General features: G+C 47.1%; 1 protein-coding gene across 2 annotated transcripts; it reads right to left on the bottom strand.

The window, feature by feature from the left end:
* Nucleotides 1–73,018: 73,018 nt before the first annotated feature.
* Nucleotides 73,019–142,923, bottom strand: CCNT1 (cyclin T1). 2 transcript variants are annotated; one of them, XM_078685921.1, is made up of 10 exons: nt 142,685–142,923; nt 136,729–136,810; nt 135,306–135,434; nt 129,890–129,950; nt 120,458–120,520; nt 118,484–118,534; nt 110,166–110,211; nt 100,216–100,379; nt 85,112–85,182; nt 73,019–76,026 (listed from the first exon to the last, which is right to left on the bottom strand). In XM_078685921.1, exons 1-10 carry the CDS (start codon nt 142,825–142,827, stop codon nt 74,722–74,724), a joined length of 2,115 nt encoding a protein of 704 aa, XP_078542047.1. In that variant the 5' UTR covers nt 142,828–142,923; the 3' UTR covers nt 73,019–74,721. The 2 variants fall into 2 exon arrangements, with proteins under 2 accessions (XP_078542047.1, XP_078542042.1); XM_078685916.1 differs by lacking the exon at nt 118,484–118,534 and having other exon boundaries at nt 142,685–142,908.
* Nucleotides 142,924–144,179: the final 1,256 nt, after the last annotated feature.

Raw genomic sequence — 144,179 nt, 5'->3', positions numbered from 1 at the left:
TCGATGGCTACCAGAGTCAGAGGAAGCTTCTTATCAATTGCAACATCAATTGCAGCTTTAGCTTGGAATGTTAATTCATTTAGTTGCCTATCAGGAATAAAGCCCCTCTGGTCATGGTGAACGATAGTTTTGATCACTCTCGCTGCAAGAACCCCAGCAAAGATCTTGTAGTCCAAATTCAATAAAGAAATTGGTCTGTAGGACTGTATTCTTTGAGGATCTTTATAGGGCTTTAATAGTAGGGTAACAGTGGCTTCAGACCATGATTTGGGGGCCATCTCCCCTCCTAAGAAGATCTTGATAAACAGAATCGTCAGGACAGATACAACTTGATCAAGGATTAGCACATTTTCTTATCTCAAAGGAATATATTTGGAAAAAAAAGTCCGGAAAAATGGATCAGTTAAAAATAAATGCAATGCAGCAATTAGGAAATGTGGAAATAATAAACAAACTGCAAGAAAATGGAAAATCAATTGCATGGTAATGTACAAATATTAAGTACCAACTCACCCTTTGCATATATTAAAAGCACACAAATAAATAAATCTTAAATCCAAACTCACCCATCGCATATACCAAAACTTTCAAAACAACACAATCGAGGTGCACTAAGCACCAGTTAAATAAAATCAACAATTAGATTGCACAACGTTTTACAGCTTTAAAAAGGCAACACACGCTACCTTTTTAAACAAAGATAGCTACCATGCGTTTACAAACACACAACTTGTTTCTAAACCTAATCACGGTGCAGTAATAAACAGGTAAAAACATTTAGAATGCAAGATGTAATAGCGGTGCACTAAGCAATAGTTACATTTAATCCATAATTTCAATCCACAATATTTATGAGTTTTAAAAAGATGACTCACGCTGCCTGTTTAAACAAAGGTAGCTCAATTAGAATGCAGATACTTTAAAACTTTAAAAAGATGACACGCTGCTTGGAGAAACAAAAATAACTCAATTAGTAAGCACAATGGTTCAAAGTTTTAAAAAGGTGACACGCTGCCTCTATAAATGAACAAAGGTAACTACAATAGTTTCACAAACACTTGCACAAAGCAGAGAAAAAATTGTGCCAAAAACGAACCCATTAAACCGTTCGTTGCGCGCTTCGGCCATGTCTGAACTGGGGTGGTGGAGAGAGCTAAAGAATGATGATGGATTTAACACAGATCAGTTGACTGGGAGTGAGTGTTTAATTTGTTCCAATGCTCTGTCTATCATCCCCTTTGGTATCGCTTTGTTCGCCCTCGGTTGGCAGGGTATGCCCAGACATGGGTCACTTGCTCACTTTGCCACTGGATTCAAGCTGACCTGGCTGATGACGGCTGATTAGCCAGAAACCGGTACCTGGCTGCTTGTTTCCAGTCCAGGGATGACATGGCTTGGGAGTTCGGGCTGGACTGTTCCCATGAGGCACAGGGTCAGACTGATTTGCATATGGCCATGTCTGAACTGGGGTGGTGGAGTGAGGTAAAGAATGATGATGGATTTAACCCAGATCAGTTGACTGGGGGTGAGTGTTTGATTTGTTCCAACACTCCGTCCATCATCCCCTTTGGTATCGGGAAATACCTATAAACACGTCTGTACCAGATATCTATTTTATGTAACATAGCTCAGTTGTTTAATGCTTTTTTCAGAGATCCTTATTTACCCGGAGATCAGACTTTGTAGTCTAGTAAAATAACGCAGTATGATAAGTACCAATTATAAAGATCTGCAAATAGCTTGCAAGGCATAATAATTACAAAGCCACACAGCTAGAGTCAAAAACACATTTGGAAACCTGTGAAATAACATCCATGTGTACCTTTGCTTGTTGCTGAATCTAGAGTGAGGCTCCCTTTGACTTGCAATTGCTTCCAGAGAGTGTGGCACACTTTTCATTTTCACTTCCCGTGATACTTTCCAAATGTTGGAAGACACATGCAAGTTTCGAGACATCAGAAGATGTTTGTTCTGGAGGGAAGTTGACTATGAGCTGTGTAGAGCATTTTTGGGGATTCAATCTAAACCCCACTCAAATTCTGGCTATTTTAAAAGATATAACTAAGCTAGAGATCGAGTTTATCAAGTGCGATTACTATTCATATTGTATTTGACTTTTAATCCCTTTACCAGTAGCGGCTGCTAACCGACGGGGCTGGTGAGGCAGGAGGAGGAATGTAATTAAAAACAAGCATTTGCAATGCAATAGGTCTCGCATTAGGAAAGTTTGAGCTATTGATATTGTAAATGACAAATTTTGTATTTATGTGTTGGTTTTGAAAATAGCTAAATTAACCCCTTCCATGCTGATGACGGCCGAGAGCCGTCATGGCACACAGTGCTCGTGTGCTGATGACGGCTCCCGGCCGTCATGACCGCACCCGCGATCGAAATGTGCCGCACAGGCGCAGAATCGCGGCCGCGCCCAAGGGATTAATAGCTTTGTCATTTACAATTCCAATAGTTTTAACTTTCGCAAATGTGACACCTATAGCATTTGTAATGCAATATGTGTTGTATTTACGTGACTTCAATGTATTGATATTACAAATAACAATGGCTTTTAATTTTTTTGAATAATTAATACTTAAATAAAAGTTATTGTAATTTATAATGGCAATAGCTTAAACTTTTGTAAATAACTTTTGTGAAGATTATGTTCAGTGTATTTTATTGTGACGAAATCCAAGAACAGAAGTGAAATATTAACATCTTTTTGTGACATTTGTAATAAAGCTTGAAACATTGAGAGAACATATTTGAACCAGTTGTTGTTGAATGGTTGCACAGATTGATGCTGTAGTGGCGCTGAGTGATGTTGTGGTGGCGACGAGTGATGCTGTGTTGTTCAGTGATGCTGTGGTAGTGCATAGTGATGTTGTTGTGCCCCTGAGTGATGCTGTGGTGGTGCTGAGTGATGCTGCGGTGATGCGATAGATAGAGTGAGTGCGATAGATAGATAGAGGGAGGGCAATAGATAGATAGAGGGTGGGCGATAGAGGGAGAGCGATAGATTGATAGGGGGAGGGTGATAGATAGAGGGAGGGAGGGCGATAGATAGAGTGAGGGTGGACGATAGAGGGAGAGCGATAGATAGATAGAGGGAGGGTGATAGATAGAGGGAGGGAGGGCGATAGATAGAGTGAGGGAGGGCGATAGAGTGAGGGTGATAGATAGATAGAGGGAGGGTGATGAATAGAGTGAATGAGGGCGATAGATAGAGTGAGGGAGGGCAATAGACAGAGTGAGGGAGGGCGATAGATAGATAGATAGATAGATAGATAGATAGATAGATAGATAGATAGATAGATAGATAGATAGATAGATAGATAGATAGATAGATAGATAGATAGAGTGAGGGCGATAGAGTGAGTGAGTGCGATAGAGTGAGTGAGGGCGATAGAGTGAGGGTGGTAGAGTAAGGGCAGTAGAGTGAGGGCAGTAGAGTGGTAGAGGGAGGGCGGTAGAGTGAGGGTGGTAGAGTGGTAGAGTGAGGGCAGTAGAGTGGTAGAGTGAGGACGGTAGAGTGGTAAAGTGAGGGCGGTAGAGTGAGGGCGTGAGGGTGGTAGAGTGGTAGAGTGAGGGCAGTACAGTGAGGGCGGTAGAGTGGTAGAGTGAGGGCTGTAGAGTGGTAAAGGGAGGGAGGTAGAGTGGTAGAGTGAGGGCGGTAGAGTGGTAGAGTGAGGGCGGTAGAGTGGTAGAGTGAGGGCGTGAGGGCGGGAGAGTGGTAGAGTGAGGGCGGTAGAGTTGTAGAGTGAGGGCAGTAGAGTGGTAGAGTGAGGGCAGTAGAGTGAGGGCAGTAGAGTGGTAGAGTGAGGGCGGTAGAGTGGTAGAGTGAGGGCGGTAGAGTGAGGGCGTGAGGGCGGTAGAGTGGTAGAGTGAGGGCGGTAGAGTGGTAGAGTGAGGGCGGTAGAGTGGTAGAGTGAGGGCGGTAGAGTTGTAGAGTGAGGGCGGTAGAGTGGTAGAGTGAGGGCAGTAGAGTGAGGGCAGTAGAGTGGTAGAGTGAGGGTGGTAGAGTGGTAGAGTGAGGGCGTGAGGGCGGTAGAGTGGTAGAGTGAGGGCGGTAGAGTGGTAGAGTGAGGGCGGTAGAATGAGGGCATGAGGGCGGTAGAGTGAGGGCATGAGGGCGGTAGAGTGGTAGAGTGAGGGCGGTAGAGTGAGGGCGTGAGGGCGGTAGAGTGAAGGTGTGAGGGCGGTAGAGTGGTAGAGTGAGGGCGGTAGAGTGAGGGCGTGAGGGCGGTAGAGTGAGGGCGGTAGAGTGGTAGAGTGAGGGCGGTAGAGTGGTAGAGTGAGGGCGGTAGAGTGAGGCGTCAGGGCGGTAGAGTGGTAGAGTGAGGGAGGTAGAGTGAGGGCGTGAGGACGGTAGAGTGGTAGAGTGAGGGCGGTAGAGTGACCGCGGTAGAGTGGCAGAGTGAGCGCGGTAGAGTGAGGGCGGTAGAGTGGTAAAGTGAGGGTGGTAGAGGGAAAGCGGTAGAGTGGGAGAGTGAGGGAGGTAGAGTGGTAGAGTGAGTGCGGTATAGTGATTGCAGTAGAGTGAGGGTGGTAGAGTGAGGGCGGTAGAGTGGTAGAGTGAGGGCGGTAGAGTGGTAGAGTGAGGGCAGTAGAGTGAGGGCGGTAGAATGGTAGAGTGAGGGTGGTAGAGTGAGGGCGGTAGAGTGGTAGAGTGAGGGTGGTAGAGTGGTAAAGTGAGGGCGGTAGAGTGAGGGCAGTAGAGTGGTGGAGTGAGGGTGGTAGAGTGGTAGAGTGAGGGTGGTAGAGTGAGGGCGGTAGAGTGGTAGAGTGATGATGGTAGAGTGGTAGAGTGAGGGCGGTAGAGTGGTAGAGTGAGGGCGGTAGAGCGGTAGAGTGAGGGCAGTAGAGTGGTAGAGTGAGGGTGGTAGAGTGGTAGAGTGAGGGTGGTAGAGTGAGGGCGGTAGAGTGGTAGAGTGATGATGGTAGAGTGGTAGAGTGAGGGCGGTAGAGTGGTAGAGTGAGGGCGTGAGGGCGGTAGAGTGAAGGTGTGAGGGCGGTAGAGTGGTAGAGTGAGGGTGGTAGAGTGAGCGCGTGAGGGCGGTAGAGTGAGGGCGATAGAGTGGTAGAGTGAGGGCGGTAGAGTGGTAGAGTGAGGGCGGTAGAGTGAGGCGTCAGGGCGGTAGAGTGGTAGAGTGAGGGAGGTAGAGTGAGGGCGTGAGGGCGGTAGAGTGGTAGAGTGAGGGCGGTAGAGTGACCGCGGTAGAGTGGCAGAGTGAGGGCGGTAGAGTGAGGGCGGTAGAGTGGTAAAGTGAGGGTGGTAGAGTGAAAGCGGTAGAGTGGGAGAGTGAGGGAGGTAGAGTGGTAGAGTGAGTGCGGTATAGTGATTGCAGTAGAGTGAGGGCGGTAGAGTGAGGGCGGTGGAGTGGTAGAGTGAGGGCGGTAGAGTGGTAGAGTGAGGGCGGTAGAATGGTAGAGTGAGGGTGGTAGAGTGAGGGCGGTAGAGTGGTAGAGTGAGGGTGGTAGAGTGGTAAAGTGAGGGCGGTAGAGTGAGGGCAGTAGAGTGGTAGAGTGAGGGTGGTAGAGGGGTAGAGTGAGGGTGGTAGAGTGAGGGCGGTAGAGTGGTAGAGTGATGATGGTAGAGTGAGGGCGGTAGAGTGGTAGAGTGAGGGCGGTAGAGCGGTAGAGTGAGGGCGGTAGAGCGGTAGAGTGAGGGGGGTAGAGCGGTAGAGTGAGGGCAGCAGAGTGGTACAGTGAGGGTGGTAGAGTGAGGGCGGTAGAGTGGTGGAGTGAGGGCGGTAGAGTGGTAGAGTGAGGGCGGTAGAGTGGTAGATTGAGGACAGTAGAGTGAGGGCGGTAGAGTGAGGGCGGTAGAGTGGTAGAGTGAGGACGGTAGAGTGAGAGTGGTAGAGTGAGGGTGGTAGAGTGAGGGTGGTAAAGTGAGGGCGGTAGAGTGGTAGAGTGAGAGCGGTAGAGTGGTAGAGTGAGTGTGGTAGAGTGAGTGCGATAGAGTGAGGGCAGTAGAGTGGTAGAGTGAGGACGGTAGAGTGAGGGCGTCAGAGTGAGGGCGGTGGAGTGAGGGTGGTAGAGTTAGGGCGGTAGAGTGAGGGCGGTAGAGTGGTAGTGAGGGCAGTAGAGTGTTAGAGTGAGGGCGGTAGAGTGGTAGAGTGAGGGTGGTAGAGTGGCAGAGTGTGTGCGGTAGAGTGAGGGCGGTAAAGTGAGGGTGGTAGAGTGGTAGAGTGAGGGCGGTAGAGTGAGGGTGGTAGGGTGGTAGAGTGAGGGCGGTGGAGTGGTAGAGTGAGGGCGGTAGAGTGAGGGTGGTAGAGTGATGGCGGTAGAGTGGTAGAGTGAGGGCTGTAGAGCGGTAGAGTGAGGGCGGTAGAGTGGTAGAGTGATGGTGGTAGAGTGGTAGAGTGAGGGCGGTAGAGTGAGGGTGCTAGAGTGGTAGAGTGAGGGTGGTAGAGTGAGGGCGGTAGAGTGGTAGAGTGAGGGCGGTAGAGTAGTAGAGTGAGGGCGGTAGAGTGGTAGAGTGAGGGTGGTAGAGGGAGGGCGTGAGGGCGGTGGAGTGGTAGAGTGATGGCGGTAGAGTGAGGGCAGTAGAGTGGTAGAGTGAGGGTGTTAGAGTGAATGCGGTAGAGTGGTAGAGTGAGGGCGGTAGAGTGAGTGAGGTAGGGTGGTAGATTGAGGGTGGTAGAGTGGTAGAGTAAGGGCAGTAGAGTGAGGGTGTGAGGGCGGTAGAGTGAGGGCGGTAGAATGAGGGCAGTAGAGTGGTAGAGTGAGGGCAGTAGAGTGAGGGTGGTAGAGTGGTAGAGTGAGGACGGTAGAGTTAGGGCAATAGAGTGAGGGCAATAGAGTGGTAGAGTGAGGGAGGTAGAGTGGTAGAGTGATGGTGGTAGAGTGGTAGAGTGAGAGCGGTAGAGCGGTAGAGTGAGAGCGGTAGAGCGGTAGAGTGAGGGCGGTAGAGTGGTAGAGTGATGGTGGTAGAGTGGTAGAGTGAGAGCGGTAGAGTGGTAGAGTGAGGGTGGTAGAGTGAGGGTGGTAGAGTGGTAGAGTGAGGGTGGTAGAGCGGTAGAGTGAGCGCGGTAGAGCGGTAGAGTGAGGGCAGTAGAGCGGTAGAGTGAGGGCGGTAGAGTGGTAGAGTGAGGGTGGTAGAGTGAGGGCGGTAGAGTGGTAGAGTGAGGGCAGTAGAGTGGTAGAGTGAGGGTGGTAGAGGGGTAGAGTGAGGGTGGTAGAGTGAGGGCGGTAGAGTGGTAGAGTGATGATGGTAGAGTGAGGGCGGTAGAGTGGTAGAGTGAGGGCGGTAGAGCGGTAGAGTGAGGGCGGTAGAGCGGTAGAGTGAGGGGGGTAGAGCGGTAGAGTGAGGGCAGCAGAGTGGTACAGTGAGGGTGGTAGAGTGAGGGCGGTAGAGTGGTGGAGTGAGGGCGGTAGAGTGGTAGAGTGAGGGCGGTAGAGTGGTAGATTGAGGACAGTAGAGTGAGGGCGGTAGAGTGAGGGCGGTAGAGTGGTAGAGTGAGGACGGTAGAGTGAGAGTGGTAGAGTGAGGGTGGTAGAGTGAGGGTGGTAAAGTGAGGGCGGTAGAGTGGTAGAGTGAGAGCGGTAGAGAGGTAGAGTGAGTGTGGTAGAGTGAGTGCGATAGAGTGAGGGCAGTAGAGTGGTAGAGTGAGGACGGTAGAGTGAGGGCGTCAGAGTGAGGGCGGTGGAGTGAGGGTGGTAGAGTTAGGGCGGTAGAGTGAGGGCGGTAGAGTGGTAGTGAGGGCAGTAGAGTGTTAGAGTGAGGGCGGTAGAGTGGTAGAGTGAGGGTGGTAGAGTGGCAGAGTGTGTGCGGTAGAGTGAGGGCGGTAAAGTGAGGGTGGTAGAGTGGTAGAGTGAGGGCAGTAGAGTGAGGGTGGTAGGGTGGTAGAGTGAGGGCGGTGGAGTGGTAGAGTGAGGGCGGTAGAGTGAGGGTGGTAGAGTGATGGCGGTAGAGTGGTAGAGTGAGGGCTGTAGAGCGGTAGAGTGAGGGCGGTAGAGTGGTAGAGTGATGGTGGTAGAGTGGTAGAGTGAGGGCGGTAGAGTGAGGGTGCTAGAGTGGTAGAGTGAGGGTGGTAGAGTGAGGGCGGTAGAGTGGTAGAGTGAGGGCGGTAGAGTAGTAGAGTGAGGGCGGTAGAGTGGTAGAGTGAGGGTGGTAGAGGGAGGGCGTGAGGGCGGTGGAGTGGTAGAGTGATGGCGGTAGAGTGAGGGCAGTAGAGTGGTAGAGTGAGGGTGTTAGAGTGAATGCGGTAGAGTGGTAGAGTGAGGGCGGTAGAGTGAGTAAGGTAGGGTGGTAGATTGAGGGTGGTAGAGTGGTAGAGTAAGGGCAGTAGAGTGAGGGTGTGAGGGCGGTAGAGTGAGGGCGGTAGAATGAGGGCAGTAGAGTGGTAGAGTGAGTGCAGTAGAGTGAGGGTGGTAGAGTGGTAGAGTGAGGACGGTAGAGTTAGGGCAATAGAGTGAGGGCAATAGAGTGGTAGAGTGAGGGAGGTAGAGTGGTAGAGTGATGGTGGTAGAGTGGTAGAGTGAGAGCGGTAGAGCGGTAGAGTGAGAGCGGTAGAGCGGTAGAGTGAGGGCGGTAGAGTGGTAGAGTGATGGTGGTAGAGTGGTAGAGTGAGAGCGGTAGAGTGGTAGAGTGAGGGTGGTAGAGTGAGGGTGGTAGAGTGGTAGAGTGAGGGTGGTAGAGCGGTAGAGTGAGCGCGGTAGAGCGGTAGAGTGAGGGCAGTAGAGCGGTAGAGTGAGGGCGGTAGAGTGGTAGAGTGAGGGTGGTAGAGTGAGGGCGGTAGAGTGGTGGAGTGAGGGTGGTAGAGTGGTAGAGTGAGGGCGGTAGAATGGTAGATTGAGGGCAGTAGAGTGAGGGCGGTAGAGTGAGGGCAGTAGAGTGGTAGAGTGAGGACGGTAGAGTGAGGGCGGTAGAGTGGTAGAGTGAGGATGGTAGAGTGAGGGCGGTAAAGTGAGGGCGGTAGAGTGGTAGAGTGAGAGCGGTAGAGTGGTAGAGTGAGTGCGGTAGAGTGAGTGCGGTAGAGTGAGTGCGGTAGAGTGGTAGAGTGAGGGCGGTAGAGTGGTATAGTGAGGGCGGTAGAGTGGTAGAGTGAGGGCGGTAGAGTTAGGGTGGTAGAGTGAGGGTGGTAGAGTTAGGGCGGTAGAGTGAGGGCGGTAGAGTGATAGTGAGGGCAGTAGAGTGGTAGAGTGAGGGGGTAGAGTGAGAGCAGTAGAGTGAGGGCGGTAGAATGGTAGAGTGAGGGCGGTAGAGTGGTAGAGTGTGTGCGGTAGAGTGAGGGCGGTAAAGTGAGGGTGGTAGAGTGGTAGAGTGAGGGCGGTAGAGTGAGGGTGGTAGGGTGGTAGAGTAAGGGCGGTAGAGTGAGGGTGGTAGAGTGAGGGCAGTAGAGTGATAGAGTGAGGGCTGTAGAGTAGTAGAGTGAGGGCTGTAGAGTGGTAGAGTGATGGTGGTAGAGTGAGGGCGGTAGAGTGAGGGTGCTAGAGTGGTAGAGTGAGGGTGGTAGAGTGAGGGCGGTAGAGTGGTAGAGTGAGGGCGGTAGAGTGGTAGAGTGAGGGTGGTAGAGGGAGGGCGTGAGGGCGGTGGAGTGGTAGAGTGAGGGTGGGAGAGTGAGTGCGGTAGGGTGGTAGAGTGAGGGCGGTAGAGTGGTAGAGTGAGGGTGGTAGAGTGAGGGCGGTAGAGTGGTAGACTGAGGGCGGTAGAGTGAGTGCGGTAGGGTGGTAGATTGAGGGCGGTAGAGTGGTAGAGTGAGGGCGGTAGAGTGAGGGTGTGAGGGCGGTAGAGTGAGGGCGGTAGAGTGAGGGCAGTAGAGTGAGGGCAGTAGAGTGAGGGTGGTAGAGTGGTAAAGTGAGGACGGTAGAGTGAGGGCAGTAGAGTGAGGGTGGTAGAGTGGTAGAGTGAGGGTGGTAGAGTGGTAGAGTGAGGGCGGTAGAGTGGTAGAGTGAGGGCGGTAGAGTGGGAGAGTGAGGGCGGTAGAGTGGTAGAGTGAGGGCGGTAGATTCAACGATGTTGCTTATCCAGCTACATAGAGAAGATGTGTTCTTGTCATGTCTCAGTGGGGTCAACTCACTCAACTGATGCAGTGCCTGCTTGCCACGGTACCTGCATTTCAATGCACACCACCTGCTTAGATTGAAAGGAACTCCCGCACCTCCATCGTTCAATCATATTTGATGTATGGAAATCACACCCGTGCATTTTCAATACACACATATTCAACCATGGGGCAAAAATGTTATTTCAGAGAAGCATGTTGTGAAATTGCAACTCAAGAAAAATAATCGACCCTCTTCATCTTCTGAAAACCGCGCCTGCTGGAACCTGAGACAAGGGTCCTTGGAAGGGTTTGGTTGAAATGCAAAGCAAATCCTCCATATAAATTCCACATACAGGGCACTCTGATCAGTAAGAAGGTAAACAACTAAACGAACTAAGTGCAGGTCATCAGAAACTACATCTGGAACAGATATTGCTACCGCCAGGCTCTTAACAGATACATAGAATATATTTTCGATAACATAGTATTTTATTTATTTTGAAATTTACAAGGGTGATCCACCGTTGGTGCTTGTCAAAAAAGAGCAGTGCAGAGCGGGTGGGGGAGAAGGACGCTGGCAACAGGCAACATGGAAAGTAGATTGAGAGAGAGGTGCACATGAGCGACAGCTGAAAAGCAAACAACACTCTTATGAATATAAAAATAAATGAATTAATGTACTAGGTACAGAAAAGCGGTATTGAAATGTGCACAGAAACGTGGGGACAATGGACTATGTTCATTAGGGGAGTAGCATTGCTGTGGCGGTAGAGTGAGGGCGGTAAAGTGAGGGTGGTAGAGTGGTAGAGTGAGGGCGGTAGAGTGAGGGTGTTAGGGTGGTAGAGTGAGGGCGGTAGAGTGAGGGCGGTGGAGTGGTAGAGTGAGGGCGGTAGAGTGAGGGATTGTAGAGTGAGGGCGGTAGAGTGGTAGAGTGAGGGCTGTAGAGCGGTAGAGTGAGGGCGGTAGAGTGGTAGAGTGATGGTGGTAGAGTGGTAGAGTGAGGGCGGTAGAGTGAGGGTGCTAGAGTGGTAGAGTGAGGGTGGTAGAGTGAGGGCAGTAGAGTGGTAGATTGAGGGCGGTAGAGTGGTAGAGTGAGGGCAGTAGAGTGAGGGTGTGAGGGCGGTAGAGTGAGGGCGGTAGAGTGAGGGCAGTAGAGTGGTAGAGTGAGGGCAGTAGAGTGAGGGTGGTAGAGTGGTAGAGTGAGGACGGTAGAGTGAGGTCAGTAGAGTGAGGGCGGTAGAGTGGTAGAGTGAGGGAGGTAGACTGGTAGAGTGAGGGCGGTAGAGTGGTAGAGTGAGGGCGATAGAGTGGCAGAGGGAGGGCGGTAGAGTGGTAGAGTGAGGGCGGTAGATTCAACGATGTTACTTATCCAGCTACATAGAGAAGACGTGTTCTTCTCATGTCTCAGTGGGGTCAACTCACTCAACTGACGCAGTGCCTGCTTGCCACGGTACCTGCATTTCAATGCACACCAGCTGCTTAGATTGAAAGGAACTCCCGCACCTCCATCGTTCAATCATATTTGATGTATGGAAATCACACCCGTGCATTTTCAATACACACATATTCAACCATGGGGCAAAAATGTAATTTCAGAGAAGCATGTTGTGAAATTGCAACTCAAGAAAAAGAATCGACCCTCCTCATCTTCTGAAAATCGCGCCTGCTGGAACCTAAGACAAGGGTCCTTGGAAGGGTTTGGTTGAAATGCAAAGCAAATCCTCCATATAAATTCCACATACAGGGCACTCTGATCAGTAAGAAGGTAAACAACTAAACGAACTAAGTGCAGGTCATCAGAAACTACATCTGGAACAGATATTGCTACCGCCAGGCTCTTAACAGATACATAGAATATGTTTTCGATAACATAGTATTTTATTTATTTTGAAATTTACAAGGGTGATCCACCGTTGGTGCTTGTCAAAAAAGAGCAGTGCAGAGCGGGTGGGGGGAGAAGGACGCTGGCAACAGAGCAACATGGAAAGTAGATTGAGAGAGAGGTGCACATGAGCGACAGCTGATAAGCAAACAACACTCTTATGAATATAAAAATAAATGAATTAATGTACGAGGTACAGAAAAGCGGTATTGAAATGTGCACAGAAACATGGGGACAATGGACTATGTTCATTAGGGGAGTAGCATTGCTGTGGCGGGGGCGGGGGAGCGCATTCCTTTGAAGTCTGATGGGGGCAGGGGAGCGGCTTCCTTTGAAGTCGCAGACAAATGGTGTATGGAGTGCGATGTGCGATGTGGCTGGTGATATGCACGCGCCTGGCTCACATGAACTGTGCCTAATACGCAGTTTGGGGAGACTTTTCAGAAGCCTTACTATAATCTCGCTTATGCATTGTTTCTGCGAGACCTAAAAAGGACTTACCTCTAACGGCCGGTAGCCACCTCTCCTCTGTCCTCGTCCTCTTCCTCTTCATCTTCCTGTCCCGGCCGGCGGCAGCAGGAAGCACCCGGGCAGACAGGAACGTCTGAGCCAATCACAACACTGCAATGCAGTGTCGTGATTGGTCTGAGCGCCGTGGATCGGCGCTCACATTGTAACAGGGAGCCTGTGCATATTCCTGACTAGGCTGTGTAATGCAGCCTGGTAGGATTATTCAAAGTGCTCATGAACTGTTTGGTCGGCACACCACTCCTCCCCTGATCTGGCCAGCCCTGCCCCACCACTGACTGCAATAGACAGACCCTCCAGGATTTCGCGATTTGCAAAATAATCGCGAAATTGGCACTTTTGTAAAAAGGCCGTGCTTTTTACAAAAGTGCCCGCGAAATCGGGGCTGGGCGGCAGAAAGCTTCAGCAGTCCTGCCTTCGGCAAGAAGAGCAGAGCCACGCGTGCAGGGCAATTCCTGCATTATGTTCTCAGCAACAATCTGCAGGCTGCAAGGAGGCCTTTTTTATCATCACCTCCAGCTGTGAAGATAAAGGCCAAGTTAAGGGGTCATTAGGCGGCTCCTTTTGATGAAATATCCTGACTTGGGGCGGCCTGGTACCTCACTTCAATGTAAATGCCACGGGAAAACCAAGGCACACAGCTTGCTATCGCTTAACAGGTACTTGAGAGGCATGCTTTGTGTAAGTAAGTGCATGGGACTAAATTGTATACAGGGGTTTCATTCATTTCATTTTCCTCTAACCTCATGCATGCCATTCTGGCAGCAAAGTACTCATCAAATAAGTAAGTGGAGGCAGGTTTTATTGGGCACCTTTTTGTAGGCTTCTATTTTCAGCACATATAACCAATTTGGCAGGAAGGTTATAGGTTCACGTTTGCTCCATTTTTGAGCATTAAGGTTTTTTTGTACTGTTAAAGGCTATCTGACTGCCCGGGCAGAATTGTTTTCACTGTTCATGTCTCTTGTTCCGTTTTCTTATGGGTTTTGATGAATGTTTCTCAGTTTACTTTTTGTGACGCCTCAGTTTAAATTTGTGAGTTTGTGTGGAGCTTTTTGATGGAAGCCACAGCACAAATCTATCATTAGGCCACTGAATTTGAAAATTGTAGTCTTCTTCATCATCACCACTTCATTGTGGAGACTCCGTAAGCTCCAATCGTCATTGCATAGCTCTCCACATACAATGTTATTCATGGACAAGTTAGTTCTGTGCGCATGCACGTCACCAAACAAAACTGTTTATGCGGTTTCACTTGGTTGAGTCCATCAATGTATTGATTCAGTTTTTCTTTTCCTGAGCACCTGCATGCTGTTTAGTCGAGAAATATGTTCAAAATAAAAATACCCTAATAATAAATAAAATGCTGTAATGTAAACTGTCGGTTGAATGTTGAAGGAATTTCGGTGTACAAGTCATTCTGCACGACCTAATGGTAGAACAAGTAGGACCTTTTACGCTGTTACAAAACACAGATCTCTCCATCAAAATGCTTTAACCTCCAGAGATATCTCACCACTATTAATATTCCCTGGGATTTACTGGCCAGCTCTGTAGCAGAAGCCTTAACCCCATAAAATATTTTAAAAAGCAGATTTTGCAAACAATTAAGCAGAAGAGATTTACTAGGGGAGAGGAGTTTACTGGGGAGAGGAGTTGGCCTAACGGCTAGGGCGGTCGACTTTGAATCTGGGGAACTGGGTTTGAGTCTCGGCAATGACGCTGAACATCCTGTGATTCTTGGCAAATCATTTAATCTCCGCGTGCCTAACAATAAAATAAATAAATAAATTAAAAAAATTAATGTGTCCTCATGTAATGCAACTGGTGCTATGTAAAGCGCTCTGATACCCAATTCAGGTCAAGTTCGCGCAATATAAAACTTTGTAAAATTAAAATTAAACTACAGTGCTACTCCTTGTTGCCAATTTCTTTGTGGTAAGGCTTTGGAAAAAAATGTTGTTAGTTGAGGCCCAGATTTTGCTTTGGAATTACACCACATTTTTTAGAGCAAGGCAAAGCAAAATCGAATTTGTTGAATCTCATAATGCGCGTAAATGTACTCATGATATACCTGATAAACCTATGTGTGAAATTTTCATATTTGATGTCACTTCCAGATAACTTATTGTTATCCCACGTGCAATGCCAGGTGTCGTGGTGGAGAAGTGTGGCTCACTGGTTAGAGGAGGCAGACCTGGAAGCAGACGTCAGCCCGGGACCAGGGTTCAATTCCCGGCTCGGTGGGGTCTTGAGTCCTAAAATGTCCATGGACTCGACAATTCTCGCTCCGGTGCCTACTCGGTTCATGGGTTCACACTCTGCGACTCTGGGCAATAGCTTGCTTAATCTCCACAACGGCCCCTCGCGGCGGGATGCCTGGCTTTCACCTTGCGGATACCCTGCCGGGGTTATCTCACAGGGGAATACCAGGACGGGTTCCCTAAGCAAGCGCTTAGAAACCGCTTGGTGATTTGCGCTATATAAATTCCTGTACATTTACATGTGCTATGGTGGCCCGCTCCATGATGTTACTTGCAAACTACCTAACTTGGTTAGTCCCCACACTTTTTTTTAGTACTAGTGCCCTTGAGGAAGGGGTGGTGGTAGGTGGGGGCGTGTCCGTCAGTATAATCACGTGTGCAATTTGTTGTTTACTGCGCAGTTTTCAGTGCACATGAACAGCAGGGAGAGAATCGAATTACAGCAAAGCATAATGTAGGCTTGTAAGCAGGGTCCGTGGCGGGAGAATGGAACGGTTGTTGCCACTGATCAGGGTAGGGGTGCCTGCACCCTGTTCTGGGGCGGGTTTAGACAGGAAGCAGGGAGCAGCGTTGGGTACTAACGCATCCCCTTTATTCTTGTTTCAGGACCCAGTTGGGGTGTATTTAGGCTTGCAAGAGTGTCGTAGACTATCATGGGCACACCAATTTAAAAGTAGAGAGTTATGATTGGCCCTGGGATCTTTATTTCCGTTGGGCCATATCGCTCCTGCGGAACACAGAGTCCTGCAAGTCCTCTAATTGGCTGCCAGAAACATGAGAAAAATGTTGCTGCCAGCCATTACAGGACTCGGGGACTTAGTGTAGCACCCAAATACTCTCAGACACTTTAAACATGCGTATTTGAAAGGGGAATACTCTACTAAAACAGTTTCCAGTGATTTAAAACTGAAAAAGAGTGATTAGAAGTAAACTAAAGTTCTGCAATAATACCGCTAAATTTCAAGATTTGTGCCGCTACATTTCAATTTTTGTGCCGCAAAATTTGCAAATCTATGCTGCAATATCCTGGGGGGTCTAAATAGAGAAAATAAAATGATAATAACTATAAGTAATTATCATTTTATTTTTCCTTTTGAGCAGTAGGGCGACACTACTCCGCCTTAGCGGAGGAGCTGCCACTGCCCTTTACAACCTCCTGTAGTAAACCTCGACTCCACACTATTGTAATTTTGAGAGACAGATTTAGAAAATTAGCAACTCTGGAATCCAAGTAGAATTGAGTAGTAGGAAACTTTGAAACACCTTTGGTACATACTGTCCAGTAAACATCTACTGCCACAGGACCTGGTCCAGTAACTACGTTTTAACCATGGAACTGAGATACTTGACATCCTTTCTCAGATTTACCACTTCATCGCCATATGGTAGAAATAAACATTGTTTTCTAAAGCTAGGCAGGACCCACAACAGTGACGTTTCCTTGGTAAGGGCGCCCCCTTTGTTTTGACTTCAGACTCACAACCACCTCAGTTGTAATGCAGCAGGCTAGTTGCCAGACCTCCCAACACAAAGTTTTTTTGCTGTGTGAGAGAGGGGTATGGTTCGGCCTGGGTGGGGGGTTGGGGTGAGGGTTTTAAGCCCATCAACACCTGGCCAGACATGGAGGGGGCAAGGACAAGGGTGATTGGGCTAAGAGCTATGCACTTAGCAAACTAACCCCCCCCCCACACTCAAAGCTAAAACAAAATACATATACTGAAGCTGCAGTGAACATCCTGTACAGGTTGTAAAACCCCTGATGGACGTCGGCTCCCCAGAGCTCCACACAATGATCTGGAAGGTTCAAATCACTTTTGGAATTGGCAAATTTGGGCTACGTTTTTTGCAGCTACTATTTTACGTTGTAATGTCTGGCCTACACACAGCAAGAAAAACGTGAAATTGTATAACATAATTGAATAATTAATAAGTTGAGGCAGCAGAGTTGCTTGCTGTATGTTTTTATTCTTATTTCGTTGTTCAAAGAGCAACCACCAGCACATATTTGTGGCACACAGGCCTATGGCTTTTTCAAGATCCAGAGGTAGTTCTGTGTTGTTTCTTTGAGGTACGGTCAGAATGCAGAGTGTGTTAATCTTCAAGCTGTAAAGTCCGTTCATACATGTGTAGTGCCCTGTCACATATGTGCAGTCAGAAGAGGCGTCTGGAATAGCCTGTGTTACTCTTGCCAATCTGGATGCAATCTGGATTACTTTTGGACCTTAATCTTCAGCACTTTGGAGCAGATCTAATGGAAAAATTAAACTCCATGGGCATACTCATGGCAGGTCTTCGTTGTAGTTTTCATTGACAGATTCAAGTCTGTTTGCATCTTGATAGCTGACCATGAAATTACAATAAGCTGAAATCACGTTGGGAGGAACCCCTCTTCTGCTGCAGCTCCCCCTTCTCAGCCACCGACAGGCACCTCTTTTACAGCTCATAAATTACTGTCCTTTGAAAGAATTAAAAGTGGCAGGGATCCAAATGTGGGACAATGGTCTGTGGTACTTTAAATCCTGAACCCGCTTCATAAAAGTCGTTGTATCATGACGATTTTGGTAACATTAGACCGAAAATGGCAAGTGTAAGATATACGAGCATTTTCGTCATATTCGAGTGGCGAGATCACCATGAAATCAGGGATTCCGTTCTGAACCCCCGGGTTCCATTTTGTGTACGGCAGCCATTTTGTTGTTGCCCTCACATAGGCTAATGACTAAGGCCTACCGGGTCCTTAGGGACACGTACACCTTCAGCTGACTTCTGTGTGACCTGGGCAAGCTGACTCCACTGCCCGAAGCCAAACCTGTTCGACCAGTTCCTTTCCCAGTAGCTGATCAAGATTAAGCATCAAGGCACAGGAGATCATAAACCTTTATTGCACACAACTATGTCTTAGCTTACTCACACCTGTCTCTGCTCCTTTCTTTATGGCCTGTTTACGATGGGGATGTGCCCGTTTTTATTATGGGTTTGTGCAGCTTGTGTAAGAAGGAATGTTGGGTTTTGCATGCTTGCAAAACCTAGGACTGCCCCTTTCTTTTGTACTGAGTCATGTAACGCTAAAAACATATAAAAGCCCTCTGTCCTCTGAATTCCTCAGACTACCTCATTCAGTTGCTACGGCTTCTGTGTGACGTGGCCTCACTATGTTAAGTATAATAAAGATGTCTTTTCCATATTACAGCTTCTGTGCCAAGTTCTTTGTTATATTAGTAAGTATTCCCTGAGAATAAAAATTTGATTACTTCAGGTCATCCTTTGTGCGGGAGCAGGACAGAAGCCACAACAGAAGGACAAACCTGCAAAAAGCAGAACGATTGGTCACCCTACTTCCAGGAGGACAGAAAACCTACACAAGTGTGATCAATGATCCATGGAGAAGCACGCCATTCACTGCTGGTTGGTGCTGGAAGGAAAGTACGAGCCCACATACCCTTGCAAGCTTCAGCTCTACTTGGTGAAGGAAACTGAATGTGCATTCGCACAGTGAAGGTATCCCAGTGTCAATACAGTATCTGGACACATTGAAGAAGGAAGATTCTATGGGGCTGGCCTGGATATGGCTAAAAAAAAACCTTCTCTGTGGTTCGTATCGAACAATAATAACCCATCCGAGACTAAAATCAGCAACATGGCAAAACCGAAGTGAACCAGAGAATAAGATTGAGATTGCTACGTTTATTTCCACATTATACAGGGAGAAAGAATATTTTGTAGTGAACCCTTAAGAGAAGTAGAGGAAATATGGCTGCCACACCTGGATAAGGACACAGCACACATTGAAGAGTTGACAAAAGAAGGCACATGTCAGAACACCTTTCAGATGGCTAGGGGTAAGCAGATGTTACTGGGCCCAATCATGGTGGTTGAGATATTTTACTCCTGATGTCATGGGGCTAGACCTATTATGTATCCTGGGCAACTGGGTACCGTACCCCTACAGCACTTGACACTCAGGAACAGAGTGGTCCAAGCAGTCCAAGGCTCCCTCAGGTGGAGACAGATACATGGGGGGTGAACATAGGGTCACAACTCAGAATAAACACAGTAGGAGCAATAAATCATTGCCCAGCCAAATTCTTTATTTTATGATAAAGAAGTACTTTACTGTTAACACAGAGGTAACTTCGACATTCACAAACAACTACACAATTCCCCTGAGTTCAGGGTTGTAGTGTTTCGTAGGCAGTTCTCTGTGTCCTAATCCCTTCTCACTCCAGCAATTTTGGTTATTCCCCATTCACTTTAGGCAACACCCAAGGTAAGCCCCAATAGTAGTCTTATCATGCTGGCCGGGTAAGTCTTTAATCTGTACCAAGGTGAGTGGGGGGGGGGGGGGAGTGAGAAGGTGTGAATGAAGCTCCTTATGTGGATCCCTCATCCCGGTGTAGGTGCTTAGGGGTTTCCATGGTAGCCTCACTACTCCGGCCTGCACTAGCAAGAAGTGTGCTTCTTGCTAGTTCAGGTGACCCCCTCCGGGCATACGGGGTCACCAGATCTCTACTGTACAAGGGCACCGACCAGATCAAACTAGCAAATGCCTGCATGGCGGCCTCTTCAAGCATAAGGGGCTCACTCAGCAGAGTGACGATTTTATTTCACTTTGCGGCAGTCCCATCTGGCATACGGGATTGCGGACACCTCACTACACACATGCTTTGGTCTGATTGGCACAATAATACCCATAATAATGCCCTCCTCTGGCATACTGAGGTCACCAACTTTATCCTGCACACAGGCTATGATCCAATCAGTGCAGCAGCTGTTTCCTAATGGCTTGCTCAGGACGTCCACTTGATAGGGGACCTCGCTCCCTCCAACGCTCTCTTCTTCCTCACAGGGTACACTGGTCTTGGAAAGCAGGCAGGCACTGGTGCTCCAAGGCAGGTATTACCTGGATGATGTCGCAGCCTCCCTTCCCCCAGCTGGGAGACTAGCAGGCCTTGGTCCCCAGTCCTTATCACTGGCAGAAGTCTTGCAGACCTTCTCCTTCTTACACAGCCTGACTGGCTTCTTGACAGTTAACAATTTTGGGGGTCTCAACTTCTCTTTCTTATAGTCCATTTTCAGACACCAAAAGGGATTTAGATTATGAGTCTTTGAAGTTTGTTTCGAGTCTGCATCCTTTTGAAGTACCCTAGCCTCTGTGGAAATTTGGCAAAGATCAATGTTAGCATTTAGCTGAAGCCATCTTGTTTCTGGCAGCCATGGTGTCTGCCATGTGCTTGTCATGTGCTCTTTCCTTCTTCTCTGCCATTTGCCCTTGTACCTTGCTCAAAGAACTGGCTATACTTAGCCTCTGCTACTCTGCACATGCGCAGAGAAGTCTGTAGCTGCCCATGCACCTGTTTAGGTTTGTTACAGTCAGGATGTTTCTACTAAAATCAGCAACTGTTAGCTCCTCCTTCTTTGTTGACTGTGCATTTCTGTATAACCATTTATGTATGTAACTCTCTTATGTGTGCTAGTACTGCCTTCTTTTGAGCCCCTGTGTGGGTATAAAATACCCGTGGTTCTTCTACTCTTTGTGAGACTTCATACTCTACCGAAGGGTGTTGTGTGAATGTAGTTCCACCTCATGAGGTTTATTAAATATCTCTTTTGACATTTCAGTTTCCGTGCCAACTTCTATTTACTGGTCTGAGGACTTGTGTGCAGCGAAGGGCGAACCACTAGCACTGATAGGCCTGGCTGAGGCCCACGTCTACAGATTGGTGCCCAACCAAGAGGGGCTCATTGGCGACTCGGATGCCCGAAGGAGAGGTCGATACGAAGGATTGGAATCTCACTGCGGACGACCACTGCCCGAGAAGACCCGCATCTTGGCACCCACAGCGATTTTCCTCTGTTTCTGATCTGACCCTCCAGTTGGTGCCGGTCCTCGACTGAGATCTCTTCTGGTGTTCGCCGTACAGAGACCATTTGGTCGATTCAGAACTTGGCAGTTGGAATCTGGAGACTTTTGTTTGGTAAGGTCGTTTGATGCGACACTTTGTATATGGAAATTGGCTAATATATGAATTGATAGGATATATATGAATTGCAATTTATATAGGCAGGTAATGAGGGGACTTTTCTCCAACTTTTGAATAATATGTAACGGCACACATCGGGTTAAGTGCCACTGCTGTATAGTATTGTATATTCTATAATATTTTTTTGGCATGCCTGTTTCAAGCACACTTCGTAGAATGTGTTGCTTCTTTGGAGGTACCAATGTGATTATTGAGCGAAGTCAGTTTGCTCCCCCTGAGGGGACACCTAATAGGGACATGTATATTAAAAATGGTATTTCTTCTATAATGTACAGCATGTTATGGAATAAATATACTAGCAAGGATCCTGAGTTGCGGTGGCCTATACATGGGTCATTTGATCTTAGAAAAATTCAGTATGTGGAACAATGTATGTTTAAGCGCAAAAGTAGACAAGATGTGTTTGACTGTGTACGAATGTGGGAGAAAGAAGTGCGTGAACTTTGATAGATAAGGAACAACGCAAAAATGCCCATGAGAAAGTGCTGGAATTGAAAAATAAAGAAATTAAGGAGATAAAAGAGAGAGAGGATAGGGACCATAGTTTACAGGTAAATGGCCAATACCTTGTCCAGCGCCCCCTCTACCCTCTCCTTAATAAACCCCAGGATGATTAAATTTTGCTAGATCGTTTTCCACCTCCATATACTTTTCCTTCTGCTCCTGTCCCTGATTCTGAGGATGATGTTTCGTCTTCGGATCAGGATAAGTCAGGATCAGATCCTCTGTGAGAGACTTGCTCTATGCTGACTGCTGATCGTGCGGCTACCCTTAGATCCACTGCTTGTAAAGCTGCCGGTGACAGTATTTCTGCTTCTGATCTCTTAGCTGACGTACAATAATGACAGGAGAGGGAGCAGTTATATTTTGCAGAAATATTTGCCATAGAAGTAATTGAACGGTTTAGGAAGCATTCCGCAGAGTTAGAGCCTGCAGATATAGGAATGGATCGTAAGCAATTGCGTGATGGTCTTTTTCTCCTCCCTCAGGTGGCTGACTTAATTAGACGTGTGGTTAAACCGGGAGCTGATGCATTCCGTTTGCGAGAGGAGAAAAAGGCAGCTGCTGCAGATGCACAAACACTTCAGACCACCGTGCCACAGGCTGACGCTTCAGAGACAGATAAGACTGTTGTAGTTCATGGGAAACTCATGCGGGAAGCTGCACCTTTGTATGTCCCTCCTAGGGGTACGGGAACAGAAGATAATAAAAATTCAGTGGATGCGAAGCGTTATTTTATTTATAATTGGGTTTACACTCCTTGGAGCAGAGCAGATGTTATGGCTCTTAAAGCTGCTTTGCCTGACCCGCGGAAAAATCAGGCGGCTTTTTTACGAAGAAGTTGAAGGAGCCATTAGTTCTTGTACCATGACTTTACCTGATATTGATATGTTTTTGGGGCTTATTTCACCCCCTGATATGTGGACGTTTATTCGTAAAGTCGATGATCATACAACTTCTGGGTATGTTTGGAAGGAATTAGAACAGTTTGATGTGGAAAGGGAACCCACACAGAAACCACAGCAAGACATTTTAGATCTTCCTAAAGCTATACTAGTTAAATTGAAAACTCTCATTCCTCCTAAAAAGATAGGTTGGACTGTGTTAGCATCCTGCAAGCAAAAGGCAGATGAATCGGTCTCTGACTGCTTCACACCTTTTGAGGAGGCATTCCACGACTTTATTGACTAGTCATTGACAGATGACACAGGCAGGCATCTGTTTGTCGATAAATTTGTCGCTAAAATGTTGCTAGGAATAGCCAGTTGCCTAAAGGCCAGCAAAAGTTCATGGACTACATCTTCCTCAGTCTCCCTTTTGACTATGGTCCAGTATTATCAATGCCAGGAATTAGAAGCTAAGGGCAATAAGGATAAAAAGAATAAGGAGTTGAAAACAAAGGTTATGATTGCTCAGGTTTATTGTCCATCTTACGGAAGTAGTGGTTGAGTCGGACGTGCAGTGTATCGCCCAGGTACACCCTCTTTTTCCCTAGCTACTTTGTCTGCTGATCAGTGTGCTTACTGCAGGGAGATTGGACATTGGGCTTTTGAATGTCCTTGTTCGCGCACTCAGAAGTATCAGCGTGGTCGAGACAAATGAGAGGCCGCCTGGGGACTCCAGGACATAGCGGAGGTATGGAAGATCGGGCTAGATTTGAGACTGTTGGGCATCCTCCAAATTCTTCAAATACATTTGATAGGTGTAACCAATACCAACTATCTGATTATTTGAATTTGGATTTGAAGGACTCTGCTGATGCATAGGAATGCCTAGGATGGGGTAAGGAAACAGTTGAAATCCCAGTAGATCAGAAGGGTCCCTATGTCCGAGCACATGTTTTGGGTTCTACTTATCGGTTTATGGTTGATACAGGAGCTACTCATAGTGTCTTGTCTAAACAATTAGTTCCAAGGGCTCCCCTGTCTGGCTTAACCATTACATCAATAGGTTTTCGATGGGACACCTTCCCTTAGCCCACTGTCACAACCACTTGCATTCCATGTTGATAAATGTACTGCTCCATGTCCATTTCTGCTTTCCCCTAACACACTGGACAATATTGTGGGTCTTGATATGCTTAAGTATTTTAGGTCTGCGATACGTTATTCCCCAGAAGGTGTGCGTGTTATTTTGAATGATAACTATCCGGTGGTTGAGAAGTCCTGTCTCATTAGGGAGGATATTGCATTGGCTTCACTCTCTAGTACTCTGTGGGCCACTTCGGACACTGATATAGGGCAAATGGTTATTCCACCAGTGCACATTCATGTCAAGGAGGGAGCTTCATTGCCACGATTGCCTCAATACCAAATTTCTCGAGAAGGTGAAGAGGCACTTGTATGCATTGTTCATGATTTGATTGAAGTGGGGGTTGTGGAAGAAGTTCCTTACAATATTTGCAATAGCCCTATCCTTCCTATTTTGAAGAAAGATACTGATACTAAAATCTACAAGTTTATCATTGATTTACGAGAGGTTAACAAGATTGTAGTGCCACAATAACCTGTCGTCTCTGACATCACAACACTTCTTACTTTGGTTCCTCCGACTGCTACTACCTTTACCGTGATTGATTTGAAGAATGCTTTCTTCTCAATCCCTATTCATCTTGATAGCCGATATTTGTTCGGCTTCACTTTGAGTAATCGATCATTTATATTTTGTAGAGTTCCCCAAGGGTATACATTGAGTCCTAGTATTTACAGCCAAGCATTGAAAAGACAACTTGATACTTTTCCTGTGCCGACTGGGGTGGCTCTCATACAGTATGTCAATGACATCTTGTTGGCAGCTGATACGCCTAAACAGTGTGAAGACGGAACGTTGTCATTGTTTTCCTTCCTTGCCTCACACCATCATAAGGTTTCACAAAAGAAATTGCAATCTTGTAGACAGAAGGTTACCTATTTAGGTCACCTCCTGTCTAAGGAGGGACGTGCACTTACACCAGATCGCATTCAAGTTATTTTTGACTCACCAGTGCCCCGTACTCAGAAAGATGTCCGTGCATTCATTGCTCTTACTTCTTTTTGTAGGCAATGGATTTTAGCTTCTCACACAATGTTAAACCCTTGTTGGCTCTTCTGACTAAAGATACTCTGTAAGAAAGTGGCTCTATATGTACAGGACCAAAGTAAGGTACATCGTGTATAGAGTCTCCAATCTCCAGAGGTATAACAGAGGTTAAAGTCAGATATGACCTTACTCTCTAAAGTGGTAGCTTGGTCGAGCAGTAAGGCAGTATCAGAGGACAGTGTAAAGCATTTGTTGTACACACTGAGTCAGGAAAAGGTTTCACACACTCCAGAACTGAACTCTAGGCCAATAGTTTTTATATCAAAAGATATATTTGTTTTATTTTAGAACCAACAGGTATCAAAATATACTTTTCTCAATATGAGTGACTTTAGGTAGTTACTTTGCAGAAGGCAATATACTTTGTAAGTACAATAACTACAGTGGTTGCAATAGGCAACACAATTCTAAACACAATTTAACATTGAGCTCAATGGGTTTTTCTACATAAATACAGTTGATTACTTTAAGGATTACTTTTCTAACCACAGGACTGGATCCTGGATTCAGTCCTGGGACCTAAGCTGTAAACAGTTAAGTAAAAGCGTATTGGTTACAGTTGGGATTTTTAAAGATTATAAATGTATTTTCAAAGTTGATACTTAAAAACCTTTCAGTGAAAAACTAGCAATGTTATCCTATGCAAGGAAATTCAAGTCACAGGTAAAGTAGGTTCTCGTTACTTTTGTACTCCAGTACTGGACTCCTAGGTTCAGCACTGGGACCTCTACCTAAGACAGGTAAGTAATTATGTTTTAGTATTAGGTACGATTTTTAAGGAATATTTCTAGTTTGCAAAAATCGACTCTTAAGAAGAAATTTCAGAGAAAAACAGTCAATGGTTTTCTATGGAAGAAAATTCAAGTTACTGGTAAGTACAGTTAGGATTACTTTTGTGGTTCAGCATTGGGCTAAAAGGTACAGTACTGGCTTCTCTCCTGATCACAGGTGAGTATTTCGGAATTCGTTATTCGGCTGATTTCAGATGAATATTTTAAAGTTTCAAAACGCCACACTTAAAAGAAATTTCAGTGAAAACCAGTCAATGTTAGCCTATAGAAGGAAAGTGAGTTATCAGCTTTCAGGTGAGTACTCAACTGGTGGAGTTAAGGTTATGGGCATAGACTCAGGGGTCTCCCAGGGTCTTAAAGGTACAGTTGTTACACCCCCAGCGGCACACAGGGGCAGCCGGGTGCAGAGAGAGTAGGCTCAATGCAATCCAATTGAGGGTAGCGGGCCTTTGGTTGGTGGCTCCAAGCAGGCAGGACACGCGGCTGTGGGAGGTGAGCTCCTGGTCACTTACTCAGGGCAAGTGGGGAAGTAGTTGCACTTCCAGCGGCACTCGGGCGGCTGGGTGCAGGGTGCTTTTGAGCCGTCGGGCGCTCAATGTTATCCAATGGGAAAGTTAAAAAGTGAACAAAGGCTGCAGGCTCGGGGACAGAGATTCTTAGGGTGCGACCAACACTTCGAGAGGTAAGTTGGGATCTTGGAGAAGAGGTAGGTATCCCAAAGGAGGGCACAGGGGGCCATGGGGCGCCGAGTGCAGGGATGTGTTTTGGTGTCGGGAAATCTTACCCTCGGCTGGTCGCGGTTGGATGGGTCTCTGGTCCTAAGGCTGCAGGCGTCGTCGGGGTCATCGAGGAGGGTCTTTGGGTACTGGACTTCGGGTCCCAGTCGCAGGTGGGACGACCTCGTGGTCTTGGGTCACTCAGGCACAGGCCGGGCTTGGTGGGTGCAGAGTGAGCTGGATTTGCGGTTCCTGGCTGGCACCAGGGGTATTGCTGTTGGAGCAGAACCACTACTCACGGGAGTCCCAGTCTGTTGGAAGGTTCAAGGCAGGTAGGTCCGCCGGGGTTGTCGAGGTTGCTGTCCGCAGGAGGTGCCGGAGTTTCACAGGAGCAGGTTCAAGGATCAACATGCCTGTAGGGTTCTGGGGCCAAGTCAGTGGGCGTCGTCCTTTTGTAGGCAGCTGCGCGGAGAGGTCTTCTTGTTTCTTGGTCTTCTTGTTGTTGCAATCCGGATCTGAGGAGGGAAGGTTCAGGATGCCCCTAAATACTAAATTTAGGGGTGTTACAGGTAGGGCAAGGGCAGGGACCAATGGGTCCCTGTCCTGGGGTGGGTACACCCCCTAGCCCTCTCCTTTCATGTGGGAGGGTGACAGTAGCCTATCTGTGATTGGGCAGGGCTCCCCATCTTCAAGATGGCCGGAGCCTGGGGTCGTGCTTCACCTCGCCTCTCCCACCTGAGGGGTGAAGTTGGCACAGGTTGGCACCCCCCCTTCCTGACGTAGGGTTTTCTACCAGTCTTCGCACCAGAGTGGGGATCAGAACCGGTGGGGGCCAGTTGCTGAGTACAGCAAATGGTCTGGAGAAGCTCACAAGGGCAGAATGCCTTTGAAGCTTCCCCTGCCCATCCTGGGGGTGGAGGCTTGGCACCTCGTCCCAGGATGTGCATTATTGCATGTCCAGGAGAGCGAGGGCTCTCCACCCAGGGTCCAGCAACTTGTCTGCTGTGTGGCAGCCTAGGCAGTCCCTCAGACAAGACGTGGATTGTAGGTTAGGTTTCAGGGGGCATCTCTGGGGGCATAGCTAACCAGCCAGCATGGCAGACGCAAGCATCTAGCGCGCTGACCACTATCCCCAGATTATCCGCCCAAATGATCCTGAAGGGGTGCTCACCGTGCTGGAAACGCCCGGAACCGGTAAGGTACTGAGGAGAGGCACCTGCGAGATCCGAAAGAGTGATTCTCCCGCAGACGGGATTGAGGCCGTGGCCCGTGGAAACGGAGGGGCCTAGAGCGAGAGAGGAGGCGGCGCGGGGCAAGGGGCTGAGGCTGGTGCTCGCGACTGCCCTCATACTGACAGCTACTGGGTGCGAAGGTGACAGCGCCGGCGGGAGGGAGACCTTCGCGATCGGCAGGAGTACTGAGGGGTCCCGAGGCCAACTGCCATCGGGCGGGGACCCCCGGTGGCAGTTAGAGGCGACCTGCAGTGCCTGGAGGTTGCAGCGGCACCGAGTGGAAATTGAGCGCTGACCGACCACTGAGGTGAGGAGTGCAGGCGGGGAGAAGCGAGCGCCCGTGGCAGTGGCTGAAGATATATGACAGCGACCTGGACCGGAGCGAAAGGCAACATAAGGCGGGGAGGCCTGCCGCCAGTGGAGAGTGGCGAGCTCTGGAAGCGTCCCATTGTCGTGCAGCTGGGCAGGGCGCGATGAGGACTACGCCAGGAGCTGCCCACAGCAATAATCGCCAATGGTGGGGGGCAATGGGAGCCCTGAAACCCCAGGAGAGAAAGCAAGGAATCACGGGGTAGGAGACTCTTGGAAGGCCCTGCAGCAGCATAATTGAAGGGACACTCGAAATCTGGGGCAGACAAAATGGTATCACCTGGGCTGAACGGGCACCATTTTATAAATTGCAGTGACTGATGCGGATACTGTGGACGTGTCAAGGTGATGTGCTGAAGCGCAGGAAAGGCCTTCCGGGACACCTCAGGGACACACTGGGGAGGACGAGGGCTGCAGCAACCTACAAGCGGCAGTAGCGGACGTAGCATGGTGCAAATAGGATCCCCTCCAGCTGGGACTGTGGGGCACGGCAGATCCTTGTAGTGGGGACAGGTCCTGATGGTCGCTAGTTGAGTTGCAGAACGTGGGGGAGACGTGACATCCTGAGGTCTGGCGGGGCAGCACAAGGAGAGTTGGGTGCCTGTGAAACCCCACGAATGGCCTGAGGCGTAGCTGAAGGAGACACCAGCCCGAGGCAGGGGCTGTTGAGGCCCACTGGGGTGGTGGGGGTCGTCCCGCCGGGTCTGGCAGATTGAGGAGGTAAACTGCTGGCCCAGACATACAATTCCAGAGGAGATACTCAATCACTGGCCGGATGCCCGCTGCCTAGTGGTAGCACAGAACATTGGGGACCCCTGCCAAAGCGGACCCTGAGACCACAAAGGCAGAGGCGGATAGATCAGGCGAGCACCGCCTCGCAGGCCGAGATTACCATTGCGACAGCACTGCGGTGAGTGCCTGGAACACAGGGCGGAGCACCCGGTGCCCACTGTGGTACCCCTGGGATGGGGCCGGGCAGGAAGCAGAGAATTACGCAGTAGTGAGGGATTGGATATAACGCAGGAACCCACTGGGGATACCCTCACTGGCCGGCGTGCGTGGTGTGCGGAAGCCCCCCTGCTGTGGTGCATTCAGGGACGCACAGATAACCTGCCACAAGACCTGCTTCCGAACTAAGACGACACCCACAAGGGGGGGTAAACAACCGCAGTCTACAAACCCCGCCAGGTAACACGAAGAGTACGCGATTGGGGTGAACCCGGAGGCCCACAGAACAGGGCAGGTGCCCCACCGACAGCCAGGACCATCCACAGGAAGGGCTGCTCACGGATGCCAACAGCACAGCAGCTTGTAATGGGCCGTCTAAGAGACAAGGCGCAGCAAGGGCCACCGCGCACTGGAAGCCTAGATTCCCCACATGGGAGGCAAAGAGGGGAGATGGAATCGCAAGCGGCGGTTTTAGCGGCTAAAATGGATTCGGTGCTTGCTGCAGTGGAGAAGATTGGCGCTACCCTGGAACAGACCAAGACGTCCCTGAAATCAAGGATTGACAAAGTCACCTCTGACTTCACACCCCTCCATGCAGACCATCGCAAGTTGGCTGAGAAGGTTACAGTTCAAGACCAAACCCTCCAGGAACTTCAGCCTGTCGCCCGGAATCATGCAGCTGCGCTACTGGATATAATGGACCGTGTGCATGCACTCGAAGACAAGGCAGAAGATGCAGAAGGGCACTCCCGACGCAACAATGTGCGTGTGGTGGGCCTTCCAGAGGGGGAAGAGGGCAGAAACCCGGAACAGTACGTTGAGCGCTGGCTATGAGACCTGTTGCCTCAGGGGGCATTGTCGCCGGAATTCGTGGTGGAGAGAGAGCACCGGGCGCCGGCCCAGGGAACCCAACCGGGCGCCAGGCCCCGCCCATTCGTCTTCAAACTCTTAAACTTCAGAGACAGAGAGGTGCTGTTACGTGAAACCCGGAAGTTGGGAGACCTCAAAGTAGGCAGTAGCCAGGTCATGTTCTTTCCAGACTACACCGCACTTGTGCAACGACGCAGAAGCAATTACACAGCAGTTAAGCATCAACTCCGGGAACTGGAGGTGCCCTACTCTTTGCTGTTCCCCACCAGACTGCGAGTAGTGACGAAAGAGGAGACCCGCTTCTTTGACTCCCCTGCGGAGGTGTGGGACTGGCAGGAGGAGTCGGGAAGGTGGACAGGAATGCACCCCCCGGGCCCAGTAGACGGTGGCTCGACAGCACAAGGAACCCGACGGCGGAGGCGGCGTGTGACACCCCAGGCAACACGGGCAAGTCAAGCAGCACCAAGTCCGGAGAAAATCAGGATGGAGCGGCAAGAAGTCTTAGAGGCAGTGGCAACCCTCGGACTGAACATGGCGGTGACCGCGGAGATGTCTCCATACACGACACAACAGGAACCAGCGGCCCATCATCCCCATCTGCAGTAATATCAGAAGACATGGACATGCCGAGGGTAACCCCACAGACTGCAGATGGCATCATATGAACCCGTAAAGGAATCACTGGACTCAATCATAGTCAAGCTGCGCAAGTAGTACTTTGTTTACCCGTTTTCTTTACACATGTTGTTTGTGCACGGCACACTGCAGGGGCGCCACTGGAAGGTGGGAGGCACACACACTGTCCTGTGGGGTGGCTGGGGACTGCCATGCGAGAGTCTGGCTGCGTCAGGCGCCCCGCTGGGACAGCAGGGAGACAGCAGTGACGCGGTGCACCCCACACCGGGCCTGCCCGCTGCCCTGGGCATTCGGTGCGTTGGTGCACCTCCTAAACACACTAGGGGGGGGACAGTAAGGACGAGACACCCCTAGTGCGTACACCCACCAGGCACCATACTGGACTAGTTTTGTAATTCACACATGTTACCAAAGTTTGGACAGACTCCCCCTGTGGGATACGCCCCGACAGTTATGTTGTTTGCAGTTTTGTTGTTCGTAAGGCAGCGAAGTGACTCAACCGCCCCTTCAGACCATGACACCTGCCCACAGAGGCAATTCTCTGGCCATGGCGGTGACCCACCGGCGTGACCCCGTGCACAATGCTGCGCTTGACTAACCAACTTAGCGATGACACGTACTAACATCATAACGTGGAATATACGCGGTATGCACACACCCAAGAGGCACTATTCTATCTTTTCCTACCTCCAGCGGCACTTAGTGGGTATCGCCCTTTTGCAGGAGACACACATGACACAGGCGGAGCTCGATAGGCCTCGCAGGCGCTGGAGAGGGCAAATATATGGCACTACCTTCTCAGCACATGCGCGAGGTACACTAATCTGGGTGCAGGCGGGAACCCCATTCATCTGCAAGGAAGTGGTAACAGACCAGGAGGGCAGGTACACCTTCGTGCGTGGGAAGTTAAAACGGCTAAATGATACTGCTGGGGTCGATATAGGCCCCTAACATAGACCAGCCATCGTTCCTAGTACAACTGTCACAGGTACTGACCACCTTTGCAAGGCTCTCTTGGCAATTGGGCGGGGACTTTAATATGGTACTTGATGTTCATCTGTATAGATCTTTTCCCCCTCTCCACACGACAACGGCGGTATCAAATGGGCAGGCGCTTGGGGAGTGGCTCTTGAACTGGGCACTACAGGACCGGTGGTGCGTCCTCTACCCGACCGAACAAATCTACTCCTATCACTCAGCAGTCCATGATCTGCATGCCCGACTGGACAGGCTGGTGGGATCCCAGTCTTTGCTCCCGCTCATTGCAAAATCAGAATATTTAGGGAGGACACACTCCGATCATAACCCTTTATGGTTCCAGATCAGTTGGGAAACAGATCACCCTCCTGTGCCCACATGGCGGCTCCAACCGAGCGCGCTGGAGGACCCGGAGTTCCGCTCATCCCTGGGAACGGCTATTCTAACGTACTTCGATATCAATGAAGGGACGGCAAGCAACGCGCTAGTGGAATGGGATGCCCACAAAGTAGCGGTCAGGGGATACTGTCTGGGAGCAACGTGGAACATACGTAAGATGCTATCAACCTCCTTCACACACCTAGAGGCCGAGCTGTTACAGTACGAGCGTGAAGGAGAAGGAGGGGGCAGATATTCGCGTCAGCTAGAGGAAATCCGCGGTCAACACGCGGAGCTTCTGGAGCGTCTGAGATGCTATAACTATACGGCACACATGGCTCGAACACATGCCAGAGCGATAGAGCGGGCCGCATACTGGCCTGGCTGCTGCGACAAGAGGGCAGTCACGCTCCGATAGGAGCAATTCGCATGGCAGAGGGGACTCTGGTGTACACGCAACGCGAGATACACCGAGTGGTCACCGAACACTACACACAGCTCTACAGAGCTAGAGGAAATGGCCCCAGGCATGTCCTGGGGAGTTTCCTAGACTCTATCCAACTGCCCACGGCTTTGGAGGAACACAAGGAGGCACTCAAGGAGCCCCTCTCCTTAGAAGAGATTGGGGAGGCGACCACATCCATGACATCTGGGAAAACGCCAGGGCCGGATGGTCTGCTTGCGGAATATTACAAGGCGTCCCCCGAGTCCCCGGCGCAAACACTTCACATGCTATACAACATGGCACTGGAGGAGGGCACACTACCCCCTTCGATGCGGGTGGCGTACATGGCCTCCCTGCTAAAACCCGGCAGAGACTCCACAGCCTTAGGATCCTATAGACCCCTGGCAATGCTTAATATCGACTACAAGGTCCTCGCCAAAGTACTGGCGGAAAGGTTGGCGTTGGTGGTTCCACACTTAGTCCACGCTGATCAAAATGGGTTTGTTCCAGCAAGGTGCACGTCGCTGAATCTGCGGAGATATTTCAGGGTGGCGGCCGAAGCCACGCCGGAGTGGCCCAGGGCGAGATGTCTCATCCTCGACCTGGAAAAAGAAATGATTGCTTAGAATGGGGCTACCTGTCAGCGGTGCTGCTGAGATACGGGTTGGACATGGGGTTCCTCCAAATGGTTGACCTGCTGTACAAAAACCCCACAGTCCACGTACGGTTGGGCCCGTACGTTTCTGAGGCCATACTGGTGCCTCAAGGCACCAGGCAACGGTGCCCCTTGTCCCCGCTGCTGTTCCCGCTCGAGATCGAGCCCCTGGCCACAGCTATGCGTGCGTCACTGGGGGATGGTATACCACTGGGGGACGTGGTCCATCAAGTGTCGCTCTACGTGGACGACCTGTTGGTGTATGTGAAGGATATTGGAAATATACCTGGACAGCTCGCCCAACTGCTGCAGACCTTCGCCACTGTTTCGGGGCTTCGAGTAAATGTGGGTAAATCCTACCGCTACGCATTTGGTGAGGGAAATCTTGACTGGGGTACACCCTTAACGTCACACGAGTACAGTGGAAGGAGGGTACCTTCCGCTACTTGGGGATACAGATCTACCGCCAACCAGCGGACCTGTTTGACGGGAACTTGGCAAGGGCAGCAACGGCGCTTAGATCACAGGTGCGATTCTGGAACACGCTACCGCTGACAATTACGGGCAGGGTAGCGCTCGCCAAAATGGTCATGCTCCCTTGCCTCCTGTATTATTTCATCAATTTACCCCTGTTTATCCCGGCGGCCTTCTTTACCACACTCACTAAATTGTTAAGGGACTACCTTTGGGGCACCGCTCGGCATAGGCTAGCATTGACAAAGTTATATTTGCCGACGGATCAGGGAGGCCTGGCCACGCCTTTTTTCGAACACTATTACCTTGCCGCCCAATTGCAGTGGGAAGCCCGCTGGCTAGCGGACAGGGATAGAGAGGACACGGCCACACTACTACCGCCATACTCGCTAGAGCGAATTACCAGACTCTTTCACCCTGCCGCTGCGGTCGCGCTGCCGAGGCCACCCCTATTGGTAGTGGCCTACAAATGTTATCATAGGACTCTGTATCTACCAAGGCTGTCGTCCCTTACGCGCCCGCAATACCACTGGAAGGATCTACCAGCGGAAAGTGGGTACTCACAGCCCGGACACTCGTGGAATGACGGGAAGATGATATCCACACTCTTGGGTATCTATATTGGGATGGTGCGCTTATACCATGCAAGTCCCTGGTGGAGGAGGAAAGGCTCCCGCCTGGGCGGTTTTTGCACACTGCTCACTAATAGTGAAACTGACCGCCAAATGGGGGGATATGACCATGGAGCCCAGCCAACACCTAACCATACAGTATTTGCATGTTATGGGAAGAGGCAGACACCTCGTTCGCTGGTTTGCGGCGTCGCTGCGGACACATACGGCCTACAACCTAGACCCACTCTGCCGCAAATGGGAGCTGGATCTGGGGCAACAATTGGTGGATAAATAATGGGAAAGGATACTAAAAAGCCCCGTGCGTATACTCAGAAACATGCGATTCCGCCAAATTCAGTTATTCATTGTCCATAGGGAATATCTTACACCCGAACTGATCAACAGGTACTTCCACCGTAATGATGCGTTGTGCCCCATTTGTAGCGAGCACGGGGCAGGATTGCTACACATGTTATGGAGTTGCCCTAGGCTGGGTACATACTGGCGCACAATTAGTGAGCTGTTCAGGGTTGCACAGGCCACACCGTACCCTTTGAATGGCCCGAACACCTGTTACACCACTTCAGGAGGACCCCTAAGGACAAGGTGACGTCCCGGTTCCTAGATCTGGGACTAGTGGTTGCAAAACGCCTTCTTACAAAGAGATGGAAAGCACAGGACCCACCGCACACGCGGGCGTGGAGCTATTCGCTTCAAGCATGGGCTAAAGCAGAGGAAATTGCCATTCGAAGGGAGGAAACACTGGGGCTGAGGAAGGTAGCCATTGCAGCTCACTGGGAGCAGATGCTTTGCGAGCTTCAGCAGGTGGAGAGGGAAGGACCAGGGAGTCAACCAGAGAGAGCGGGAAATGATCACACATGTGGAGACACGCCTTCCACCAGTGCGCCGTCGTGATATTACGGTAAAGCTTTACCCTTAGTCGAATTCTTGTACACGTGTAGTCACCGCTAATGCGCAGTCACACTCACGAAATACATAAAGGATACCAGGGGCGGGATGTGGGGTGGGGAGGGGTGAGGAAGTTCAATGTATATACACTGATCCATGCTGCCACTGTTATAGTTCCATTGCTTTTACGCAAACCATCGATTTAAATGCCCAGGGTAAATGACAGAGCTATACACACTGACAAGATGTTAATGCATTGCTGCCGAACTGTAACTTCAGTGCCTATAACATGACTTTCAGTTCCAAGCCAGCCTCGCTCCTGCGCGATCACTTCTCTTAACAATTACGGTACATTCAGTTTGCATGTAAATCCAATGTTGCTATATATCTAGTTGTTGGCGATTAGCCGCATGCAAGACTGTTCGTTTTCATGTAAGTTGCCTGTCATGACTAAGTGGGACCTAAAATCAATATAAACAGATTTGGTACTAGGTTTCAGGGGGCATCTCTAAGATGCCCTCTGTAGTGCAACTTACATTAAATCCCACACTGGCATCAGTGTGGGTTTAATGTGCTGAGAAGTTTGATACCAAACTTGTCAGTCTTCAGTGTAGCCATTATAGTGCTGTGGAGTTCGTAATGACAACCTCCCAGTACCATATACTCTTAATGGCATCACTGCACTTACAGTGCCCAGGAATGGCCCTGGGTACTGTAGGGGCACAGGGCTCATGTGCCTGTGCCCACACCACTGGCATAGGGCACGCAGCTAGAGGGGTGGCTGATGTATGCCAGGGCAGTGGGTTTTGTGGGCATGGCACACAGGGATGTGTGCCATGTTGACTCTTTGTTTAGTTCTGCAAAGGCAGTGTGTGGGTGTCAGGGTACAGGCCCCCTAAGGGTGGCACAATAAGTTCTGCAGCCCTTAGGGGTCTTCTCTGGACACCATGCCCTTGGTACCTAGGGTACCTTTTACTAGGGGCTGACAGAAGGCAAGAGATACCAATTGGGTTTTAGTTTCAACACAGTTTTAGGGAAGGAACACATGCCCTGGGCACCTGGTTGGCAGGAGCCCAGGGCACACTCAGTCAAAGCACATCAGCAGTTCAGCAAAATGTGGGGGAATACCAATGCAAGAAAGATGGCACTTTCTCACACAACCCCCCGCCAAACAAAAGGTGATGAGACTAACCTTGCCCTAGGGAGTCTTCATTGTTTAAGTGGAAGAACCTGGAAAGTCCATCTGCATTGGTATGGGCAGTCCCTGGTCGGTGTTCCACTTCAAAGTCCATACCCTGTAGGGAGACGGACCATCTTAGTAGTTTTGGATTTTCCCCTTTCATTTGCATTAGCCATCTGAGAGGTCTGTGGTCAGTCTGAACCAGGAAGTGAGTTCCAAACAAGTAGGGCCTCAACTTCTTCAGGGACCAAACCACAGCAAAGGCCTCCCTCTCAATGGCACTCCAATGCTGCTCGTTGGGGAGTAGCCTCCTGCTTATAAAACAATGGACCCATATCCCTTCACAAACCTCCTGTAATACCCAGTCAAGCCGATGAATGCCCTGACTCGGGTCTGGGTTGTGTGAGCTGCCCATGCCATGATGCTCTGAATCTTGGGCTGTAAGGGTTGTACCTGGCCTCCACCATCAAGGTGGCCCAGGTACACCACAATGCCCTGCCCTATCTGGCATTTGGATGCCTTGATAGTTCGTCCTGCAAATTGCAGGGCTTGTAAAACCTTCCCAATGTGGATCAGGTGATCCTGCCAGGTGGAGCTAAAGACAGCAATATCATCAAGGTAAGCTGCACTAAAGGACTCCAACCCAGTCAGGACTTAATTCACCAACCTCTGGAAGGTGGCAGGGGCATTCATTCACCCAAAAGGCATTGCAGTAAACTAATAGTGCCCATCAGATGTGGAGAATTCTGTTTTCTCTTTTGCTCCTGGGGCCATGCCAATCTGCCAGTACCCTGCAGTTAAGTCAAAGGTACTGAGAAATGTGGCTGCCCCCAACTTGTCTATCAACTCATCTGCTCTTGGATTGGAGTGAGCATCTGTCTTGGTGACAGAGTTGAGCCCTCTATAGTCCACACAGAATCTCATCTCTCTCTTTCCACCCTGGGGATGAGGTTTGCGGACCAGAACCACAGGGTTACCCCAGGGGCTCTCAGAGGGTTCAATAACCACTAACTCCAGCATCTTGCTGACTTCAGCTTTCATGCTTTCCTTGACTTGGTCTGATTGTCGATAGATCTTGTTTTTGACAGAGTTACTGTCACCAGTGTCCACATCATGGGTACACCAGTTGGTCAGACCAGGGGTCAGGGAAAAGAGAATAGTATACTGTTGCAAGACTTGCTTGCAGTCAGTCGGCTGTTGGGCAGAGAGGGTGTCTGAAAAGACTACTTCATCCACTGACCCATCTTTTAGGCTGCAAGAGAGATCAGGGAGAGGTTCACTCTCTGCTTCCTGTTCCTCATCAGTCACCATCAGCATGGTGATGTCAGCCCTGTCATTGTAGAGTTTAAGGCGGTTTACATGGATAACCCTTTTGTGTGTCCTGCTTGTGCCCAGGTCCACTAGGTAAGTGACCTCACTCTTTTTCTCCAGGATAGGGTAAGGGCCACTCCATCTGTCTTGGAGAACCCTGGGTGCCACTGGCATCAAAACCCACACCTGCTGCCCAGGTTGAAATTAAACCAGTGCAGCTTTTTGGTCATACCAGTGCTTCTGAAGCTCCTGGCGGGCCTCAAGATTCTTGGATGCCTTTTCCATATACTCAGCCATTCTGGACCTTAGGCCAAGGACATAGTCCACAATGTCCTGCTTGGGTTCTTGACGAGGTCTCTCCCAACCCTCTTTCACAAGACAAAGTGGTCCCCTTACAGGATGACCAAACAGAAGTTCAAAGGGGAAAACCCCTATTCCCTTCTGTGGCACTTCCCTATTAGCGAAAAGCAGGCATGGCAACAGGACATCTCATCTCCTTTTGAGTTTTTCAGGGAGCCCCATGATCATACCTTTCAATGTCTTGTTGAATCTCTCAACAAGGCCATTGGTTTGTGGATGGTATGGGGTAGTACACTTGTACTGCACACCACACTCCTTCCACATGTGCTTCAGGTAAGCAGACATGAAGTTGGAACCTCTGTCTGAAACTGCCTCCTAAGGAAACCCTACCCTGGTGAAGACACCCAGGAGGGCCTTGGCTACTGCGAGAGCTGTAGTAACCCTAAGGGGAATTGCTTCAGGGTATCTAGTAGCATGATCCACTACCACTAGAATGAACTTGTTCCCTGAGGCTGTGGGAGGTTCCAGTAGACCCACAATGTCCACACCTACCCTTTCAAAGGGGACCCCCACCACTGGCGGTGGTATCAGGGGGGCCTTTGTGTGGCCACATGTCTTGTCACTGGCCTGACAGGTAACACAGGAGCTTACAAACTCCTTCACCTTTTGATATATCTGGGGCCAGTAGAAGAGACTAACTAACCTTTCCCAGGTTTTCTTTTGCCCCAGATGCCCAGCTAGGGGGATGTCATGAGCCAAGGTTAGGAGGAACTCCCTGTACTTCTGGGGCACTACCACTCTCCTGGTGGCTCCAGGAGTGAATGGGGTTTCTTGCCTCAGCATACAGTAATTCCTCTTCCTAATAAGCTCTGTGGGTACCACTGACATCTCCATGTGCTTCTGAAACAGCTTGCTGCCTCAGGCTTTCAAGAGTGGGACAGTCCTGCTGACCCTGACACATCTCTTCCCTAGTGGGTCCCCCTGAGCCCAGGAGTTCAACCTGATAAGGCTCAAGCTCCATGGGCTCAGTTCCCTCTAGGGTTTCCAAGTCCTCTCCCTGAGTAGAGGGGTCCTGAGAGATTTCCTGTGTAGAAGCTGGTCCCCCAGTCTTCTTGCTTTTTCTCTTGGTTGGTTGGGCCATAGTTCCAGGCTCCAAACCTACTTGTTCACCCTTATTTTTACTATGTGCTCTTGTTTGCAAACACACCAATTCAGGGATACCCAGCATGCCTGCATGGGGTATTTGCTCAACTTCAGCCTAGGATGAAGTTTCTAGATTGTTTCCAAGCAGTCAGCTGGCAACTTTTGAGAGACCGCTACCTGTTTTCCCAATCAGGTATTGCCCTGGGAAAACACCAGTGTATTTCTCACCATAGTGATACTGGCACCTGCATCCCTCAGGTTCCATTAATGTAGGGGTACTGCAAATATTTGTTTAAGTTCGGTGGCCATACAGCTCCAGTGGCAAACTCCACTTCCCCTAAGGAGACTAGACTTGCTTGAGTGTATTCCCAGATTTGCTCTGGGCACTCCTCTGATCCCATTTGTAGACTTGCTGCCCCAGGAGTAGCTTTACTGAGTGCTTTAGGGGCTTTGCTGTGGGGGCAATTTTGTCTACAGTTAAATGTCCCACCTTTTTACAGGTGTAACAAAAGGCCTTGGAGGGATCAAAGTTATTCTCCCTATAGGGCTGAGGCACATAATGAGTAGTTTGGCACCCACCTACCTGTACAGGTTTTTAAGGGCCCTTTGGAAGACTCAGACTTTTTATCTTGGGGATTCTCACCACCTTTCCCCTGGGGAGGTTTTGTAACCACCTTCTTCTGGTCACCCCCAGTGGTTGTCCTTGTTACCCTAGTCTTGACCCAGTGGTCTGCCTTTTTCCCAATTCTTGGGGAGAAATTAGACCTAGGTCTACCAAATGCTGATGCAACTTTTCAATTGTGCAATTACTTAATATATGTTCCTTCATGAACAGATTGTACAGTCCAGTGAAATCATGCACATTATGACCAGCTAACCAACCATCCAGTGTCTTTACTGAGTAGCCTACGAAGTCAATCCAGGACTGGGTCCGGGTTTTGTGAGCCCCCCTGAATCTAATTCTGTACTCCTCAGTAGTGAGTCCAAATCCCTCAATCATAGTATTATTCATGAGGTCATAGGACCCTGCATCTGGCCCAGAGAGGGTCAGAAGCCTGTCTCTGCATTTACGAGAGAAAAGTTCCCACAGGAGTGCCCCCCAGAGAGGTTTCTTTACTTTCCTCATTTCACAAGCCCTCTCAAATGCTGTGAACCATTTGGTGATGTCATCACCTTCCTCAAATCTAGGGACAATCACTTTGGGGATTTTAGGATCAGAATTCTCTTCTCTATCCTTATTTGGATTATTGCTGCCACCATTGACGGGTGCTAAACCCATCTCTCTTCTTTCTTTTTCTAGAGCCAGGAGTCTGGACTCTAGGTCTAATCTCTTGGCCAGCTTGGCTAACAAGCTGTCCTCTTTACTGGGACTGGTCCCAATGTTTTACTCTGGGCCCTGGCCCACCTGTGTAGGTCCTAGGGTCCCAGAATGTGATTCTTGGAGTTAAGGGTACAGGGACCCTCCTCTCTCTAGAGATGATTGGGGGTGTTATCCTCCTCCTCTGACACCTCTCCCTCCTCTGACTGGTCATCACCCTGTTCAGAGGGGTGGCCTTTAGCATACTCAGCCAGAAGCTCCTGGAGCCCTATTTTGGTTGGATGCAGGCCTATTGGTATATTTTAAAGTTTGCATAAGGACCTCAATTCCTTAAAATTCAAGTGTAAGTAAGGTGTGAGGTTGAGCTCCTCAACTAGGTCCTGCACATTATTACCTTCACTAATAGTTGGGGGCTGTTGAGACATTCTAACCTGACAGTTCTAACCTTCTACCCTTGACTGTAGTGACTTTTATTTATCTAGAATTCTAATGGGACTTTAAGCAAGGCCCTGACAAGACTTTTAGGATTTGGGAAAAACCAATTTCAGAATTCTAAAGGCAATTTATGAGTTCTGTCGTGTGATCAGATGGTAACCAAGTAGTCCAACAAATGCAAGTTTGTATCCCACCGCTGATCCACCAATGTAAGAAAGTGGCTCTATATATACTGGACCAAAGTAAGGTACAGTGTGTATAGAGTCCCCAATCTCCAGAGGTATAACAGAGGTTAAAGTCAGATATGACCTTACTCTCTAAAGTGGTAGCTTGGTCGAGCAGTATCAGAGGACAGTGTAAAGCATTTGTTGTACACACTCAGTCAGCAAAAGGTTTCACATACTCAAGAACTGAATTCTAAGCCAATTGTTTTTTATATCAAAAGATATAGTTGTTTTATTTTAGAACCAACAGGTATCAAAATATATTTTTCTCAATATGAGTGACTTTAGGTAGTTACTTTGCAGAAAGGCAATAGACTATGTAAGTATAATAACTACAGTGGTTGCAATAGGCAACACAATTCTAAACTTAATTTAACATTGAGCTCAATTAGTTTTACCTAAGCTGTAAACAGTTAAGTAAAAACGTATTGGTTACAGTTGGGATTTTTAAAGAATATAAATGTATTTTCAAAGTTGACACTCAGAAACTTGTCAGTGAACAACTAGCAATGTTATCCTAATGAAGGAAATTCAAGTCACAGGTAAAGTAGGTTCTCGTTACTTTTGTAATCCAGTACTGGACTCCTAGGTTCAGCACTGGGACCTCTACCTAAGACAGGTAAGTAATTACGTTTTAGTATTTGGTAAGATTTTTAAGGAATACTTCTAGTTTGCAAAAATCGACACTTAGAAAAAATTTCAGAGAAAAACAGTCAATGGTTTCCTATGGAAGAAAATTACAGTTAGGATTACTTTTGCCGTTCAGCACTGGGCTAAAAGGTACAGTACTGGCTTCTCTCCTGATTACAGATGAGTATTTCAGAATTCGTTATTCGGCTGATTTTAGATGAATATTTTAAAGTTTCAAAACTCCACACTTACAAGAAATTTCAGTGAAAACCAGTCAATGTTAGCCTATTGAAGGCAAATGAGTTATCGGCTTTTAGGTGAGTACTCGACTGGTGGAGTTAAGGTTCTGGGCATAGACTCAGGGGTCTCCCTGGGTCGGAAAGCTACAGTTGTTGCACCCCCAGCGGCGCAGGAGCAGCCGGGTGCAGAGAGAGTAGGCCCAATGCAATTCAATGGAGGGTAGCGGGCCTTTGGTTGGTGGCTGGAAGCAGGCAGGCCACGCCGCTGTGGGAGCTGAGCTCCTGGTCACTTACTCAGGGCAAGTGGGGAAGTAGTTGCACTTCCAGCGGCACTCGGGCGGCTGGGTGCAGGGTGCTTTTGAGCCGTCGGGCGCTCATTGTTATCCAATGGGTAAGTTAAAAAGTGAACAAAGGCTGCAGGATCGGGGACGGAGATTCTTCAGGTGCAACCACCACTTCGAGAGATAAGTTGGGATCTTGGAGAAGAGGTAGGTACCCCAAAGGAGGGCACAGGGGGCCTTGGGGCGTCGGATGCAGGGGTGTCTTTTGGTGTCGGGAAATCTTACACTCGGCTGGTCGCGGTTGGAGGGGTCCCTGATCCTGAGGCTGCAGGTGTCGTCTGGGTCATCGAGGAGGGTCTTTGGGCACTGGACTTTGGGTCCCAGTCGCCGGGGGACGTCCTCGTGGTCTTGGGTCACTCAGGCACAGGCCGGGCTTGGCGGGTGCAGAGTGGGCTGGATTCACGGTTCCTGGCTGGCACCAGGGGTATTGCTGTTGGAGCAGAACCACTGCTCATGGGAGTCCCAGTCTGTTGGAAGGTTCAAAGCAGTCACGTCCTCCTGGGTTGTCGAGGTTTCTGTCCCAGGAAACGCCGGAGTTTCACAGTAGCAAGTTCAAGGATCAACAGGCCTTTAAGGTTCCGGGGGCCAAGTCAGTGGGCGTCATCCTTTTGTTAGCAGCTGCGTGGCAGGTCTTCTTGTTTCTTGGTCTTCTTGTTGTTGCAATCCAGATCTGAGGAAGGAAGTTTCAGGGTGCCCCTAAATACTACATTTAGGGGCATTACAGGTAGAGCTAGGGCAAGGGCAGGGACCAACGGATCCCTGTCCTGGGGTGGGTACACCCCCTAGCCTGCTCCTCTCCTGTGGGAGGGGGCAGGAGCCTAGCTGTAATTGGGCAAGGCTCCTCATCTTCAAGATGGCCGGAGCCTGGGGTCGTGCTTCACCTCGCCTCTCCCACCTGAGGGGTGGAGTTGGCACAGGTTGGCACTCCCCCTTCCTGACGTAGGGTTTTTCACCAGTCTTCCCGCCAGAGTGGGGATCAGAACCGGTGGGGGCCAGTTGCTGAGTACAGCAAATGGTCTGGAGAAGCTTACAAGGGCGGAATGTCTGTGAAGCTTCCCCTGCCCATCCTGGGGGAGGAGGCTTGGCACCTCGTCCCAGGATGTGCATTGTTGCAGGCCCAGGAGAGCGAGGGCTCTCCACCCAGGGGTCCAGCAACTTGCCTACTGTGTGGCAGTCTAGGCAGCCCCTCATACAAGACATGGGTTGTAGGTTAGGTTTCAGGGGGCATATCTAAGATGCTCTCTGTAGTGCATCTTACATTAAATCCCACACTGGCATCAGTGTGGGTTTAATGTGCTGAGAAGTTTGATATCAAACTTGTCAGTCTTCGGTGTAGCCATTATGGTGCTGTGGAGTTTGTGATGACAACCTCCCAGCACCATATACTCTTAATGGCATCACTGCACTTACAGTGCCCAGGAATGGCCCTGGGTACTGTAGGGGCACAGGGCTCATGCACTTGTGCCCACACCACTGGCATAGGGCATCCAGCTAGAGGGGTGGCTGGTGTATGCCAGGGCAGTGGGTTTTGTGGGTATGGCACACAGGGATGTGCGCCATGGTGACTCTTTGTTTAGTTCTGTACTTAGACACTCAGCCTGCAAAGGCAATGTGTGGGTGTCAGGGTGCTGGGCCGCTGAGGGTGGTACAATAAGTGTTGCAGCCCTTAGGGGTCTTCCCTGGTCACCATGCCCAGGGTACCTAGGGTACCTTTTACTAGGAGATGACAGGTGGCCAGAGATACCAATGGGTTTTAGTTTCAACACAGTTTTAGGGAAGAAACACAGGCCCTGGGCACCTGGTTGGCAGGAGCCCAGGGCACACTCAGTCAAAATACATCAGCAGTTCAGCAAAAAGTGGGGGCATACCAATGCAAGAAAGATGGTACTTTCTCACACACTCCTATGCCCCTTCCATGGACAAATTAATGTCAGAATGCTTACCATCAGCTATGGCAAGCTCTTTGTTCTGCACCAGTGTTAGGCACTCCAGATTATACTAAGACTTTTACACTCTATGTACACAAGAGAGATACAGTACAGACAAGCGGTGACAAGCAACGTCCTTGTGCATATTTTTCAGCTGTTCTTGATCCAGTTGCTCGTGCATTGCCTGGGTGTTTCCGTTCTGTCGCAGCTGCAGCTGTGTCTATACGTTAGCATGAATGGATAGTCTTGTCACACACACTGTTGGTGTTAGTACCCCATGCAGTTGATGCCCTTTTGAACAAAACTAAAACATAGCATTTAACTAGTGCTAGGTTGACAGGATACGAATCGACACTTTCGGCCCCTCATATCACTTTGAAAAGATGTTCAACCCTGAATAGAGCTACTTTGTGCCAATACCAGCGACTCAGTCTCAGTCACAAGAGCCTCATGATTGTATATTTCTTACTGAAGAACAAACACAGGTTTGTGTCGATTTGCAAGATACTCCCCTCTCAAATGTTGATGGGGAACTGTGGGTTGATGGGTCCTGCTTGAAATTACCAGATGGCACAACATCAGCTGCATATGCAATTACAACAGTTCAGACGGTAGTTGAGACAGGTCATATCCCACAGAAGTCAGCTTAGGCAGCTGAGCTAATAGCTTTGACACGAGCGTGTGAACTTAGTACTGACTTGTCTATCAACATTCATACAGATAGCCACTATGCTTTCAGAGTGGCTCATGATTTTGGGTTACTCTGGAAGGAAAGAGGCTTTCTTACATCCCACGGGATGCAAATAATGCATGGAGAATTGGTGCATAATCTTCAGACTGCCTTGACATACCCGAAGAAAATAGCAACTGTTAAATGTAGCGCACACAAGAAAGTGACCGATAAAATAGGACAAGGCAATGCCTTCGCAGTTCACACAGCCCATGAAACTGCAATGCAGCGAAGCACCACATCCATGTACTGTACGTAGTGAGGTCACAGGCTGAACGTTGGCATGATGTTAGGCAGGAAGTGCTAGACATGCAGAGATCTGCTTCTCCTGAAGAACTTGCGCAATGGTCTAAAGAGGGAACGTTGGATGATGAGGGCACATGTTGGAGCTTCCTCGATAATGAAATTGCTCACGCAAGTTTGGGAGCATCCAGAATTTGCCGGCACAGCTAAAAAGACAGTACAGTTCTGCTTGATTTGTCTCCAGTACACTCCTGGTAAAGGGACACAAACTCCTACAGGAGGGTTTTCTATACCAACTACACCTTTTGAAGTTTTGCAAATAGATTGCATTCAGCATGAACACTGCAATATTCTGAAGTATGTTCTAGTAGTGGTATGTGCCTTCAGTAAGTGGATAGAGATGTACCATATGAAGGATAATACAGCTCTTACTACAGCAAAGGTGCTTCTGGCCTTGGAGGGATCAAAGTTCTTCTCCCTATAGGGCTGAGGCACATAGGGAGTAGTTTGGGACCCACCTACCTGTACAGGTTTTTGGGGCCCTTTGGAAGACTCAGACTTTTTATCTTGGGGATTCTCACCACCTTTCCCCTGGGGAGGTTTTGTAACCACCTTCTTCTGGTCACCCCCAGTGGTTGTCCTTGTCACTCTAGTCTTGACCCAGTGGTCTGCCTTTTTCCCAATTCTTGGGGAGAAATTAGACCTAGGTCTACCAAATGCTGATGCAACTTTTCAATTGTGCAGTTACTTAATAAATGTTCCTTCATGAACAGATTGTAAATTCCAGTGAAATCATGCACATTATGTCCAGCTAACCAACCATCAAGTGTCTTTACTGAGTAGCCTACGAAGTCAATCCAGGACTTGGTCCGGGTTTTGTGAGCCCCCCTGAATCTAATTCTGTACTCCTCAGTAGTGAGCCCAAATCCCTCAATCATAGTATTATTCATGAGGTCATAGGACCCTGCATCTGGCCCAGAGAGGGTCAGAAGCCTGTCTCTGCATTTACGAGAGAACAGTTCCCACAGGAGTGCCCCCCAGAGAGGTTTCTTTACTTTCCTTATTTCACAATCCCTCTCAAAGGCTGTGAACCATTTGGTGATGTCATCACCTTCCTCAAATCTAGGGACAATCACTTTGGGGATTTTAGGATCAGAATTCTCTTCTCTATCCTTATTTGGATTATTGCTGCCACCATTGACGGGTGCTAAACCCATCGCTCTTCTTTCTTTTTCTAGAGCCAGGACTCTGGACTCTAGGTCTAATCTCTTGGCCAGCTTGGCCAACAAGCTGTCCTCTTTACTGGGACTGGTCCCAATGTTTTTCTTGGGCCCTGCCCCACCTGTGTAGGTCCTAGGGTCCCAGAATGTGATTCTTGGAGTTAAGGGTACAGGGACCCTCCTCTCTCTAGAGATGACTGGGGGGGTGGGGATTATCCTCCTCCTCTGACACCGCTTCCTCCTCTGACTGGTCATCACCCTGTTCAGAGGGGTGGCCTTTAGCATACTCAGCCAGAAGCTCCTGGAGCCCTATTTTGGTTGGATGCAGGCCTATTGGTATATTTTTAAGTTTGCATAAGGACCTCAATTCCTTGAAATTCAAGTGTAAGTAAGGTGTGAGGTTGAGCTCCTCAACCAGGTCCTGGGCATTATTACCTTCACTAATAGTTGGGGGCTGTTGAGACATTCTAACCTGACAGTTCTAACCTTCTACCCTTGACTATAGTGACTTTTATTTATCTAGAATTCTAATGGGACATTAAGCAAGGCCCTGACAAGACTTTTAGGATTTGGGAAAAACCAATTTCAGAATTCTAAAGGCAATTTATGAGTTCTGTCGTGTGATCAGATGGTAACCAAGTAGTCCAACAAATGCAAGTTTGTATCCCACCGCTGTTCCACCAATGTAAGAAAGTGGCTCTATATATACTGGACCAAAGTAAGGTACAGTGTGTATAGAGTCCCAAATCTCCAGAGGTATAACAGAGGTTAAAGACAGATATGACCTTACTCTTTAAAGTGGTAGCTTGGTCGACCAGTAAGGCAGTATCAGAGGACAGTGTAAAGCATTTGATGTACACACTCAGTCAGCAAAAGGTTTCACATACTCAAGAACTGAATTCTAAGCCAATTGTTTTTTATATCAAAAGATGTAGTTGTTTTTATTTTAGAACCAACAGGTATCAAAATATACTTTTCTCAATATGAGTGACTTTAGGTAGTTACTTTGCAAAAAGGCAATAGACTTTGTAAGTACAATAACTACAGTGGTTGCAATAGGCAACACAATTCTAAACTTAATTTAACATTGAGCTCAATTAGTTTTTCTACGCAAGTGCAGTTGATTACTTTAAGGATTACTTTTCTAACCACAGGACTGGATCCTTGATTCAGTCCCGGGACCTAAGCTGTAAACAGTTAAGTAAAAACGTATTGGTTACAGTTGGGATTTTTAAAGAATATAAATGTATTTTCAAAGTTGACACTCAGAAACTTTTCAGTGAACAACTAGCAATGTTATCCTAATGAAGGAAATTCAAGTCACAGGTAAAGTAGGTTCTCGTTACTTTTGTAATCCAGTACTGGACTCCTAGGTTCAGCACTGGGACCTCTACCTAAGACAGGTAAGTAATTATGTTTTAGTATTTGGTAAGATTTTTAAGGAATACTTCTAGTTTGCAAAAATCGACACTTAGAAGAAATTTCAGAGAAAAACAGTCAATGGTTTCCTATGGAAGAAAATTACAGTTAGGATTACTTTTGCGGTTCAGCACTGGGCTAAAAGGTACAGTACTGGCTTCTCTCCTGATCACAGATGAGTATTTCAGAATTCGTTATGCGGCTGATTTTAGATGAATATTTTAAAGTTTCAAAACTCCACACTTACAAGAAATTTCAGTGAAAACCAGTCAATGTTAGCCTATTGAAAGGAAAGTGAGTTTTTAGTTGAGTACTCGACTGGTGGAGTTAAGGTTCTGGGCATAGACTCAGGGGTCTCCCAGGGTCGGAAAGGTACAGTTGTTGCACCCCCAGCGGCGCAGGGGCAGCCGGGTGCAGAGAGAGTAGGCCCAATGCAATTCAATGGAGGGTAGCGGGCCTTTGGTTGGTGGCTGCAAGCAGGCAGGCCACGCCGCTGTGGGAGCTGAGCTCCTGGTCACTTACTCAGGGCAAGTGGGGAAGTAGTTGCACTTCCAGCGACACTCGAGCGGCTGGGTGCAGGGTGCTTTTGAGCCGTCGGGCGCTCATTGTTATCCAATGGGTAAATTAAAAAGTGAACAAAGGCTGCAGGATCGGGGACGGAGATTCTTCAGGTGCAACCACCACTTCGAGAGATACGTTGGGATCTTGGAGAAGAGGTAGGTACCCCAAAGGAGGGCACAGGGGGCCTTGGGGTGCCGGGTGCAGGGGTGTCTTTTGGTGTCGGGAAATCTTACACTCGGCTGGTCGCAGTTGGAGGGGTCCCTGATCTTGAGGCTGCAGGTGTCATCTGGGTCATCGAGGAGGATCTTTGGGCACTGGACTTTGGGTCCCAGTCGCCGGGGGACGTCCTCGTGGTCTTGGGTCACTCAGGCACAGGCCGGGTTTGGCGGGTGCAGAGTGGGCTGGAATCACGGTTCCTGGCTGGCACCAGGGGTATTGCTGTTGGAGCAGAACCACTGCTCATGGGAGTTCCAGTCTGTTGGAAGGTTCAAAGCAGGCACGTCCTCCTGGGTTGTCGAGGTTTCTGTCCGCAGGGAAACGCCGGAGTTTCACAGTAGCAAGTTCAAGGATCAACAGGCCTGTATGGTTCCGGGGGCCAAGTCAGTGGGCGTCATCCTTTTGTTAGCAGCTGCACGGCAGGTCTTCTTGTTTCTTGGTCTTCTTGTTGTTGCAATCCAGATCTGAGGAAGGAGGTTTCAGGGTGCCCCTAAATACTACATTTAGGGGCGTTACAGGTAGAGCTAGGGCAAGGGCAGGGACCAACGGATCCCTGTCCTGGGGTGGGTACACCCCCTAGCCTGCTCCTCTCCTGTGGGAGGGGGGCAGGAGCCTAGCTGTAATTGGGCAAGGCTCCCCATCTTCAAGATGGCCGGAGCCTAGGGTCGTGCTTCACCTCACCTATCCCACCTGAGGGGTGGAGTTGGCACAGGTTGGCACTCCCCTTTCCTGACGTAGGGTTTTCCACCAGTCTTCCCGCCAGAGTGTGGATCAGAACCGGTGGGGGCCAGTTGCTGAGTACAGCAAATGGTCTGGAGAAGCTCACAAGGGTGGAATGCCTGTGAAGCTTCCCCTGCCCATCCTGGGGGAGGAGGCTTGGCACCTCGTCCCAGGATGTGCATTGTTGCAGGCCCAGGAGAGTGAGGGCTCTCCACCCAGGGGTCCAGCAACTTGTCTACTGTGTGGCAGTCTAGGCAGCCCCTCATACAAGACATGGGTTGTAGGTTAGGTTTCAGGGGGCATCTCTAAGATGCCCTCTGTAGTGCATATTACAATAAATCACACTGGCATCAGTGTGGGTTTAATGTGCTGAGAAGTTTGATATCAAACTTGTCAGTCTTCAGTGTAGCCATTATGGTGCTGTGGAGTTTGTGATGACAACTTCCCAGCACCATATACACTTAATGGCATCACTGCACTTACAGTGCCCAGGAATGGCCCTGGGTACTCTAGGGGCACAGGGCTCATGCACTTGTGCCCACACCACTGGCATAGGGCACCCAGCTAGAAGGTAGGCTGGTGTATGCCAGGGCAGGGGTTTTGTGGGTATGGCACACAGGGATGCGTGCCATGGTGACTCTTTGTTTAGTTCTGTACTTAGACACTCAGCCTGCAAAGTGCTTCGCTATGTGGGGATGACCAAAAGAAAGATAAAAACTCTTATACAAGAACATAAGAGTACTATTAGATGCGGTAAACGCTCCACTAAGATGACCTATCATTTCCTGGACAAAGGGCACCTAGATAAAGACCTACGCTGGGTGGTGTTAGAGCAGCCATGGATTCCACCACATTTGACGGATCCATCAAAGTTTTTTTTACGCAAGGAACAACGGTGGGTCTACAGACTGAAATCAGACAGAATAGGCCTAAACGATGAAATTCCTTGGGCATCTCTGTAGACACAGTTCCAATTTTCCGGACAAAAGAGTACCATCTATAACATATATGGTTAGATTGATCAAACAGCCCTGCCCCTATGAGCTCGAGCAGAATAAGGGTAAATATCTTCCACACAACCCTGTAGGTCCCTGAGTATATTGGTGACAGAGGGTATGCATAGTGGAATATTAGTTGAACTTGGGGTAGTGATATTTACGTTTCTCATGTTAGGTATGTTTTGTCCTGATATGTTTTTGCCAGTTATGGTTCTGAAAAAAACCACTCGCAAGATACTATTGCTGACGTATGAGCTTTTTAAGATTACATGTCCCGGGTTGTTACACCGCACAGCCGGGGTTAGACACAGTGTACCGTTTCACACGCATGTGCATGTCCAGAATTTACGGCGCATGCGCACATAGAGTGGTGATCCGGCTATGACCTTCAGCGGATTAAGTACTGCTCCCAGTCAATGAATGAGCTATTGGAGAGACGAGGGTGTTATCAACTAGAATACGTACCGGTTTATTTTTTATTTGTTATTTTTATTTTTAATTGAATGTATTCCGGTAACTAGAAACGCTTACGTAATTAGTCCATTCAAGCGCGCATACGCAGAAAGTAGTGTTACCGACGTAGACGCATGCCCAATAGATTATACAGGCAATCATTGGACCACTACGGGCGCGGGGACCCGGTTTTCGCACAGCGGCAGTCAATCATGCCGCATGAGTATAAATGTGTGTCCGCTGTCTCGTTCGGTACCTCCCGGGGCGAGCTCTCTCACGAGTCGAGGTACCAACGGACAGGTAAGCTGTATGTCTGCAGGAGCTTTCTATCTTTTTATCTTTGATGCTGACATCCGAAAAAAGCCTAGCTATCGGGTGGTAATAGCATTTGTATTTCTGTTTGGTTTATTTAGAATTAGTCTCCCCATGGAGTGTCTATCCCTCTTGTGTTCTGGTCCCGTTAAATCCTTTGACTTAAAAATGAGATACTCGGAGTGGCTGGTTGGTGGGTCCCTCGATCGTCTTGACCTGGATGTACCTCTGGCCCCCCTTTTTGGTTCATAAAGAAATAAGGATTTGGTGCAGGTGGTGTATAGAATTCTAACACCATCGACATTTTCTTTTCCTCCCGCAGAGCGGGGCCCTCATTCCTGAGCAGCCTGTCAGGTTGAGGTGAGGCAGGGCTATCCTACAATTGAGGGTAAGTCCGTAATGGTTGTGACTAACAAGAAGCACAAATAGACTTCTGATATTTTGACAATGCACAATGCCTAAGTTACCATGTGATTTATTGCTTGTGTCCCTTCTCTCTCTCTCTCTCTCTCTCTCCTTCCCCTATTCCCCCCCTTTTTTGTCTTTTATCTATAGATACATTGGGTATAACCTGACAAAAAAAGGATAAGCAGGAATACTGGTGCTGTATATACTCTATTATTTTCACTTTTGCAGCAGCAATATCACTATTATATCTGGTCCTGAAGAAAGCCGCTGATACAAAGGTTTGATCAATAGGCTGAAACATGTTGACCACAATGTGACAGTGGTTATATATCCATACCACTGTGCTGTTTCATTTTAATCCTGTCAGGTAGAACACATCAATAAAATGAATGTCAGTGATTTCTGTCTAGACAGTTTTAACTCACTCTTCTATTCTTTCACACAGCGCTGCAAACCTCACTACACATCATCCTCACATATGAGATTAGTTCCCATCCTTATACCAACAAAACATCTCTGAGCTCCTTCCTTAAACTTCCTAGTAGTACCTCCCAGTGGCGACTAGGTTTTCCCCACTGGTAAGGACCCATATGATGAAGCATGTCACCCTCGGGTGAGTGAGGGTTCTAAACCTTAAGGGATGTCTCCCCCTTAATGACAAATAACACGTGAGTTAGGTTCGAGAGAGGAAGGGCATTACTGAATGTGATGCTTCTAAACACATGAGTGAGACTGTAGGTGTGTGTTTTGGTATACATAGTTATTAATGAGGGAACACACACCCACTGGTCTATAAACGTTCCTTTTCGACCCCCAATCTACGGTAGTGATATGACATGCTGCATATATATACAATGTGGTCCAATGCTTTGCTCCATCTGTATACTGCCTGTACACCTGCTAAACATAATGTTGCACAAATGAATGTCCAGCACATATTAGACAGAGAAATTGATCAATTGATGCGAATCGATGTACACAATATATATATTTAGACTCCTCTAGAGTATGAATGTCTTCAGCTAATGCTAAAAGGGTCTGTGGAAATTTGGCAGAGATCGATGTTAGCATTTATCTTGTTTCCGGCAGTGATTTTGTCTGCTATGTGCTCGCCATGTGCTCTTTCCTTCTTCTTTGTCGTTTGCCCTTGTGCCTTGCTCAAAGAACTGGCTATACTTAGCCTCTGCTACTCTGCACATGTACAGAGAAGTCTGTAGCTGCCCACGCACCTGTTTAGGTTTGTTACTGTCAGGATGTTTCTACTAAAGTCAGCAACTGTTAGCTCCTCCTTCTTTGTTGACTGTGCATTTCTGTATGACCATTTATGTATGTAACTCTTCTATGTGTGCCAATACCCAGGCCCGGACTGGCCATAGCGGGCACCGGGCAAACCCCCGGTGCGCCGCATGGGTTGGGGCCGGTTTTGGACCCCTGGGGGCTGTTTTTGCTACAGGGCCGTTTTTGCAGCATAGCCCCCCGAGTGGGGAGGGGGGGCCGGCCGAGCACTTTGCCAGGGCCGGTTTTGGTTCTCAGTCCGGCCCTGCTAGTACCGCCTTCTTTTGAGCCCCTGTGTGGGTATAAAAGACCCATGGTTTTTCTACTCCTTGTGCTACTTCCTCCTCTACGAAGGGTGTTGTGTGAATGTAGTTCCACCGCATGAGGTTTAATAAATATCTGGTCTGAGGACTTGTGTGCGGGGAAGGGCAAAACCCTAGCACTGGTAGGCCTGGCTGAGGCCCACCTCTACAACTCTGCCTTTTCTTCCTCCAGAAAGCAGTCTATCACACCAACAGCAGGAATTACGCCAGATCAGATAGCCCACACAGCACAGGCCATGAGGTCACACCTGGATGTCAGCCACAGTGGTAAGTGTATCAAAAAGTTAGTTCAGGGTCCCAGCCCTACTCTTTATAATTCTCTTATCAGCACCATCTCCTTTCTGAGATGTGCCCAGGCCCCTCCTTATGCTCTCTCTCTAAATCAAAGAGCACCCTTTGAACTGTAACGAGGAAGCCCGTCTCTCTCTTCTCCAGCATGTCCAACGCAGCATACAGGAATGCATGAAAACACAAATCTGTGAGGGGGATTCCTCTACCTCATCTCCTCATGTTTCACCATGCAGCCTGGGTCTCCCAAAATGGAGGCTACTGTCTGCCATATATTGTACTTTTCACAGGCACACATACACCCAGTACATGCCCAACACATATTCGCACTGCACTGCATTAGATTCTTCATGTATTTTACCACTCACAGGCACAAATACACCCAGCACATGCATTTAACATGCATGCACTGCACAACATTACATCCATCATGTACTGTACCACTGACAGGCATACATATACCAAGGTCATGCATTTAACATGCATACAATTTAGAGTACTGCATCTTTCACATACTGTACCACCCACAGACCCACATACACCCAGCACATGCATTCAACATGCACACACTGCCCAGTACTACATTATCACAGTATTGTACCGTTCCCAGGCACACATACACTGGGCACAGATACACCAATTATGCACTGTGCAGCACTCCACATCAAACTGATGTAGGCCAAGGGGTGAGTTAAGCGCACAGCAGCAGAACTTTGAATAAGTGACCCCGCAGGCTTCACTCCAGGACACAGGTAAAAGAGGACCTGTTCACTCCCACTGGTCACTACACGGTATGCTGCTATCACTGCAGTCGTGTTGCTTAACGCCTGGTAAAGTCAGTAGCCTTCCACCGTTATTAGGGTAGCGTTTTGGGCGCCCCTTCAGTTCCAACAAGGCTGCAATCTGTGACACTAAAAGCATGGGGATTGCGGAGAAAATTACTGGACGCAATAATTGCTTTACACAGTGAAACCTGGGCAAGAGTGAAATTGGGCGAGCATCCACACACAGCAAGGCCCAAAACAAGACAGCGTCCTGGCGTCAAGCCTATTTAACTTGTTTCTCTCTGATATTAGTATATAAATGCAAGCAGCTGATTGTCACCCACCAAACTTGGCCAATGAGCCAATTTCCTTTTTACAGTACGCAGATGACATTGTGGTGTTGAGCCAAAGTCTGTTTAGATTACAAAGAGCGATAAATAACCTAGCAACCTATTTGGACCAGGAAAACTTGGAACTAAACCAAAGTTGTTTGCCTAGGGGACACTTAAAAAATTAAGTTTTAATGGCTTGTAAAAGGGGCTACGGTGGAAGAGCAAGTGTCCTACAAATACCTTGTCATACAAGTAGGGCGGGTTCCAAAACATAAGGAACACAAATTGGCCCTAAAAGCCAAAGCGCAATTGTTAATCTTTGCATATAGATTACTGTATAAAAAAACTAGACTGCCCGAACCATAATCACCTCTTAAAAGTGATGGCAGTGCAAATTCTGCCCACACTGTCATACGGTCTAGTCACTTGGTGCGGCAAGGAGGCTGATTTGTTAAACAAACTTCAGACGAAAGTTTATAAGTCAGTTTTCAATCTTCCAAAGTCTACCTCCCCAGCTCAGGTTTGGCTAGAATTTGGCCTCCAGAATCTGAAATTCCAGGGTATGAGCGGCTTTGTGAAGCTATGTCATAAATTCTGCTCCTCCGATCCAGGCAAACTGAATAGTTTATGCTGGGAAGAAATTAAGTATCAGATGGATCAAGAAACACCAAATTCATGGGGAAGTTACTTGAGAACATCACTGGCTGAGCTGGAAACACAAATAGCATGGGATAACACGGCAGACAGAGCAAGCATTAGTAAATCAGTCTTCATCTTCTTCAATCCAATTTATTTGATTATTTAAAATCATAAAAGTACAATATGCAAAATTCAAAAAACACATTCCAAAAAAGCATTTGAGCGATATATATAATACAATAACTTGTATCTATTTAAAAGGAACCAAATATCTCAAGGTTTAAAAAACAATTCCATGAAATAATAACAATAAGATATATACACTGTTTAACCTAGGGCATCTGTTTTTCTTGATTCGTACAACAGCAACAAGAAAACAAGCAATATTAAAAATATCCCAGGGGTTACTCAACATTTGGAGATAAAGTAACGCAGGTCTAACTTGTGGAAAGCCCTTTCCAATCAATAAAGGGATTAAAAACTTCCTGCGGATATCATTATAAAAATCACAGAACATCATAAATTGTAAAGTGTCCTGTGCAGAATAATTATCGCATTGGCATGGATCTGCGTCCTCTGGTTTACACCACCCTGGAAGATCTCCCAATGAGAAGTGAATCGGATTAAAACGTAACCTAGTCAGGAGCCAGCGATGGAAAGGCTTAGTCACAGTTTTCAGGTAGGGTTCAATTAACAAAGTAGTTTTAGTCAGGAAATGAACCCTAACTGAAGGTTTCTGTAGCTCCAGTTTTTCCCGTTCCATCATCAATGTGTTCATAAAATTCATTTTGACTCACTTCACGTCTTCCTTACAGATCCTTTCCGGGGTTTCAAAGAATTCTGGCCACCCTATTTTAAAAAGCATATGCTTGACATACGACAACCACTTGATTTTACTAGCCTTGTCCAGTTTGACACAATCCTGCAGGATCTGATGGTTCAAAGCCAATTCTGGATTAAGCCAGGTTTTAAGCCAACACAATAGCAGGGCTGTACTCAAAATATCCGTGACGTAACCCTGCCCCAATTCCTGATGAATGACAAAGGTAGATGTTGATTGAGTTACAAACAGAAGATTGCGTAAAAATCTATTTTCAGCTATCTGCACCCCAGCTGCTGTTTAAATTCCCATATAGAAGAGCCATATGCCGCAATAGCCAGGCATTTCGATCTATATATCTTAAGAATGGCCTCTACAAGCCTAGCCCCCAGGCGCTGGGCAAACCCTAATAAAGCTGTCGTGGATCTAGTGACTGCATTTTTTTACATTTTATCTTGGGGGACTCATGAGCCTCTATCATCACATAGTACTCCTAGGTATGTAAAAGAGGTCACCCATGTCACTTCCACCCCATTACAGTAAAACGATTTTGCTTTTCTATTTCACCAGTTGTCATAATATGCGACTTCCCAGTGTTCACAACCAGGTCCAGAGACTGCATGTAGGCTCCAAAGGCATCCAATAGCCTCTGGAGACCTACTGCAGTACGAGCTAAAAGGACAGCATCATCCGTGTATCGGAGGACCGGTATTAGGTAATCTCCTACACACGGGATATCCGGGCTCGCCTCCGCTAAAGATTTGTCCAGGCCGTTAATAGAAAGTGTAAAAAGCAAAGGCGCCAATATACACCCTTGACGAACACCCCATTCTGAATTAAAAGACTTAGTACATTTGCCATCCTGGGAAATCCTAACTGATGCTGAAAGGTCCCGATGGAGGTCAGCCAGAAATTAAACTAAACACGGCTCAATGCCCATTTCCAATAGGATACTCCACAGCTTAGACCTGTTAACCAGATCGAACGCTGGGGATAAATCCATAAAAGCCATCTGCAGGGAACCTTCTTTAGCCATAGTATATTTACTAATTAGTAAATATAAATTAAGGCACTGCTCCATGGTACTTCTACCTTGCCTAAATTCGTACTGTAGAATGGATAAAATCTTATTATCATTAGCCCAGTCTGTAACTTTAGCTAAGACCACCTTGCTTAGTATTTTTACCGCCGAATCAATCAGTGATATAGGTCTATAGCACCGAGGGTCCCCTCTGTGGCCTTTTTAAAATACTGGGATGATAATTGAATCGCTCCAAGATACCGGAAACACTTGCATTTCAGATGCATTAAAGACATTTGCTAATATTTTTGCCCAGAATTTAGGATCACAATTGTATAGATCTGCGGGGACACCGTCAGGTCCAGGAGCTTTATTACTAGAGGTCTCCTTTATTGCTTTCTCAATATCCACCTAGTTAAAGACAAATGGGGCTATTTCCTGCCAAAGTAGTAAACTGGAGGTGGAAGGCAGTGTCACAATGGAGCCATAAATTGCCTCAAAATGGGACAACCACTGTGCCACTGTGATATTGCTTTCCTGGGTATCATTCTCTAGACCGGAAAAAAAGGGAGTATTAACAATAGCCCAGAATCTAGAGCTGTCCTTTAAAACCTCTACAGATAAAAGAGCATTCCAGGCCTCCAACTTGATCTCTAATTTCCGCATATAAACTGCTGCATTGTACTGCTTCTGTAGGCTCGCTATCAGTACCCGATCTCGGGGTGAACTTTTCAGAGCTGAAACTAGGGAACGGTGGGCTCGTGAGCACTTTTCATCAAACCACCTTTCTCCATGAGTGCCTCTGGATTTGGTATTAATGGTCAGATCCGCTGCAATCTGTCTGACTATACCATCAAAGGCTATGAGTACCAAATCCTTGGGGTTTGAAGAATCAGCGCATATTGCAAGGTTCCCTTCGACCTTCAAACAAAAATCCTTAAAAAAGGAATCAGGCGTCACTTTAGATCACTTAAGGCTCCTCCCCATATCACGTGTTACCATACAGTTAACTTCCTGGTTCCCCCCCCGCACCCAAGTTGCCACAACCATTATCCAATACTAATATAACAGGGTTGTGGTCATTGTAAGAAGACAACCTAGCATTATAAAATACTACTTTATCTAGCAACAGGGGAGACAAAAATAAGGTAATCAATGATAGTGTCTCTACTCTTAGATTTAAACGTGTAGCACGGATCAGATTGGTTAAAAAAAACAGATTAAAAAAGATCAGCTTCAGACAAAAGAGCCTCTAAAGCCTCCCCCCGAGGTGAGTGCTCAAAGTGAGGAATCACCAAGTGACTGCGCCCTAGATAATCATCAATAAAACAATTCAAACCACACAGATGTATATTGAAATCGCCCATGATTAATATATAATAAGTGGATTGCTTCAACATATATTCTTCTAAAAACTATTTCAAGAAACACAAATGTTGATTCCTAAAATCAGATTCCCCAGAGTTATAAAAATGTAGAAGTAGTAACTTGGGTTGATTGGAGGAAGTTACTTCTACTATCAGGCAATTTGAATAATCTACCTCTATCCTTTTTGAAGAACCCTTTAATTTAAGGGAAAGGAGAAGCACTAAGCCACCTATTGCTCTACCTGCCGGGGCAGGACGAGCAGGTTGGAATTAGGATCTAAACCCATCCAGCCAGAAGTTGTCCGCCATATCCCATGTTTCCTGTAACGCTATTATATCATATGATTTAATACATTCCAACCAGATCGGGTTATCTCTTTTAGACCAACGGCCCATAATGTTCCAGTTAATTATACTACAGTTGGGTGGAATTTCTCCTCCCATGTCACCTATGGCAGAACTATTAGGGTATGGTGCAGAAATACAATCCTCATTCTCCACCAGTCAATCATTCCCATCCAATTGATTTAGAGGCGAAAATCAATTTGAAAGGGGTAAGCCTCCCTCAACAGGCCTGGGCAACTGAAGTACCAAATTTAAAGGTGTTACTCCACCCCCATTAATTTTATCAGTGCGAGATACAGAACTTTTACTGCGTGGAGGGCACTTCAAGGGCTGATAAAAACGAGTCGGTTCAGCTGCCCTTGCTCCTTCACAGACTTGTGGAGTACTTATTGGGGGATAGAAAAAACCTAATGGTAACGCCCTGTCGCCCTGTGTAACGTGGAGGCATCCCAAAACAGCCTGTCGACTATATCCCGTTTGTTCAAATTAACTATGATGCAGTTGCCAGGTACCTGTCTGCGGCCATTACCCACCCAGGCCACCCGTCTAGCCATTATATTGTGGGCAGAAATCTCGGATTGGCCAATACAATAATGGTAACATCAATGTTTTGTCTTACGTATCAAGGCCACCGTTGATTCACTATCAGGGACACTAAGCGGGGGAACCCCAACAAGAACAGCAACCAAAGGGGTGGCTTCTGGTGGTAGATCAATTCTACACAAAAAAAGGCGGTAAGCTGCACACCTGTTTCCTCAAAGGATTCTTTATCTAATTCGAAATGCAGTTGTCTCCGTTTTAGAAAAAGCTGTCGCTCCGGACTTGGCTGTCCAGGCAGTAGTGTTTGGTAAACGTGTGCAGTGAAGCCCACGTAGCTGCCTGGCAGATGTCAAGGGGGACTCCAGGTCCCAAAGCAGTAGTGGCCGGTATCGCCCTGGTGGAATGGGCACGCAACCCAACAGGAGGTTCCTTTTTCGCGAAGGAATAGCAGATTTTGTTGCAAAGAATGACCCATCGGGAGATGGTTCCTTTTTGCACTGCCCAACCTTTCTTGGCACCCATAAAGAGTTGGTCATCCATCTGGAATTGTTTTGTGCGATCCAGATAGAACAAAAGCACATGTTTTGGATCCAGACGGTGGAGCCTCTCTTCCCCTTTAGAAGGATGCGGAGGTGGAAAGAAGGTGGGCAAATTGATGGTCTGTCCTATATGAAAAGAGGTAACCACTTAGGAAAGGAAAGAAGGCCTAGTGCGGAGGACGACCTTGTCTGGATGAACAGCCAGGAAAGGAGGCTTAGAAGAAAGGGCTTGTAGCTCACTCACCCTGTGAGCAGAGGTGAGGGCAACCAGAAAGGTCGTTTTAAGAGTTAAGAGTCTGAGAGGACAGTTATGTAACAGCGCGAAAGTGCCACACACCAGATAAGTAAGAACCACGTTCAAGTCCCACTGGGGCATCACGAAAGGAGTTGGAGGGAACAAATCAGTGATGCCCTTAAGGAAGCGATTTACAATAGGGGACTTGAAAAGAGAAGGCTGGTCAGGCAGCCGAAGCAAGGCCTGATTGGCCAAAATATAGCCTTTGAGAGTGCCCAGAGCAGAGCCCTGCTGGGCCAAAAAAGAATGGAGAGTAGAACCTCTGAAAGGGGTGCAGAAAGGGGTTCCACAGCCTTTGCTGCGCACCATGCCGCAAATTTGTTCCATCTACAGGCGTATACCGTTTTAGTGAAGGGACGCCTGGCTGCCAAGATAACATTACAGACTACTGGAGGAAGGTCAAAAGCCGTCAACTGTTGCCGCTCAATCTCCATGCAAGGAGGTGGAGGCTGGACAGGTTCGGGTGGAGGACCGTCCCCTGCTGCTGAGACAGATGATCCTACTGAAGAGGCAGTCTGATCAGAGGATTGATGGTCATGTGCAATAGCTAGGGATACCAGACACTTTGTGCCCAATCCGTAGCCACAAGGATGACTTGGGCCCAGTCATGCTTGAGCTTCTTCAGCACTCTGGGCAGAAGTGGCATAGGCAGAAAGTGGAGAAGTGTGGCTCACTGGTTAGAGCGGCAGACTCTGATGCAGAGATCTGGCCCGGACCAGGGTTCAATTCCCGTTGCGGCAGGGTCTTGGGCTCAATGTCCTCAGACCTGATAATTCTCTCGCCTCGGTGCCTACTCTAATCATGGGTCCCACTCTGCAACTCTGGGCAATAGCTTGCTTAATCTCCACACCGGCCCTACCGCTAGGATGCCTGGCTTCACTTTGGGGTGCCCAGGAGTGGGCACCTCACAGGAACAGGCCAGGACGGGTTCCTCAGCGGCACAGCTCGGGGACACACCGGCTAGTGTAACCAGGCACTTTATAAGCTCAGTATTATTTTATTATTATGATATAGAAGACCGCAACTCCACTCCCGACAAAAAGCGTCGCCTAGTGAGTGCCACCTTGAAAATTCCAACGGGCAGAACTGCTGACATTGCAGGTTCTCTTCGGTGGCGAATAGATCTAACCAAGGCTCTCCCCACTGCTAAAAGAGACCTTGTACCACTTCAGAGTGAAGACACCATTTGTGATCCATCATGCACCTGCGGCTGAGTTAATCCGCCCTGGCGTTCAGAGAACCTGCAAGTGTTGAACCACCAGGGATATGCCCCGATGTTCCAGCCATGTCCAAAGGCGGAGAACCTCTTGACATTGGATCCATGACCCCACCGTGCCCTGTTTGTTGCAGTACCACATGGCGGTGGTGTTGTCCGTGAACACCTGTACTACTCTTCCCCGGACAGGACCCGCAGGCAACAGAAAGTAGTGGTAATAACAACCACAACCTACTTCTGGGGCAGGAACGCGCTCAATGGCTCCCTTGGCCAAGACAGCTGTAACCTTCTGTTGGAGAAGGGCCACGTGATCCTTCGACTTGCGATGGAATTGAGGTGGCATGGATGGAGGGGTGGTCTCAAAGGGGGAAGGAGTAGCCCCTTCGGACTATCGGCAAAACCCACCTGTCCGACGTGACGTTGAGCCAGTGGGGGAGGTGATGGCGTATCCTGCCGCCCCCTGGCGATTGGTTTGGAGGCTGCTGCAGAGGGGGCGCTGGTGGACTGGCCCCCCGACCCATGGCGGTGGGATTCACGTCCCCGGCCGCGCAAAGACTGGACTGCTTGCGCAGGCCTGTGGCTCTGGGTGGAACTCGGCGGGGCACCCCTTAAGTAGCCACGAAAGGGGCTGGGGTGGAAGCGAGTCTTAAGGATCTGGCTGTAGCCCTAGATCCTTAAAGCACTCAAGCGAATTTTCTGCCTGGTCGCCAACAGACGACGGCCATCAAAGGGCATGTCCAAAAGCGTTGCTTGGACATCACCTGAAAAGCCAGTGGACCTCAACCAGGCGTAGCGTCTCAGTGCTTCTGACGTGGAAATCGTCCTGCCCAGTGAGTCAGGGGTGTCCAGCCCACACCAGATGGTGAACTTTGCTGCGTCTCTCCCTTCGGCAACAGCACAGGAGAGCACGGCCCAGGCCTCCCCTGCACGCTGTGGCAGCACCTGTGCAACCGTGTCCCACACCGAGTGGGAGTAACAGCCCAATAGACATGCAGTGATCACCGACCGCAGTCCCAAGCTGGAGGAAGAAAACCTCCTCTTCCCAAGGTGGTCCAGCTTCTTGGATTTCCTATCAGGTGGTGTGTTAGAAAATGTGCCTTTGGACGTTGAGGCTTGAACTACCAAGCTCTCAGGGGTAGAATGGGAAGAGAGGAAAATGGGGTCGCCCGGGCGGTGGCGTCAAGCAATCATCCTGTCCACACGAGCCCCTGTGTTGGGCTTTGACCAAGTGCCCAAAAGGATGTCCGTAAGGGCCTCATTGAATGTCAGCAAGGGCTCAGAAGAGGCCGCTGCTGGCTGAAGCACCTCGGTCAGGAGGTTAGTCCTGACCGTCAATGTAGGAAGCTCGAGGTTTAAGGCCTTGGCTGCTATACCCATTACCACTGCGTAAGATGCACCCTCCTCCGTAGCCACGGTAGGGGGAGAAAGCATGCCAAGGTCTGGGGAGGAGTCCTGACCACTGATGTCACCCAACTCCTCTCTCCAGTCCGGTTCCTCTAACTGGTCATTCAGAGGGTCCACAGACCCCTCCCAGTCCTCCTCACCCTCTCCTTGTAGCCACTCAGGGCGGTAGGAAACATCAGGGGAGAACGGGGGTACAAAAGTACCGGTCGGCACCGGTCCAGCCATTGGGCGACATCAGTCTGGCTCGTGTCCTCATCAAGGGGGAGGTCGGGCCGACACCAGCTGGGTATACAACCAGCGTCAAGAGGCGGCGGGGGTGTCGTCACTGGATTCAGCGCCGGAGGTGTCACGGGGTTGACTGGCGCTGATCAGGATCCAGGCATGGAACCTCGAGGGCCCTGCAGCGCCAGAGCCGAGGCTGCCGACATCCAAGGCCTAGAGCCCCCAACTGAGTCCGCTGGGCCTGAGGGCGCGCCGGCGTAGTTGAGCTGACCAAAGATTGAATGCAAAGCTTTGTAAAAGCTTCGAAGCCGGGCAGGGGTCGCTCCGGCTCCCGGAAAGGGAGGGAAGACCGGAGTCGACCCAAAATGCTCCGCAGGCTGAGCCGGACGACTACCTTACGCTTCCCGCATTGCATCGGTCGGAGAGAACGCTAAGAGCGGCGATGCTTCTTCACCTTCTTCTTGTGCTTCGACTTACACAAAGACTTCGATGATGAGCGGTGGCGGTGGCTCCGCAACCGGTCCCTCGACCTACCTCTCAACCGGGACCTCGAACGGCACAGAGCGGATTGCCGGGCCTCGAGAAGCTTTCGGGACCGCTCCCGCAAAGACTTTGGGTTCGTGGCTCGGCAGTAGGATCATGACTTTGGGTCGTGGTCGAGCTCCAGGCACCACAGGCACACGAGGTGCGGGTCCGTGACCGACATCAATTTGCGACAGGAGTCCCGAAAGAAATTTGTGTCTTAGTTCACTTTCCCTGGTTTCGAGAAGCCTGAATTAGAAGCATGTATGTCATGCATATCAAACAATTAGATATGGGGAGCATGCACACATTGTTCAACTGTCTGTCTATTTTAGTTAAATCCTAGATGGGGCATTTTTGTATGTTTTAGTACACATTTGTGCAGTGGTGGGCGTAATTTGCAGCAGTGCACACTGGGTGTTGTCTGAGGCAGTGTCAGTGACCGGCACATCATGGTTATAGTACATTGTTTCCTTTTCACGCGGCAAACGTGTGTTCCTAAATCTGACTGCATGACCCAGTGTGTAGTAATTGTACAGATCTTCAATCCCTGGCGGCACAGCACTCAGGAAAATGTGCTGTATGGCTACAGACTTATAAGTCCAAAAGGGGCGGCCTACTGGCTATGCTAATGCTTGTTAAATGCCTGGTGTCCTAACTGAACTGACATTTATTCCTGGGTTTAGATGTGCTGACTCTGTTGCTGAAGAGACCATTGGCTCTGAATTGTGAGATGGCCCAAATTAACTCCCAGTCCCAAAAGGGAGGTGCCTGTGTTGAAGGTCACTTGTGGTTGGAGGTCAAGGAATGACCTGTGCAGTAACAAGTTATTCTTGTTCCACCACTGCAGTTTGTGTTTAACTCTGTGCTCTACTAACACTAGATCCTCCAACTTATCAGTCACTTGTGACCACTGGCCACACACTCATGTAGAGGAAGCATGTGCAAGGGAGCTTGTGAGAACATTGGAATACCAGACGTCATCAGTTTCAAGAACATTAACACTGCATGAGTCAAATGGGAATCAGTCTTTGAAGTGCTGTCATTGTATTCAGTAGGGCTCCCAAGAAATGTTGCGTTTGTTGGGGAAAGAGGTGGCATTGTTTAGCATCTACCGTAAAGCCCAAGATGTTGAAGGAACACACTGCATATCAAGTGTGAGTGAGGTATTGCTCTCAGCTGTTGCTCTTTGCCAGCCAGTCGTCTAAGTAACAAAAACATGTATAGCATTGTGGCAAAGGTGCGCTGCAATTACGGGCAAAATATTGTGAACTTCCACGAGGTGGTTATGAACCCAAGCAATAGCACCTTGAAATTATAACGGTTTCCACTTACCATGAAACCGGAGGTACTGTGGTGTGCTGGGTGGAAGGAAATCTGTTAAGTAGATATCCATTAACCCCTTCGCTCGCTGCGGGGTGTTTCCCCCCGCTGTGCGGGGGGGTGGGGGGGGGGGGGCAGCGCGGCGCCGCTGTGCTTGTGACGAGCTCAGCTCGTCATGAGGCACAGTGCAGCTGCACTCATGACGAGCAGAGCTCGTCACAACCACCCGTTTTTTGAACGTTCAGCACAGCGGGGTAATTATCCCCGCGTGCAACGTTCCAACGGCCGTGACTAGCTCAGCTCGTCATGAGTGCAGCTGCACTGTGCCTCATGACGAGCTGAGCTCGTCATGAGCATAGAAGAGGTTAAATTGAGACTCATCATGTAGTCCCCAAGGCAGAGCAGTAAAACTACTCTTTGTTGTGAGAGGTGTCATTTTGAAGTGCTCTTAGAGAATGTAATGGTAATCAAGTATCAGCCTCAGGGTTCCATCTTTCTTGGGGCCTAGATAATATAGAGAATAAACTCCTTGTCCCCGCTGGTGTGGTGGGACTGGTTCTTTCACTCTCTTCTGAAATAACGTCTTCACTTCCTCTTGCATCAGAGTTTGGAGGTCTTGGCCGGTTACGTGGCTGTGTGGTGGAATGCTGGATGGTGTGGTACGAAATTCCAGGTAATATCTGTTGACAATTGAAAGAGCTCGCTTGTCCAAGGTGTTATCATCTCATGGGGAAGATATAACCATATTCTTCTCCCAACAGGTTGTGTGAGGGGGGAGGGGGGGTGTATGGAAGATCATTGCTTTGAGGTAGGAGTGCCTGTGCGCTTATTGCAGCTGTTTTCCCAGGGGTCTCCCCTGTAAAAGGTCTTAGGAGTCTGTCCGTTCTGGAGGGACTATTGCAATTGGTATAAAGGGTGTGGTGAGCGGCCTCTGATTTAGCCCTCTCACCTGTTGTCAAAACACTCCCCTGCCTTTCTGGGTGTGGCTTTAATTGATCTTTTCCAGCACCGAGTGCAGATGAGGCCTACAAAAGGTTTTCCCCATAACAATGAACACTAGTAAGGTGCTGCGGTACTTTGGGTTGGATCCAGAGGCTCTCAGTCAAGCATATCTGAAAGAGAATGCTTGTGTTTGTTTCTCTGGAGGCAGTATCAGATCCATCTAGGGCGCCCCTAAGGTTGATGTTAGAGATAAACTTCCCTCATGAAAGAGCTCTCTTCCTGTATGCTTCTTTTTTAAGAGTTTTATATAGCGCGAACTTGACCCGAAGATATCAGAGTGCTTTACATGAGCACCAGTTTCGTTTCAGACGGACACATTAATTTTTGTTAGGCGTGGGGAGATTACGTGATTTGCCCAGAATCACAGGATGTTGAGCGTCGTTGACGAGACTCGAACCTGGTTCCCCAGCTTCAAGGTCGACCGCTCTAGCCGTAAGGCTACATCCTCTCCCTCTACATCGCTTCTGTCAGACATTTTACAAAACGGCTCCATCTCTTCAGTGGTATCTGTTGCACTAAGGCATTAGCCCCATCGAATTAGCCATGGTCCATTGAGTGGCAGCCAGCACAGCTACCCTCTTGCTAACAGTGCCAATTTATCTCCTGTCCTCACAGTATGAACCACAAATAATCCGGTGACGCATGTCTACTGATGTATATGGGGCACTCTGGCGCTGCCTTGTTTTTGTTCCTCCATCCTTGGCGTTATCACCCTGTTCATAGAAAGGCAGCAAAAGTTTCCTACAAAGCATCCGGGTATGCTCTTTAGCATCAGCATGACCTGCACAGCGTGCTCTGTTTTGGAGAGAGCTTTCATACGGACTTCCTCCTCTTACTTCCCCAAAGGGAGTTTCATTGTATGGTGGCTGGCAGCATGCTGGATGACTGTGATATGAGGTGGCTTCCTCCAGTGTAGATGGCTTGACTGGGTGGGGATACAAAGAGAATCTTCCTGTGGCTCTACACTATAGTCATGCCACTAGAGGTCTCTGTTGAGACTGGCTCCTGGTAAGGGTCTGGAAGGTCTAGAGTTGACTCTGGGTACATGTAAGCAGAGTAGGATGGTGAGTGTAACTGTGCAGTTGACTGCTGGTGGTGGGCTATACTCTTTAGGCCTGTGTTATTTTAGGAAATGTCCTATGCTCCTTTGAGGTTTCCTCCTCAAAGTGCGTCTCTTCTGTTTAGTATGTGATTGACCAAGTGGTGTCGGGGCATGCTAAAATCTCTCCCATAACGGAGTCAGTGTAGATTCTCCTCCACCTCACACCAGGCTGCTAGCTCTGTTCTGATTGGAGGGGGGGGATGCCTTGCACCGTCCCTATATTGATTAAATGCTATGATAGCTACCATCAGTCAAACACAATTAATAAGTAAAAAATTGTTTGGCTAGAAAAGATACAAGAAAGAATGCATTACACACTGAACAGATAACAGGACACAGCATGAGGTATTGTTTCACCTTTAATGCATATTCAGTACGATGATAAATACAGATAGAAACATTCTTAGTAGCAAGATATCAAACATCCAAAATCCAGAATATAAAATTATACATCTTTCATGACACAGAGCAGAAAGCCCTTGCTAGAACGTATAACACTGATGCCTCGGGCCTGAAAGGATGCTAGGAGAAGGGGATTGTACACTGCATTAACCGGGCCTACTTTCCAGTGGCTCCCACCCCAAATAAACATTCCAGGCACCACAAGGGTCCCTTATCACTGCAAGGAAATCCCTGAGAGAGGGTCCGTGCGGCCCAAACATTGCTCTCTTTGGTTACACAACTACAAATACATTTTATTCTTTTTAGTTCATGGCAACTTTTCAGTACAGGACACAAATTGCAGTATGACCAGTTGTTAAAAAGAAACCAGGCACAATCCTTGCTGCCCAAAGGTTAGATGTCAATTGCTTGAACTACATGAATTCCCACAGATTTCCCCATTAAATCGAGGTAAAATGTGGAATGCGGCCACCCGGCAGACCCACATCCTGGACAGGCAGGCATAAAAAGAAGCCCATAATATGGTCAAGTTATGGGCAATAGTTTTTTTTATTTGTCTTTGACATGGCCCTCAATGGTCTAGACAGTGAGTGTGCCAATAACGCACCCCTTTGTTCTACCATTGTGGAGCATAGGATGATTTTTGGGACAGCAATCACAAAACATTATTACATTTAATGCAAACATGAAGCATGTCCATTGTAGTCACTTGCTCATCATTTCCTAGTTGAAATCCCAAAAACGATTTGGACCAAGCCCTTTCTCTGACGACCGTTAAATAACTTCGGTTTTCTTTCCCAAATGCATGCAAATTGCCTCCTAGGTATTACAAGCAAGCTTAAAGAATACAGTCCTTTATTTCCTTGCTTGAGCCAATGATTGATACTGTGTACTGTGTAACAGATTACTTTTTGGTCTAACAGCCAAGAATTGATCATTTATTGCCTTTAAGAAACAATATCTATCCCATGGTCCTATTCGGTCAGCACACCCCAAGACCGCCGGGTGAATGAAAAGCAGCCACGCTGTGTCTTTCTTATTGACTAATAGGGCCCAAGAATGACCCTACCCAATGTCAGTAAAAAATGCCTCCCAGGCCCCAAAGAAATGAAGGGAAGGTTGTGGCGGTTTGCATTAGAAGTCACCAAACAGAAAGAGCAAGAAGCAATTTGACAACCCTCCCCCACAGCAACGTTTTTCAGAAGGGTGATGAAAAGGAAGACCTGGAAGTGTGTCTTATCTGTAGCCACACCTATAGTGAGTTAAATTTAAAAGAAATATACTGCCACATAGAATAAACGCACAGTTTGCTTAACACTGAACACAGGTTGTCGTAACCATGGTGGTTAGCATGCTTGCCTACACAGTTCACTACTCCTTGTAACTTTCTGCCAGCACTACCCTTGACTGTAGATATGACAAGCATGAAATAGATGCTGCAAAGAAGGGTGGGAAAAAAGATCAGCTTTAAACACATTTTATAGAAGATTCATAGCCCAAAATCGAAGTGCTGCAGAGTTACACTGAACTGAGTTCGAATAAAAACGGTCAGGATCAAACAAAAAAGCAATGAGGCCTACTGCATTTAATTTCTGCTTACGTGTAATGAGTCACAAGTCGCCTGGTCAATAGTAGCAATGTTATTCCAGGCTGGTTGGGCATTCCATTCAAGTATCCATTTTGTAGTAAGAACAAGTAGGAATAAAGACTGTTTGAGCCATGTATTCAGGACTTCTTTTAACCTCCCTTCAATGTTATTGTTCCAGAAGGAAGATGCTCTATTGATTCAGGAGCTTAGCAGCAGAAGCCAAAGAGTGGGAAGCTCTGCCAACTTCCACACACTCCCCCCTTTTCACCAAAACAAGTTCCTCTTCTATTATTTAAAAGGCGACCTTCACAGTTTTTAAAATAATTCTAGGATCTTTCCCTTTTCACATCAAATACATTTACTTGTACAAAGGCCTCTGACCATTACGCTTTACATTTGATATGCTTGGGAGTTTCACATACAGCAGTATTAGCAGTAACACATTTGTTCCTGTGGGGTAATTTATTTGGGGTGGATGCCCCAGAAGAAAAATGTGTTCAAGTGTGAATAAACACAGAGGGGAAGTGATGTTTTTCGTTCACATCCTTCATTTACCAGATTCTTTATTTTCTGATTGTGTTATCAAGAACAGGTCAATAGTACCACAACATAGGGTGTTGCTACAGGGGAAACACATATCTGCTAGTACTCTAGGCCATTTGAGAGATTTCCCTTGACATACTAGCTTCAATTGGAATCTACCCGTGAGAACAAACGGGATGTTGCTTGTATGCTTTCTCTTAACTTGTGTTTTTCGTGAGGAGACTGACCAGGAAGACATTTTCAATAGAACTGTCCCTCTATTCGATTTCAGAAGTAGTGTTATGGCTAATGGAAGCCTCACACATTGCTGACAGATTGGAGCCAGGCCTTCCTGAGCCCCTGTCTAGTCAATCAACCTGCATCCAACTGGTGTTCTGCCAGATATTAAGGCGCTATATTCTTGAAGGCTGCCGAGATCTCAACTTTGACTCTTTCTGTCTTGGTACTAAGAATTCTGTGAACTGATGTGGTACCATGCTGTTAACTAAGAAGCAATTAAGGTCGCTTCCTGAACTGGGTTTCCACTGCAGGGTACTGACTTACTTAGTACTTGAGATTTCCAAACTGATATATATTTTAAAGAACATCCACAAGGGGTTTTAAAAACAAGCATACTGAAGCGTTTGCTTTGTTTAACGCAGATGAATAATCACTATTCCAAATTAAACCCTGTCAATCCACGATCGTATCCTTAATAATGCACCTCCACTACATTAACTTCCTTCCTCCAAACAACTTTTAAAATCTTTCCATATCTGTTTTTCAAAACATGGTTTTTGTTGCAGCTTCTAGAGGACATGGGTCTAAAGCAAATTCCAGCTGTCTCCATTCCCACAGAAGAACTGAATTCCAATGCACATGCAGCACAAAGCATTGTATTCAACATTAACATCAGTTGACTCGAATAGCTGCAAAAGAGATAACAAAATCTGTCTATACAGAACCCTTAATCTGCTGAATGTGCTTCTGTGGTGACAAAGAAGTTGCTCTGCAACAACCTAGCAATAGTCCCTTCCAAACCTAATGTCTAATGTGGTATAGAAGAAAGAGTTTTCTAATGCGTTTTAAAAGGTTCTGGAATTAAATAGGATTAAAACACAATCGAGTGAACAATTTGTTGTTACTTTAAGTGCTTCCAGGGCTATAATTTATGGTGGCAGTGCTAGGGAAAAGACAAATCTCGGTGGCCAGGGAGGTACCACCACCTGATAAAAAAGGAAGATTATGAATGCAGCGAGGGAAAGATTTTAGTCGTTCACTCTACCACTGCATGAAACACATTTCTAGTCCTTTGTGGCCTGGTAATAACTTGTTTTTATATAGCCCTTCATCGTGGTATTGCTGCTTCTTCCACTGTAAATAACAGGTGTTGCTATTACCTGGTTACGCTTATTCAGTTCATCAGCCTTGAAAAAAATGAAAGGCTGAGGTGGACGAGTGGTATTTGAGCCCACGAGCTTCAGGGCATACCAATTGTCAATAGTAAGTGCTTAACTTTCTAAGCTTTCCTGCTCTTTCCAGATTTAGAAAGACATTTAAAAGGGATATCAAAACATTGAAGCAGTTCAAAAATGACTATCCACTTTTGCTAAAAAATCTTTGCAGTGTGGCTAATCGCTTAGCATAACTTTGAGCACCATGTGATCAATCAAGCAGCAGGAGTGGAGGACTTATGGGGCTTCCTGAGGGAGGTAAAGCGGACTTATTTTTGTACTGCATTAAATAAATGTTTAAGACAGAGTCTTACACGTTCACTTTCAAAGGACAGATTTACACCCAACCAAAGAATTCTTGTGACAGTAAAACTGAATCAAACACTGATTTTGACATGACCCTATCATAAACATGCTTACCTCAAGCTCCAGCATATTCTTCTGAGAAGTACAGAGAAGCTCAATTATCAGAGACAACCCCGGTTTAGTATTTAAGGTGCTGCAGTATGAAGGAAAGAACAAGAAAAAGCTTCCACTACATTGTATTTTCAGGTGCAAACTGGGACCCCAACAAGCAAAAGTGACCATCTGACTTTTTGTAGTAGCCACTAATCTCAAAGCGAGTGACACTGCCATCGCCAAAGTAATTTGCAGAAAACAAATTATGATTTTATTTTAAAAACTAGGGGGAAAATGAGTAACTGACCATGAATAACTTGGTTTGGTATATTATTACCTTTCCATTGTGTGCAAACAAATATAAATAGAATATATATGTAAAAGTAGATTTAAAAAAGTAGAGATAAAAAGTAAAAAAGATATGCTGCCTCTAACATGTCTACTGAAAATTCAGAATTATAGCGGTAAACAAGTTGAATTTATAAAAGTATATCTGTGAATTGAACATCCATGCTTGGACCCTTAAACCCTCGCTGTTACTCCCTCCTTATTCCCTAACCTATTTTTCCTCTTTTACCAAGTTGTCTCTGATATTTTGCAGGCAGATACCCCAGACAAGAAATTCCAGAACATCTTAATATTATCTATTATACCCTCAAAATCCTCTAACCCAGCCCCTAAATAAAACCTAACGTTAACTCCATATCTAACACAAATCCTAACATTACCCCATACTACACTCATAACACTTTTCCTAAAAAAATCCCTTCTTCTTTACCTCTAACTTTAACCCAACCCTAACCTAACCCTAACACTTGCAACAACCCTAACATTAACCCTTTCACCTTCCCAGAAACATATTTAATACACTTTACAACACCCTTCACGTCGTAACCTACGCTAGTGTGATTTTCTACTTTTTGTCTCTACTTTTTTTTGTTACTCACACAAGTGGAGAAAGAGATTGTGAAATCTGGGGATTACACATGTGGTGAGAGAAAGATTTAGTTTTGCCCATCACAACAAGAAGTATATTCAGAAATTCTGACCCCAGAGGTACAGAGGAACTATTGAATGTAATATAACATTCCAAGATAATGTATGAAAAAAAGGTTTTAGTCTAGATCCTTTGCTCTGGATAAGAAAACTTGCAGCTCAGCTCTGGAGCTCTACAAATTCAGTCAATTTGTCTCCATCAAGCACTTCATGCTTAGGGAATCTTCTCAGTGGTAGGATTGAGTGCACTGGGATGCAAGAATTAGTACAACATACTTGCTACCTGTTGCTTCACTATTCTTACTGCTTCGGCTTAATCAGATTTATGACCATCCCTTCTTCCACTCATCTCTACCGTAGCAACCTAATACACCACCATTCTGGGGGGGAAGAAAACAACAAAAAACCCTGTGCTAAATTGCAGGGGGTAAGCTGCGTGACGAGGAGGCAAAGCCTTGGAGTAAAAGGAGTCTTCATCTTTCGGGCATCAGCAGTTTATCTTTCTAAGCTCTTCAACTAAGGACCTGCTCTTGTATTGCTGGCTGGATTTGGAATTCCTGTATGACAGCCTACACAGAATGTACAAGCTGGTTGGGTGCTTAATTGCCCTGTATTTGTACAGAACACCACTCAAGATACAGCAGGGCAGAAGCCCTTGAATTTGCCTTCTCATGGTAGCATGCAAGTTCTGGTGGAAAGAAGACAGGAATATTTTTGCTTCCTGACAAAAAAAACAGCGTGCAACTTTTGGGGCAGTCACTTTACATGGAAACAGAGTGTACATTTCTAAGACTGAACTAAACTAAAATCATTTTTAAAAATCCCATTTTCAATTTGCATCACTGGGAGGTGGCAAAAGACAACATTGAGATGGAAAGCTTCCTACATCTTTGAGACCGTGCTGGTGAAATTCACCATTTAAATGTGATTACTATACAGAAGAGAATCTGAGCAAAGAAGGCTTGAACGGAGGCAGACAAGTCAACATTGGATCTGGAACCAACATGTTCCTGCTGGGCCATGTTGTTCCTTCAGAATACATACAGGACAGAGTATGCCATTTCAGCAAACACACTTTTTGTGCAGTTCAGTTTTGTGTAGCAGAATAACACAAGGTGAGGAATGTTAAGTAAACCTATGGACCCAGAGTTCACGTTCGGGGGATTCTCACCCAGCTAGCACCAGGAAAATTGCTTGGTTCTGCTTCTCCTTAAATTGTGTAGCACCATTAAACACAAGCACCAAAGGCTCCCTACTTCGCAGTGCGAGAATGTATAGGAAAACAGGAAGGATAGCAAACCAAGGCAATTCCACTGAAATAGAATCAAATGTTAGCAATTTTGTAAGGTTATTCCCAAGAACACACTCTCCACCGTCCCTCTCAAAACTCTACATTCTACTATACTATCTGAATTTGTGAGTAATATCTAGTCAGACAAAATGGACTCTGCCCCTCTGTTCAGACTATAATCTGATGAAAAATGAGGAAATGCTAAGCGATTCCTCCACCATACCCTGGATATGACAAATTCTTCTGTAATTGGACCTTCCCAAATTCAGGCCTGGTGGCTAAATTACGTTGATGGTCTTGAGAACTGGCCAGTTTTCAAGATGCTCCCTACGTGACCACAGTTGACACAAAACTTCCTGCTGAAATATCACAACTCTACAATTTAAACACCCCTGATGTCGACCAATGTGTTGTATTTTATTATTTTATATATTAACACTTTTTTAATGCAAATTTGGTGGTTCTGAAAAAGAATGAGATTAATTAATTTCTTATTTCCCACGCATCTGTATCACAACGCTACCAAAATATATTTTAGGCCACCACTGGAGTGTACAGCTGGCATCACTGGGGCACCCAGCAGAGATGCTAGCAAGCGCTTCTGGGTCTGTGAAATACAGGGCACTGCCCTCAACAAAAAGCCCTACCAGTCATCCCTGAGTCGAAGGAATGCTCAAGTTCACAACACTTCACACGTAACACAGGCACTCCAGCTGTCCCCTCTTTAGCACCTCTTGAGGCATAAGTTGTGGCACACTGACTGAAAGGTGCAGATCTTTCCAGGCAGTTTAGGGGTGCAGGTAGCAACATCTACACAGCACTAATGACAATACTACTTTCATTTTTCTCAGCATATGCCTACCATAACGGAAATCAGTAGTGGGGTGTCCTGCATATATATATCACGCGGCCCTCAAAGGAGATGGACGCGATATGGCCCCAAGCCAAGAGCTGAGAGAACGGAGTGGGTCCCCTATAAGTCTATTCCTAGATTCCCACAGTGACTGCTCCACATAAAGGGGGCACCACAGGGCCCATGGGTGGGATAATAGAAGGAATTTAAAATGGGCTACTCTCACTCCACACCCCAATTTCCTCGCTCTGTAGGTTGGGGTGTTGGGCCCATTGAAGCACTCATGTTAGACAATAAGCAAAGTTCTCCATAGTCTGTTCTTAAGGGCCCTTCCACGCTGGAGGCAGCCTCTCAATCCTGGATTGTTGCATAGTTCCAGAATGTAGCACAAAGAGCAGCTCGCCCATACAAGGTCTCTCACAGAGAGGCAGGGATCAGATCTGGCGTCATGTACAGTATTTCTGGGGATGCAAACACATCTTCACCTTTCTAAGAGAACAATGAATGGGTATAACCCTTAGACTAAAGAGATTCTTTTTTACATGTTTTAAAAATCTTTTAAAGTTTTTTTTCTGAAAACATTTTAAATATTTAAAAATCCCCACTGACAAATAAAAAAAAGTATTCCAAGGTGCAGAGTCATGATCTTTCTGATCAAAACAAGTAAAAGAGGATTGAGTGCACAAGAAACATTTAGGGCTAAAGGGGAAAGGGACAAAAGAATGGAGAAGGACAGGAAGGGAAAGTTGTGGAATACAAAGGGCGGGGTGAAGAGATTGGGAGGGCTAGTAGATGGATGGGGACAAAAGAGCGAGTGCAACTGAGGAGTGGATTTAAGTCAGGTGGGGGCAAGAAGGGAAAATCATTTGAGATAGCGATAGTGAAAGGCAGTTTGCCTTCAGGAGGAAGGAAGAAGCCTCAAACACGGAAGGCAAGGAAGTAGAGGGTCACCAGGAAGTGACATAGGATGAATGCAAGACAGAGAAGCATGGACAGGTATAGTGATGGGAAGATAAGCGAAAAAGGACTCACTCCTGATCATTCCTTTATAGTGAAAGAAAGCATCTGGGGAGAGGGCTAAAGAGGGGTAGTAAGTCAGACAGTGGAACCTGGATGAAGCAGTCTCACCTTTAAACACAATATTAAGTTGCTCCTCTGAGACAGTGGTGATACACTGGGTTGTCTTCCCAGCAAGGATTTCATACTGGTCCAAAAGACCAAACTTGTTAAAACTTAGCGGGAGCAGTGATTTATTTAGGAAGAGGAGGTAGGGGAGGTGGAGGGTCTGCAGGTAGCGGCGGTGGCCGCAGTTTGTCTATGTTTCCAGGTCTGGAGCTTCCAGCGGGACGAGCGCTGCGATGGTCACCCAAGTTAGCAACAAACTGGAAGGCAGGGGGCTGGGTGGGTTGCACCCCCTGAGCACTCAGCAAGGAATGCAGCATATTGACAGTGTCCTGGTAAGCAATAGGTTGACTGGTATTATGCCCATTGGCACCCGGGTGCCCTCGATCTGATCTCCCATGACTGCTCCGGGATTTGTAATTAGCCTGCTGGAAGGTGAGGCTTGGCGAGTCTGTGCTTTGCACAGGAGCTAGGCTTGGGAAGGGATATGCCCCACTGGAAGATTTAGAGCTTTTGCTGGACTTTGAGGGGTGTTCATGCGACGTTCCATCCTCTGGATGTGGTCTCTTTCTAGACGAGGATGAGGAGCTGGAGCTCTTGTGGGACGAAGAGCTCGGCTGACTCCCATGCTTGGAGTCACTGCTGTGCTTGCTGCTGCTCCTGGCTGACGAGGAGTGTGTGTGTTTGTGGGAATGGTGGTTGTGGTGATGATGGTGGTGGTGATGGTTGGATGAGCTGCTCTTATGCTTGTCTTTGCTCTTGCTCTCATCAGAGGAGCTCTGCCGCTCTGATGAAGGAACCTTGATTCGCAGTTTGATCTCCTCCGGCTTGGGCTGGCCTTTCTCACCTCCAGTTCCCGAAGCCGGCAGGCGGACCTTGAGTGCAGACTTGTCTGGGCGCTCGGCCGGCACCCGCTCTGGGTTCTCCGCCACAGGGAGCTTGAGGATGATGGGAGACGGCTGAGCTTGGCGCTCTCTTTGCTGCTGTGCTAGCAGGTTCTGGGCCGCATGCGCATACTGCTCCTTCACGCTGGCGCCCATCTTTTCCACCTGCCGCTTCTGTGCTGCCAGCTCCTCAGCATGCTTGGCTCTATACTCCTTCAGGGACACTTTGGAGGAGGGAAGAGCCTTGGCGCTGTGCTTTAGTGAAGCGCCTGGCACACCGTCTGTCGGCTGGGTCTGGCTGGAGGCAGATGAGGAATCCTGTTTGGAAGGCCAAGGCTGCTGCAAGACTGACCCTTCGCTGGAGGTGGCCAGGGTTGAAGCGGGAAATGATGGTTGTAACCCCGCTGGAGCTGCAGACATATTCAGGATCCCAGCCATAGTACAATCCGAGGAGCTGCGAGAAATCATATTGAGGATGGTCTGCTCTGACATGCCACCATCGTCCTCTTCTTCCTCACTGGTCTTTGGCTTCTTTGCTGCTTGGCAGGCCTGGAATGAAGAAGGCAGAGTTAATAATTGCAGCGCGCTCCCTCTGCGTGCAACACTTCCCGGGGGAGGGCAGTGTGAAAAGCTTGCACCAGCAGGCAGTCTGTAGAAATGGGAAGAGTGAGCAGTGTGAGGGGCAAGGAGATTAAATGATTTCACAAGAACTACACAACGTTTGGACAAGTGCCAAAGAACCCAGGTCTATATTTGAGACTTAGCAATTTAACTACATATTTTAAAAGACAGTTTAGCCTGGCCATTCACAAAGCTTATAGCAAAACTCTCTCCTCATCTTACCCTATTTAATGCCACTTAAATATCTCTTGCCAACGTTCCTCATTTTTAAATCTGAAGAGTACAACAGTTATTAGGCTCGTTTTTCAATACATAGATATGACGGTGGCTACACTTTATCCAGCATTTAAATCATGTACATAACGATAGCTTGTTAAAATAAATGGCAGTGACCTTTCTCCGTTTTTCTTTCTTTATGTTTCTCAATTCCATTCAGTCATTTTCTTCTCCCTAGGTTTTCTCATTCCATTCGCACTTACTCTCAATATGCTGTGGCTCATCTACGTCGGTCGCTTTAACTCCCTTTGACCAATCTGATCTTCTATGCGCTCTTTCTGTCTCTATTTTTCCATCTCATATGTTCCTTGCACTATTATACTGGTTTCTTTTCTTTCTCCCTTGATGCTGTCTCTCAATGTCTTTGACTTCTCTCTTTCACTCGCTGATGTTCCTTCTGTGGCTTTAACTTTCTAGGCACTTTGTTTTTATTCCTTAGGCCATTTCTATACTACTCGCTTACCGCATAGTACTAGCTCCCTTTGTGGAGTCTATTATTACTTCTTTCAGTTTTCCCTTGGGTCGGTTTTGCTCCTTGTTCTCTCATTTCGAGTTGTTTTTTGTTTCCTTCCTTGTTCAGCGCCTCCCCTTACTACTCATTTTCTCTCTCTCCTTTTTCTCGCCCTCTTATTCCAGTTGTGTGTTTACTTTCACTACCACTGTAACCCTTGCTGTGTCGTTCTTGTTCCATTTTCCTTCTGACTCTCCTGTCCGTCCCGTTTGTTGGTAAACGCTCTCTTTTTATGTTCTCTTGTTAATGGTTTTGTTTCCCCCTTTTGTTCCTCACCCTGTCGCTGTATAAGTCTCCTTCAATCACACAATATTGATGAAACAAATATGCTCACCTCTCAGATGACATTTATATTACATCCATAACATTTCATAATACAACTTATTACAATAACACTAACATTTTTAAAAACAAAACGTCATTAGATTTGCATCATTTAAATAACTGTACAAGGGGGAGAAATGGTGACAGCACTGTGAGGAGTAGTGTGTGTTAAATATTTCTCCCAATGTTTCATTTTCCTTGGTTTTGAGAAAGGGAATGTTTTACTTTGTTATTTATAGGTTAAACAGAAATAAGGCATTTGACCCATGGAAACCTGTTTTTCAGTTACTGTTGTGTCACTTGAGTTCATATGTGATCTATTCATTTTGTTGTCACAAAATACAACAAAACTGTATAAGAGAATGCACTTATTGAGATACTCTTGAAGTAAAGGCAAGTGTGTTGTTATTTAACTTATTTTGGGGGTTGTAGTCACTCCGTGGAGGCTTCTTTACCCCTGCTGTTGTTTTGCTACCCCTGAACGCCACCCTGGAGTAGTCCCATGGTCACTGCTGGTGGCAGGTCAACTGTAGTCTTTGATAGGAGGAAGAATGGTCTGGGAGATGGCTTTGCTACCTGTCCTGTATTGTTGACACTGAAAGGACCCCCACCAACAGGGGTGGCTGCTGTGTCCTTTTTAAGCTTCTCCATAATCAAGTCAACCTGAGGGCCGAGGAGATGTTCGCCATCAAATGCTAGGTTGAGCAGATGCTGCGGTACTTACAATTTAAAACCGGAAACACGTAGCAAGGAGGGGCGTCCTACTAGGATTCTTGTATTAACCCATTCAGTCACAGTGTCAGCGATATCAGGGCATAGCGGAAGGTGGCGCTGGAGAAGGTTTTCCTTTCAGTCACCAATTTCTCTTCCCTTTGTCTATGCTCCAGCTAACTATAGTGCATCTCATCCAAATGCCTCGCTTTATCAGGAGAGCAGGCTAACAGAGATGGCCATTCTTTAGTGCTTGGTTGCTTGCACTGCAACTCTTTTCTCCCCGCATCGATTTTCTTGCGCTCCTTACCTAGAAGGGGAGCATATCCTGTAGTCAGCTCTCTTTCACGCACTTTGGGCCACAAGGGAGTCAGGAGGTATGTGCCCACATATGTAGAGTGGGTCTTTGGAAGAGGGCTTTTATTTTATGTCCAGCTGGGGTGTTACTACCCTTGCTTTTACAGACTCTTTAAAGGTGTCTGGGGGGGGTTTTCAGCATCTCCTTAAGCACAGGGGGAACTGCATTATGCGTTTGATCTTGGACTACATCGCCACCAGAAAGAAGTTGTCCTCTTGGAGGACGCACAGATCCACCTTGTTATATGTGGCTGCCTTTTTTATAACTTCATCATAGGCTGTAGTATCATCTGGGAGGATGGCCTGGCTGGGTACAGATCAGGGCCTGCATCGCCTGGGGGGGTCGACATTATAGTCATTCCACCGGTCATCAGTAGGCACTGGGTCATGAGGTGCATCTTAGGGGTTGACAGGGATAAATGAGCTGCTCCCTCTGGTGAGTACAGAAGAGGGGAATTATGTGGTGGAGGTGGCACAACAGGGAAAGGGCTGGTGCCCTTGTCTTTGTGCCTTTTGTGCTTGAGAGCTGGAGGAGGCTCTAGAGAAATTTCCTCCTCGAAGGTGAGCTTCCTTTTTTGTGGTAAAGACTCAGCTGGCTTTGGAGGAAGCTTGGGCGAGACCATGCCTATCTGCGCATGAATGAAAAGGTGTTTGTCATGCAGCCAGCCACTGATGTAGTTGCTGGAGGATGAGTTCTGGCTTTTTGGTCACCGACTGTGCTCATGAAGCTAAAGGCGTTCTCGACATCAAGACTGATTTCGCCGTCACTATGAGCTTTGGTGCCTGTCCTGAGGGGCCTCTTGTCATCGAAGATCTGCGGTGCTTGTGTAGTATCTTCAGGGCCAATGGACAAGTTGGAACAGTGCCCGGAGGAGTGAGTGTTATTTGCTCCGAAGCTTTCGGTCGGTGTTGACCATGGCCCAAATGCAGTGGTGGTTCTGCTTGCTGTTTTTAGGCAACAGGTTCAACTACTAACTTGAAAGGGGTGCGGTGGGAGTGGATGTACAGTGCTCCGCCTCGATTTGAAGCAGTTGTACTGGCTTAATTTGTGTGTTGGTGACAATCACTCTCACGGCTGGAGTCTTCGTCCACTGCCTTGAGGCACTCGGGCCTGTTCTTCTTCCTCCTCAGACCCGTGGGAATCAGAGAAGGCCACCTCCAGGCTTAGTGACAACTGGAGGGGCTGTGCCTCAGAAAGGCCAGCCTCTTCTTTGACACTGTGCTCCTCAAAAGGTGTTTGGGGAGTCGCCAGACCCCATCCTCTGAGGTGCCCACCTCCGCTTCATCAGTGCCGAAGAGTCTTCTTCGACCAGAAAGCAATGCAGACCTCACACGTGGTCCTGCCGTGTTGGAGGGAGAGGCAGAGTTTGCACACCTCGTGGTGGTAGTCCACAGGAATTTGGAGTAGCACAACTAATTCTCCAAGATGAGTGGTGAAGAGCCTCGGGAAGGACCCGAGGCCCTGGTGATGAGGCATCAATGGGAGGCCAGTGTCCATGGAACATCTGGAGAATGAAAAAGTGTTTGAAGACGTCGTCAAACAACTTGGAAACATAGAGTCCAACACTAGATCGCAGGAGTAGGCTGAGAATGTGTATCTACAGCAACAAATGTCACGGAGAAAAGTCTGAGAATTAATGCTTTAGAGAGGAGGTCTTCTTGCAGAGATGCGCTCACAAAGGGAGCTTAGCTTGTCTGTGCCACAGATAGGCCTCTTCTTGTTCTTGTAAGCATTACTTTATTATTTAGATAGTGGGGAGTGTTAAGTTTCAGTGCTTTGAAAATGTCACTTACTGACCTTAATATGCATTGTACTAGTTAAGGGAGTCATCTAAGTTGCATCAGAGCAGGTGCAATGTACTCAACTTTCTTAGTACGTATGATCCTTTTTGCTGCTACAAGGAGGATTGCTTTGAATTTGGCTTTCCTAATGTCAGGGAGGCCTTGAATAGAGAGACTCCATACTCTATACAGAGAAGATCATTAGAGCTTGAATTACCTGTTTGAGATCCTCTGAGGGAATACACTTCTTAATATTAGCAGTTTTAGCTGTTAAACGGCTGATTTAGCAACTACAATGATGTGGGATTCTAGGTTTAGTATATCATCCAGAAAAAAGTCAAAAGATCTGATGTATCCTTTCCCAATTATACTGTGCATCCCTAGTTCCAAGCTTATAGCCTCTACCGAGAGACTTGTGAAAACACAGACAACCCTTTACAGATAACTTAGCAAGAGAAAGTCAGGCAAACACAATAGTATAAAATGATTCTTTCTTTGCATATTGATCTTAGCATCTGTTGCTTTCCCAATTCCTAGTAGAATTTTCCCTTCACCCGTGTTAGGCTACTCCAGAGAGCTGTTGTTGGAGCTGGGGGATTTGGCCCCTAGCGCGGGTTGCAAAGATAATCCTCCAGTAGAGGACGGGATCCTTCTGGGGAAATGCCTACAGTGTGGTTGGTCGGTGGCTGAGCAACAGCGAACATCGGGCCCCATACACCTCCCCCCCACGAATAATCGATTAGGTAAGAAACAGCCCTTTAGGGTAGAGAAGTAGACCAAGGGAGGGCAAGCAGCCCCCTTTCATTGGGTGTATCTTAACGCTAGATCCATTCCAAAGCATGTGGAAGAAAACTAGTATCTGCTGGACGATCTAAAACCAGACATAGGTTTCTTCACAGAGACCTGGTTGCACAATGATGCCACACCGGCACTGGCAACAGCATTCCCCGCTGAATACTCTGTTGTACGTTTGGATAGATCAGACAAGGGGGACGGAGGTCTAGCTATTGCCACGTGTCCACCTTATTACATCAAGACTTTCGACACGGTCTCTTCCTCCAATATGGAGTTGTTGGATTTCAGGGTGGAGCGGGCTCGGGCGACTGAATGGTCGGGAGAGTTAGTTTATCAACCAACAGGAGGAAACAAGAAAGAGTTTTGCACTTCACTATTAGAAAGGTTGGCCCCTTACAAACTACAAACTGAGACGTTCCTACTGGTAGGGGACTTTAACCACCGTTTGGATGTTCTCTCCAACGTAGAGTCTGTCTGCTTAGTTGCAGCTATGGAGTCATTGGACCTTTCCTCCAGAGTACGTAGTCCCACATATTGCCGGGCATTTGCTGGACACCAATTTCACTAATATCCCGGAATTAGTAGTAGAGCCCTCCCCCGAACATTAGGTTGGTCGGACCGTTCAGCACTAAGTTTCTCTTGGGCATTTACGAAATTGGCCGGCCACCCTCAAGCCTGTAGGAAATTCTGTAGATCGTGGAAAAAGGTGACATCCTCTGCCTTTAGTCTCGCCCACACCCCCCCTTACGAACTGTGAAGACAGTGACACAGCCTTAGAAAGGTTTGAAGCTTCTGTAACCGAAGCCCTAGACTCCATTGCACCGCTTAAGAGGGTAAAAATCCATAACAGGGCAGCCCCAGCCCCATGGTATTCAGAAACTCTCAAGAGAGATAAGGCCATATGTAGAACTAAGGAACATGGAGGGAATCAAAATAAGAGAAAGAAAAAGTGCTCTATCGAGTTGCAAACAGAGCTTATTTAAAAAGCTGCAACTTAGCCAGAGGAGCACATCTTGGTGCCAGAATTACAGAAGCTAAGAACTCTTCCAAGGAGCTCTTTAAGATTCTAAAGGAGTTCTCCAACCCGAAGGCCAATAATCCTCTACCTCCTCCCACACAAGAGTTATGTGAGGACCTAGCTAGCCATTTTATTCAACAGATTGATCAAATCTATAGCTCTTTCGGTCAGGAAGAGGCTAATTATGAGGGCACTCCTCCCCAGGACAACCCTCTTTTCCCTAGCCTAGGAATATTTTCCTGGTATCACTGGTGAGCATGTGGGCTCCTTACTAGACCACATGAAATCTGGATCTTCACCAGACCCGGTTCCGCCTTTCATTATGTCAAAACTCACTCCGATCCTAGCCGAAGTGCTCACTGAAGCCGGTCATATCTTGTTAAATACAGCCACGTTTCCTCGTAAGTGGAAACACGCACGCATCAAGCCATTGCTGAAAAAGGCGCTAGCAGATCCTACTGATCTACAAAATTATAGACCAATCTCTCTCCTCCCTTGTAGCTCAAAAATCTTGGAGACATTAATCAATCGTCATCTCTCTGGTTATTTGGAACAGAATAACCTATTGGAGCCATCCCAGTCAGGATTCCGGGCTTGTTATAGCACGGAGTCCGCATTGTTGGAAGTCACAGACTCCATAAGGATGTCACTGGACAGTGGGACCCCTTCAATGCTAGTTCTCCTTGATCTGTCAACAGCCTTTGACACCATCTCTCATCGCATCCTTCTGGATAAACTATGAGAAATTGGTGTCAGAGGCTTGGCACTTAAATAGATACAAAGTTTTCTGACCGAAAGAACACAATGTGTCCAGCTGGATTCCTTTGTGTCTCAGACCATGCGGATGGATAAGGGGGTCTCGCAGGGATCCATCTTAAGCCCCACCTTGTTTAATTTATATGTGGCCCTGCTGGCAGCAATTATTAGAAGCTGCGGGTTCGAGGCTATCTTGTATGCTGATGACATCCAGGGGATAGTCCCCATAGAGTCAGAACTTGCAGTGACCAAAGCAAAGTTTAAAAATGGCATGTCAAATAAAGCCATATGGATGAAGAAGAACTTTCTTCCGCTCAATTCCATCAAAACAGAGATACAGTCATTATCATTTAAGGTGTGCCGTGTGCCCGATGCCGCTGCCAAGCGGTTAAATGGCTATTGCAATGCGCTTGCCAGGCTTAGCATAACAGAACAGGGTGTCAGTGTGCCTCCTGTAAGACAACAGGTAGGGCAGACCCGGTGCCAAGGCGTAGCCTTGACGTTACAAAGGTCGCGAGCAGTCCCCGGCCTCCCAATTGTGCATAAATACAACATACAAAGTCTGTAACAGGATAAAATACATCTCCGATGGAACAATTCAAACACCACAACATGCCCATTGGCCAGCATGCCTACTGCAGAAGTGGCATGTGGGGAGATAATCCAACACTGAGTGTCGCACAAATTCAAGCCCTGATTGAAGACTTCCAGTCATGGACACTTCCGCAAGGGTTGTGAGTGGGCCACCCGTCACCTGACAATGCGAAACAAGACAGGCACGTGTGTACTGAGATGGAATAGATGCAACCGCCAGGGAACAGTCTCAAATCTACTTGCTCTCACTCTATCTGCTCTTTTGTTCCTTGTGCTGCCCTCTCCCTTTGCACTCAGTCTGGCTCACTACGTTTCTAGGACCCCCACATCCTGCTCACTCTGTCGTTCCTTATTAGGTCTGTTCCCAGCCTCTTATTCTTTTGTGTTTCTTCCCTTTGTACTGAGGCTCTCTTTGCCTGTGCTTTCCTTCTCCACTGTAATGTACTTTCTCACTGATGCTATGGTCCTCACACAGTCTCGTGCCCACATGAAGTTTCTCGCTTCTGCACTGCCATTCGCTTTTGTGCTCTATTCATTTAATCTGCTGTTGCTCCCTTTATTTTTACTGGGCCATACCAGAGTGCTGCACCTTACGGACTCAAACATGTTGCTGTCATCTGTGTCAAGCTTTGTCCTGGGAGAAGAACACAGTGCAAGACCGGTGGCCATCAGGATACACCACCTACAATATGTGCCTGTCCCAGGCAGGGTCTGCCACACAGGCGCTGCAAGTGTGGTACGTGAAGCAAGCCTGACTGTAGGGTGGGAAACAAAAAGGGGGTGGGGGGCAGCGAGCCAATCAGGTGTCACGTTGGGTCCCTTTAGAAACGTTCAGCTCTGCTGTGCCTCCTCTTCATTACAGAAGGGGTGGGGTTGTGGGTATTGCTATTTCCAAGAACCAAAACTTCCTGCCGCCTCTCTGCTCTTTATTTTACAGCAGTGCTAAGGTTTGCCCGTTAGCATTAGGATACTCTCGTCTTTATTCCAGAGGTTGTCTCTGTGCTCGCCACTGGACTGTCTCCTAAATAAAAATACTGAAAATGACTAAATGAATTTTGTTTTGATTTTTACAAGGGTGTCAATTATCTTGATAACATCTGAAAGCATCAGACAGTCCCGTCTTTTTAGCCATAAGCATAATTCACTTTAAATGAGAAGTTTACTTTTTTACACTGTTATTATGGATGCAACGCAACAAACCGATTTAATTAAAATGTCAGAATTGACTGAAGGCGTCAGAAGACAGTCACCTGGCAGCTTTTTTTTAAACAATCTACAAAGTAATCTAGTCCTTTTTCAAATACAAATCCCAATATTTGCTGATTTTCAATTTGTTGAGGGGCAGGTGTAGCCTATTACCTCAGTGTTTTGAAGAAGCTACTTACTAAAAATAAGAAGCTCAAGCAGGCACACAAGAGGCAACCTCTTTGAAAAAGATTTTAACGTGCAACCCACAAACTCACTGCAAGCCCAGCCTCAGTGCTTTACCTATTAACACCGTGAAGAGATTACACTACATAAGTATTCACAGCGTGCCAGTGACTGGGCTATGGATGTGGGCATAACTGGACATACCAGACTGGCTGGAAAGTGTATTTTCTTCAAGTGTGTGGCACCCGTTTGGTGAACACATGCATAGTTATCAAATGCAGTCTTTCCTTGCAGATAAGGGCAGACTTGAAGTGGGCGATTTTGTCTGACGCTACAAAGTGTGGATAATCTGGCCTCTTGAGTTCAGCTTAAACTGTGATTGGCAAGAGCATCACATACCCTTTGTTGTGTATGTGAAAATAAGTCATCTAGGTGCTTTCCTAAATTCTCAAGATCGCCAAAATGTCACCCTAGAACCAACTTTAACCCACAAATACCACCAGAAAACAAACACTCACCCTCCAGTTCCTAATACGTTTGAGACGGTTTGGTGTTTTCTCCAGGATCTGCAGAAATTCATGGGTTAGCTCTGGAAAAGAACAGATATAATAAGTGGGTTTCAAATATAAAGGGGAAGACTGGTAAAAGGCAGCGAGGGAGCAGGAGGGCAGTGACAAAGAAGGGCAGTGACAATGAACCCATGTTACTTTATCTTCAGAAACACTAGCGGTTACACTCTTCTGGCCGAGCCCTCATCTTTGAAGTTTCCTGGGAGTCAAGTTAGAACTGGAAATTCTTTAACAACATTACTAAGTGGGACAATGAAGGAATCTGGCTCTATATATACTACACCAAAATGAGGTATAGTGTGTATAGCAACCAAGTGACCCCAGAGGTAGGCAGAGGTTAAAGTTAGATAGCACCTTACTCTCATTTGTGGTAGAGTGGTCGAGCAGTAAGGCAGTATCAGAGGACAGTGTTAAGAATTTGATGTACACACTTAGTCAGCAAATTAATTCACACACTCAAGAACTGAACTCTAGGCCAACTGTTTTTGTATAAAAATATATACTGTGGTTTATTTTTTGAACCAAGCAAGCCTGGCACTGGTAAGCATAAAATACTTTTCAGTATTAGGTTGCTGAATATAGAACAATTTGAAAATGGAATAGAACTTGTACTTTGTTTGATTTACAGGGGATGCAGCAGGTTACAACACTTACCAAATACAGTACATTGGAATGAATTGGCTTTTTCAGTAAATTACAGGCAAGTTACTTTTTATGTTACTTTTCTACCTCGGTGCTGGATACCTAGATTCAGCACTGGGACATTTCCTGTAAACAGGTAAGTAAATAAGTTTTGGTTATTTGTGCAATTTTTAGACAATATTTTTAGATTTCAAAACTCCACACTTCAAAGTTATCCTATGGAGGAAAAACAGGTTATCGGTTCACAGGTAAGCAATCGACTGTGGGAGTTAAGGTTCCGGAGATAGACTCGAAGGTCCCCCAGGGTCAGTGATGCACTGTTATTGCACCTTCAGCTGCTCTAGGGCAGACGGGTGCAGGCCTCCGGTTGGTGGCTGCTGGCAAGCAGGCCACTGGTTGTGGGAGCAAAGCTCCAAGGGTTACGGTCAGGGCAAATGGGGAAACAAAGTAGCACAAAAGGTGCACCCTCAGCGGCACTGGGGCGGCCGGGTGCAGAGTGCTGTTTTGACATTGGGCGCCTTGTTGTTTTCTATGGAGAACTTCCAGTTTGCAAAAGCACTGCAGGCAGGGAGATGAAGGACTTCTGGGTGCGACCATCACTTGGAGAAGTAAGTTGGGAAGTTAAGGGTTGGTTAGGCACCATTGGTTAGGGCACACAAGGCTGTGTGGCGTTGGGTGTAGGGGGTGCCTTTTAGGGTTGGATCTTCTTACTAGCTCCTGGTCACGGTTAGGAGGGCCTTCTGGATTTAGGCTGCAGGCGTCGGCTGGAGGCATGTCAGGGGTCACCGGACCTCTGGTCAGGATCGCCGGGGTGACTTCCCTTTGGTGTTTTTCCACTCGAGCTCGGGCCAGGTTCAGCGGGTGCAGAGTGGGCTGGATTCGCAGTATCTGGCTGCTGCCAGAGGTTGCAGTTGAACAAATCCGGTGTTCACGGGAGAAGCAGTCTTTGGAAGTGAAGGCAGGCAGGTCCTCCGGGGTTTCTGAGGTTGATGGCTGCAAGACACACCAGGATTTCGCAGGAGCAGGTTCGAGGGGAGAAGGGCAGTAGAACTGGGGCCAAGTCAGTGGGCGTCTTCCTCTTGTTAGCTGGCTGCCTTGCTGTTCGGTCCTTCTTCTTTACGTCTTGTTGTCAGGCTGGATCTGAGGAAGCAAGGTTCAGGGTGCCCCCTAAATACTAGATTTAGGGGTCTTACATGTAGGTAAGGGCAGCTAGCAGCCACCAACCAAAGGCCCCCTACCCGCCATAGGCTAACAATGGGCCTACTCACTCTGCACCCGGCTGACCCTGAGGGTATTAACGACTGTACCTACCTGAACCTGGGAGACCCCCGAGTCTACCCCCAGAACCTTAACTCTGCCAGTCGAGTACTTACCTGAAAGCCGATAACTCACATTTTCTCCATAGGGTAACATTGGCTGGTTTTCATTTGGAAAATCGACACTTAGAAGAATTTCTGGCAAAAACCAGGCAATGTTATCCTATGGAAGGAAATCAGGTTATCGGAAAATCACAGTTGTAATTGCTTTTTAGGGTCAGTGCTGGGCACACCTGGAAATTCTACTAAGTGTCGAGTTTTGCAACATTGAAATATTCTTCAAAAATCATCCGATCAACGAAAACTAAATTACTCACCTGGTACCAGGTGAGATCCCAGTGCGGACTCTTTGTGCCCAGCACTGACCCTAAAAAGCAATTCCAACTTTGATTTTCCAATAACCTGATTTCCTTCCATAGGATAACATTACATGGTTTTTTGCCAGAAATTCTTTTAAGTGTCGATTTTCAAAACATACAAATATTCCTTAAAAATCGCCTGTGTAGCAAAAACGATTTCTTTCAACTGTTTACAGGAAATGCACCAGGGCTGAATCCAGGATCCAGCGCTGAGTAAGAAAAACATTTGTAAAGTGAGTTTATTGCATTTACTTAAAACTTCCCATTGAGCTCAATGTTATATTGTGCTTAACTTGTGTTGCAAATTGCAACTGTATTTTGTGCATTTAAAAGTCTACTGCAATTTGAAAGTATTCAATTGCAACACCTCATTCTGAGAAAGTATTTTTATACCTACTTGTGGTTCTAAAATAAAACAACAATATATTTTTATATACAAAACAATTGGCCTAGAGTTCAGTTCTAGAGTGTGTGAGACCATTTGCTGACTGAGTGTGTACAACAAATGCTTTACACTGTCCTCTGATACTGCCTTACTGCTCGACCAAGCTACCACTTTAAAGAGTAAGGTTATATCTAACTTTAACCTCTGCCATACCTCTGGGACTGTGGACTCTGTGCACACTGAAACTTAGTTTGGTACAGTATATACAGAGCCACTTTCTTACAAGGGCTCACCATCCAGGTATGGCTTAGTACCAGTGACACAGTGTGTACAGGACCCATGCCCAGGTATACCCTTCCCATTTAGAGCAGCGCATTAAAGTATACAAAAAAAAGCGATGGATGGAATGCTTGACTTAATCTCAGCTACTGAAAATGTGGTCGCTGAAATTACTGAAACTAACGTCAGCTGGGTCTTTTGTAAGAGTCCTATCAGTGAGTAAGAACACTGTACGCTTTAGTTGCAACCATTTTACTGTGTGGAATTCAGTTTGAGGGTGCTTTGAAATGTTCAATTTCCAGCTGCTGTCTGAACCAATTGTCAAGGGGTTAGGCCACCAAGGTTGGGTTGAGGGCGTTACATAGCTTTGGGCTGCAAACTTCTCAAAGGTCTGTCTCCTGGGTTAAATCCTTTGAAGGGTTTTTGGTTGATGAGGTGAGCAGTGCGGACTTTTTTGTGTGAGTATTTAGGACCTTCCACCTTAGGTTTTGGTGATGTACAGAAGACCTGGAACCTGATCCTAGTGTTTACCATGAGCCAGTGAAGCACTTTCAGAGCTGGTCTAATTTGGTCATGCTTGCGCAGGTTCATGTTTGAGAATAAGAGAAATGGTTTGGAAGATACAGGCACCCTTTCCCTAAGTGAGAAGGCTTTTCTTATTGTGATGTCCAAAATTGTCACTACAACCTGGATTCTTCTAGAGGGTATTATCGCTGATTTCTCCCCATTATTCAAGAACACCACCCCCTCCCAAAAAAACACAGACAATTGTATATCTTGTAAAGAAGTCTCTTGGGGTAATTTCTGCAGAAGCCAATCATCAAGGTATGGCTAAGTGTTGCCTGCTTATCGTCAAGAAAGTGCTGCAACTTCTATCAACACTTTTGTAAAAACTTGCAGTGCCAGTTTCAGCTGCAATGGAAGGACTCTTAAAATAAAAAATTTCCTCAACTGCCCAAAAACATAGGTGTCTGGAAAACAGTGTCTTGTAAGTTTAAAGACGATAATGAAATGGTTACTCCCCAGTAGGAGTAGATTTGCAGCCTGAAGAACTTTTGGGATTCACATATTATGCATCTATTTCTCCATCGATTGGTTGATTCTGGAATTGTGTCTTGTACTCGTCCTCACTTTCCCTTGTCTTTATTTTTTGGTGTAGGCGTCATCGATCCCCATTAGGTGGTAAGTCCATCCTCTTTGAGACATCAGACTGCGCCCTCAAAGTTTCTGTGCGTCGTCATCATCTTCATATTCTTCTTTCCCTTCACAACTGTTCTCTTTGGAACTTCTGCTCGTTTTTGAAGTGTTGTTCACTGCGCCTGTTTGCTTTATCCCCATTTTCAGGTAGGTGGGTGGGTCGCATCTGAATCCAGATAATATCTTCAGGTTGCAAAACTACACCTACTGGTAACCATTTTTGTTTTGCAGCATGAAACCTTTTCTGGATTCACCTGCTGTGCATCACATTACGTAGAGGTGTCTGATTCCATGGGAGGGATGGGTTGAAATGTGGATGGGTTGGCAAAATAGTGTTTGAGCACTATGTCCAACTTGTGCTTCCTTGGATATCTGGATGTCCACACAGTAGTGTTTTGTGAAGGTGTGCTGGGATAACCATGTTGCAGCCATATAGATGTTGCTAATGCGTTGAGTGTGCCCTGGGGCATGTGGGTAAATTTGTCCTCCTTTTGTGCAGTATGTTTGAATAGTTTCTACTATTTACTGTGTGATTGTTTCCTTAGTTACAGGCATACCCTTGCTTGCCTTGCTATTCTGAGTTGGTTGCCTTTGCAAATTGCTTTTGTCTCTTGTAGATAGTACATGAGTACACTTTGCACGCCCAGAGTGTGTAGCGCCCTTTCAGCCTGTGAATCTGGATCCTGAAAGAAGGCTAGTAGTTGGATGCTTTAGTTGATGTGAAATGTGATACCACCTTTAGTAGGAACTGTGAGTTTGTTCGCAGGAAAACCTTGCCAATGTTGATTTGAAAGAAAGGTTCCTGGTTCGTGAGCGCTTACAGCTCTGCTGAGAGACGAGATTGCTATTAGGAATGCTGTCTTTAAGGTTATAAACTTCAACTCTGTCTTGTGCATTGGCTCAAATGGCTGTGTTATCAAATGTCTGAGTGCAGTGTTCAGGTTCACATTGGCGTCTTTGCTGTTCTAGGTGGTACCACCCTCTTTGATCCCTCCAGGAATCTTTTCACTACTGGTAGTGTGAAAAGCTGTTCCCGGTTATTCCTCTGGTGTATGCTGAGATGGCAGCCAGGTGAACCTTTAGTAATGCGAAGATCTGGCCACTATCCAGTAGGTGGGTGAAGTACATTAGCACAGCACGTGCCCTGCCCTTGTCTCTAGTTTCTGGTGGCCCACTGCACCACTGTAGGTATCTAATCCACTTTGTGGTGTAGCACTTCCTAGTGCTTGTTCTTCTAGCTTCCTTGAGTATTTCATCGTCCTGGAGGGCAGCTGTAGGTGTCCGAACTCTAGATATTAAGGAGCCACGCTGAGTGTAGCTGGTTCTGAGTGACGCACTCCTCCGTTCTGCATAGTAAGCAGGTGCTTTATTGCTTTGATTTATCCTCTGGGCATTTCTAGTAGGTCCAACTAATATGTCTGTCTGGCCCACTGCAGGGCGATGAGTATGAGTGAAGTCCCTGGTTGTCTGGACTTGTTCAGTACCCTTGAGATTAGGAGAATCAGTGGAACAGAAGGGTGTAGAAAAATCTCCCTGACTAGTCTATTGACAGGGCATTCCCCTTGAACTGGAGGTGTGGGACCTGGATGGAAAGTGTTGGCATTTTGTGTTTTTTGGACTTGCGAATAGGTCTATGCTTGGTGTTCCCCAGCATCTTAACATGCCGTCCAGTACTTTCTTGTGTGCTCAGTCGGTCTGCTTCTGTGTTCAGATCCGTGGGGAGGTGAATTGTTACTACAGTCGTGTTCTGTTGGATCGCCCATTTCCATATCTCCTGTGCTAGTTTCGACAGTGGGAATAACTTTGCTCAGTTTAGGGTTGTCTGAGCACTGTCTGTCCTCTCACATGTGCATGGAACACTTTCAGCTCTAGGAAGGCTGTCATTAGTTCTGGATACTTATGTGCATAGGGCTCCAGAAACCACTGACCTTCAGCTCGTGCGTGCTCCCCAGCCCTTGTGGGATGCGTCCGTCGATATGGTCACCATGGGAGTTGGTAGTTTGAAAGGTCTCCCCACTCTCATATTTGTCAGGTTCCACCATTCTATTTCCTTCTGAACCTCTGCTGTGACAACCACTAGATCTTCCCAGCTACCCATGGCTTGTGAACATCCATTGCAGAGCCATACCTTTATGGGTCGTATGTGCAGTCTCCCATGAGGTATGAGGGGGAGACATAATGTTATCATGCCCATAAATTTCATGACAGTTCTCACTGTTCGAGACTGCCCATTCTTCTGGTACAGAAGAGTTTTGTCCTCTTATTAATGTTGCTCTCTTGGGGTATGGGTATTCCCATTCAGTTCTTGAGTTCAGTGTTGCTCTCAGCAACACCTTTAACTGCTCCAGGAGTGGTGTCTATTTTTCATGGTTTGCGGTGAACCCCAGGAATTGTAGTGTGTTGATGACTGTTTACATTTCTAGGTGGCATTTTAGTTTCGATTTTACATTTACCAGCAAATTGTCCAGTTATGGGTAAATGTGTATACCATGTATTTTCAGATGCGCTGCCAACACCATTAGGCATTCCATGAACACCAGTGTACATGTACAGGTTGTCTGGGGGCTTTAGCCTTGAGGGGTAGCTGTTGACACCCTCCTCAGGGGATTTGGCACCGTGATCCTTCCGTTCAACAGTGAACTGGCCCTGGCACTCCATCATGATGGGCTCATCCTCCTCATATTCCAAGAGGTCTTCCGGCTCCAGCGTTGTGTTTGCCTCGATGTCTGGTAGGTCGTCGCCCAATTCCCTTGACTTGGAGGGCTTTGTATGTGTAACGCCTTCAGGGAGTCGTCGAACTCCTCCTTGCCCTGGAGGAGCGCTGCCATTTCGATCTCGAGGCGGCGTCATCTTCTTCGAAGACCCTCCAGCGAGCATTCAGCATCAGTTCTTGAGGAGAGTTTCCTCCTTGCTTTTTCCCTTTGCCCCCTCCTTTGTGCCTCCTGGTGTTATAGGTTGGTGCAAATGTTTGCCCCAATTGTTGTCCTTTGATCGGGACCTTGCAGCTCTTTCTGTTTGTGTTGAACTCTCACCGTCTTTTATTACCTTCTGTCGCCTGGCCTCTTCGGCCTTTGTGGGTGTCTCTGCTCTTTTGACCTTGCTCCGGGCTCGTCTGTGCTTCTTGTCGTCACTGGAGAGGCCCTGGTCCTTCAGGGACTACTGTGGACTGTGGTCTGTGGTATGCCAGCCATTGCTTTATCCTCTTGTGAGTGTTTAGGACAAATTTGGTACAGGCTTCACAAACTTCGTCTTTATGATCCTTCTGGTGGCACAGGTTACTGACCTCATGTGGTTCCTTCAGCGCGAAATTGTTGTGGCAGTTAGGGCAGAATTTAAATGGTGTGTTCTCCATGTCCCTTAGGTGCCCATCTCCTCTTTATTCTATGGCCACGTGGTGATCACCGACGGAATCCCCCGTCGAGAAGGCTTCTCATTGGTCTTCAGTGTTTCTCGTGTCCTACGGTGATTTTTGGTGTTTTCAGTCGAACTTTTCCTTACTTTCTCTGCAAATCTTCCAAGATTCTTCGGAGCTCCTTTGGTGTACCTCCAGGCCCAACGGCGGAATTTCTTTTTAAAGATGACAACCATGCGCAGACACATTCGGGGCACTGTCTAACATCTCACAAAGGATGTACTTACCACCAAATGGAGGTCAAAGACACTTATACCGAAATAAAAAATAAGGTAAAAGAGTAAAAGGACATGACACAATTAAGAACCCACCCACTAGAGGTGGAATAGATGCACATCATGTGAATCCAGAAAAGGATTCATGCTGCAAAACCAGTTATCTAATTTAGGGCATGAAAAATGTGAGATTCCGATTTTTGTTTTCCAGTTAACTTGTTTGGGAATAGCTGATCTAGAACTGGGCTGAGACCTTCATCCTTTTTCATTAAAAGTACACATCTAAATTACCATTCTCAACCTCTTTGATAGTGAGTCTTTCTATTAAGCATTTTAACTTCATACATCATCGTAATTGGTACTGCTCGAGGGTAGTCAGGTGGCTACTTAATGGGCAAAGGAAGGGAGCCTGCTTCCATTTCTCATTGAATATTATTCACCTACCACTAAAAACCGGTGCAGTGATGTTCCCCTGTTTCTATTCTAATGAGGATAAGGCTACTGCTTGCTTAGCACTGCAGCGGGATTTCTTGGTCGTGAATACAGCGACTTCCTAAATCCAGGCAAGGATTATTTTACTTAGCCAGTAAGCATCCGTTTGTCACATGTAGAGCTGTAAATTCACATGCTTTGCATACTCCTGCCATCTAGTGTTGGGCTTGGCTGTTGCAACATGATTTTCTTTGACAAAGTCTTTCAAGTCACAAGGCCTCTGTGACTCCTCCTCTGGTAATTAACATGCATGGGCCACATTGATCGATAGTTTTCCGCACAGTGGGAGAGAGTAGGTATGGATTAGTAAGTAAGACAGGAAAGTGGCCCTGCGTGTAGTGTAAATATTTATGGAGGTTGAAGATATCTGGAGCAAACACTGGCTTCTGGGAAGGCAGGTAGGCACAAGTGAATCGACAGCACTACATGCGACGATCAGATGCTTACAGTGGGCAACATAATCCGTTCATAGCATATGTGGCTTTAGATGCACATGGTCTGCAGCGACTATAAAGCACGACTTCACTAAGCGGCGGCTTGCCAGTGGACGGTGCAGAGGTCTAAAACAAAGTCCTTAGGAGAGTTTGCCCAAGACTCGATGGTTGCCTTACCACAATGTCCACACAATATTGCTTTGTGAAGATGTGTGGAGTGGACCACGTGGCAGCTTTATAGATGTCAGTTATGGGTATATATCCCAGAAAGGCCATAGTGGTGTACTGTTTGTGGGTGGAGTGAGGCCTGGGGAAGGCAGGTAGGGTTCTCTTGGCATTGAGGTAATAGGTTTAAATACATTTAACAATCCACCTGACTATACCTGCCTTAGATAGTGGATGGCCTTTGTAAGTTTGTTCAAAGACAACATATATCTACACTTGACATACTGAAACAAGCTGCGGGAAGAAAACCGGTAGCTCAATGGTCTGATTAAGGAACAAGGGGAGACACCACCTTAGACAGGAACTTGGGGTTGGTTCTAAGGACAGTCCTGTCATTGGGAATAGGAACAAATGCTCTTGTAGTTCACTAATACATCGAAGGGACATTATGGCGACTAAAGAAGGTGACCTTCCAGGAGAAAAAATCTGCAAAGGTCAAGAATGAAGTGGTTCAAAGGGAGGTCCTATGAGTCTAGTAAGGACAATGTTCAGGTTTCAGACTGGTGCAGGTGTCACGCTAGGTGAGAGGACATGTTTAAGGCCCTCCAGGAAGGCTTTGATAACAGGGATCTTGAAGAGTGAGAGGTGTTCCCTGTTCTACATGTATGCAGAAATAGCGGCTAGGTCTAAGTGAATAAAGGCGTAAGCTAGCCCTGATTTTCACAAATGTAAGAGGTAACAGATAACGTCTTGATTTAGAAGTGTAAGGGCACTGATTTGGTTTGGGGTACAGTAGTGAACCAATCTTTTCCACTTAGCAACGCAGCAAGTATGTGTGGTAGGCCTTATGTGCCAGATCGCTAGATTGACCTGAATGAGGCCCAGATGTCTAATTCTGCCTTGATTCTGTGTGAGAAGTTCCGGTTTGTTGACTGGGGTGACGTACATCTCTAGAAGACTTGAGAACCATAGTTATCTGGCCCACATGGGAGTCACCAGCATGAGGGTGAGGGATGGGGAGAGGGGTTGGCCTAACGACTAAGGCGCTCGACCTCGGACCTGGGGATCTGGGTTCGAGTCTTGGTAACGACGCCAAAAACCCCCCTGTGATTCTGGGCAAATCACTTAATCTCCCTGTGCCTAAAATGAAAGTGTGTCCTCATGTAATGTAACGTAACTGGTGCTATGTAAAGCGCTTTGATACCTGATTCGCTCTGATACCTGATTCGGTTCGGGTCTAGTTCGCGCGCAAAAAAAAAGGGTGAGTGATGTTTGCTGCAGGTTCCTCACCACTTACGGTAAAAGTGGGAGAGGGGATAAAAGCATACGCCAAGTTCTTGACCTGTTCATCCACACAGCACTGCCCAGGGGCTGTTGGGAGTGGAAACATGAAGGCGAAGCTTGGGTATTTATTTTGGATTTTCGCATGTGGTGAAGAGGTGTACGTCTGCCTCTCCCCTCCCTTCGCTGACCAACGCCGAAAGTAAGGGAGTAGAACTTGTGGATGGAGTTTCCACTCTTGAACCTATTGCAGTGTCCTGCTGAGCTGGTCTGCAAAGTCACTGTTGACCCCTAACAGGTATCCACCAGGAAATGCACTTTGTGGTGGATCACGCAAGGCCAAATTCTCTGTGCTAGTGCTAAGAGTTGAGGAGAGTGTGTACCACAGGGGCGGCTGGCACGTATGTGAACCAGTAGGGTGGGCAACTAAGTGATGGGTGGGCGCATGCAAGCAGGCAAGGCGAGTGGCAAATAATAAAAAGTAAAGTCACTTTCCTTGCCTGCTGCATGCTCAAGGTCCTCTTCGGTCCCTCCTCCGTCTGCTCCATAGGCTCAAGACTCTAGGAAGTTCCAATAACCAATCCTGGTGCATCTCTCACCAGCATGAGAGCAGCGCCAGGAATGGATGGAGCGTTCTGGCCGGACCCTCCTTCAGACCCTTTAGACCTGAGCTTGGTCTCCATCCAGCTGTCTAGGTAGCTGAGTGGAGAGCTTCAAAGGGCGCATGTCACTTTGGCCAGCTCAAGAGAGCCGGCCAAAGCGACATGCGCACTTTGGAGGGTCCATCTTGCTCCTCCAGAACTCCTCTGCTGCCGACGACACGCCCCCATTAGTCCCGGCTGCAGGCTGCTGCGCTACTAAACGTGAAAAATAAAATCATTTCGTTGCCATTTTATTTTTCACGTTTAGGGCCGCAACGGGTGCAGGGGGCGGGGACCATGTCCCCTTCGCCCTCACAAAGAAACTGCCGCTGGTGAACCACCATGCCAACTTGTTTTTGCAAGTAAAGCATGGCTGTCAAGTTGTCTGTTCGCACCAGGACTAGCTTGCCCTCTATGTCTGGGAGAAAACCTTTCAAGGCTTGGTGTATGGGAAAGGTTCCAGATGAAAGATGTGGAAAGGCCGTTGATGAGGTGGCAACGGACCCTTGACTATAATGTCAATTAAATGCTCTCCTAACCGGTAAGTGATGAGTCCAAGGTAATGGTTACCTGCGGAATCAGGTCTGTGAAGGGGCTGCTGGGTAACAGGTTGCTGTTCAACCACTGCAGAGAGCGATGGGTGCGGACCCGTATCAATATCCTCCCAGTGACCCTTTGCTTGCAACTACGGCACCTAGAGGCACTCCTAGAGCAGACCCACAGACCCACATGAGTCTTGAGGGACTGCAGCTACACAAGGCCATCATAGTTAGGAGGCGCTACACTGGTCAAACTGAGAGGTCTAAGTGGCTAAAAATGAGGCAGTAGCTGCTGTAATGCAGTCACCCCTTTCTCATTTGGGTAGGCTTTGCCGGAGACTGCAGAAGATTAATCCTAGGAATAATTACACTTGAAGAAGATGCGGGTGAGACTTGGTAGGTTGACTGTAAAGCAGATTTTGTGAAGCAGGGAGATATCAGCTGGGTGTGGCCTAAATTACTTTGCCTGCTTGCACTCTTGATCAACCAGTTGTCAAAGTACGGTATGATTGGAGTCCCCACTCCACCACTAGACATCTTGTGAAGACCATTATGGGCTGTGGTGACTCTGAAGGGCAACACTTTGAACTGGTAGCGCTGGCTATTTACCATAAAGAGCAGGCAGAATCAATAGGCCGGATCGATAGGGATGTGAAAATAGGCCTCCTTGCTGCAGCAGGAGAGGACATCCTGTAGGGTGACCATGTGGAAATACTCCGAAAGGATGTATCTGTCCCTGGACCCTTTCCCCAACAGGTGTAGTGCGATCGTGGGGGATACAGGGCAAGTCAACACTTGGGAGGTAGAGCGAGTGCCTCTGTCTCGACCTTTGGTGCCGTTATCCCTGAAGGTGCCCATGCATAACCCCTACCTCCCCGTTGGTGGTAATTCTGCTACTGGCATTGGTGTGAAAGAAGCCCCTGGTTGAAGGAACTTGAAGGACACTCAGTGTTGGTGTTCTTTATCTTTTCCAACAGCTCATTAAATTGCAGACCAAATAGGTCTTCTCAGTAAAAGGGCAGGTTGATGAGATGATGTTGAACTTCTGGCTTTAATCCAGAGACAAGCTGCCAAGAGAGGTGGTGGAGGATCAGCTGTATCCACAGAAGCTAACGCACACTGAATGGTGGCTTTCTCCTCAACAATCACTTCTCTCCTTTTGTGGTATTGGTCAGAGAGATGCTGGAGTAGGGCCTCATTCCTTTGGGCACTATGGTAGCGGAACAGGACACCGCCTGAACTAGCAATGTTGCGCGAAATATCAGGATCGGCACAGGGATACAATTCATGAGAGACACGCCTAACACAACTCACGACGTATAAACTGAGGGAAATAATTAATGAATGTTGGACGCTTTCTCACCTCAGAAACACAAAGTGATTTTACCGACATCACTTCTACATGTTCGATTCTCATCATTTTTTGCACTTGAACTTATGACATTATTTGAATTCTTGGATCCTACTCCTATTCTGAAGCCTTGAAAAAGCCCTGTGGGCGAAACGCGCGTCGGCTGCTGCTGCTGTTTTATCAACAATGCTGTGATTGGAAAAAGAACTCATGGATCTGATTGAAGAGTGTGACTGAATCCCTTCTTTAGATTGACAATTTGGAATCCTGAACTACAGCATTGAAAGAATTCATGTATCTGTAGACCTATCAATGTGTGTTATAATAGTTGGATTATAGATATAGGGATTGGGTGTGCTCTGATATAGATTTGAAATTGAACTGGCAATGTGCCAATCTGTGGTGGCACCGACCCTACCCTCTTGACAGTTGAGTCAATGGGCTTATTCTCCTTATCAGGAGGGGGGCATTCCCTGTAACCTGGGCAGCTGAGCTCTACCAAGCGATGGACACAGTCATCAAGTCTGGAGGCACATGGCTTCTGATATAAAGGGGATCCAATAGTGCAGGCTTAAACTGCTTTTCAATCCTGGATGATGCCACATGGGATTTCACGGGCTCCTTAAAATTGCCTGGTGCAGAGTTTGTCATGCTCTTAAGCATAGGTAGAAATTGCAGGGAACACTCAGTTCTGCAAAGCGTCTTCATTAGGAAATCATCCTCTGGGGTGATGTACAAGCCCATCTTCTGGTTGGCGGCTGCATGTTGGATGATACTGCAGTATGCAGTGGCGTTGTGGGGGTTGGGTGAGGAAAGGCCCTAACAGAGATATGGTCATGGCCAGCAGGGTCCCCGGGCAAGGAGTGCTCCACATCATATTCAGCCCAATGATCCTCTGTAGGATACTGATAGACTGCCGCACCAAATTCCTCTGTTGGGGAGTAGGGGCTAGATCTACCCGTCTCTGACTACGAGTACGGTGACCCTTGAGTGGAAGTCGCAGGAGATGGGGGAAGAGAAGGAGAACTGAAATCCTTATACTTAGGCCTTCTAGGAGATGTCAGATGCAAAGGAGTGTCCTGTTATGGACCATCCTCAAAGGCAAGTTGTTGCTTTTTGGGCACAGTCTTTGCAGTATTGGAGATCTTGCCTGTGCAGAGGTGAATCACAATACAACATTCCCAATAATTCAGCTCCTGTTGGGCCTTTTCAAGGATAGGTTTCTCTTCGGAGCGGGCTGTCGGCGGCCTTGGCACTGATGCTGGCTGTAGCACCAACGACTCTTTCGACTTCAAAGGAAGCTCCTACTTTGAGCGTTCGACGCTGTCGTGTGGTCTCAGATCCGAGGGCCGTGAGGGTCGACAGTCTTTGCTGGATCCCGTTTCAGCCCAGACACCTTGCCTCAGTGCTGGCCAGATCCCTAAGGCGGTGAAGCACTGGGAGGCAGTGTTGGCTTTTGCACTGGACTCTATTCCCAAAGGGGCGGTGCTTGGCTTCAATGTGCTGCTGATTACGCCACATTATAGCGAATAAGGACATGACATCGGCCTCTTGCACTTGGGACAACATTCGAATCATGGAATTTCATGTTCAGGTTTCAAGTGAATATTCATTTGCTTCCAAGAGTCCAAAAAACCCATTTGCGGAAAAATTAGAAACAGCAAGAAAAAAAGGAACGGGTTCACTGGCAGAGGGGAGGTAATCATGTACCTACAACATCACTTCCACAGTAAAAATACTGATATGCAGAGGTGGCACCTACAACCATGAGTTGGAAGATAGTGCTGTAAAATATTTTTCAACATTCAGCTGATGCTTGTGGAAACTTTGAAGTTAAGAAATCTCCCTAACAAATTAATTGCCATGGGATGGCAAAGTGCAGTGGTACAAGAGATGTCCAACAAGAGAGGAGCACACAGAGCAGAGACAGCAACAGTTAGTCGAGGAAACATGAAAGGAAGATATAGGGCAACTAAAAAGGTGGGTAGTAAAAAGAGTTTTAGGGAGAGTCTCGGCTATTCTCTGCCTCTTTCAGAATCCCAGGAAGTCTAACGAATGGCTGATACTTTATTTTTATAGTTGCACAACTGCACACTAATTCCCCAGCATGTTCATTAACTGGCAATTCAGATGTAGACAGCCATAAAAAAGTGTTACTAGAGGGCAGCAAGGAGGATACGTGGAATTGAGGAGACCGGAAAGTAGGAGAGAGAGGATGCACACGTTGAAACTCACATGGAGTGGGAGGAACAACTATTCCGAGTGAAAGAGTACATGCAGTGCTGCATGACCATCTCAGACTGAGGATAAGAGAGTAGATGTGAGACATTGTAACAGGCACTCACCATCCAGGAGTTCGAGTGTGACCGTGACATCCACATACTCCCACCAGGGCTTCCCGTCTGTCGACACAGGGATCTCCCAGTTGGACCATTTGCATGCCAGATGAATACAGACACAGGCCACGACAGGAGGAGTGTATTGCAGGCTGAAGGTCGTCAGATGCAAGCTTCTCATTGAATGACAGAAGAAAAAGAATGATATCGTGAGTGCATGCCAAATAAAGCGATGGCCAAATCCACAAACACTTCTTGAGCCACCCACTTTCATCTCTTCAAGGTTTTTAAGGCCTTCTGACTCATTTCATTCGCTTTATATCCAGCTGACTTATAAACACATATTTGCACAAATGTAAACACTCAATGCATAAAACATTCACCATCGCCCTAGTAGGCTTCTCTGTCCTACCAGTACACATACTAACGCCTCTCCCACCCCAGACACACCCGCAAAAAGTCATCCCAAACACTTACACAGACCAGGGCAAATAAAAAACGCAGTCATTCCAGTTCTGTCCACCTGCCCTCGATACAAAAACATTTTCAAACACCCCAACCCCAGAAATAGGTTTTTCCTGCCTAAGACACATATGCAGGATCCAAAAATAAAGGACACACAATTGCTGCTACATTATGCACCCCTATCCCAAATGATTGCAAAGATGCTATTGAACGCCAATAGTTGTTTCAATGTCAAAGATAGTTTGGGGTGCGAGTGTGAATTGTACAGGGAGCTTTGAACAGCACCGGAGTATTGTAGCGGATGGCATTATGTAAGGCTTTCAGCATGAATAGTGAAATTCTCATGGGGTACATTTTGGAGACAGCAGCTATGCTTACCCTTTTTACAGTTTTATCACCACAAAGCGGGAATATCTTTCTGGGGACTTTGTTGAGCAAGAGGAATGTACTGGAATGTATTATACTGTATACTGTAAATATTCTTCCGGTATTATGACTGCATTTATATAGCACTATTTACTCTGATGAGGCGCTGAAGCCCTTTCACAGACTGGTACCGCAGGACTCTGAGGGAGTTAATTACTCCCCTTCGCCAAATAGATCAGAGCCATGTATTTTCATTCTCTTTTGCACTGATATACAACAATAGCTCTGCTTTAGGGACATGGGGGTGGGTGAAGTGAGAGTAGTAGCAAACAAATGTTTCAGCGAATTATTTCTTGCCTTGATGATATATTTAAACTGTGCACTCTGGAAACAGGTGTACAAAAAACCATGCTGCAACTTTAACAATGTCCCAGAGTGATATTTTCCAATATATGCCAATGTAGACCCCTTCCCTCTTGTGCAATGTGCCTTGATCGCACTGTCAATCAAAGCTTACACCAATCAGAGAGTACATACCTGAATTGTCTCCACAATCCATACAGAAATCTTCCCTTTAGGAAACACCTCCCATCAGGCAGAAAGCAGTACAAAGAATGAATATGCTACTTACCAGTATGCATCTGTTCTTGGCATGTAGGGCTGCTAACATTCATATCTATAGCATAGATCGCCGCCTAGTGTTGGGTCCGGATGATTGCACATTGTTGTCCTGGAAGAGTCTTCGAAGTATCACGAGATAGGTGGCTCCTCCCCTGGACTACAGTGCGCATGGGCATCGACTCCATCCCCAGATTGTTTTTAGCCATTGTGGCAAAGATGGAGTATGATCGTGCAAGTGATGTCCATGCTAATGATTGAATGCAAGAAGGTCTGCAGCCGCCGGGGAGGAGGGTGGGCGATATGAATGTTAGCAGCCCTACATGCCAAGAACAGATGCATACTGGTAAGTAGCATATTCAGTTCGAGGCATGTGGGCTGCTAAATTCATATCTATAGCATAGAATACATAGCAGTCCCTCCATTAACGGCGGCCGCCCGTGCCGGTTGCAGAAGTCTGAAAAAGAGTTTTGAGAACAGCCTGTCCTACAGCTGCCTGCTGTTTGGAACGCACATCTACACAGTAATGTTTGGTAAACGTATGTGGTGTAGACCATGTGGCTGCTCTACAGATGTCTTCCAAAGGGATGTTACCTAGGAATGCCATGGAGGCCCCCAACTTGCGGGTGGAATGGGCTCTGGGGGGGACCGTTAAGGTGCGCTTAGCTTTCTGATAGCAAATCTGAATACACTTAACGATCCACCTGGCTATTCCTGCTTTGGAAATGGGGTTGCCTTTGTGCTGTGCAGAGAAGGCAACAAAGAGTTGCTGTGTCTTTCTAAAAGGTTGTGTTCTGTCAATATAGTACATTAATGCCCTTTTGACGTCTAGTGTATGGAGCATTCTTTCTGCTACAGTTTCTGGGTTTGGAAAGAATGCGGGCAGTTCAATGGTTTGATTGACATGGAACTGCGACACCACCTTAGGAAGAAACTTGGGGTTAGTGCGGAGCACCACCCTGTTGGAATGAATTTGTATAAACGGCTCTTGAATCGTGAGCGCTTGTAGCTCACTAACGCGTCTTAAAGACGTGATGGCAATGAGAAAAGCGACTTTCCATGTGAGGAATTGAATCTCACATGAATGTAGAGGCTCAAAGGGTGGACCCATCAACCTGGTGAGGACCACGTTGAGATTCCACGCAGGAGCTGGTGGGGTCCTGGGAGGGATGACCCGTTTCAGCCCTTCCAGGAAGGCTTTAATGGCAGGCACCCTAAAAACAGAGAGATGCTGCCTGTTTTGAAGATAAGCTGCTATGGCGGATAAGTGTATCCGAATGGAAGCGTATGCTAGATTGCATTTGTAAAGATGTAACAAGTAGCAGATGATGTTAGGAATGGATGCATCTAGCGGGTTGATATTGTGTTCTGTACAGTAAATGACAAACCGCTTCCACTTTGCTGCATAGCAAGCTCTGGTAGTGGGCTTTCTTGCCTCCCGGATGATGTCCATGCATTCAGGAGGCAAATTAAGGTAGCCAAACTCTAAGACCTCAGGAGCCAGATCGCCAGATTGAGCTGTTGCGGATCTGGATGCTGAATGTCGCCATGGTTCTGCGTCAATAACTTGGGTGTGAGGCGCAGCCTTTGATGCGGTTCCACGGAGAGTTCTAGAAACGTGGTGTACCAAGGTTGGCGTGCCCACGTTGGAGCAACCAGGATGAGCGTCATCGAGTGTTGCTTTAGCTTTCTTGCCACCAGCGGAATGAGAGGCGCTGGGGGAAAAGCGTACGCAAATCTGCCTGACCAGTTCATCCATATCGCATTGCCCTGCGACTGTGGGTGAGGAAACCTGGCGGCAAAGCTTTGGCATTTTGCGTTTTCCCTTGTGGCAAAGAGGTCTATCTCTGGATGACCCCACTGCTGGAAGTACGGGCGGAGTACTGATGGATGTATCTCCCACTCGTGCATTTGGTGGCTGTATCTGCTGAGCAGATCCGCCATCTGATTGTCCTTGCCCGGGAGGTGTTCCACCATGAGGAAGATGTTCCTCTGAATGGCCCACTTCCACATGCCCTGAGCCAGATGAGACAGCTGTGGAGAGTGTGTACCTCCCTGCTTTTGTATGTAGTACACGGCCGTCATGTTGTCCGTCCGGATCAACACGACCTTGTTGCACAGATGTACTTTGAAGGACTTGAGTGCCATGAAGATTGCCATTAGTTCTAGGTAGTTGATGTGCATCTTCTTCTGTTGCGGTGTCCATAGTCCCTGCACCGTGTAGTGGAGCACGTGAGCTCCCCATCCCTGGAGAGATGCGTCCGTCGTCAGGGTAATCTGTGGCACAGGCTCTTGGAACGGTCGGCCCTTGCAAAGGTTGTGTGGAGTCCACCAATGCAGAGAGCTGTATGCCCGACCGGTCACCAACACTAGGTCTTTCAACTGGCCATGAGCCTGAGTCCACTGACGTGCCAGGCATTCCTGGAGCGGACGCATATGCAACCTGGCGTGCGGGACTATAAAGATGCAGGAGGCCATCATGCCTATCAACTGCATGAACACTCTCGCTGGGAGGGAGTGTTGCGGTCTGAACCGTTGGATTAGCGACTGGATGTTGTCGATCCGTGCTTGGTTCGGCTGAGCTGTGGCAGTCAGAGTATTTATTGTCGCACCCAAATACTGCCGCACATGGGCTGGCAGGAGGTGCGACTTGGGATAGTTCAGGGAAAACCCCAGACCATAAAGAAGGTGAATGGTGTGAGACATGTCTGTGGCGCACTGTCGCTCCGACTTGGCTTGAACGAGCCAGTCGTCTAGGTAAGGGTAGACATGTATGTTTTGTCTCCTGAGGTGCGCTGCTACTGTTGCCAGACATTTGGTGAACACTCTGGGGGCAGTGGTCACTCCGAAGGGGAGAACCTTGAACAGGTAATGCCTGTTTTGTATGGTGAACCTGAGATACTTTCTGTGTGAAGGATGGAGTGGTATGTGGAAATAAGCATCCTTGAGGTCCAAGGTTGCGAGGAAGTCTCCCTGGTTTAGTAATGGAAGAACCTGTTGCAGTGTTAACATGTGGAAGTGTTCTGAAAGAATGTACTGGTTCAGAGGCCTGAGGTCCAGAATCGGTCTGAGTGAGCCGTCCTTCTTTGGGATTAAGAAGTACAGGGAATACACCCCTGTGCCTTCCTCCTCCACCGGCACGAGCTCTATAGCGCCTTTTTGCAGCATTACAAGAACTTCCTGCTGCAATAAGTGCAAGTGCTCGGCTGACATAGGACGTTGTCTTGGGGGAATGTTGGGGGGAGTGGATGTTAACTCCAAACAATAGCCGAACTGGATAAGTTGCCGTACCCACCTGTCTGTGGTGATGGACTGCCAGACAGGGAGGAACCGTTGTAGTCTCCCCCCGACAGGTGTTGGATGGTCGGGGGCAGTGACAGGAAGTCACTGTTTGTTGGAGGCAGAGGAACGGGAGCTGTTGTTGCCTCTTCCTCTGCCTTTGGCACTGTTTCCCCGGTACCCTCCTCTACCTTGTTTGGGGTACGAGGATTGCGCCCCACCCTTGTTGTAAGGCGTTTGCTGTGCCAAGTGTCCTCTGGTAACACCTCGATTGCCTGAGCGACGAAAAGTGTTCCCACGGAATTGCTGAGACTGGAGAGCACCCATGGATTTGGCCGTCTCCGTATCTTTCTTGATTTTCTCGAGGGTGGTGTCCACCTCTGGGCCAAATAACCGGTCTGGATTAACAGGCTGGTTAAGGATAGCTGTCTGGATCTCTGGCTTGAACCCTGAGATGCGGAGCCATGCTTGACGCCTCAGCATAACACTAGTGTTTATCGCCCTCGCTGCTGTATCCGCAACGTCGAGCGCACATTTTATCGCAGCGTTGGAGATGAGCTTGCCCTCCTGTATAAGCATCTCAGCTCCCTCAAACTGGTCTGGAAGGTGTTGCAGCAGTTGTTCCAGGGTGTCGTAGTGCGCCCTATCGTATCTGGCCAGCAGAGCCTGTGTGTTTGATATGCGCCAGATGTTTGCTGCCTGAGCTGCCACCCTTTTCCCCGATGCCTCCAGCACTTTGGACTCTTTATCCGGGGGAGGAGCTTCACCCGTTGTTTGAGAGTTTGCCCTCTTGCGGGCATTTGAGACCACCAAAGAGTCTAAGGGCAACTGGCCCCGGATGTAGGTTGGGTCGCCAGGTGCGGGCCTGTATTTTTTCTCTATCCTGGGGTTCACCACCCTAGCCCTGGTGGGTTCCTTGAAAATATCCATGGCATGTTTAAGGACCCCCTTTAGCATAGGAAGAGTTTTCACAGTTTTTTCCGCTGCAGAGAAAGTGTCAAATAAAAAGTCATCCTCCACAGGGTCAGCATGCATCTCTACTTTATGATTTGTAGCTGCCCTCTCAATTAAAGCATTAAATGCCGCAGAGTCTTCTGTGGGAGAGGGTTTTACACCATAAACCTGAGTGTCCTGGAGAACCTGCTGGTCTCCGTGATCACCAGTGGCCATCCAGGAGTCCTGCTGATCATCAGTGTCTGTGTTTGCAGGAAAGTTATACACCTCATCTTGTTCACCTTCATCTCCTTCTGAGCAAGTGGGCGAAGGTGTTGCCCCTCTCCCAGGCTGTGGAGGAAGTTGTTCAACTAGCACTGGAGTGTCTGGTGCTGGCCTCTTCCGTTTGAGAGGAATTACAAACGACTCCAGAGGCTGTGAAGTAATTTTCCTCTTGTACAGCGTGAGTTTCCCTGTGTCGGCATCGATAAAACGCGCTGACTGCTCCTCCAGTAGAGGTTGTCGAGGACCGAGACTTGCGCCGGAAACTGTGGAGTCCTTGGTCACCAAGCGTGGTGCAAAGGCCTTCGGCGCCACCTTAGGCTGTAGAGTGTAGAGGATCGGCATCGAAGTCTTCTTCGGTGGGGCCAGCGGTTGGGGTGCTGAAGGTGTGCTCGGCTCCGACGCCGACGCCTTGTCCCGTATCCGCTTGAGGGAATCCGAGACCTGCTTGGTAAACGAAGCGGATGGTTTCGTCGACCCGAGGGATGACCTCTGTCCACCTCCATGTGAAGAGACGAGCGTCGTTGATGGCTGTTTGGCCGCCGTAGGCGCAGACGTGTCTTCGACCATTGCGCTACTGTCACCGACCCCTGCCGCAGGCGCGGACGCCGACTCCTTCGGATCGACTGCCTTTGTTTTTTGCTTCGGGACTCCAGACTGTTGCTCGGTGCCCGTCGCCGACTTTGACTTCGACCCGGCCACCTTGCTCGACACCCGCTCGAGCACACCCTTCGAGCTTGGTTCCTTGGTCACTTTCGACACCTTTGCTGGGTCGCTAGCTTTAGATGGTTTTGAGGTGTCCGAAGACGACGGCGTCGATGGCGGAGCAGGCGTCGTCGGTGTCGATGGCGTATCGGCCATCTTTGTTTTGGTCGATACCGATGGTGTGAGTTTCGGTTTCGATTTCTTTAATGGCGGCTCCCCTGAGGTGTCGGCCATCTTCGTCTTCGTCGATACCGATTGTGTGAGTTTCGGTTTCGATTTCTGTAATGGCGGCTCCGCTGAGGTGTCCGTAGCCGGGCCGGAAGGCGGGGCCGTGGATCGAGGTAAAAGGTCGTGGGTAAGGCTGCGTGGCGATCCCGTGACCTGGGCCATTGTCAGAGTACGAACGGGGCATAGCTCATCCTCCGAGCTATCTTCCACGGCCCCATATACTTCTTCGTAGTCCCCTACCTCTTCGACGTTTTCTGCCAGGTCTAGAGCCACGACATCTGCCTTGGATTCGGCTGGACCTCCGCCGATGAAGGTGAAACTTGTAGTTGAAGTACTTGTACTTCTGCTTCGGGGTCTTCGAAGATGTCGTCCGGCGCCGGGGCCGACCGCTTTGCTTGGAGGCGCGCCACGCGCCGAAGCTTGAGAGTCTTCTTTGACCTGAATTTGGAACAGGCCATACAGTTGGTCTCGTTATGGTCCGGCGACAGGCATTTATTACACACAGGGTGTACGTCGATGTGTAGGTACTTCGAGCCACACACGGGGCACTTCTTGAATGGACTTCGTTCCATGCCGTCCAAGTCTTGCTGCGCTCACAGGGCCTTGATGACCGAAGAGTCACCCGACTCCTCAGCTATCCGACTCGACGAGTTGGAGTGTTCACGAGACCGAACGCGAACAATACCGACGGGATAAGCGAAGGCCTTTTGGCCTTGAAAAGAGAGTTTTTTATCGATTCCGAACAGGAGACGTCGAAATCACATCCGAACCCAATGGCGGAAAAAAACAATCTGGGGATGGAGTCGATGCCCATGCGCACTGTAGTCCAGGGGAGGAGCCACCTATCTCGTGATACTTCGAAGACTCTTCCAGGACAACAATGTGCAATCATCCGGACCCAACACTAGGCGGCGATCTATGCTATAGATATGAATTTAGCAGCCCAGATGCCTCGAACCTTTGGTACCTTCCTAAACAACTTTGTCTGCTCAACGTAATACCTTAATGCCCTGTAACAATCAAATTGTGGAGCACTTTTTCTGCTGGTGTTGTAGGGTGTTGGAAACATGGTAACTAAACGCTTTCATTAATGTGAAAAGCTGCCACTAACTTAGGTGTACATTTCTGGGTTCCTTCTTATGACCAACGGTAAAATCCTAGAAGGTTATCTGATTATGGCCATAAATTTAAATACAACGACTCATAATACATAGGAGCCTCCAATTCATATTTAAAAGACCTTTTTTTGATAATTTCCTTATTTATTAAACTTGAATTTTGACATCTCGGGTTCACCTGCAATAATAACAATATGCAGCTGCTCAAATGTAATAAATTATTACAGTTGATTTATGACATCATGATGCCTGCCAGTAGCCAAGGCGAAAGATGGGGCGCAGAGCAGTTTAAGGAATAAAAACAGTCTTTTCATTCTTATGACCTGCTTTTTTTAAACGAGCAGTGATCTGCAGAACGGCGACATTTATGGCAACATATTTATTTTTCGCATACAGTTTATCACAGGAAAGAAAGACTCTCGGTGCCTTAGTATTCATTCTGAGCTACAACCTTTTTTAATGAAATTGGTATTAAAGAGGTTTCTGGGAAGGGTGATGGTGGAACCATGTATTACAGGGAATAAATTACCTTCTGCCGTCGCTTAAAGGATACTGAGGTCACCTCGGAGTTTCACATCCTTATAAAGGAACTCGGCCTTCGCTCTCTATATGGTAATGGACTCATCAGTAACTTGCACAATCCTTGGAATGTACGGCAAGAGTACTTTATCCCATATACGACAAACACTTTTACAAACATGGTGGAATGGAAGGTATGTATGCCTAAGCTGCAAATATATATTAATGGGAACTGTAGTAATTTATAGTCACAGAGGGAAAAATTAAGCTTACCCATTATGCAATATATGATACTGTATACTGCATTTGTGGAATAAAATGCCCTTTTGGATAGTGTTATGTAGCAGTGACTTTTGTCATTTTGTTTATTACATTTTACTATATATTTTTTTATTTGGTTTGAGATTTTTATTATTTTGCTTTTTTACTTTATCACTGTGTTGGCACTGCATAAATACTTTAAACACTGTCCTAAATTAAGCCTGTCTGCTTTGTGCCATAGCTACCAGGGATTTGAGCTCAGGTTAATTTAGTGACTTTGTGAGTTCCTCCTTATAATGGTTGTAATTATTCTTTGAGGTGGATAATCACCCACTCCAAATAATAATCCAATTTCTTACAGCAGAATAATGTGCAATATGTTACTCAAGAACAATCTGCGCTGCAAAAACACCACAGCCATAAGAATTGAAATGCACTACTGACAAGGTGAATCGCTTAGGTTTAATTTTGCTCTGTGTTCACGTTTGGTGAATGTTAAGGTCTCCACAATTCTTTGTTGCTTTCAACTGTGGTCTCCCTCAAAACAAAACACACTTTGCTTCTGCACCAATAAACACACATTAATGAGGAATGTGCGCTTCCAGCCAATAACATCACAAGTCATACAGAATGGTTGAAGCACAATTATATTTTTTTTAAGACAATTTCCAGACTATACCAATGGATGGGGGAACAGTGCACTGGACAATAAACTAGAATAGATAAGCAGCAAAACAACATTGTCTTGTGAATTTGGACATTGCTGAAAATGTCCATCATTTAGATTAATTTAGGTGTACGGGTTGAAAAACACACTAGGTGCCAACAAAGCTCATTTTCAGGATCTAGTAATCCAGTGGACGGTGCCATAGGATAGAGGTAAACATCTGGACTTCATTAAAGTCCTGCTTCTCATGAAGCTGCGACTCCTTGCATGAAAGACATCTACTTATAAACACACATTGTGCCCCCAGGTGTCAATATATATGGGTGCTTCCTATAACAGAGACATTAAATGCTAAATTAAAAGAAAGCTTACACAAAGCACACACTGAAAACACACAAACATTTACATTAGTACTATATACGCAGAATCTGTACACATCCACCACTACCACCCAAGTTCTCCAGAAAACCACTACAAAATATCAGATGCAACATGCTAATAAGTTCTGAAGTAAGAACCTGTTTGTCGCCATGAAGTAAGATGTCTGGGCCAAATCTTTGCTCGCTGCAGGGAAAAAAGAGAAAGAGTTGTGAGATGCTATCAGAGAAGGAAATCACTGTCTCAAATAACAGCACATTGTAGAGCGGTAGTAAAAAAAAAAAAATAGATGAGCGCTGTTTTAGTAGAGATAAATTTAGCACCATTACTTCTTCGTGCATTGAATGAAAACCAAAGACCTATCTGATTTGGGATTTAGAACATGAGGTCTGACATTTTTTCCCTCTTTAAAAAAAAGAATACTTTACCTCTAAGGACTGCTACAGGTGCCTAGCAGAAATTTATTGCCAAGGATAGGATGTGCGAGTTGTGTAACAACGGTTTTCAAGATCTTAACCATGTTATTTTTATTTGTTCTGATTGCACTTTATGCGTCATCAGTTTCTGCAACAACTTTTCGTTAGATTTGGTGTACAATCTGTAGAAAAGGCATGTCAGTTTATAAAGTCTCCTTCAAATGAAATTGGCATGGTTAAAAATGGCAAGCGTTTTCCATTTGTATTGCAATTATATTTTTCTTATCTTGTATAGTTTCAAAAATCGGTAAAAGGTGTAAGGCCCAAGTGGATCTCTGTGAAAACTCCAAATTTCAAACAATAAACAGTTCTACTGCATACTGTAGAAAAACCCCTTGAGCAGAAAGCAGGGATGTGGAACAGGAGAATAAAATGGAGGGCATGGGAGCAATGCTGTAAAAAAAGTCTCTCTAGTTCAGAGTATTGATGTTTTCATAATAGAAGTTTTGGACACTGACGAGTGGAAATCATTCTTCTCTGGGAAGAACATCACTTACAGTGTAATGCAGCTTTCTTGAGGGGGATTTTGAACTATCAGGAACACTTTCCAATTAGAAAGAGAGCCAAGATCCACATAACCAGGAAATGACATGCTTGCCTACAATTATACTCCCATAAACTGCCTAATCCATGTAGTGTGACAACTGATTTTGTCTGAATGTCCACATCCCAGGAGCCAATGGCGCCATACCTTTTGTTGCAAAATTTGTCACTTTAGAAACCACTGTAAAGAGTGTGTGAGTGTACATGCACACACTGTAATCTATTAAATAAACACACCTTTTGTTTAGCTTATCCAAATATTTTTTTCTTACAAAATAATTTGAAAAGCCTTGTTCTGGTTTTTAAGAACCCATAATTCTAGGTCAGGACCGGAGGCGAGGATTATGCTCTACTTTCTTTTATTTATTTTCCAGCAGTTTTCAATAAATAACTAAAAAAAAAACTATCTTTCCCATGATGTACAAGGCAAAAGTTAACACAGATTATCCAATAAACAGTTCAGGATATCCACAAAGGTAAGCGTCACATGGATAACTTCCTCTTTCTTTTTCTGCCCCAGCAGTTAAGTCACCTCTTTTTCTTGTTCTCACAGTAAGGTTTAATTGTGGTGTTTTTTTTGTTTTAAAAAAAAATATTTTTATTGAGAAGAATTTTATCACATACAGCACAGCATATTTATAGAAATGATTTAGCAAACAGAGCAACAAAGGTCACAAACATAAAATTAAATAAACGAAAAACAAATTTGTTAGCAGGTTCCAATAACTCCTGTATACCATTACTATCATCCCTCCATTATACCTCCACCCTATCCCCTTTCCACAGCATTAATGGTTTCCAAATCTTCCTCCCTAATGCTCTCCCCCTTTTGCCTTTCCTGTCGTATATTCCTTTTTCAAGATTGTAAACTGCCAACAAACTGGCAAACCATTGCTGCATAGTTGGGGGAGATTTATCCAGCCATGCCCTGGCGAGCAGTAATCTTAAGACCGCCATAGCTAGGAATAGGAATTCTGTATAAATACCAGAGTATTCAGCTGCAACTCCTAGCACCATTAACCCTGGAGTAAGGATGATGCTATCCCCTATGACCTGTGATAAAAAATGCTCAATACCTTTAACGAGCGTATACAATTGTGGGCATGTAGAAAAGATGTGTATAATATCAGCTTCTGGTGCATCACAGCGAAAGCACGTCGTCCCTGAAGTGCCACCCCACTAGGCTATTCTCGCTGGTGTGTAGTAGAGCGAGAAGAGTGTTTTGTAGTGCTGAGATTGCAGCGGGCTGAACATAACACTGTACATCCTAACTCCAGAGAATCTTGAAACCTAACCATTTCGATCCCCAGTTTGTTCGCCCATTTGCCACCGTGCTTCTCCATATCATCTGGTTTAGTGATAATCAGGTTTGCATAAACACTGCGAATCGACACCCCCCCTCCCCTTTCTATCAAGTCCAATATGCTATTATTGTTAAATCCTGCCAACCCCCCGCTTATTACACACAAAGCTGCGAACCTGCAGGTATTTAAAAAAAGCTATTCCTGCTTATATTAAACTTAACCTGTAGTTCCGCAAATTGAGCAATTCCCTGGGGGCCAATTAAATCACCCAATTTTCCAATCCCTTTCTCTGTCCATTCTGCCATGACTGAATCTGAAAAGATCTCTGAGGGGAGTGATCTGTTTTTATAGAGCCGAATGTATCTATTATATATTCCTAATCCAGCTCTCTTTAAAAAGGCGTCCCATATTTTATGTGCAGCCTTTACGGTCTTGAACCGTGTCCTTTTAAAATATGATGAATCCAGACAATTAAAAAATGCGTTCTCCGCATCGGTCCCAAGAACAGTAGCATAGACCTCTGTAGAATTAGCCGTGATACTAGGCTCCAGCCCACCACCTCCTATCATACCCTGCATATATTGTATAGTGGCTGCCCAATAGTACGGTCCAGGGAAGACATGGCTTGGCAGTTCGGGGTGGACTGTTCCCATGAGGCACAGGGTCAGACTGATTTGCATATGGCCATGTCTGAACTGGGGTGGCTGAGTGGGCTAAAGAATGGTGATGGATTAAACCCAGATCAGTTGACTGGGGGTGAGTGTTTGATTTGCTCAAACGCTCCGTCCATCATCCCCTTTTGTATCGCTTTGCCCAATAGTACAGCCTGAAATCTGGGGCCTCCCATCTTCCTCTATCCCTGGGAAGGGAAATGTATCTATATGCCCTCCTTGTCTTTCCATGGGCCCATATAAACTTATTCAACACCGCCTCTAGCTTACCAAACCAGCTAGATTAAAAAAACAATGGGATTGCCCTAAAAAAATATAAAAACTTGGGCAAAATAATCATTTTAATCACATTCGTACAGCCTACCAGAGTTAGATGCAAGTTATTCATTCATGCCAGATCTGAGGATACTTTAGCCATTAGTGGTGTCATATTGCATCCTACTATGTCATCTAATTCTGCGGAGATCTCAACCCCCAGATATACGGCGGATTTCACTACCCGATGGTCTCTACAGATAGCATGTGAGGTCTTGACTATTTGGGTCTTCTCTCTATTTAACCTTTAGCCTTAAGCCTCCCCGAACCGCTGAGCTTCCACTTCGATCTCACGAATGGCTAATGTGGGATTAGGTGAAACAATTGCCACATCATCCGCGTAGGCGAATGTTTTATATTGCTTGTGGTTTATAATCACTGCGGGTATGTTGTCATTGGCTTCTAGCCTCCTAAGCAGGGGGTCCATATACAGCGCAAACAATAGTGGTGAAGCTGGGCAGCCCTGTCTTGTCCCTCTAGAGATCTGCACCGAGGCTGTGTACCCCCTGTTTATCTTAATCCTAGCTGTTGGCCCTGCATAAAGTGCCTGGATCGCTTGAACATAACCTGCACCTATCTGATAGTGGAGAAGTACCGCCCATAAATAGTCCCAGGAAACCCTATCGAACGCCTTCTCAGCATCTAAAAAGAGAGCTGCGAATGAACCCGTGCTGGGTACCACTAACCAAGCCCTCGATCACTTTTGCTAGCCTGTTGGCTAGAATCTTTGAGTACACTTTTGAATCAGCGTTCATCAAGGTGATTGGCCTGTAAGAACCTGGGTCTGTAGATATCTTCCCTTTTTTTAAAATAACAATATCTTAAATCTTTCACATATTTTCACCCCCTACCACTCACTTTGTTCCACAACACACATAGCCTGACTCCAAAAACAACAAGTGCTCCCGCGTAGTTCGTAGGTAGAAGCCCGCCCCGCCCGTAGAGGGACGGGAAGACCCCCATGATGAAGCATGACACTATGGGATTCATAGTGTGTGAGGGGTATTTTAAAAACACATAGTGCTTCCCTTGTCATCAACAAGGTTTAGCAATACCACTGTCTTTTCACCATTCATTTAATCAAAAACCTTAAAATACCTATAAAATTGATAGAATCTCATTGATTAGAAATATTGACACAGGAGGTAGATTCTATCAGATACACGTCTACTCTCCCCCTCTTGTTACCCTTCACTTACCCCTGCTCTCTCGAAGCCATTAATTGACACAGAGTACTCCTCTGATATGTTGGGCCCTGTGGACCGTTTACACCCCCGCTCGATGGAGTGGGCCCCTTCCACTAAGGTCTCCAAGTTTGTGGCAGGGTGACCCAGAAAGCCCTTGAAAAGGGAAGTCAGGGCGTGCCTTAGGGTGGAATGCTCCTGCCCTTCCCTTTCGGGCAGAGTGGGTTTGTCTGAAGAGAACAATATGCGCATGGTCACCTTTTTGCAAAATATACTAAAGACCCAAAAAAGGGAATTGATAGATCATGGAGGCCCTGCCAGGACAAATTCTGGACGTTTGTGGCCTAGTCAAAAAAATATTTGACCCTGCAGAGGAGGCCAAGGCCTCCAATTCCTCACTGTCCCGGAGTCCATTTTGGGCTTTGGCTTCCTCAGAGGCAGGCGCAGTAGCATAAGGCGGGCTCTTTGGGGAGCCTTTTATTGAGGAGCTGAGCAACTTAGCTGCTATGGTCACCTCCTCAGACAAGGCACAAGCCTCCATGAAGGAAATCTTCCATCCCAAAATTTTTGTCGGGCTGGTCGTGTTAGAGGGCACTCGACCGGCTGCTTTTGCATCCAAGGTCCTCCTAGAGGCTTCAAAAAAGAGCAAGATGCACCCAAACATGGAGAATTCTTCAAGACATGGAGTGGTCACTGCAGATGTGGTTCCAGGGGTGCTTCCAGAGGGCAGTTCCAGGACTCAACAGGTGAGAGCTTGCCTTTCCCCCAACTCAAGGTAGGAGGTTGGTATCGCTATTCGAACACTATTAGGAACGGATTACTTACAATGCATGGATGCTACAGACCACCAGAGGGTGTAACAGAGTTTTACGGGACCCTGGTCCAAGAATTCCACGCTCATTTGATGGTTTTTGCAGGGGATCAATCCGCCCTAATAGACAAGGAGGTGGCAGATCTAATGCAAAAAGGAGCGATTTCACCTCCATCCATGGGGGTTCCTAAACAACATTTTTTCTGGTGGACAAGGCAGACGCACAACACCCTGTAATCAATCTAAAGAAGTTCAACAGGTGGTTAATCTACCGACATGTCAAGATGGAAGGTATCTGCACGATCTCCTTCGTCCTGGCGACTGGAGGGTATGTTTGGACTTAAAGGACGCGTACCTGGCGGTCCCTATATTCCCCCTCACCGCCGTTTCCTCCAGTTTAGGTGCAGAGAGCAGGTATAAGAGTTCACATTGCTCCCTTTCGGACTCTCCTCAGCTCGCTGGTGTTTCACCAAGGTCCTCAAACTGGTGGTGGAATCCCTCAGGGCTCGAGGTTTCTGCCTCAAAATTTATCTCAACGACCTCCTTCTCTTGTACAAGTGACGGTCACTGGATTTACTGCTGAGTTCATGGTTTGAGGTCAAAGAGAAAAAGTCTCTTCTGATCCGGGCCAAACAGACAACCTTTTTTGGGTTTGACATAGATTTGGGGCAGAAGACCGTAAAGCCTTCCCTCTTGAGAAGTATCCAAGATTCGCAGGGAGTTGAGGTGGACGCTGGCCAGACGCACAACATCTCTCCGGCAAGAACCCAGGGTGGTGGGTCTCCTGCCTTCCTCGATCCAAGCAATCTTCCGATGCCTCCTCCATTACAGCCTCAATGCCTTCCATTTCCGAAAGGGCCTGCAATACTCAGAACGACTCCCGCTTACGGATGAGGTAAAGGTGGAGATGAGACGGTAGCTATGCCACTTGAAAGTGCGGAACGGACGGGCATATCTGGTTAAGATCCTAATATGGTGATAGAATCCAACGCCAGAAAATCCAGTTGGGGTGCTTGCTGCAGGGCCTCCTTTAAAGGAGGAAAATGGTCCGCAGACAAACAACAAGTCCACATCAATTGCATGGAGCTAATGGCGGGGTCGCTCACAATAAAGTGCTGGACGAAGGACACGGCCAACTTCAGTGTCCTCCTCAAGATGGACATCGTCTCAGAGGTTCACTACATAAACCATCTCGGGTTACCAAATCCAAAGTACTGGCAGATCTAGCCAACACTGGGTTTCTGAATCTTCTGCCTAGCTCATAACGTCTCAGTGACGGTGGAATACATCCCTGGGGCGTCCAATGCCATAGTGGATTGGTGCTCCAGAGTATGGTCGGACATTAGCCTGTGGCAAGTAAATTCATTGATTTTTCAGAGACTGAACGCTCTTTGGGGTCCACTCTTTGCTTCCCGCCTGGCCCCTCAGCTTCACAAGTACTTCAGTTGTAAGATAGACCCCCAACCCCCCCCTCTCTGCAACAGCAACAGATGTTTTCCGCCAGGATTGGTATCAGGAGACAGGTTTCACTTTTCCCATGATTAGAAAGCTCTCAACCCAGGTCCGCAGACAGAAGGCGACAAGTGGTTTTGATCACTTCATATTGGTGGTCTCAAGTATTGTTTCCAGTTTTTCTGGAACTTTCCTGGGATTCTCCAATTTGTCTACCCCCCAGTCAGATATCCTTCGGGATACCCTCGGCAATCACCACCCAGTAGTCCTCCAAGGGTGAATGTCACTCGTGACCAGGCGGATTTCAGGCAATGCTGGAGACTCCCTGGCCTTTCACAGGAGGCTTATATACTGGCAGCAGCCTAGGTAGAAACAAGCATTACAGGTCGGCATGGGTCAGATGGGTTGGTTGGTGTCTTCAAAACGATTAGGATCCCATGGAGTGCGAAATGGATCACATCATGAATTTCTAGGCATCCTAGGTATTGGCATATCGTACGATCAACTCTTACAGATCAGCCATTTCGGCAGACCACTTTCCCTCTCAAGATGCCCCGGTGGGCAAACATCCGATGGTTTGTAAGCTGATGAGGGATCTGTTTGGCACTCCCTCCAGAACCCAGGTATTCCACACTATGGGATGTTAACAAGGTTTTATACCTCTTTCGTTCTTGGCAGCCGAAAAAATATTTGTTGCACAAGGAATTGCCTGCGAAACTTGCCATGCTGCTATGCCTGTTATTATGTAGGAGAGTGTCTGGTGTAAGAGCTTTGGATATCTCTGGATGGGTGTTTACTTTTCATGGGGTCACCTTCCATCTCTCTCGGGGACAAAGTCTAACTCCAAAGTGGTGTCCTAACCTCATTTTGATAAGAATCCCAAGTTGTGTGTGCTTCATTGCCTTAAGGCGTATGAAGGGAAGACGGAGGAATCCGGCCCTCCAGGTGAGCGTTAATATCGCTCAGGAAACCTTTCAAAGTGGTCACTCCTCCCACCATAGTTCATTGGGTCCAATGGGTCATGCAAGAAGCAGGCATTGACGTCTCACAATTTGGAGCCCATTCAGTTTAGGTGTGATGGCCTCTAAGGCTTTCTCCTTAGGGGCTTGCCTTGAAAACATTATTAAAACTGTAGACTGACTTCCAGCTTTATGTTCAAAAGGTTCTATTTTGAGCCAGTTAAAGACTTGGCATCGTTGGTGGTAGCTAAGTTTTGAACGAGCACAATTCTCGCCTCCAGTTCCGACATAGAATGACAAACTTCCTAGTAGACATGAAAGAAAGTTTCAATTCTATTAAGGACACAAGGCAAGGATTATTACCGGCCAAGGTTCCTGAGTCTTTCCCCTTTTTTTCCCACCCGGATGTTTGCAAATAAAGGGTCTCCTTGGGCAGCAGGATACCTGTCTGTCGTATATGGCATTAAGTATTAATTAATATTTTTTTCTTATTGAAGAATGTGCCCTGTTACACTTGTGTAGGTCATTATGGCATGTTGGGTTGGCATATTTATATCAATTAGTATTTATCTCACGTTTGATTTTCTGTATTTATCAGGTTCATCCTGATCAGGAAGGTTCAGGTTGATTCTTCTTGTTCTGGATTCTTTCAGGTTCACAGGGTTCTAAAGTGAATTAATGGAAAAAAATGGAATGGAGCCTGTCGCAGTCAAGAAAGAGGAAGTTATCCAGGGGACGCTTACCTTTGTGGATATCCTGGACTGTTGATTGGATGATCTGTGTTAACCTTTGCCCTGTGCATCATGGGAAAGATAGGTATTTTTTAGTTATTTTTTAAAACTACTGGAAAGGAAATAAAAGAAAGTAGAGCATAATCCTCGCCTCCTTGTGTCCTTAATAGAATTGAAATTTTCCTTCAGGTCTACTAGGAAATTGTTCATTCTGTGCCGCAAATTCACAGCACAAACTGAAGTGATGATGTCTCTGGAGATTTCTAAGTTCAGGACCTAAAGCACTAGGCTCCCAGAGACAAATGTAATCGGAAAAGCATTTCAGCTGCCAAATGTAGGGGAACATAGGTGTTTGGAGTTACATCTGATCGGCCTAAGGTTGCTGCCACTTTTAAAGTAGGGGTAGGCGTAACTCGCATTATTCTGTGTAGTGTAATTATGTGGAATTACCTGAGGATTCCACAAGATTACATGGAATTCAATGAGAAGAGTAATTCTGTGTTTAGCGCTACTTCTCAGCGAGAAAATTCTTCCTTGCATCCAAAATGGACGCATGGATGCATTTTACACTAAGAAATAGCAATAAATGCAACAGAACACGAATATCGACCGCGAGCAGCTGCTGGCGCTCACTAAATGTGCTCTTTAGGTAGGATTTTCCACCAACTTGCCCTTGGCATTCAGTGCTATTTTCTTAATGCACCTTTTCATCCAAAATGGATGCGAGGATGCATTTTGTGTTAAGGAATAGCGTTAAACGCAGCATAACACGAAGTGTGCGTGAGTGGGTGCTCGCTAAAGGTGCTTTCACTGTAAAATTCTCCCCAAATTACCCTTTAAGTACACAAGCCAGAGTATCCACGTTATTATCAGTAATTCTGCATCAAAGAATAACAAGGAATTAAAAATTACTCCGGCGTAATTAAGATTCTGCCCAGGCCTAGTTTAAAGGCATTACAGAGAAATTCTCAGTGGCGTTCGAAGGACAGAGGCTATCCCTTCAACAAAGCAGAGGTGTTTGGCAGATAAATACCAAGGGTACTTATGCACTGCTCAGAGAAATCCTCAAAACCACTTGGGGATTGATATGGCTTGCTGTTTTCAAATTCCAAGCAGATAGCTATGTCCCATAGTTCACCTTTCCTACGAACAGTTCCAAACATAACGCCGTGGGGCGTACAATGTTTACTTACAAGCCCCTGAATTCCTGCCTTGTACATAAAAGTTCCAGCAACCCAAGACACAGGCTATACAGTAAACCCTTGCCCTACCACTTAAATCCTTGATCTAACAAACATGAATACTGAGATACTCTGGACCTTCCAGTCACTTCCCTTTTCCTTGAAAAATATTCCTAGCACTCAAAGGGCATATACTATACAATGATCTTTTGTCCATGCACCTCACTTGTCTTTGGGTGAGACCTCACACTGAAAGGGCAAACGCTTGCCAGGGATATTCTGTCTTTATCCTTTATTTCCTTCTTCTTACGGACAGGCCAAGCATGCAAGGGGTGCAAGTTTTACAGTGATACGTGGACCTTGAACCTCACTTTCACATCTATGCTAAGTGTTACAGAAACACATACATCTGCCAGCTACTTCACCCCTTACAGATGGGCCCTGAATCATGGCACAAAAGGCATTCTGCGACAATCTGCCCTGCCACTCACTCAACTCCTCTTACTGAGCCCCAGCACCAAACAAAACACAGGCTTCGCAGGGACACGGACTCTGGGCCTCACTTCCCATTATCTTACAGACAAGGTGAAAACTCAAAGAGCACTGGCCTCACAGTCATACACTTCTTTGCTCATTGGTTCCCTCTCAAAGGTAGGCCTAGCAACCTTGAGATCAAAAGTCTAATTATGGCCCTGTCTCCTTGCTCTAACCTACAGACAGATCCAGCACTGGCTGTATCGACAATGAGAATGTATTCCCACACCTACTTTAGACCTCTGGGGAACAGTTACTAGTTTTTCCTTACCTCTTACAAGTTGTGTGCACTTGACCACGTGCGTATGAGGATGATCAATCGTAATCTCGAACCCTGAAAAACAACAACACACACAAAGGCGTGAGATCACCCTAGTTATACAAGAGCTTAACACATCCTCCTGCTCTATTAGGTAAAGCACCCACCTGATAACTGCACCCAGCAACTCCGTTATAAGAGGCTCCATGACCCCAGTCATGAACATGATTAAATGTACTGCATGCTCACTCACATAGGGACCCCAGGTTCATCAAATACTCACTGAACTTTAATGTACTGATTCTCAGGCCTGAGACAGGCCATCACATTGCAATACACTGCAAAATAAACTAGACTTACATAACCATCATGCACCAATGAAAAATGCACTCCAAGACTCAACAGCTCGGAAGTGCCATGACCACTAAATGACTGTGAAATAAAATCATGCCACATCTCAACAGACTGAGTCCTTAATCACCACCGGTTTCCAAAGACCTGCACCTCTCACCTCACTGGTTCGTTTCTACACTATTATTTGCCTGTAATGAATATGCTACTTACCAGTATGCATCTGTTCTTGGCATGTAGGGCAGCTAACATTCATATCTATTGCATAGATCGCCGCCTAGTGTTGGGTCCGGATGATTGCACATTGTTGTCCTGGAAGAGTCTTCGAAGTATCACGAGATAGGTGGCTCCTCCCCTGGACTACAGTGCGCATGGGCATCGACTCCATCCCCAGATTGTTTTTAGCCATTGTGGCAAAGATGGAGTATGATCGTGCAAGTGATGTCCATGCTAATGATTGAATGCAAGAAGGTCTGCAGCCGCTACAGGCGCCGGGGAGGAGGGTGGGCGATATGAATGTTAGCAGCCCTACATGCCAAGAACAGATGCATACTGGTAAGTAGCATATTCAGTTCGAGGCATGTGGGCTGCTAAATTCATATCTATTGCATAGAATACATAGCAGTCCCTCAATTAACGGCGGCCGCCCGTGCCAGCTGCAGAAGTCTGAAAAAGAGTTTTGAGAACAGCCTGTCCAACAGCTGCCTGCTGTTTGGAGTGCACATCTACACAGTAATGCTTGGTAAACGTGTGTGGTGTAGACCATGTGGCTGCTCTACAAATGTCTTCCAAAGGAATGTTCCCTAGGAAAGCCATGGAGGCTCCCAACTTGCGTGTGGAGTGTGCTCTTGTGGGGATCGTTAAAGTACGTTTAGCTTTTTGATAACAGAGCTGAATACATTTAACGATCCACCTGGCTATTCCTGCTTTGGAAATAGGGTTGCCTTTGTGCTGTGGTGAGAAGGCAACAAAAAGTTGCTGTGTCTTTCTAAATTGTTGTGTCCTGTCAATGTAGTACATCAATGCCCTTTTTACGTCCAATGTATGGAGTATTCTTTCTGCTACAGTCTGTGGGTTCTGAAAGAATGCGGGCAGTTCAATAGTTTGATTGACATGAAACTGTGACACCACCTTTGGAAGGAACTTGGGGTTAGTGCGGAGCACCACCCTGTTTGAATGAATTTGTATAAATGGCTCTTGAATTGTGAGCGCCTGCAGCTCACTAACACGCCTGAGAGATGTAATAGCAATGAGAAAAGACACTTTCCATGTTAACAACTGAATCTCACAGGAATGTAGAGGCTCAAAAGGTGGGCCCATCAGTCTAGTGAGAACCACATTGAGGTTCCACACAGGAGCTGGTGGTGTTCTGGGAGGAATGACTCGCTTCAGTCCCTCCAGGAAGGCTTTAATGGCAGGCACCCTGAAAACAGAGAGATGCTGCCTGTTCTGGAGATGAGCCGCTATGGCGGATAAATGTATCCGAATGGAAGCGTAAGCTAGATTGCATTTGTAAAGATGTAACAAATAGCAGATGATGTTAGGAATGGATGCATCTAGCGGGTTAATGTGATGTTCTGTACAGTAGATGACAAACCGCTTCCACTTTGCAGCATAGCAAGCTCTTGTAGTGGGCTTCCTGGCCTCCCTGATAATGTCCATGCATTCAGGAGGCAGGTTGAGGTAGCCAAACTCTAAGACCTCAGGAGCCAGATCGCCAGATTGAGCTGTTGCGGATCTGGATGCTGAATGTCGCCATGGTTCTGCGTCAAGAGCCTGGGTGTGAGATGCAGCCTTTGATGCGGTACCACGGAAAGTTCTAGAAACGTGGTGTACCATGGTTGGCGTGCCCATGTTGGAGCAACCAGGATGAGCGTCATCGAGTGTTGCTTTAGCTTTCTTGCCACCAGCGGTATGAGAGGTGCTGGGGGAAAAGCGTACGCAAATCTGCCTGACCAGTTCATCCATATCGCATTGCCCTGCGACTGTGGGTGAGGGAACCTGGCGGCAAAGTTTTGGCATTTTGCGTTTTCCCTTGTGGCAAACAGGTCGATCTCTGGATGACCCCACTGCCGGAAGTACGGGCGGAGTACTGATGGATGTATCTCCCACTCGTGCATTTGATGGCTGTACCTGCTGAGCAGATCCGCCATCTGGTTGTCTTTGCCCGGGAGGTGTTCCGCCATGAGGAAGATGTTCCTCTGAATGGCCCACTTCCACATGCTCTGAGCCAGATGAGACAGCTGTGGAGAGTGCGTACATCCCTGTTTCTGGATGTAGTACATGGCTGTCATGTTGTCCGTCCGGATCAACACGACTTTGTTGCACAGATGTACTTTGAAGGATTTGAGCGCCATGAAGATCGCCAGCAACTCTAGGTAGTTGATGTGCATCCTCTGTTGCTGCGTCGACCACAGTCCCTGCACCGTGTAGTGGAGCACATGAGTTCCCCATCCCTGGAGAGAGGCGTCCGTCGTCATGATGACTTGCGGCACAGGCTCTTGGAACGGTCGGCCCTTGCAAAGGTTGTGTGGAGTCCACCAATGCAGAGAGTTGTATGCCCGACCGGTCACCAACACTAGGTCTGTCAGTTGTCCTTGAGCCTGTTTCCACTGATTCGCCAAGCATTCTTGGAGCGGACGCATATGCAACCGTGCGTGCGGGACTATGGAGATGCAGGAGGCCATCATGCCTATCAACTGCATGAACACTCTCGCTGGTAGTGAGTGTTGTGGTCTGAACCGTTGGATGAGCGACTGAATGTGGTCGATCCTCACCGAGTTTGGCTGCGCCATAGCAGTCAGGGTATTGATCGTCGCGCCCAGATATTGCCACACATGGGCCGGCTGAAGGTGCGACTTGGGGTAGTTCAGCGAGAACCCCAGACTGTGAAGGAGGTGAATGGTGTGGGACATGTCTGCGGCGCACTGCCGTTCCGACCTTGCTTGAACGAGCCAGTCGTCTAGGTAAGGGTAGACATGTATGTTCTGTCTCCTGAGGTGCACCGCTACTGTCGCCAGACACTTGGTGAACACTCTGTGGGCAGTGGTCACTCCGAAGGGTAGGACTTTGAACTGATAATGCCTGTTTTGTATGGTGAACCTGAGGTACTTTCTGTGGGAGGGGTGGAGTGGTATGTGAAAATAAGCATCCTTGAGGTCCAAGGTTGCTAGGAAGTCCCCTTGGTTCAACAGTGGGAGAATTTGCTGCAGTGTTAGCATATGAAAATGTTCTGAGAGGATATACAGGTTGAGGGGGCGTAGATCCAGAATGGGTCTGAGGGATCCGTCCTTTTTTGGGATGAGGAAGTATAGGGAATAAACCCCTGTTCCTTCCTCCTCCACTGGTACGAGCTCTATTGCGCCTTTTTGCAGCATCACAAGAACCTCTTGCTGCAATAAGTGCAAGTGCTCTGCTGACATAGGACGTTGTCTTGGGGGTATGTTGGGTGGAGTGGACGTCAACTCCAAACAATAACCGTACTGGATAAGTTGCCTCACCCACCTGTCTGTGGTGATGGACGTCCAGACTGGCAGGAACTGCTGGAGTCTCCCCGCGACAGGTGTTGGATGGTCGGGGGGCAGTGACAGAGAGACACTGTTTGTTGGCGGCAGAGGAACGGGAGCTGTTGTTGCCTCTGCCCTTGGCACTGTTTCCTCTGTAACCCCCTCTACCCTGCTTGGGGTACGAGGATTGTGCGCCACCTCTAGTGAATTGCGTCTGCTGTGGCAAGTGTCCTCTGTTAACACCACGTGCACCTGAGCGACGAAAAGTGCTCCCTCTGAATTGCTGAGACTGAAGCGCCCCCATAGATTTAGCTGTCTCATTGTCTTTTTTGATCTTCTCGAGGGTGGTGTCAACGTCTGGGCCAAACAGTCTGTCGGGATTAACGGGCTGGTTGAGTATAGTTGTTTGTATGTCAGGCTTGAACCCTGAGATGCGAAGCCATGCTTGACGCCTCAACATCACGCTAGTGTTAATCGCTCTAGCCGCTGTATCTGCAACGTCAAGCGCACACTTGATTGCAGCGTTTGAAATAAGCTTGCCCTCCTGTATTAGCATCTCAGCTGCCTCCTTAAACTCATCTGGAAGGTGTTGTAGGAGCTGCTCTAGGGTGTCGTAATGCGCCCTATCATATCGTGCCAACAGGGCCTGTGTGTTCGATATGCGCCAGATATTGGCTGCCTGTGCAGCCACCCTTTTCCCCGATGCCTCCAGCACTTTCGACTCTTTGTCTGGGAGAGGAGCTTCACCCGTTGTCTGCGAGTTCGCCCTCTTGCGGGCATTGGCGACCACCAAAGAGTCCAGAGGCAGCTGGCCCCGTATATATGCTGGGTCCCCAGGTGCCGGTCTGTATTTTTATTCTATTCGTGGGTTGACCACCCTTGCCCTTGTGGGTTCCTTGAAGATGTCAGTGGCATGCTTTAGGACCCCTTTTAGCATTGGAAGTGTTTTTACTGTCTTTTCTGCGGCAGAGAAAGTGTCAAACAGAAAGTCTTCTTCCACAGGGTCGGCATGCATTTCCACCTTATGATTAGCAGCCGCCCGTTCAATTAAGGCATTAAATGCCGCTGAGTCTTCAGTTGGGGATGTCCGTACACCATAAACCTGTGGGTCCTGTACCACTTGTTGGTCCCCCTGGTCACCAGTGTCCACCCATGAGTCCTGCTGCTCATCAGGGTCATTGTTATCTGGGAAGTTGTACTGTTCATCCTGGTCACCCTCATCTCCCCCTGAAGCATTGGGTGAAGGTGTTGGGCTCCTCCTTGGTTGTGGATGAAGAGGTTCAACAAGGGCAGGAAAGTCCTGTGCTGGCTTTTTCTTCTTCAAAGGTATCACATACGATTCCAATGGCTGGGAAGTAATTTTTCGCTTATAGAGCGTCAATTTTCCCGTGTGGTCACCAGTGTCCACCCATGAGTCCTGCTGCTCATCAGGGTCATTGTTATCTGGGAAGTTGTACTGTTCATCCTGGTCACCCTCATCTCCCCCTGAAGCATTGGGTGAAGGTGTTGGGCTCCTCCTTGGTTGTGGATGAAGAGGTTCAACAAGGGCAGGAAAGTCCTGTGCTGGCTTTTTCTTCTTCAAAGGTATCACATACGATTCCAATGGCTGGGAAGTAATTTTTCGCTTATAGAGCGTCAATTTTCCCGTGTGGTCACCAGTGTCCACCCATGAGTCCTGCTGCTCATCAGGGTCATTGTTATCTGGGAAGTTGTACTGTTCATCCTGGTCACCCTCATCTCCCCCTGAAGCATTGGGTGAAGGTGTTGGGCTCCTCCTTGGTTGTGGATGAAGAGGTTCAACAAGGGCAGGAAAGTCCTGTGCTGGCTTTTTCTTCTTCAAAGGTATCACATACGATTCCAATGGCTGGGAAGTAATTTTTCGCTTATAGAGCGTCAATTTTCCCGTGTCTGCGTCGATATACTGCTCAGACTGCTCTTCTGACGCTTGTTGTCGACCCAAGCGTCCACTTAGCATCGAGTGTTCCGAAGCATCAGTGTCCTTTGGCACCGACCGGGGTGTAAAAGCCTTTGGTGCCACCGTCGGCGGCAGAGTGTAGAGGATCGGCGTTGAAGTCTTCCTCGGTGCCTCCACTAATTTTGTAACCGACGGCTTGTGAGTCATCGATGGCAAACTCTTCTCCCGAATTCTCTTGAGGGAGTCGGAGACTTGTTTAGTGAACGAAGCGGAGGGTTTAGTCGGCCCGACCGATGACCTCTGTCCGTCACCATGGGAGGATCCCAGCGTCGACGAGGTGTCCGTGCGTGTCGGAGACTCAGACGCATCCTCGGCCCCAATGGTCCGGGCCTCCTGCCCAGCCTTAGGCGCCGAGGCCGTTGGCTTTGGACCGGCAGTTTTGTGTCTTTGCGTAGGGCCTCCGGCCTTCAGTTCGGGGCCCTTTGTCGACTGCGCTTCAACCGGGCGTTTGCCTGTTGGCGCCGTAGTCGTGTCCGATGGTGGGTCGATAGTCTTCCTGGGCTTCGATTGAGCCACCGTGCTCGACGACCTTCTTCGAGCTTGGCTCCTTGGCCACCGTATGTATCGGAGCAGGCTTGACAGCCTTCTTCGGCTTCGGAGCCACTGAAGTCGACGGCGTCGATGACGTAGCAGGCGTCTTCAGTTTCGATGGTGCGTCGGCCATCTTTGTTGTTGTCGATTCCGAAGGTTTCGGTTTCGGTTTTGATATGCTCAATGGCGGCTCCGCTGGTGTGTCCGTAGCCGGGCCAGAAGGCGGGGCCGTGGATTGCGGTGTAGGGTCGTGGGTAAGGCCGAGTGGCGATCCCGTGACACGAGCCTGAGTCATGTTACTTTCGGGGCATAGCTCTTCCTCCGAGCTATCTTCCGCGGCCCCATAAACTTCTTCGACGTCCCCTACCTCCTCGACGTTTTCCTCTAGGTCCTGGCCCTCGACGGGTTCTCCGGATTCGGCCTCGACCTCCGTCGATGGTGGTGAAATCTGCAGATGATGGCTTGGGCCTTCTGCCTCGGGGTCGTCGAAGATGTCGACTGGTGCCGGAGCCGCTCGCCGGGCCTCAAGGCGCGCCGCACGCCGGAGCTTGAGCGTCTTCTTCGACCTGAACTTCGAACAGGCCATACAGTTGGCCTCGTTGTGGTCCGGCGAGAGGCATTTGTTACAAACTGGATGCACGTCGATGTGTGGGTACTTCGAACCACACACAGGGCAGAACTTGAACGGGCTCCGTTCCATCGTAGTATCGTCGGGGTCTTGCTGCGACGACAGGGCCTCGATGTCCGAAGAGTTACTCGACTCCGCAGAAGACCGACTCGTAGAGTCGGAAGAAACACGAGACCGAACGCGAACAATACCGACGAGGTAACGAAGGCCTTTTGGCCTTAAAGAAGTAGTTTTTTTCGATTCCGAACAGGAGACGTCGAAATCACATCCGAACCCAATGGCGGAAAAAAACAATCTGGGGATGGAGTCGATGCCCATGCGCACTGTAGTCCAGGGGATGAGCCACCTATCTCGTGATACTTCGAAGACTCTTCCAGGACAACAATGTGCAATCATCCGGACCCAACACGAGGCGGCGATCTATGCAATAGATATGAATTTAGCAGCCCACATGCCTCGAACATAACCATACAGGCTTCCTGTGTGTGCCTGCCCGCCCCAAGAGACCCTAGGTTATCACTTACCAGCAAACAACTGTCCCACACCACCCTTGAGCGCCTGAATTAGAATGCCTTCAACTATCCCAAGCCTCACGATAAGCACGGATCCCTAAACTACAGAGCCAGAGCACTTATATCTAGACTGTCTGAACAACTTCATTTCACTAAGCATAGAATCAATGCACAAACTGAACAGCTTTTTGTTTGGTTTCAGCCCAAGATCTCATTTTAGAGTACCTGGTTCTAACCTAGGTGTTTATATTCAGGAATGCACTGCTTGCAAAGCAGCCAGCCATTTAGCACAAACGAACTGAGGCTTCCAAGTAAGACACACACATTTTTTAAGGATGGCACTCCTGTTACAAAAAAGAGGCAGTGGCTCCATAGCCGTGGAAGATCTCCCACAGGCCACTAGATGTCCAAGCAGGACGGGTCACTGTCTTGCTTTCTACTGGCTGATTTGTGATACTTTCAGGCAGGGAGTGCTCTCCTTCTGTACACATCCTGTAGAAACAATCAGCAAAGAGGAGCCAGCTATCTCTACACATTTTATTTGGCCACATTGAGAGCTAGATTTAGAAACCCGGAAGACAGGAGCTCTAACCTATCCTATGCTTTTTTTTTTTAACTATAAATGCTAGAAAACAAAACCAAAACACGAAGGATAATAACACTGGATAAGCCACGCACACCAGACACAAAAGAAATTGAAAGCAATTCATTTTAGTAGACATGAGGGAACGGCGCTAATTTTAATCAATTGGCAAAATGTCATGACTATTGGTATTTCTAGCCTGCTGGTGTGCATTCCTTGTTGGGGATCAAAAGAGTGAGGAACATAACAAAGGGCCTGACCTAGTAATCGTGTCAGGTAAAGGAAAGGAACAAAAGGGGTGTCCCCAGAGATAGCAGCGGGCAGCATCACATCTTAAGAAAAGCTTTTGTCTTGGGCATTTGTTAGCTTGAATCTCTATCCGTCATGTATGAGAATAAATGCACCTCACAACAAAACAGCAAAAGAGGCACAAAGCAATCAGCTGGCTGTGAATAAACACATCTCCCGCCTTAAAAGCTTGATTCCATAGCCATCTCCTGCGAGTGAACAACCTAAGGCTCGCACGGCCGATGCCATCCGCTCTCATTAAAAACCTGTTTCTTGCATCTCATGAACTTGGGAGAGAGAAAAACGCATCTCCCACCACAGCAACACAGGAGTCTCGGGCTATCACCTTCACCGTGAATACTTTCATCTCATGCCTTGTTGGCTTAAGACCGTAAACATGAACTACCAGCAAATAATTGGGTCTCTTTAGTTCAAGGCTCCCTGATCTATGACTTGCCTGCAAATATGCGCACCTTACATCTCGAAAGCTCATGAATGCTTAAACATCATCTGTCATCACCCGATCCCATCATAAAGAAAAGCAAGGTTGTGGAACCCAGGGAGAGGTGCACAGGAGAGTGCACGCTACAATCACAGCGCCATGGTCACAAAATACTATAAAACAAATACAGTCAATGAAGATATGCTGTGTACTTTCACCCCCTTGCTTGGGCTCCACCCAGATTTGCAATTTATCATTTAAGAAGGAGGACTTGTTTCACCCAGTGTCTGTTCCAAATGCTGGCCTCATCAGATACCCACCCACAACTCTGAAAGGGAAGCCCAAGCAAGGGCACATTTTTGCACATTCCCTGCAATCAGACAAAACACCTAGCCAGGATATTAAAAAACAAACGTGAAACCTAACAAATGCACATCACAATATAACTTTTATAGCATCAGTCAATAAACACATGAATTTAAAAAGCGTAAGGTCAGTCGTGCTCTTGAAGAAGTGGCGTCTCGGCAGACCTGGCCCCTGGCTGTGGAGAAGAGTGCGTTAGATGCAGAGCACGGCAGACCCTCAGGGGCCACACCCAGAATGGAGCCCATCCGCTTTGAACACTTACCCAGGGTCTGCAGTATAATGCTCTCTAGCATGACCAGGTCTTGGGCTTGGAGCAGGTACGCCTGGGTTGAGAGGACAGGCAACGTTACTCACTGGGAGGTACTCCACGAAAAGCCTGCGCATTCCTCACAAAAGGGGGGAACCTCAATCCTGTACCAAGCACCCAGGAGCTATCCCTTCCCTCCCAGAAATACAAGCAGTCGTTTCCTCCCCCTTACAGAATGTCCACGCCCATTTGTTTTTGTTAGAATCCACACCCAAATTGCCTTTATTTGGCAGAGATGTTACTCTTCACGTTTGAATTCCAAGGGACACTTTTGCTTCTGGGGGTAAGGATTGCAAGTCCTTTAAGTCTGAGGCGAGACAGGATGAAGTTTCCCCCTTTTGCAAGGGTTTGAATTTGACATGGGGCACAAGGAGGAGAGAAGGTGAAGTCCCGCAGGCGTGGGCCCTCTGGGTGCATTCCTTGACTATGGCTTGGGCTCTGCACCATCTCCCCTCCTTAGAAACCCCTCCACTCTTTCAATCACACCCCATGTTCTTGTCAGAAATGTGACAACCTCCATGCCCGGCACATATGGTAGCACAAGAACAGCAGTCATGAAGGCCTCAAGGTTCCTCTCACTTTCACAGGTGCTTGTGTCACCGAGACATTTCAAAGTAACAGTTTACCAAGCCCATTAATACTGAAAGAAGACATCACCAGCACACCTGGAGATCAGAGGCACACATCGCGCTCATACTCAACTAAACATTTTTGGAAAGAGCGCATTTTGTCTGTGTTTAACAGGCCATTTCTATGTGAACTGCGAAAGGGGGTGGGAGAGGGGTTCTCTCAGCGTGCTGGGTGGAGCAAATCTTTTGGAAACAGTGGGAACTGGGAATGACACCTGATTCACGTGACGGACACCATTTTTTTTAATCCTAAGATCTTTCCTGTGCCTTCCAATTTGGGTCACCATTCTCCAAACCAGGAAGTAGCAGCAATTATGACTCAGAAGAGCCTTGGTACACTATCACCTGACAGAAATGACATTATTATTATAAAGTGCTGTAGGTGTCCACAGTTACAGGGTGGACAAACAGTGTGGGCGTGTTATTGGCTAGTGGGCCTTGGAGTAAAGAATTAGTACTTACCTATAAGAATAATATTGCAGTTTGATGATCTAGATGTCTATGCTTTGCAGTATCCTGCCATCTAGTGCGTGGAGCTGGAACGGTCCTTCAGTTTTTAAAGAAAAGCTGGTGGGTGTCAACCCAATGGCACAAACCCCTTTGTTGATCTGCATAATGCTACTTAATGCAGCACCAACTTTAGCTGTCTTCATGTTTAATCCTCACCTAGCAAACAGATCAGGCTTCGTAATCCGTTTGAGGGAGAGAGGGTTGAGGCAAGGCTCAATACATTTTCAAGAATGGCCTCTCCCATATGTTCCTCTTGCCTTGCGTGTGGATCAATGCAGCTTTAGCAGGCAAAAGGCAAAATGCACGTTCAAGGCCCCGCGTGGCTACACTGAATAATTCTTCTAATCACAAACTAACTAAAAATTACTTGAGTGCCTGCTCTCCACTTTTTTTTAATTTGCCTACGGTGTTCAAATGAAATACCTACTCGATAACATATAACAATGTCTAATGCACCACACAATTCATCTGTTATATTCAGTTTCTGTGCGTGTCAGATAACTAATCTCCCTTTATTCACTGTTGGAGTATTCTGAAACATTCTCCTGGCATCTAGAGTACATGGGTTTCTTTCCTCTAGTATTTGTAATTTAAGAAAGAAAATGCTGTTAAAGCAATTCAACGACGTAAAGACTGTTGTAGAGTGTAGTAGATTTGTTCGCAGACATAGTCCACAATTCAACGACCATCCTTCACATTACAGATATAAAAAAACATTGGTATAGTGGTGCTATCAAGCACTTCAAAAGTAAAGTAAGGCTGTTCTATCAAAGATACATCCATCCTTTGTAGTTATAAATGTTTCCTGTTCAAACTGGTCAATTATGTTTTAAAACAAATTGATTTCCAGTGTTCCAAATTACCTCAAAAATAGGGACATGGTTTCCCGCCTACCGTATTCCTCCCTGGGGGCTTTTGGACACTGGAGTGCGAACAGTGGTGGTTGAGTACAAACGCTACTGAAAGCTGGGAAAAACCGAGGCCTTAGACGTCTGCAGCAGCGAAGTTCCCCCTTTTGCGCACTGCGCAGCCTGGCAGCAGTGGTGACAGACTGACGGCAAAACTGAATGTGGCGACTGGCTGCGATAACTCAGGGCGTTTAGTCTCCAGTGTGATAGTATGGATGGTGATAGTTGCTTAGGCTGGAGGGATGAGGCTGGGCATGCACGAAGGAGAACGTCTAGTGGAGAGATATGGCTTAATCGGGATGTGCCTGGGAGTGAGACGGAGAAACAACTCTGGGGCATTATTGCATTTTGTGTGGCCGGTAGGAGAAATCTGGATGATTTGCTGAGTCTGGGAATTGAAGCATTTCGAAATAGGTGCCTTTGTGGCGAGTTAAGGCCTGGATGCATGTTGCCTGATAAGTATGGAAGATAAACATAGGAACAAGGAAGATTTTTAAAAGCACAGGGGGAAAGCACAGCGCAAAGGCAACAACACTTCATCTATGCTGGAGCCAGAGCTCACTCATGGAGAAAAAAGGCGGCTGCGCACTATTAACTCCTTCCACAGAAATAGCAGAAAAGACAGCAAACAACAGAAAGCAGGTAATGTTGTGGACTGCAACATGGAGGATCTGAGGAACAGGGTAGCAGCAGTGGACAAAAAGCAAAAATCCACAAAGAGGTTGAAAAGCCTGGAAGCAGATGGGTGCCTCATCTGAGATTGGGTCTGACCTGCATTCTTTTAAAAAGAACAGGCTTTGGGACGTAAGCTGTTGATGTGCCTTTGAAATATTTACAATTCGTACAGGTTGGCTTATTATGTCTGATTGCTGCACATCAACTGCCAGTGTACTCCTAAAAACTTAATGTGGTATCCTCAACAAAACCTTCTTTTAGAAATAGGCAACATTTACGTTTTTCATTAGGTTTACATCACAACCCAAAGGCATGAAACACCATCAACTGTTATTGACAGTTATCCTTACGCTTTCACCGGAGCTCAGGACACTTGGATCCTCGGAGAAACTGAAAGTATTCTCTGGGGTATCAGTTAAATGTTTTAGAAGGGGTGTCGTTACATACGTGGCTAATGCCAATGCTCATATTAGTCTGTCTTTTGAAATAAAATGTAAAGAGCAAGTCGACATCCAACCACTAAATAGTAGAATAATACAAAACATTTGTGTTTTTTTAAACCCATGCCATTCACAAAAGGGACAGGTGGCAGTTAAGAAGAAACCCATCAAAAAGAAAAGGATCAATTTGTCAGTGTCAGCTTTGTGGGGCTCATATCAGTTATGGCAGTGCACAAGACCCTATAACAGAAGAAAGGGCGATACTCCCATTGTGTTAGTGACATGTGTGTGTGGCAGACAGGTAAGTGTAGCTGCAGGCAGTATACTGCAAACCAAGAATGTCCATTTCTGCTTCTTCAGGGCCAGGGACAACCCAGATTTTGAAGCTGATCAAGAGGTAAAGTTAAAAATATTTAGCATTATGTTACTGGTATTGTGTAGTGCACATGTGGCCTCTTAGCAACTGTGTGCTGTACTGGTGTGCTTTGATGCATTCTTCTGGACTGTTGGAGTGTTCAATATTGCACAATCTGGGCGGCCTCTCTCATTGGCTCAAGGAAGTGGTAGAGCTCAGATTTGGCATGCAGGTGTGTTCAGGTACCCTTTATACCGTTAAGAAAGAGGCTGGCTGTACCAACTCTGATACAGTGAGTCAGCTGTATAAAGCCAAAAATGCCAAAGAAAAATGTTTGTACCTACTACATATAGCTTTATGGCAATCAATGAAGTTTGTGTTAAAAAAAAAAAAAGAAAGAGGCTGGCTGTGGGAGAGTGGCAATCCTAGAGCCGAGGTGTGGTATTGAGAGCAACAGGTTTCTAGATGAAGATGATAGCATGGTTTCCATTCGATCGAGCAATCTTCATGGGGGAAGGGGCTGAAAGGGGAGTACGAAATGGCATGCTGTGCCTCAAGCAAGCAACTTGAAGGTATGTTGCAAGCTGAGAGGGGGTTGTTAAGGATCATTTGTAGTTGTCAAAAAAGACAGAACTTGCAAGCCAAATACGACTACTAAGTGGGTTGAAGTGCGTTCTGAAAAGTAAGTAGAACAGAGTGCAACTATGTGGCACTCTGCAGCAGCGCGGATCAAGCTGTGAAGCAGACAAGAATAAGGAAGAATATAGTGAACACAACCATGTGGGGGGATGAAACAGTTTGGATGGCTCGATTTCTCAATCTCGTATAGGGAAGTTGACGCGTTAAGACCGGGTGTTTAACTGTGTTGAAGTCTGGCAAGGAGTGTAAGTGATGCAGCTTCACCAGAGTCTTGCATGTATTTTGAAGGTGGACCATTTAGAGGACAGAGCAGCAGCCAAGTCTCTTGCTGGTTGAATGTCTTTCGAAGCAGAATCAAATAAGTCTGGGGTTTCAAGCAATTGGAGCACCAGCCAGCTTAACACTTGCCTAGTGGTCATCCTAAAACACTGGCCGGAAAACAGGGTTTAATGACTGAAAGAATGATTGAACAAAAGGAAGTGTAAGGCAACATTTAATAATGTAACTTGATAGCATGGGATGAAATGTATGAGAATTCAGGACAAGGGGGAGCACAGAAACATTTTACCAAATAAGTAAGCATTTCGGAAAAATTCATAATAACAGCCTAGAAAGAAACAGGACAGGACTTCCATGGTATGAACATAGGGCTGGAGGACAGGGAATAGCCATGTGGAAAGTCCAAGGGATAGATGCGAGGGAGACCCATCTCTGGTTAGAGGTAATGAAACCCTGGGAAGCCAAAATCTGTCAGGGGGACAGATCGACGGGGATGCCAGTTAAGGAAGATCAGCACATTATCCCTACCCACCCAACATGGCATGGCCCACTCATAAGATGAGGGAAATGAGCATGGAGAACTCAACTCTGAAGAATTGTTTCTTGTCAGGAAAAAAGAGCAGCCAATTCTCTGTTATGAGGATACTGGTTGCCAACAAAAGGAGCAGTTATCATCACAGTGGACTTTGATTTATTGTTAATGGCCAATGTAAAGAGGCATACAAATAGCGGACTATTCACAGAACTCATGCGATGGACATTCACACCCACAGTCTTTGCAGTCATGAGAAATTGAGGGAGGAGGGGTATCAGAACAAATAAGGTACAAGAGTGCAAACAATTTAGTAGTCCTCAGGACAAAGCGGCACATCCAGCCAGAGCTGAACCAGAGGGGGGAGGGGGGTAGAGAGGGGGCAATGCTGAGCGGCTACTTACCTCGCTCCTGGTGTCAGGAGGGGGTTCTTGAGGGGTGAGGCACGCGTGTGCAACCTTGATTACATGTTCCAGCTTCCGGGGCTGCTCCTCCACCTTTGCTGCCAGAAAGAGGGCTGCAGGCGCCACGGACTTGGGAAGAAAAATGGTTAAACAAAGAGGTAGATGAGAAAACAGCTTAATTTACAGGTGCTCTGTTTATGAGGGCTGCTAAAGTGGACTGTATTCACGGAGCTGGGCAATGCCAGAGGCAACCCGGCAAATAAGGAGACAGTGGTTGCCAGGGTGAACTCAAAATATAAAAAGCCAGCAGCAAGGGGCCACTTTCCTTATAGAGACCCAATGTTTTATAGGGAGCAGGTAGCTACCAGATGTGCACGTTTTCTATGGAGCTTGCAGTTGCCCGAGGTTTCATATATGGAAAGCAAAGTGCAACCAAACGTGAACTCTTTGCATAAGGAGTTGGCACCAGCCAAAGGTACACATGGCCTGTAAGATGTACTGTTCTTGGCAGCACTATTTTAAGTAACTGGCAGCTACCCAAGGTGATTTAGTTATGAGATGCCAGAAACTGCAAGCGTGAATTCTTTAGATACTGATCTACGACTTACCAGATGTACCATTTAAAGTGGCTGCGAGAGCTACAGTGCACTTTTTAGCATGCCCATGGTGGTCGAAAATGCTACTTTCTTTATAGAGACCAACAGGTCCAGAAACTGGCAAATGTTGTGTCTATAGGAGGCACCGTCCAGCTGAGTTACTCAGTTTATAAAGCAACACCTGTAAAACCTGCTAGGATTGCTATTCACAGGCCAGGGGTTGCCAGAAGTGCACTTTTCATTAGAGCCCAGAAACAAGCAAGTGCAGCAGAGCTCTTGACACTATTTTCTTCAGACAAACAAGTTAATGCAATAAGACGATACAGACATAAGAACATGCAGAATTAAACAATAATATAATACATTCATAGAAGGGATATTCTTGAATTCTCCAAACAAAGCATCCACAGGTTGCTGATACTTCTTGCTAAACAAATCTATCACAAAAGTTGAAAGAGGTTCTTTTTCAGCAGTTTATAAATGTTCTTGTCCCAGGGACTAAACTTGCAGGAAAACCTTGGTAAATTGGCCAGTACGCAGATACTAAACCCAAATACACATAAATCCACAGCCCTCGTGACTCACCCAAAGTCAGACTCAGGAATGATTAGTCTGATTATGCATAGTAAAAACAAACAGGAGTCCTTGGCATAAGCTACATTTAATATAGAATTTCTCAAAACAGCAAATAGGTACTTCTGAGTAAAGGCACACAAACAGTACCTTCTTTTTGCAGCACTCTAGGAGGTGTGTCAACAAGTGTCCCAACCTAGAACCCCACAGAATAATGTGCCACACATGAGATAGTACTAAAGAATCACACTTACATTTCTGTGGAAGCGAGTGAAGGACTGCACCATGAAAAAGCGATGCATGTATACGATGGCAGTGTTGATCGTCAGCTGAGAGCTAGTGGCAACAATTAAGGTTAAATGCAAGGTAAAGAAACAAGCAGAAGAACATGTCAATGGGAAGTAAGATTGAAGCGCCAACACCAGACGTGCATTGATTGACTAAAGGATCTATATTTGTGGTTGTCAATAGTGAACCAAAACGGCCACTTTTTGGAGTGTGTGCCTGCTGCTCCATGGTGCAATTAATCAAGCTTTCAAAACAGAACTGCCTCCCTCTAACTGTTGCCTAAGGAGAAAAGTTCGGAAACACGTTTCTGTTTAATGACTTAAAACCTACTACTGACTCAAACTGCTGTTCCACTGAGCCTTAAAACTATGTGTACTATTAACATTTCATTGTGATCACGTACACAAGATGTTAGCTCAAAAAATACGTTTAACAATGCAGACACTACCTTCAGTTCTAACAAGCACAAAAAAAGCCTTGGCCACCATTTACACTGAGGCTTCCAGGAACTGGACTTGACCAAAAGGCAAGATTTCACCAGAAGATATCTGCAGGTTGACATCCAAAAACTACTCTGCACTAGAATACGCACTGACCACTCCAGTTTGCTTTGAGAAAGCTCTACCTAAGGTCAAATGAAAACAAAGACCTTCTTAACTAAGTAAGAGTCACACGTCTTTAAGCCAGAAGCGAGACAAAGATGTTCTACTCATGGTCAATTGATGTTCAGATCAATAACTAATAAGATCGAATCAACAGAGATAAAATTCTACGTCTAAGATTAATCAAAGAAAAAAGCAGTATCTTTCAACAATTGGAGAAAATGGTCCTCCACCAAAGGTAAAACGAATAAAAACTCCTTTCACTTAAAATCAACCAGAGTACAAGCCTTTGTCTATGTTTTTTTTAAACTTTATTTTTAGATTTCTTAACCTGTTAACCGCGGCGCAAATTCCACTGCGGTGCGGGCGTTCCATTAGGTGGGCGGGGCTGCGCCGGCCAACGGTTGTGCGCACCACCAGGGAGGTAGTGCTCGCGTCGGCGGCCAACGAGAGTACGGAACAGGTTAAATACAAAAGAAGCATATATGCGTATTTGTTCACTTGTGAATTGTCATACGTTGTCACGATAAATCAATACCCGCTGCAAAAATACTGTCATGGTCTTATTCGTCAGGTAGGTAAAAACTGTAACATCAGCATAACATTTTTAAACATGAGAGACCCTCACAGACACTCTCCCGTCCGTTCAGAAACCCCAGCAGTAGTGTCATACATTTAATTGCGGTTACATATCTGGATAGGTCATGTCCACCTGCCATGCAATAAGGTGATAGGCAATGCAAGGATAGGTTTACCCCACTCCCTCCGGAATTATGCCCTGTTCCAGCTGGGAGCCGGATACCTGGCGTATGCTCTTTATCTATGGTTAACGACTTAAAGAGCCACAAAACCTAGAACCAAAAAAGAAACTTATAACACTAAACACAGATTAAAATGAAGTGAGAAAGAGACCCCAACCACCCGAGGTCAACTGTGAAAAACGACAGATGCTAAATAACTTGAAAAAATGTCATACTTTTTAAGCTTCCTCTGCCCAAGCCATAAAAAGGCTCAGGTAGCCAATTTCAACTGAGGAAAGGGCCAGTCTCCAAGTTTCAATTGAGGAAAAAAGGACCTGCGAAACAAGGTCAACTGAAAACAAAGTATCAGTATTTAAGGTCAATTGGGAAAAAAATTATAGCCTATATTGAAGTGAGAGGAACACCCCATCAAATGAATGACCTTGCACTGACTGTAAACTGATCCACAACACAAATCAGGAGAAAAGGACACACTGTGTAAGGACCAATGAGGAAAAGAGGTTCCCTGACTAGGGTTGACTAAGAAAAAAGAATAGTCTGTTCTAAATACATTTTCTATGCCAGTCTGTAGAGAATTGTTGGGCACAGGTAGCAAAACCTAGTAAAAACCATAAGTGTGCTTTTAACAATGACTTGCTTCTCTTAATCTTGCTTTTTAACCCGGATCCAGATTTGATTTGTCGAATAATTTGTTACATTCTAACAGCTACACGATTAGCATATTCATGTTTATAACAGCCTCAGATGGAGCTCTGAACCAACACTAACAACCAAGTCACTGAAGGCATTAGGATTCTTCTAAGTGGTGTGCGTACACCCTGGGTGAGGGAAAACAAGTCACAGGTCAATTATCACGCTGCCATGGTGATCTGTCCTTGGTCACGAACCCAGGTCGACCTTTCTATTACAATGTGCATTGTGGTGCAGCCTGCAAGTTAGGTTTGGTACAGTTGGAAGTAGTTGAGTCTACTAAAAGTCAACTCCCGCAACCAGAGACTAATGGCAACTGAGAAAAAAGGTCCCGCCCTGAAAACAAAGCCTTTAGTGAATGGTCAACATGTTACATTTTTTACTACACGAACAGAAAATATATATCTCTGGGTGCCAATGACGAACCAATGCTGAAATGTCTAAATTTAAACCTCATCACCTCCCAGACAGACCAAACTACACAGAAATGTATCAGGTATGCACTAGGAAAAGATGTTAGGGACTTGCTGAAAATCGCAGTGATTTGTCACCTTGTCATGGAAAAAGAGGGCTCTCTAAAAACTACATGGTAAAGTTTTAATCAAGGTAAGAAACTTAGGGGGATATTTACAAGGAAGTGGCAGAGAGAGGCGTTAGCACAAGGCACCACACATGGAACAAGAAAAGACGAGGAGAAATAATGCACTTCTCCTTGTTACGCCAAGTTAAGACCAGGTTTCCCCTGGTCTTAATTTTGGTGGTGTCTCTTATGTATTCTACCCTTGTACACAGGGGGTGGCGTAAAAAATAAAAATGAGTGTTGCGGTGGAACGTCCACCGCAACACCCACTGCCCACCCCTTTCACACTAACCATAGCGTGAAAGGGGGGCCTTATTTACAAGGCAATGTTAAGCCACGTTAAGTGGCTTTAATCTGCCTTGTAAATAAGGCTAAGCCCCTATCGCCACCACAACTTCGGTAAAAGAGACACTGTGGTGGCGATAGGGGCTTGTACATATGCCCCCTAGTTTGAAGAGTCATGCTGCCTATGCAAATGGCAGTTTGTTTAAAAAGAAAAGATGTGCTGTGAATTACCCTAGTCCTAATCCAGTAAAACAGCTAATCTCATCACTCCCTACATCTTTATTCTGTGCCGTAACGCTCAACAATTCATTCAACCTCATAACTTACCCCATCCTGCTACGCATCTTCACACTAACTGTAATGCTAATCACATCACTTACCATATCCCAACATTGACAGAGCCCCCCCCCCCCCCATCTACAGCCTCAGTTCTTTACTAATCCTTACCTCCAAATCTAACTCTAAACTTTTACCATTGTTAAACCAATTTAGGTTTATATTTTCGAACTTTTGGTTAACACCTGGGAGCATCTGTACAAGCCCCTCTCGCCATCACAACGTCACTTTCATTGACATTGTGGTGGTGATAGGGGCCTCACCTTATTCACAAGGCAGCGTTAAGCCACTTAACATGAATTAAAGCTGCTGTGTAAATAAGGCCCTCTTTCACACTATGCTCAGCGTGAAACGGGTGGGCAGTGGGTGTTGCGGTGGGCGTGCCACAGCAACACCCATTGTTTTTAACGCTGCCCCCCTATTAACAAGGGCAGCGTAAATAGGAGGCAGCGCCAAAATTAAGACCAGGAAAAACCTGGTCTTAAGTTGGCAAAACGAGGAAAATGCTTTATTTCTCCCCGTTATTGCTTTTTCCATTTGTGCTGCCTTGCAGCATGGAAAACGCAAAATGCCTTGGATTGTTTATGTGTTGGAAGGTGACCCATACTGCACATAAACAATCATTAAAACAAATGACATTTTGTAACTTCCATATGTGTTGTATTAAGCTGCCCACATAGAAGTGACAAAATGGCATTTCAGGATTGTTTATGTGCAGGAAGGGACACTTTCCTACACATAAACAATCCTCTACCTGCACGCAGACACCCTTGCACTATAGTGGGGTACCTGTGTTGGCGCTACACTGCTAAGTGTAGCACCAGCGCAGGGGAAAACGTAAGGCTGTACCATATCCTTGTAAATATGGTGCAGCCATGCGTTTCTGAAGTAGCGGAGTGAGCTGTTAAGCCATGACGGCTAACGCCTCACTCCGCCACTTCCTTGTACATATGCCCCCTCGTTTTTTCAAATTTTTAAGTATTGACATTCGTTTTTGTAACTACTTTATTCCAACTTTACAGTAAATACCACTGATGACATGCATGTGGCACTCTTAACAAATAAATACCATGACCTGAATGTAAACATGTTTTTCTATTTACATTGAGTGGTGTATCCAACCATTCACTGCACTCAAGACATGTACTGCATGCAAATCACTGTTTATCCGTGCCGCTCTTAATTTAAATACTTATTGCACTGCTCTTCGATACTCACTGAACAAGCATACACGAAAGGGACATCAGGCAAAACCTGTAGAGCAGAGTTATTGCTGATAGGTTTACCCACCACTGAAAACGCCCATAACACAAATTTATATTGTACTTCAATATCGAACCACTTCTAAAGATTGCTACCAGCAGAGAAATATCATCTAATTCAAGGTCCCCACTCCCATTCTCCTTTCATGTCTGCACCCACCACTGGCGTTCCTATCCCAACCGCAACACCCTCACTAGATACATATTTAACAGCCTCGATTTATGGTACTGAAACACGATGTTTCTAATGGGGTGTTTCCTATTACAAATTGATGCATTATGTGAGCTTTAATATTGGTTTGATTACAGTGGTAAAATACAGCAGATGATTACAGAAAAGCACAGGACTCGAAACATAGCCTAATACGAAGCGGCAGTCCGATGCCATAAGCATGTCCTACTTTAGACCACAAGTGAACGTTGCTTTATGTATAAAACGCTGACATATTTGGCGTGGTGCCTTTTGCCTCATCGCATTACATTGCGTGCGACAATGAGCATCAATCAGTTCGCTGCAGAATAAAAACACTGGACACTAGTTGATAAAAAATTGTATTAAGATGGGTCACCATTTGCGCTGTATTAAACAAACGGGCTGTTTTATTTGTATTCTTCACTGCATGCAAAGGTAGACAGCACAAGGTCTTCAGGGTTCAAGAGAGGGTACGAGTAACAGGCACCAATGTGTTGATCACATATGATCGATGATGTGGGTTAAGTGCTGCCACAAACCCAACAGCAGTTAGAAAGAGTGATTGAGTGAATAGCTTTACAAGTACTGGGAGAATAGGGAGGGTTTACCTGCAGCCCGGTCCCTGCACTAGTTGTGTCTGCGTCATGTTGTGGTTGGAAAGATAGGCCGTTTATAAGAGAGCCTTAGGAATTTGCCGGTATATAATTTAGTTTAGACGCATTAGCTAGTACAGATGGCAAGGGTACAGGATAGGAAGTGGTAGTTGGGGCGCGCCGTGGTGCTGGGCATCAGTCGATGGAGCGGAATGTTGATCAGAAGTGGAGCGTGCGTTGGAGGCTATGATTGAATGCACAGCAGAAACCCCTAAAGATGGAGGCAGGAGAGAAGATCCTGCATCTATAGAGACCCTGCTGGTAAAAGATTAGTTTAGCATGATGGTCTCGATGATTATGGCAGACATGTGGTATTCAACAAAGTACTATCGGATGGGGCTGTTGGTGGCAGCAGCGGAGGACAGGGCCCACCTGCTGGCGGGCGTGCGAGATGACAAGAAACGAATTTAAGCTGGGGGGATTAGTACTAAGAACAGTGGCGTAAACTCCGAGTATGTGGTAGCAGGTACGAACAAGTCGAACAGGGTCATCCATGTGGTGAGAAGACTCGTGGGTGAATATGGCCCTGGTGCGGGCCCAGCAGGTCCCCTGAAGGATACACGTTGAGCCGCTGGCCCATGTCCTGCAGTAAATTGGCAGCCTGCTGCCGGTAGCCCAGCTCTTTATCAGCGTCGAGCCCTGCTCGGCGGGACGGGCTCTGTTGTAGCTGCTCCCGGCTGTAATACCAACGGCTACCCTCCATCTTGAGACCGGAGCACAGCGCATGCCCACATCGCGCACGCCTGTGCACTTCCGGCTCAGAGCGGATAGCCTCTACTACCGTTTCCGGCCCAGAGAGCCCGGCATGCGTGTTTACTTCCGTCTTGGAGGACCTTTTTTGACGGACCTCTTCCGGCGCAGGAACAGATGATGTAAACACAGTTTGAACGCGCACATTAGCGTCTTCTCTGAATGCCACTTCCTGAAGCCGGTGGTTAGTCCTTTTCTCAGTTTTGTTTTTTTTACAAAACGAAAAGACATGGCATTGTAGTGAGGAAGACGCGGAGTCTCTTGAACGGGTTCAATAATTTATTTGAGAAGCCATAATAAATTGCGATCTTCCTTTCGCCAGTCAAGCTCAACTGGCGAGAGTAGAATTAAACTTTTTCTAGCTTATGCGTTAATAATTTTCAATTCAATTAAGGAAATAGAGGCGAGGGTTATGATTCTCTTTTTTTTACTACAAAATTTCAGCAGCCAATCACAGTAAAATAAATTAAAAACTACATTACCCATGTGTCCCTCTACCTCCCACATCACATGCTCCAATAATATGCGAGTCACTCGTATACATATAGAAGCCACCATTTTGTGTTCTCTTTTTGAGATAAGACCATAAGTACAGAATATTCCAGCTTTATTCATAACAAGTTCAAAGGTAAAAGCAAAAAATCGCAGCAACAATACTACAACTCCCATGAACCACAGGGAGTAACCATGGTCACCAATAGTCGAATCCAGTAACAGTCTGATAGTCTATACAAGACAGAACATGCTGTAAACCTTCCTCTTTTTTCTCTGCTACTATGTCGCCTTTCCATTCCTTCCTGACTACTGTTAGTGGGGCATTCTGGCATAGGGTTGCTTATTTTGAAATATACTATTGGAGTGTTTTTGATATCTCATTAGCGAGCACTTGCATCTCTCTTTAGGCTGTAGTTTGGTCTCCCGCGCGGCAGGCAAACAGCGGACGCGTAGCGCTTAGAGAGATAGAGCGGTCTCCCGCTGTGTGCCTCCTCGCCTGACACCCTGGAGGCAGTAAGACTGCAGGGTCTGACCCAGTACTCATTATTGTGTGGTGAATCACCGCGGGTGCGGCACGAGTGGTAGGAGTGCCACCTTGAAAGTAATTTTCTACCCTATCACCATATCAGAGCGCCAGCGAGGGGTCTGTCCTTTAGAACTCACTCAGTGCTTGCTGGTGCTCTCACCCTTAAACAAAATGCAGTCCCAAAGGAACCATGACTATTCACCCTTATGTGCCTTTGAGGAGGTTTGGCCCCACCAGCGACACCTTCCTGCAGAGGTGGACGTGCTTACCCAGGCTATATCTCA

The sequence above is a fragment of the Lissotriton helveticus genome, chromosome 1_1 (genome assembly GCF_964261635.1).
Source record: "Lissotriton helveticus chromosome 1_1, aLisHel1.1, whole genome shotgun sequence".
Taxonomy (NCBI): Eukaryota; Metazoa; Chordata; class Amphibia; order Caudata; family Salamandridae; genus Lissotriton; species Lissotriton helveticus.
Note: the sequence above shows the minus strand (reverse complement) of the source record. Positions and strands in the feature narration are given on the sequence as shown.

Coding starts and splice junctions, on each gene's coding strand:
- CCNT1 (XM_078685921.1), bottom strand. CDS start 142,827: ATGGAGGGTAGCCGTTGGTATTACAGCCGGGAGCAGCTACAACAGAGC. Junction 135,435..136,728: donor TCACTCGCTTCCACAGAAAT/GTAAGTGTGATT, acceptor TTTCTTCCCAAG/TCCGTGGCGCCTGCAGCCCT. Junction 118,535..120,457: donor GTGCACACAACTTGTAAGAG/GTAAGGAAAAAC, acceptor CATGATGCACAG/GGCAAAGGTTAACACAGATC.